Below are 144,179 nucleotides of genomic sequence, written 5' to 3'. Positions count from 1 at the left end.
GAGTCATAAACCAGTGTTTTCTTTTGAAAGGGATTTCCATAGGTCATTGGACTAACCCTCCACTTGAAGCAAGACTATCTTAGATGAGACTGCTCAAAACCTTGTCCAGTCATGCTCTGAATATCTCCAGGAATGGAGATTTCACATTCTCTTTGGCTAGCTTGGTCCAGAGTTTTACTATCCCCATGAGAACATGTTTTCTTCCTATTATCCAAAGGAAATATTTCTTGCTGCAACCATGTGTCCCTGTCCTCCTGTTCTATCCCTGTGCACTTCGAGAAGAGTAAGAGCAGAGTTCAAAAGAGACAAATCTGATAGACCACTTTGAAATAAAGATTATTTCTGATAAAATGCCTAGATAGGTAAATGATAGTAGGCATTTTGAGGGCCAAGAGATAAAAATTTCCCTTAATGGTCAGGAAAACAGAGATAATGTCAATTCTGAGCTGGGCCAGTAAAAAGATTCATGGTTCTAAGTCCACTAGGCATTTCTAGCCTTCATTCTGTTCTGGCATTAAAAATAACCACTGTCATAAAACTGCACTCTTTTTCTCTGAGGTGCAAGAAGCTGAGTTTTATTGTAGTCAAGGCCTGCACAGAATTCCCTTTCTGCCAAACCACGGTCATCTGAGAGAAATTGCTGAGACTAAATAGACCAGATGATAGATTGATTTCAGAGCAAGAAAGACAGACTAATTCAGCCAGCCTCTGGCAATGGGACTAAAATCCAGTTCTGTGAAAGCAGGTGGTGAAGAATCTTTCTGAGTGGATGTGAATGTACTTCTCTCAAGGTGGATGCATGTAGGAGAAGAGTGAGGTTAAGGTAAAAATTCAGTTTCTGTTTTTTCTCTTTGGGATGCCAGCAAATGAGGATGATTAGATAGAAGTCTTCCTTAGGTCATATCTCTCCTGGGTGCTGCTCTGTTTACCACCATAGATTGGAACCAAGGACATATCTTCAATATTTCACAGCATTTCATAGAATCACAGAATCCATCAGGTTTGGAAAGGGGCTCCAAAATCATGAAGTCCAACCTTGGACCAATCACCATCTTCTCAACTAGACTTGACACTAAATGCCACATCCAAGTAATTTCTTGAACACTTCCAGGGATGGTGACTCCACCACCTCTTTGGGCAGTCCATTCCAGTGTCTAACAGCCCTTTCCATGAAGAAATTCTTCCTGACGTCCAACCTGCCTCTCCCCTGGCACCAGTTGAGGCCACATCCTCTTGTCCTGTCCCTGGTTGCCTGGAGAACAGGCTGATCCCCAGCCAGCTACAGCCACCTTTCAGGCTGTTGTAGAGAGGAAAAGGTCACCCCTGGACACTCCAGGCTGAACACCCACAGCTCCCTGAGCTGCTCTTTGTTTGACTTACCTTCTAGACCCTTCACCACAACACCCACACACGTGTGATCCTCAGTTTATCTTAGTGCTTGGGAAGAAGATGTCAAGAAATGCCAGCAATGCCTTCAGACTCAGGTGTTTTGTACTCTCCCACCCTTTCAGTAGGATTGAGTCGGATTGCCCCATCAGTGCCAGCCATGAAACCTGACACAGAGGCCCCTGCAGAGCAAGAGAGGTGCTCGAGGTCCTGGGAGCAGAAACAGAGCCTGCAGGAAACCTGGCAGAAGGTTTGGGTAGGGAACCTTGCACATGCTGTGTCATTGCTAGTGTCAGTGGGAACAAGACTGATCAGTGTGGCCTTGGTTGTGATCAGACACACTAGCACAAATCTGGTGGAACTGTAAGAAGAGAAAAATCCATTCCCTAGAGGCATCCAAATATTTGGTGTCATATTAGGATTCATAGCTGTAATTACCAGGAACAAAGCCCACAGGTGGCTAAACATAACTATGGTCTCTTTCATGGGGACTTCATATGTCCCACTGTTATCCATAGCTGTGGGAAGAAAACAGGCTGCACTATAGGATCATAGATAGCTCTAGGTTTCTGTCCTGACTTCTGGCTTCCATCAGAGGATGAGCATTTCCATAGCATGTATTGAAAGACATCCAATAACCTCCGGCTTCTGTAGTCCCATGATGAGTTCTTTGAAGTGATTTGGCTATTATAAATCATCTTGAAAGAAATTCTGTCCATCAGTGCTTGAAAAGAATTTAAGGCTTAAAACTGGCTGAGCTGTGAAGTTACTCTTATAAAGGCCATTGCAAAAGAAATTGTGTCCTTGAAGACTGAAGAATCCTACGAGCATTCTACTGACAATAGAAATGTAGCAGAAGAAAATAGGGAAAACCCCACTTTTATGTAAATCTCTAAGAACAGAGATTCCCATAACTCTCCATATATTAGACAGCAACAGGCATACTCTGCTTTATGTACTCCCAAACAGATCATGAGAGGTAGGTATTGAGCCAGCTTTTTGGATAGTGTGAGAACAACAGAAAAATAACCTATGATTAGTAATTGCTACTGAAGGCACATATATCTCACAATAGGAATATAGCTCTGGTTTATCTCTTACAAATGGAGTTGCCTAAAACAATGCTGGAAATACCTTTCTTCTGAGATATTTTTCTCTGTGGAAATTGTCAGTGAATAGGCTAGTTGCCTCCAAAATTATTCCTGGTTAAAATTATTTGAATTAATTATAAAACCTTTGCTGGCAGGATCGATTCTTGTAGCCAGATTCAGCTTCTGGACAGAACTGGGAGAACCCTCCTCATCCAGTGCATAACTGTGTGTGCAAGACCCCAGGGGTTGTTACTCTTTTTTCTAGTGACCAAAACCACCTGAATTTTAAGAAGGAGTAAAGAAGGCCAGCCTTTGAGCACTGGCCACCTGCTAGATGGCAGAAACATCCTTGACAGACTGGCACTCAAAGTTTTGCTTGTCCTGAAGGCTTGTCTCTCCAAGACAAGGTGAGCCTTTTACAGCAGCCATTTGATCAGCTGTCACTGCTGACTAGGCAGAGCTCCATATAAGAGATAACAAGTGCTCAGTATTCACCAGACATCATCAGTAGCACAGCTTGAGAAATGACAGGCTTTACATAGTATATGAACTTGCAAAAATTACGTGTCCATTTTAAATCCTGTTGAAAAAATTAGCATTTGTGTTGACTGGATATTTTTCAAGAAGAAACTGTGACGGTCCTGTGACCAAGCACCCGGTAAAACATTTCATAAAATCTTGTGCATTTCTGGCTCTGTGCCCATAAAGGAAGAAGAAACAAAACAGTCATAGCAGAATTATAGAATTTATAGATGTACTGATTTTGTATGAAGGGTTGCTATATTAAATACACAGAATTTGAGCAATCTGGTGTAGTGCGTGGCATCCCTGCCCATGGCAGGGGGTGTTGGAACTAGATGAGATCTTTAAGAACCATTCCAACCCAAAGCATTCTAGGATTCTGTGATTTCAAAAAATCAGCCTTGGGAGAAAAGAAGTAATACTACATCCATAAATTGATATATAAATGTCATGGCTTAAGTAGAGAATCATATAATCAATACAGAATGACCTGAGGCATAACAGATATGCCTCACAAATGTCAACTCTCACAAAAACCCTGTGATATAGAGAAAAACACCCTCATCTCCCTCTTATGGGGGCACAATTGAAATTTCCAGAGTCAGAGGCCAGGAATCACTTTCCTGATCATCAGATCTTTGATCACCATGTGACCAATGAAGAGAGAGGCAGCTCCAAGATAGGAGTTGGTCTTTAACTGAAAGAGGCTTTCAGTGATGATGCTTTTTATTGAGGCAACACATTTAGGTTCTTAATTACACCTTGTAAGTCTCAACCTGAAAAGCTTTTCAAAGTGATAGGAGCATGGTGCTCTTACCAACAGGAAAACGCAGTTTTTCCAATCTCTAATAGCAATTTTTTTTTTATTTCCACAAAAAACAGATTTCTTCAGTTTCTCCTTTTTTTTTTCATAACCCTGTTCCTTATCACAGAACAATTCAGGCTGGACAGGACAAGGAAAAGTGATGTTTCTCAAAGGCTTCTCCTTGCATGCCTCTTTGAAAAAGAATCCTATGACAGTGAAAAGTCTTACCTCAGTGTCCCTTTAGATGCAGTATGACCCACTCAGTAGTGCAAATACTCAGCAAAGGGCCAAGGAATTGCCTTGGAACAATTTAGTTCCCTATCTTCTTCTATTAGGTGTAATTGTAGTCGAATACAGAATAAGGAGCCTCAAGTTTTGCTCAAACCACATTCGGAGCATAGGTTTTAAACCTAACAAAAAAACAAACAAGCAAACAAAAAAAGAAAGACAGAAGGAGCATTAAAGTTAACTTGCAGCACAAAAGAGCCTTCCCAGAATTTTCAATAAAACACAAAATGCCTTAGTTGTAGGGATGCTTACAAAGCAAGGAGTGCAACAAGAAGGTAAAACAGAATTGGAGCTACCTTATTCTCTTCAATAATGAACTGTCTCAGTCTGGGCATAAAATTCCCTGCACTGCTCTGTCCCTCCTTTTACAAAACCCAGCTTTGACATAGTTTGCATGAGAGTGGTTTATTTCACTTTTTATTCCTAGTTTTTTAAACACATTTTACCTACAAAGTACCAAGGAGTCTGCATTAGAAAGTGAAGCTCCCAGAAGACAAGGAGATCACAGAGCAATACCTCCACAAATACATCTAATTCCTGTAAAAGGCATGGGATTTGATATGTTTTGTGGGTTAAGAAACAAACAAACATTCATAATCTGTGGAAATCATCCTGCTTTCTAAAGGCTTTATCCAAAATTCACAGGCATCAATGAAGTCCCTTCACCAGAGTAGTCCAACTTGGAAATCAAGACTTTTATTATTCCTAAAATAATAGGAATCATTTGAAATAACTAAAATGAGTAATCTAAAATTATTATGAATAATTTGGAAATCATTAGAAAAATCAGGCATAATATAAATGTACCAATTACTATATTTTCTTAGGAATAATATAATTATTCCTAATACACTAGATCTCCTAAATCCTATTTTAGATAGATAGATCTCTAAATAAAAGGTGTCTAGAATCATTAATTAAAGCCAAATGTAACCAGCTGTAAACCTATTTAAATCCTTCCCAGCCTTAGGAATTCTTCCTCAATGGTGCAAATTATGGCCTGTTCTGGGCATTTTTGTGGTTCACCAACTCATTTCATTTAGGCAATTCAACAGCCATCAAAAGCAGCAACGTCTGAATGAAGCACATAATCCTCAAGTGAAAAGCAACACATGCCATTTTCAACCTCCTTAGCCATCTGGTCTCTCATCACCAGATTATTTTTAATATTCACAGACCACAGTCATAAAAACTGCTCGGGGAGTAGAGCAAAAGATAATTAATTATCGTGACCTGAACTACTTTTTTTTCTACATGGAGGACACTGATTGTTTAATTAACATTTTGCTTGATTGTTCTGAAAGGCTGGAGGGATTATTATCTGGACTTAATTACCAGCATTTCACAAAGCATTACATGCTCCAATCAGAAATGTTTACAAATTGATGAACTTTGTCTGGTGTAAAAGTTTGTCACTCCTAATTAGCTGTCCCCTGAAAAAGAACGCCAAAACAAAGCTTAGGCTGGTAATGACACAGTAGGTACTCGCAAGGATCAACATAATTGCCTCTCTAAAGCTGGAAGGATGGAGCAGTGTGCCATTTTCTGCTCCTCTGCATCCAGCACGTGCAGGGAGATGCTCCATCAGATGTCCAGTGGGGAGCAAAGCGTGATCACATGCCCAGGTGTGTGTGTGTGTGTGCAGAGCACGTGTGCTGCACAACATCAGCTCTGCACCACAAACATCACAGGCTGCAGAAACCACAGGCCATGGTGCACTCTGTTCCAGAGATCCCTGGGGAAAAAGCCCAAGGCTGGACCTGAGCCAGAAGGGATTGCCATGCAGGAAGCAGGGTCACAGTGAGGGCAAGGGAAGGAAGAGGAGGATGCAGTAGCTCAGGGAAAAGCCATGGCATGGAGGCTGCAGAGGCCTTTCCTAAGTACCTCTGGTGCCCTAATGGCCATGTTGAACTCAACCAAGGTCTCATCCAGAGTGCCTGAGCTGGTTCCAGCACAGGGCCTGTGCACTGTGCTCATCCCCCTTTGCCAGAGTTCCCCAGAGCTACAAAGCAGAAGGCAGCAGCTCTACTCACAGCAAGCCCTGTGAATCCAGGGGGAGTTTCCTTCTGCTCCAGACTCCTCTGTCTCCTGGAGGGCTCCAGTTTCTCATTCAGATCTTTCCCTTGTCCTTGTCCTCCTGGGGAGGTGAACTGCCCCTTGCAGAGGGTGCATGCTGCACGGATGGCAGTCTCCATCCTTGGAGCCCTCACTGAGTCCTCGCTGGATGGGTACAGGGCACAGCTGGCACAGCTCTGTGGGGCTCTCAGAAGGGTCACAGCTGTGTGATCTTCAGAGAGCAGAGGGGACAAGCCCCAGCAGCCAGTGGCAGCCAAGATCAGAGAAGGCACCCAGCCCATGGGATGTGCTCCAGCAGCCTGTGCTGAGCTGCTTGGAAGGTGAATGGGTTCAGATCATCATGGGGAGCGTGGCTACCACGGACACATGGACCTCCCAGCCAAGAGCAGACTGCCCGCATGTTTGCATCCAAGTAAGATTCAAGGAATCTGGTGACAAAGTCTGTACATTGGAGCTGACTGTCCCTGACAGCCATCACATCCACATCACGGGTCCCTGATGTTGCCACTGCTCCTCTCCTGTGCTCCCGGGGCTCAGCAGCTCCTCGCTCCCAGCAGACACTCACTGCACACAGCCCCTGCCCAGGCTCTGCCACTCCTCAGGCTCTGCCTTGCTCTCCAGAGAGGGATGGGGAGAAGGCTGTCATCACTGGTCTCTTTCACAATACTGGTAATTTTGGGTAGAGAGGAGCCTGCAGGAGGCAAATCTCAAGTCAGATGGGTTTCTTAATGAACTCTTCTGTGGCTTTAGTAAGGCACTTCTGGGAAGAACTGATTAGACATAGTAACTCAATTTCAAATACTAAGATTAGACAGTGATCTAAAGATAGCTATAGTTACATGGCTCTGTGGCATATCAAAGTTAAGTAAGGCAGAAAGGATATTTTTGTTTAAAATCAATATTATGACAAAGAGGTTAACCATAAAGAGACTGACAAAAAACTGTACAGTCCCAGGATGCAGCAAAGGGGTTGGTAATCTGATTCCCTTCAGGGAGAAGGGAACAAAGTGATTAAATGATCTTTGAAAATATTAAGATCTATGGTCTGACTTCCTAGAATAATGTGATTAATACATTTTCCTATTTATTATGGATATCCTCTTTGCCTCCCCCTCCCCTCCAAAAAAAATCCAGATATTCGATTATTTAAAGCTGAAGCATATAGAAAGAAATTTAAGAGAGTACACCTAAGGGGGAGAAGGAAGGAAGGAAGGAAGGAAGGAAGGAAGGAAGGAAGGAAGGAAGGAAGGAAGGAAGGAAGGAAGGAAGGAAGGAAGGAAGGAAGGAAGGAAGGAAGGAAGGAAGGAAGGAAGGAAGGAAGGAAGGAAGGAAGGAAGGAAGGAAGGAAGGAAGGAAAAGAAAGAAAGAAAGAAAGAAAGAAAGAAAGAAAGAAAGAAAGAAAGAAAGAAAGAAAGAAAGAAAGAAAGAAAGAAAGAAAGAAAGAAAGAAAGAAAGAAAGAAAGAAAGAAAGAAAGAAAGAAAGAAAGAAAGAAAGAAAGAAAGAAAGAAAGAAAGATTCGTGAATTGCAGCACTGCTGAAAGCAGCCACTTTAGCTTTCCTCCAACACTGCTGAATATTCTTCCCATTGCTTTCTGCTGCCAGACAAAATCTCCTCTCTTGCACCAGTGGGAGGGGAATGGCAGCAGTTGGCTGCTTATCCTAAAGCAAGCAAGACAAGAAGCAAGATTGCAAGACCAAACAGAAGCAAAAGTATATGTACCTGAAATGCCAATAAAATAATATTTACATGAGTGCATGCATGCAAGTGTGTGTGTGCTTGGGGACAGATGCAGGTGTTTAAGCAGCAAATGCTTGGACACCTGTACACAAACAGCCAATCAATATTGGATACAAAGTTCTCATGCCATAGGGTGCTACACTGTTCTATATTTGGTCTAGTTATGTGATGCCCATAAATCTCATGATTTTCCTTACCACACTTTAGGAAATACAGCTTCCTCCAAAATGAGATTTCTGGCTTTGTGAACGCTATCTCTGGCAGTATGACTAATGGTTTTATTAGCACAAATAAGCCAGTTTTTTTTTTATTGTACTCTGATCAATATGTGGTCATCTGTGTTTGCAGCCTTCTGGCTTGGTTTCATCTTGTATTTGTTCACTCTAGTGGAAGGAATATATATTCATACATGCATATAATCCCTTCTTCACTATGGGTTTTTGATACCTATTTACAGCAATGCTAAGGGTAGTCATCAAGCTTATTTAGAGTAATTCAATCGTTTTCAGACTACAATACCTCTGACAGTCTGCGTTACTGCAAACCCTTCTGTTGTCTTTTGCTAGGGGGTGTTTTTGAGTGTTGTGTTTGGGGGGTTTTTTTGGTTGGTTGGGTTTTTGGTTTTTGGGGGAGTTTTGATTTTTTGGGTTTTTTTTTGTTTATTAGTTGGTTGGTTATGTTGTCGGTTTTCAATTTTTTGGTTGGCTGATTGTTTTTCTGGTTTGTTTGCGTTTGGTTTGTGGGGGGTTTTTTTGTTATATTTTGGGGTTTTATTGTTTGCTTGTTTGGGGTTTTGGGGGAAAGGGTGGGTTGTTGTGCTTTTGGGTTTTTTTGTGGAAAATTTGTACAGCTTAACGAGAACAAACCCTTCCAGAGTGCTTGTGTTCCAGTGAGAAAGGAGTGACTGTTGACAGGCAGCTGAACGATTGCTGTGCCCTGAGCACCTCAGTGGGTGCATGGCAACCACCTCTGTGCACGCTCATACCCATGCAAGGAGGATGCTGTGTTTTCCAAGGGCTGCACAGGCACAAACACCCTGGCAGAGCATTGCTGCGGGGGGCCTGACACGCTGCAAGCCTCCCTTGTGCCTCCCTTGCCACGAGATTCAGCTCAAATAGCACAAACTGTGGGAGGCAGCTTGCCCCAGTTCTCACAAGGACACGGGGGAACCTGTGCTGTACAGACACGGAGCTTCTTGGTTGTGCTGTCAGCACACAGCCAGATTTCAGGAGATATCATTAGTGGATAGCTTTGATTGTAAACATGCTGATTTAGGTTTAGGTCAGATATTCATGGCAGGAAACAGGAGTGCTTTAAATAAAAAGGAGAGTGTCTACTGGGGAGACTGCAGTAGGCTACCTAAATCAGATTCAAATTACACAGGGAGGCTCGTTTAACTGAGTGAAACTGAGCTGTAAAGCCAAAGCTGGGCTGTGATTCACAGTTCTTTTATAAAAAAAAAAAAAAAAAAAAAAAAACAACCCAACTAAACCTTTTTGTTTGATATTTCAGATTTCTTTTCTTCTTATTTGTTTCTTCCATCTTCCTATTTTCTCCTTCCTTTGCACCATTTTCCCCACATTTTCTCTCCTGACAGGAGAAGTGCTGTGCCAATTATCTAATAAAAATCTGGCAGAAAGTCAATCACACTCAATATATGACGTTTAGAAAAAAAAATCTGAATTATGATTGAAAACTCAGGAATCTGGTTATCCCAAACTCAGGAATCTGGTTATCCCAATAGCAATAAAATAGCAGACTTGCTTTGTTAACACTCTCGTTTTCAGGAGGGAGTGGGAAAGGACGTGAGGGTGATCTGGGTAACTGCAATTATCCAAATATATTTATAAAAGACAGATCTTTTTTTTCCCCACCACCCACCTGTAAGACAGCATCTTGAGCTCAGCTCGTCAGTACCCACAGAGTCACTGCTGACAGTGCAGATTACACCTGTGGAGCCCAGAACTGTTTTAAAGAATTCTGCTCAAAGAACTAAAATCACTGATGTAGCTCACTAGTAGGTGCCTGGCATACACTGGTGAGTAGGAGACAACCCAGTGTTTCCAGGTAGCTTCTGTGCCACGATGGGCACCAGGGGGAAGGTGGGGCTTGTTCCAGAAAACAGTGCACACTCAGGTGTTCCATCACAAATTGGTATTTGTACTCGCAGAATACTTCAAGTGCAAACGCAGCTGAAACAGACCCAAAGGATGTGTTCAAGTGGTGCAATTACCGGCTATCACAGCTTCCTGGTGCTAAATATGTCTTCTGTCCCCACCCAGCCCTGGGTGAACCTGAGTGCAGGGCTTCCCCAAAAGGATCCTGTTTGGATTCCAATGAGGAATGTGTGAACCCTCCTCCCCTCCTCTGAAACACTTACCCCACTACACCTGGCAAAACATGGCAAAACATGGCAAAACATGGAAGAAGAAGGCAGTTTTGCAGTACATGTGGTGCTCGTGGATGCTGATGGTTCACCCAGTGCAGTGGAGGGGCTCCCCCCTTTGCTTATGGCACAGCTCTAGCACTGAGACTGACAGAAACTTCTCTGCAAAGTGTAGAGCTGTTAAGAAACTGTCAGAAAAAGACAGCTCAGTGACCACATTTTTCAATCTTAACTTGCAAGTGAAAAGAAACATTAATTGACTGTTTATGTCATCTCCTCCCACAGCTGACTGATGCAGAATACAGCTTAAGGTGGCATTAAAATATAAGGTGGGTGTTATAATTTGCTTGAAGTACTTTGGCAGTTTTTAGGTTTTGTTCCAGAAATTATCTAAAGATTGCCATCCTATCAATGTCCTTGTAAGTCACCTACATCCTCTGCCATTCAGAATGGGAGCGTGCAGCCCCATGATTTACAAGCATTTCCAGCAATGACAATTCCTAGCACATGATGTTCGTTGTTTTGCATTAAAAGCATACCAGAGGTGTGTAAGTATCAGGCTGGTACTCTGCGAACCTCAGAGCCAAGTTCTGCCTCAGGCTCACCAATGCTTTCCACCCCCACCCCACTCTCCTCTCTGTGGGAGTTGTGCATAAGCAGTGATGCTCTGCATCACTGGTGCCCTCCACACCTCTCTGGAAGTAGATTTCCCAACTCCCATTTAAAAACACAGAAATTTGCTTGATATTCCTTGAACACTCACATTTCAGGCTTCTTGGCTTAACCTGGTTAGTAGGAACACTGTATCTCACTGCTTTTTTTGCCCAGCACTGATGGGTACTTTGCAGCCTCAAAAGAGCTCTTCAAAAGCCCAGGGATGACCCTGCCTCTCCTGCAGCACTCAGATGTTCCAGCTGAGTGCCCCAAAGCTGCCCATGCCACGGTGAGTGAGGAAGGTACAAAAGAGCAGCTTGCAGCAAACCAAATGCAAGAGTGATCTTTTCCTGCCCATGAATCACCAGTCCTGCCAGTGCTCGCACAAAGGAAACAGCTGCAGCCACAAATCAGGCAACTTAATAGGTCATTGCGCTCTCCAAGTATTTCCCTTGGAGCTTTTCTCTAAAGAATACAGAAAAAATGTCAGATCACATTCTCTTCATTAAGGAGCAAGTGGGTAAATCTGCCAAAACATGCCATCCACTCCCTGGTCAGTGAGGTGTGACATCCTGATCCTGTTAACACCACTTACAGTAATATCACCATCAAAACTGTTCAGGTTTGTGAACTGGCTGGTTTTTACAGGCAGACAGCAAGAAATGGGGAGGTTGCAAAAATCCCACTTTATGCAAGCTTAGAAACTATTAGATCTAATTATCTCAGTGGCAACAGATATACCACAGTGCACCCAGAATGAGGGGGAGTGTTTTCACCTGGGGTGGCCCAGGGCACCACTGACTGGTGGTGCTGTGCCAGCTAAGCTGGCACTGATGGGCTGCATCTATTGTACCTACCCTGAAGCTGTGTAAAATTTACTTTTGGCTCCCTGCTAGGCTGCCTTTCACCATTTCACTGCTGGGCTGGGAGCCATATTGGCTTTGACAGCTCCCTGGCAAGCAAGCTGCAGGACTGTGGTCTGTCTTCAAGCAATTCCCACTCCAGGAAATGTCACACTGTCTCCTTGTTTAATAGGATCATAGAATGTTTTGGGTTGAAAGGGGCTTTAAAGGTCATCTACTTCCAACTCCCCCTGCCATGGGCCAGGATACCTTCCATTAGATCAGGTGGCTCCAAGCCCCATCCAGCCTGGCCTTGAATACTCCACAGCTTCTCTGGGAAACCTGCTCCAGTGCCTCACCATCCTCATGGTGAAGAATTTATTCCTTATATCTAATCCAAATCAAAATTCCCCGTTGTTCCATCCCTATGTGCTCTTGTAAAGTCCCTTTCTAGCTTTAATGTAAGCCCCCTGTTTGGTACTAGAAGGTGCTGTAAGGTCTCCCTGGAGCCTTCTCTTGCCCTCTCAGCCTGTCTTCACAGCTCCAGCCCTCTCATCATCCTCATGGACTCCTCTGGACTTTCTCCAGCAGCTCATATCCTTCTTGTGCTGGGGCCCCCAGAGTAGTACACAACACTCCATGTGAGATTTCATGAGAATGGAGCAGAGGGGCAGAACCACCTTCCATGTCCAGCTGGTCACTCTGCTTTTGATGCAGCCCAGGACACATCTGTCTCTCTGGGTTGCCCATGCACATCACTGGCTCCTGTTGAGCTTCCTGTCCACTGCCTTGGGTTACAATACAGGATGTGACCAAAAGTATGTATTCTATCACCATCTGTTGAAAACATGTGGGGCAGTGCTCTTTGTCTTTTCCACAACCCATCCTTCCTCCAGGAAGATATCTTCTGTTAATGGGCCATTGAGTCCCACTGCATGACTGATAAAATTACATCATCCCATTGGGAGATGCTCCAGCCAGGGGGAGGAGCCAGGCATTTCCTACCTAAATCAAATCTGAGACTTGGAACACCAAGGCAGCCTTCTTTCCACTGGATTCCAGAGGAAAAACTGGACATTTCCACATCATCACTGGACCTTCAGAGGAAAACTGCACCCTTCTAGAGGATCACTGCTTCAGCTGAACCACATCTGTCACTCCAGGAGGACTGCAGCCACCATTTAATGGGACTGCTACCAACTCCTTGACCAACAGGTCAGGTTGTATTCTGACTCTGTCAGTGTGTTGGGTTTGTTCTCTGTAATACTCTATTTCTATTTTATTTTTTCCTAGTAAAGAATTATTATTCCTATTCCCATATCTTTGGCTGAGAGCCCCTTAATTTCAAGATTATAATGATGTGGAGGGAGGGGGTTTACATTTTCCATTTCAAGAAAGACTCCTGTCTTTCTTAGCAGACATCTGTCTTTCTAACCAAGACATCCATCCAGACCCCCAAGTCATTTTCCCCAGAGCTGATCTTAATCCATTCTCTACCCAGACTGTACTTGTGCTTGGGACTTCCCCAGCCCAGGTGCAGAACCTATTACTTGGTCTTGTTGGATATTATGAGGTTTGTTTTGCACAGGCCCAGCTCTCAAGGCTGTCAAGGTCTCTCTCTATGCCATCTCTTCCCTTCAGCAAGTAGACTGCACCCCACAGCTCAGTGTCATCTGCTAACTTGCTGAAGATGCCCACAAACTCACTGTCCCTGATGCTGACAAAGATGTTGAACAGTGAGGAGCATTACTCATCACCATGCTCCTCTGAAATCCCCCTTCTTCTGCAGCCCCTGGGGGATCAGGCCAACCAGGGACTGAAGAGTGAAACAGGAATTTCCACCCCTCTTCACACACACTCTCCTCTGCCTCTTTGTGCCCCTCCTACTCCCATTTGTGCTCAGGACCCCACAGGGCAGAGGAGCTCTTTCCTCCACTGAGCAAGGAGCAGTTTTGGAGCACTAAGCAGAGTAGGGCCAGACTTTGGTCCAAGAAAAAGTGTGTTCAGCTGCCATAGTAAAAGTATAAAAGAAGAAAACATCAATATGTAAGTGAAATTCAAGCTCATAATTTCTAAGAGATTCTTCCCAAGAAAAGCTAAATCCACTACGTGTCAGGAGGTGCTTTTTAAATACAAGTCTCAAATGTCCTTTTATTGAAACCTTTAAGTTGCAAAGGACATCTCCACAGCATGCAGTGCAGTTTCGTACCCATTATGGTCCAGCACAATGCTGAATATTTGAGGGCACGTAAAGTTATTGTAAAGTGGCTTTTATATGTCATTATGCCTGTCTTTCTGGAAGTATCTCTTCATCATGAAAATATTCCCTGTGCCATTTATATTATAGCCTGGAGACAGGTCAGTTTTATGCTTTATATTCTCCTCCTGAGCTGTACTTTTTAAACCAGCAGTTATAGCAGAGATAGAAAGAAAGCCAGACTTTTTATACACAGAATACACAGTAATAATGAAACTGCTTACCTAGACAGATAGAAGTTGCCACAATGACACTTACAAATGGTCAGCTGAATTTAGTTCCTTGTCATTAATAGCAGTCTATGCTGGATGGATTAAGAAAAAGGCATAAAAATCCTGAGAAGTTCCAATAGGTTTTCCTCCCATCTATTTACTGAAAGATCCCACTGCGGTTTTGGTTGTTTTTTTGGTTTTTTTTGTGTTCAAAATGATTTCAGCAAGCAAACAGTAACATAAAAAACAACAACAAAAAAAAAAGCACAAAAATCCCATTATTTTGCATGACATCTTCGTAGCACACAGCCCAGCCATATGGGATCCACAGAAGAAAGAAATGCTCTTTTCAGAGGACACCTACATATTATCTGAGGTGCTGTGGTGCTTTTCTGGTGATGGTTACTTCTGCGCTGTGTGTGAGGATAGTTCCAAAAAATCCAGAGAACCAAGATGTGAGAACAGTTGAAGAAGATGTGAGCAGTTGGTATTACCATTACTGACAAACCACTGGGATTCAGCAGTCCTGGTTTGGATGCTTAATGTCTGGGTTTGGCCAGCTGAGCCATTCTGGTGAGGTAAAAGCTGTGTGCAGTTTTGTCTCATGTGCTAGCATGGATTTGAGAAAGAAAAAAGTCTGGGGTCCTTTTATTACAGCTGAGCAAACCCATACACAGGGAAGGGAGAAAGCAGAATAGAAACCTGTGTCTTCCAGCTCAGCACCCAAAAATCAGGAATCACCTCTCTTTTCCCTCTTTCCCTATTCACTATGTAGAATTAAAACCCAAGGTATTTTAGAAAGTAGCAGGCCAGATCTTTTTGGAAGCCTCTCCTGCCTGAGCATCCAAGCATGTTTCTGTTCCCTTCACATGGAGATAGAAATATCCCTGCTGAGAAAGGAAAATGAAACAACTAATTAACGGGTGATTGTCTCCTGTTCCCGTGATTTTCATAAATCCACGTGAACACAGATGCAGGTGTTACCTGGGCACTGGTGCCCCAATCAAAGTTCAGGGAAGGATGAAGAGGAGGGAAGAAAGGGCAGGGAAGGGAGCTGATACCTGTTGCTGTCCCTGCCAGTGACTTGGCAGCTGCTTGAGGATGAAACCCAAGTTCCCATTTAGTCTCATTTCATCTTTGATAATTGCTGACTCTCTTTCAAATAAATATTCCCCCTTTGGGTTTACAAAGCCAAAAAATGTGTGTTTCACAAAAATCACAGGACATAATGGTTTCCTAGAATATTTTTTTACCTGTCTCTAATCTCCAGTGGGGTTCTGCTCACGAGGTTTCCACAGCCAGCGCAGCTGCTGGCAGAGATGGGCCATGTGCTGTATTAAAGCTCAGAGCACCTTCGCTGCCCCCCAACACAGCCTTCACTCTGAATTTCAAAGAGCAATCTACATTAATCAAAGTTATCCCTCCACTTTTGCAGCGCCAGCTGCCTGAAATGTGCAATTCCCACAGGGAGACTAAGGCAAAATCTTGCTGAAACAGTAAGGTGCTCACCTTACATTGATCCAGTCCAACAGCGAGCTGATTCTCTGCTAAGTCTGGCAACCATCACAATCCAGCATTCACCTTATGAATCACTTCTCACCACAGTGAAGAGGAAAACACAACCTCCTAATTGCTGCTTGATATACCATGCAGATTTCCATTTACCCAAGATTTATTTTAAAATCTTCTACAACTACCTAAAAAAAATTTCAATTTGGTTACATTCAATGTCAACAAATTAAATTTCCAATATTTCCAAATAACAATTTTCTATCTGATTTCACTTTTCCTCACATTATATAATTAGATTAGCTAATGGGAATTGTCATAACACTGCAGCTTTTACAGAGATGTCTGAGCAGAGGTCTCAAAGAAGAGGTACAACTTGGAGAGGGGGTTATATCAGGGAAAAGCTCACCCTATAGCACTGTATGTGGATTAAGGTACTTTGAGTTTAAAATAACGTCTTCAGCACAGAAACCTAGGTGGCTGGCAAAAGCAACTCCACTTCTAAGTAACTTTAAGAGAGGTAAAAAAGTGGAAGAGAAATACGTATTTTTCCATATGAAAACTGCTTTCTTTGTTGGCAGGCGTGTGACAATGAACAGGGAGAGCAGAGTGCTGGATGAATGCAGCCAATGCCTGTAAGCCAGAGTTGCTTGGGTAATAGCTATCCAGCTGGTGAAGAAATGAGAAACATCAGTCTAAGGTGCCTTAACTGCATTTTAAACTAGAAATATACCTGTAGACCCTCAGGTGCACTTAAAGGAGAAGAGCTTGTAATTTTGCACACTTGGTTGTTATGCTGTAGGGTAGCAGACATTTCTCTGTACAGCTTGGCCTGGGGACAGCCAATGTCCCTTTGAAAGCTTTGAAGTTTGGGGTAGGTTCTCCATGAAATGATATCAACCAAAAGAGTGTTAAAAGCAGTCTAAGGAGAGAGGAGGATGACATGGTGATATCAACTGAATGCTTGGAGTAAGAGAAAGAAACATGCTTAAGAAAATTTAAATATGGCAGCACATAGTCTCAGCCCATTTCCTTGACAGGCTGAACCTCTTTTTTGTTGTAGGTGATTTTCAGGAGAGTTGGGCTTGTTGTTTTTTTTAAAGAAGATGGTAAATCAGACCTGATATATGAAAGGAAAAATTATTTCTTCCCACTTAAATGGAGCTCATTATTAATACCCAGGTCTGACTCACGGACCAGGAATATATTTTAATTCTCTCAGGCTATTGTGCCAGTCACGATGAGCACTGAAGCACAGACACTGACGTGTGCTGAGCTGCAGTGGGCCTGGGTACCACCGTCACTTTGCCTCTGCAGAAATGTAAAATGCACTGCTGGCTAAGACAGATAAGGCAGCCAATTTGAGATGTGGTTTTAAGCAGCTCCAAATGCATTTCATCTTTTAAAGGCAAATTTAAGATTAAGGCCCTGGTGTAGCAACACAAAACTTCACGTCAAAAGTCAATAATTTTTTGATTGCTGATTTGAAACAAATGACTGCTGAAGCAAACAAATGATGTCAAAGTTTAAATGTTTCAAATGTGAATGCATTAAAAGCCAGTCAACATTTCTGATTGATCTGAATATTTAACTTTAACTCTTCCTCCTTAGAAAAAGCTGACCATAACAAAATGTGTTTGAACCTCTGAACTATTAATATTCGATTGATAAAATTTATTTCCTGGTTTAGGGGACTTAATTAGAATCCACTTCCAAGGCTTATAATGCAACTGAACAAGGACTGGAGCAATTGTTTAAAAATATAAATCTTTGCCATGACTGATGGAGCAGGATTTGGAAAAAGGTGTGTGGAAAGACAGTATTTTCAGCTCACTTCAATGAGGGTGATAGCTGAACCAGAGTAATCATGAGAAACATGGCAGGGTGAATTAATGGGTACAGTCGAGAAAATCATCCCTGGCAGAACAGTCTGCATCATAAATGCAAAATAACATCAAATTGCAATCCTTTTCTTCCATGTAAAAGAAAGTGAAACAAGAACAGAGCCTAAAAAGATGGTTTTCAAAGGAAAAGAAGCTTGAAAATGGGACAAAATTCTTTACTGTGAGAGAGGTGAGGCACTGCAACAGGTTGCCCAGAGAAGCTGTGGAAGCCCCATTCCTGTCAGTGTTCAAGGCCAGGTTGGCTGGGGCTCTGAGCAACCTGCCTATGGCAGTGGGGTTGGAACTGGGTGATTTTTAAGGTCCCTTCCAACCCAAACCATTCTATGAAAACAAAACATAAGAATTTGTGGAAAAACTAGTAAGAAAGATCTATTAAAGAGATTGTCACCTATTTAGCACACAGTCGGCTAAACCCTCATTCTTAATAGATACAAACATATTTATTTGACAAAGAGCATTTCACACTCTTGTACCTCTGGGAGAGGCTGCCAATTTGCAGCTTACTGGGGAAGTTGTTGTGAGAAGGCTGTTATAGCTGTGCTCAGTGTTAGTCACCATCAACTCTATCTGCAAGGGCACCTCATGGCTCTCCTGCTGCCATCAATTCTGCTTCTTCAAAGGTGGAATGACTCCAGACACATTTCCATAGAACTTAGACACCTTGAGACTTACGCTTGCAGAAAGAAAGAAAGAAAGAAAGAAAGAAAGAAAGAAAGAAAGAAAGAAAGAAAGAAAGAAAGAAAGAAAGAAAGAAAGAAAGAAAGAAAGAAAGAGAGAAAGAGAGAAAGAGAGAAAGAGAGAAAGAAAGAAAGAAAGAAAGAAAGAAAGAAAGAAAGAGAGAGAGAGAGAAAGAAAGAAAGAAAGAAAGAAAGAAAGAAAGAAAGAAAGAAAGAAAGAAAGAAAGAAAGAAAGAAAGAAAGAAAGAAAGAAAGAAAGAAAGAAAGAAAGAAAGAAAGAAAGAAAGAAAGAAAGAAAGAAAGAAAGAAAGAAAGAAAGAAAGAAAGAAAAGAAAAGAGAGAAAGAAAGAAAGAAAAGAGAGAAAAGAGAGAAAAGTCTGAAATCTTCTGAGCTGAGTGTTCATTACAGGCAGGTGGGAGCTGCTTGTAGCTAAATATAGCTTGGAAGGTCTCTGGGTCTGGCAAAGACTGGGTCATTAGAGAAAAGCAATTAACTAAGATAAGGGAGATCTTAGCAAACACACATATTAACTGGAAACAAGATAATGTTGCACTACTTGTTTTATAGCACGTTCTTAATTGCTGTAATCCAAGAGTCTACAAGGGCAAGGCTGCAGGTGCAGTAGGACCACTATAACTTACTAATCATTTTATTTATGAGTCCGAGTTTCCTCCCACTTTCTCTCTTTGCACGTGGATGGAATATCTCTGTAGTCTAGATTTTTTTGTTTTATTATGGTCTTACAGACTGGAGCACAATGAGCCCCATATCTGGAGTCTCCAGGTGCTGCTGTAATACAGACAAATAAATGACTGTTAACAATACAGCCAGATAAATAAAATACACTGACCTGATATGAATTACTGCATTAGTTAGGCAATTTCCACTCAGTAGCACTTTCTTACTCAGGGTGCCAACCCACCAAAACAAAGCAAGAGTATTTTTTTTTTCATTACTGTATGTTATATTACGTTTAGTTTGCATTTAGTTTTCTACCTTCACTGAAATCCATCTGGAAATTTTTGTTTTCTTTACTGAACTCAGTGCTTGTCACACCTAGCATACTATGTTCAATTCCAGTCCCTGCTGTACAAGAAAAGATGGGGACAGGCTGGAGAGGTCCAGAGAAGGGCCACAAAGATGATCAAAGGACTGGCCAGCCTGACATGGGAGGAAAGGCTGAGACAAAAGGGTTGGTTCACCCTTGAGAAAAGGCAGCTTTGGAGGACCCCATCACCGTGCTCCAGCATTTAAAGTGTGGCCACCAAGAAGAGGGAGACTCCCTTTTTACAAGCAGTCACAAGAAAGAGACGAGATATAATGAGGACAAGTTACTCTTGGGGAGGTTCTCATTGAACACAAGAGGAGAAATTTTCACAATAACAATCAGCCACTCATTTTTTACAAGGAAAAGAATCTCCACAGGGAAGTGGAGGATTCCCTAAAGCTGGACATTTATGAAATTCAGCTGGACAGGCTGCTGGACCACCTTGTCTATACCATGCTTTTGCCAAGAAAGGTTTGAACAGGTGATCCTTGAAGTTCCTTTCCAGCTGGTACTCTATGATTTTGTGATTGATTCTGCTGATTTTTTTTTTTTAATGTTTGTTGGCTTTCAGTGGCTAATGGTGATCAGGTGATAACACAAGGGTGGCAGTGGGAAAAAAGGTCCAGTATTGTATTTACACAGGCATCTCTGAAGGTCATGTGGCCAGGCAAGACATGTAATAACCCATGGGAAACACAGAGCAATGGTCAGTTCAGCTTGAAAATACCCCTCCCACATATGCCAAGTGCTCCTGGGCACCTCACCCTAAGCACCTGGCACCTAGAATTTATTTGCCAGCTACCAGGTAAATCCCACCTCACCCCAACACAGTGCCATGTTTGGGCAGCACTGCTCACACTGGAGTACTATGATGGAGGGTCTTCTGGCACAGAGAATTTCAGGGCTGAAAGCACTGCAGTGGGCTTGGTTTGTAGAGATGGAGAGAGAAGTAGATAGAGAGAATTTCCTGTCCTGGAAGAGAAAATAGGTGGGATCATCTAGATCTCCTCTGATTAAATCAAAGTTGGGCATAACTGTGATGTATTTCACAGAAATTGCCAAAGGTAAAGGTGGATAGTCTTTTACATGTTTGACACCTATTTAAGGACATTTCTCATTATTTCAAACCCACAATAAATAAAGGAGAAAATATTATTACCTACTTTCATGCTTATTAATCCTTGTTTTTCCTGGCACTTCCTCAGATTCTAACATAAATTTTAGCCTTTGTTTTAGAAACAAAGCTCTGTTTTTCATGGTTAGAGAGAAAAAGATGAAAAACTTAACCCTGAAGTCAAAATGCAGAAGATACACCAAAGAAAACTGGTATTTATCTTCATTTCACAGCTCATCTTTTAGGTCTATCTTCTGATTTGGAGAACTGATACAATATTTTCAGTGTCCTGGCCTGTCAAGAGTGGTATATGAAGTACACAAGGAAGCTAAGAACTAAGCCCGCTGGAATTCTACGGCAATGTTGTGTCTGCCCTAGAGAACAGAGGAAGATTTTAGAAAGAAAATAGTATCACAAAGTGGATAAATAAATATTGTGTGAGTGCTTTGCCTTGCTTCTGTCGTTGAGAGCTCTTGAGGTAATAGCTTTTCTATACAGATGAGTGTTCTCAAAGTTCAGGAAAAATCAGGTAATTGAGTGGAACAAATCAGCACAAGGGTTTAGCATGCGCTAATTCTTTAACTCTCTTTTTCTCCCCTAAGGTACACTTGTATGATAGTACAAGCAACATAAGATTAGTTTATCATTTTTATCATCACTGATACTGGAATTTACATGGTCATTAGTGTACATGTACAGAGATACTAAAAATTAGCAGGAATTAAAGATATTGTGTATAATTTACCTCAATAACTTTCAATTTTCATTTTAATAATTACTCAAGGCAGAATATTCTGTGTAATCTGCTGCAGCAGGCCCTGGCCTGAGATTGAAGAACACCTGCTCACTCCAGCAGCAGGTGGCCATCCTGAGGTCCCTCTGAACATTATTGCCTGAGTGGCAATGGTTATATCCTGTGTCATGAGACACGTTGAAAAGGTGTAACCAAAGTATGTATTCTGTGACCATCTCCATGTTAGAACAGGTGGGGCAGTGTTCTTTATCTCTTCCATGACTCATCCCTGATAACTCCCTCTGAGGGTTATCTGCACTCATGGGCCATCAAGTCTCACTGCATGACTGATAGAGTTACATCGTCCCATTGTGAGATGCCCCCGCCCAAGGGGAGGAACCAAGCACTCCCGGATATAATCTGTGGCTTGGAACACCACAGGAACACTACTACTGGATTCCCAGAGGATAAGAGCTCGATATCCACCACTGGACTTCCAGAGAAAGATCAGATCTTTCTACAGGATCGCTGCTTTGACAAAACCACATCCATCACTCCAGTGGGACTGTAGCCACCATTTAATCAAACTGTTCCATCACAGGCTGTCAGGTCACATTCTGACTCTGTCAGTTTAGGTCAGTGTTTTTGTACTATTGCCTTTATCTTAATTTTCCTATAAATTTATAGTTCTGACTTTGAATTTCCAACTGGTTTGTTTTCAAACTAGTACACCCCAGGGGCCCCAATAATTTTTGTGACTGTAGATTGCTCTTAATTGTCACAATTCCACATGCAGCACTATAGAACCATCATCAAGTCTGTAAGTTAAAGTGTTGATGCTGAAAGCTAAGTTTGCCAGTTCCAGTGACACCCCAGTGTTTTATGGAAAGGAAAACTATGTAGTGCTTTGCTGAAGACAGTGTGACCACAAAAGCTGGCCAGTCGTGGTGAGCTGGTAACACTTAGCAAACACATTTATAGAAACCTGGAACTCAGTTGCACTGATGCATCCCTCCTGGGGGCAACAGCCATGTGGAAGCATTTGAAAAGTGGGAAGGACATCTAAATAGATTAAACCTTCATGCTGATTCTTTTCCAGTTTGGAACTTCTTTATGTGCTTTATTATGCATTGTTTAGTCAAGTGTCTAAAGAAAAGAAATGGTGTATCAGGAAGCAGAGACCAGCATTTGTGTAGTGCACAGTCTGGGTCCTGGCCAGGATGCACACCTGTGAACCAGAACCACTTAAGAACAAGTGGAAGGTGCTGCCATTCTTATACTACTTTGAGTAAAAACTTCAAGTGTGTGTAAGACCCCCATTACACTAGTGAGTAAACTTATAAAATCCAAAAATAAGAAAATGTAAACCTGGAGATAGCTCACCTTGTCCCTGTTCTGTGGCTCTCCTTATGGTACAAACAGAAACTCCAAATAATAAATTAATAACTCCAAATGAGAGAGACTTGGAGGGCAAGTAGCCCAAGGGTTGGGATTTATCACTCTGGTCCTTTACAAGGCCTTAGGCAATATTAGATGTCTCCTTTCTGGCACAAATTGCAGTCTTGTCTTGGTTTATGAATTACTTTAGATGTTATTTTTCTGCTATTTTGCATATTGCCAAAACAAAGATGTTACATCTGTTTCATTTAAAATTACTAGTTCAGGCTTACAGCCAAGCATCAAACCAGTTTCGAGGAGTTAGCAGAATTAAGCAGTGACTTATTCTTTTGCATTTCACAAATGCCATTAATTTTATTACATTTGCTAATGTAAGCACTAAATAAGTTTTTAGGATGGCCATTCTGAAAAATTGCCTCTCAGAACACTGTTTTCCTAAGTTATGCAGTCTGTGATAAATTATTTTAAACAGTTTTGAGCTGAGTCTGAGGCCACAATAAAAAATGTCTTTATCTCTGCACAGTAATTACTGTAGTAACTGTGACACCATTGTTGTCCACATTACTTCACACTACAGGGAAGTTATAATTCAGTTTTAATAGTTTAAAACAATGCTTTGTTATACCAATGACATTGTTGTTTGTTTTCATTTAGTATGTTACATTTTGGAATGCACAAATAATTTATTTAAATAAAGGTGTATACAAATATGATGAAGGAGAGAAACTCTACAGAATTTGGTACAATGGCTGCATGCACTGGGGATGATGCTGTGATTTGCTTCAGAGGTGTGGAGTATGAACTGAAAACTAGGAAAAGTTTCGAAGGTCTGCTGAAAATCCCATCACCACATCGAAGGGTCTTCAAACCTGCAACACATATTATGAATAAAAAAAACACATTAAACATATATTAAAGCCCCCTCTGAAAAAATTCAATGTTAAAACTGCCTAAAACATTCATTAATAGCAGCGATGAGAAATATATATGCATATTTGCAGTTGAAGATTTTATATGCAACTCCAAAAAAACCAGATGCATTATGAATTGCCAAAAATCTGTACTTTGGTACAGAACTTGCCTATGTCCTGCTACCCTGGTGCTACGTTTTACATGGTTGAGACTAGCTACAAAGCTGCCTTACACCATTAAATAACACTTAGTGAAATTAAGCTAGGAAACTATGCTATGCTGAAGTACAAATTTCTTAAAGATATATTTTCCACTCTAACTCAGGAGTAAACAACTTTCAAAGAGAACTCAGTGAACCAAACAAAATCACACCATGCTGTAAGCACCTTTAAACAAAACCCAAGTTCAAAGCCACCATCCTAAAATATTACTGTGGTATTCCACTGCTCAATATTAAGTGTTTGAAATGTATTGAAAGGGTTGCTGAAGGCAGGATTTTATCCAGAGATCCTCTGCTTGAAAACAGATGTTTTGTCTACACAGAGGAAAGGTAACAAGTAGGAGAACATGGAAAAAGACCAGGAGAAATGCATTTGCCATAATTTTTCCCATCTACAAGTAGCACATCAAGTCTTGATTAAATATCTAATCTGCTTCCACAGTCACTGGAGAGACATGGACACCTTAGAGGGCAACTGAGACCCTATCCATTTTAGGAAGGAAAGTTCATTCTGGAATTACTCATCCCTCTGATTGACTGCAGAAACAACCTAGACAAGCACTTCACACTAGATATCTCATTTTTAAAGAGGCAGCATCAGGAGATATACATCCCATTACTGAGTATTAAACATTTTCTCATCAGTCCACAAGACCAACAACATCAGAAACATGCCATATCACACATTTCTGTCATAAGAACTTACTTGTACTCAGGTCAAGGCACCACTTTTTTAAATCCTTAACTTCCTATTTTGTAATCAGTTTCTAAAAGAATCTCTCTACAATTTCTTCATATGTTCAGACATACACCCAGACTACAACATCCTTTGGGGTGTATTTTAGTCAGCAAAAGTGAAATGTCAAACCAGGCCTGTCAAGCTGAATACAATTAAGTTATTTATCATTATCTCAGTGTTTAGTTACAAAGTTCAGTTCCCGAGAACTCATGAGGTATTTCTCTGATTCACTGAGTGCAAATTACACCTGCTCCGTAACTCGCTTTTTGTGTAACTATTTCTAAAACATTTCTTTATTTTAAAGTCAGAATAATAGCAGCCAGCCTTTCATTCATTCATTCAGCCTGGCTTCCCCCAGGAGGAAGGCTTGGGCAGCTGTGCTGTGTGTCCAGCTGCCCAACCCTGTGTGCCTCTCCTCAGCTTTCACACCCTTTGGACAATTTCAACCAAGTCAAGGAGAGGTACACGGATTTTAGAGACATTTAGCTCCCAATGTGCCACGAAACACAGGACTAGATAGAAATAAAATTTAATTGTGTCCTCACATGGAGGAAAAAGTTGGAGTGGGCTTCAGAATCCATACAAAGTTTTATCCTAGAAAACATATCCATAGGAAACTAGGCATCATTGGTCCCAGTACTCCCATAACTGTCAGCCATGAGTGAAAAATACCATACTCAGTTTAAAGTGCTGTTACAGGGGGTATGAAATAAAAATCTGCTTCTCATCAATTCTTGATCTTAACTGCAGACTAGCTGGTTATTTTGCTCATGAATTTTTGCTCCCTGGTGTGTTATAAATAGCATTATTGAAACAATAATAATAATCATAAAGTTTTGTGATGAAGGGGTGAAAATTACAGAGAGTATTAGACTATTAGGGAGATATATTAGAGAGTATAAGTACTAACTACCCTGTGTGTTGCCTCAAATTCAAGACAGTGGAAATTTCTCATTATATGAAGGCTCTCCCTTGTCATTACCAAACACAAAATAGTCTAATACATTTCACTGCACTCCATGCAGTTTTCCAGATAAGAATCTGCAGAGAAAATTGCATCCCCACAGCTGTGGTTAGTCATCAAACCATCAGACAATGCTCCCCCTGAGTGCAGAACTGCAGATCTCATGGGCAACTTCTCTGGATTGCAGTAGGAATTTTGGGTCACCTTTCAGTGTCACGATCATGCCCTAAACTCAATGCTATGGGCTATTGTGTTTAAGTACTCAGCTCGTCCAGTTGAGCCTTTGCAGGGCACTTGCTCGTGGACTCCTGAGAAGACAACTGCATAAAATATTTATTCCTGCAGTAGAAGTATTGTCAGCAAACTTCAGATAATCAGTAAAGGCTTAAACTGAGCTAATTCATGCTGGATTGTGATAAAACCAGTATTTTCCTTTATGAGCCAAAACTCCCCCTGCATCCTACCTTTCCAACATACTTAATTTTCAGCTGTGTAAATTGCAGTCACTACTACAGTATCTTACATTATGGCTAGAGTATCATTACCTAACTAGATAAATACATTATGTACATTTGAAACTCCAGTGTTGTTTGAAACACCACCGTTACTTTAGCCAATTTCAAATGGAAACATAAAGGCCTTTTTTCTCTTTGTAAAATAACAGATACAAAACCAATGTGAAATACTGTATTTTAAAGACAGTCACGGCTGTGCATTTGTGTATGAGTTAGTGTAGGTGCACATTTACCACTTATACATCTCTAGAGGAAAGATTTAAATTTGTATGAGCAGCAAATGAACAGCAATATGCCATCTTTAGAGCTCTAATATGTAGGGAATCATGATCAGACATCAGCATACAATTCCATGTAAAAGTGCCCAGAATGGGGCAAGTGTTGTCAGAGTGCTTCCCTTCCTCTGAATACAAGTGGCATATACAATACCAAAGGTATGGCCTGCTCCCAGAACCAGGAAATGAAGAGTTTGGATTATATCATACCTGGTAAGGCACTTCTTGCATTCATAGATGGTGCTATCCCTTAAAAAAAAAGGAATTAAAGATTTTTGCTTTAAGGACATGATTAACCAGCTGCCGGTGGCATGTTTTGTCCCTACAAAACATATTTATTGATAACAAATGAGACTTAAATTCAAATGAGCTCTTCATACATACCTGGATCTAGGAATGTTTTCTGTGCTTTCCCTCAACAAGAGGTCTGAGATCAGTGTATCTGGGCTTGATCTCTTTCCATATCTGAGGGAAAAATTTTAAAAGTTATATTTCTGCATATGTCACTTTTTACAAACGAGGACTGCGCACAGAACCATTAGCGATTTTTTTTCAGAAAAGAAAAAATTGAGCAGACATAAATACCACTTTCCAGCAAGAATTTTAATTTGGCTTAGCCACATGAGCAAATGTTAATTCTTATTTCTGTATCTTTCTACATTTTTCCATAATTATTTTACATTATAATATTGAGAAACTGAATGTTTCTCAGTTTGATGGCTGTTCCTGGATATTCTAGGACCTTGCACCTTACCAATGAGAGCATGGAGGAAGAGGGAAGAAGCTGTGCATGATGTGACTTCCAAGCATGTCATTCTTGCCTGCAAACCCACCTCCATCATCCCATAAACTTTCTCACTGGTTTAGATTATACTTACCCTTCATCAGAAATGTTGAAAGATTTTTTTAAGATAGCCAGTACATTTGGGGCTGCCCAATACATAGCACATTAATTTGCAAGCACTGAGCTATCCCAAGGTCATCATCTTGAACTATGTGGCTGTGGGAATGAAAACTTGCTCTTTCAGAACTCTTCTTCAACTCCAGGATCAGGGGCTACCTTTGTCCTATATTCATGCAGCAGCTGGCTTTCTATTTGCCTTTTTGATTTTTAATCCTGGATTACTGTACATTACTCAACAGTTAAAAGTACTGCAATTTCCATTACTTGGGAAGGAATTCGATCTCTTTTCCTGGGAAAACAGAAGCAGCAATGAGCAGCCTGCTTGACAGGCATTTCATCACTACAAGGATTCATTAGCCTAAGAGTGATAACTATGAGCAAACGCTCCCTTGGTTGGAAAGAATTAAGATCACAGTTTAACTTGTGTATGCAATTGCATTTTGAATCACAAAGTACATTAGAAGCTTTTGTGATTGTTGCTTGAGTGAAATTCTGATTTCAGAAAAATCAAAGGTGTAGTTAAGGACTTACATTTTATCCATTACTATCATGATGTTTCTCTAGTGACTCAAGTCATTCCAGTGGTTTAGATTAGCAAAAAAAAAACCCCAAAACTTCCCAAACTACATTTAAAAAACTAGCAGTTTTAACTGTCGATTGTGTAATTTCCTTAAAAGTGTATCTCACTTTTCAATCCTTTTCTTCAATACAATTTTCTTGTATTTTTACATTGCTTTAATCATTTTAGTGCATCACCTGTGCTCCAGAAAGACAAAGCATCAGTTTCAGAAAGCTAAATTTCTTAATCTGAGCTGGCTGAAAACAGGTATTTGAAAAGAACCATCCAGACACAGTAAAATGCTATTACAGTAGTGCAATCAGGCATGGTGCTGAATCAAATACCTTGCACTCCATCACCACAAAGAGCTTTATTTCTTTCTAGTTCCCGGCTCCAATTAATATGGATGTGACCTGGACTTCAACTGAGGAGAAAGCTAATTTTCTGTTATGTTAAAGAAAATGATTTGATTAATCAAAACTTGCTCTAGCACCTCACACTTGGACAAAACTCCCACTAATCTCTCAGGAAGTTTTGCTTGAATAAGAAGTAGTTAGCAACCATCCAGAGTGCAGAGATTCACTCAAATAGTAAGGACCACTGTGTTGGGGAGATATATTTTATATGGGTTCCTTCAGCATTTTGGATGGACCCACTATGTCCTCACATAGCAAAGCTACACACAAAGTGTTCACTGGGCTGCCCAAAGAAAATCCATTCTTCCTTTGTCAGTCTCCTGTCTCTCCTGTCATTTTGCCCCTGGGAAACATGCATGCTACTGACTTACTAAATAGGAGTCACAGACAGAGTCAATCTCTTTTTCCTGATGCAAGTGCCTTGAGAAGTCTTTGCTCCAGCTGCTTTGTGCTTTGCTCCTTGCTCTGAGATACACATTTATCAAAAATCACGGCTGCTTTAAAAGACATAGAAATACCATGATTCCAAGCCAGGTGAAAACAACTGGTCAGTTTTTATACTCCATTTGGGTATAAGTGGACTACTATCAAGGCCTGCTTTGGGGCATGCTGATAAGCCTCAGCTCCAGCTGAAGTCAAAGAGATTTAAGGAGTAAACATTCTGATTCTGAATAAGGACCCAATGTGTCAGGCTCAGCAAAATCTCCAAGCTTTCTATGGAAACTTGGGTGTAAGGACTCAAATCCCATTGGTGTCCAAAGCTGGCAACACCTGCTGAGTCGTCTCAGAAGCATCTCTGGGTCCGATTCAGAAAATTGTCAAGAAACCAAAGCAAAGGGACATCTGCTCCCTTGCCCATTAAAGGGTGTTGACATGAATCAGGAGCAGCAGCACTGCCCAAGTCATACACACTTTAATATACTCTCTGCCCTGCCTACGGTTCAAGCCATTTCCAGCAGGAATGGCCTGGCTGCTTTGCTACAGCACAGAACAGCCACAGATTCACAGAGAAGCTGCAAGTGACAAGGAAAGAAGATAATTTGTTAGCAAGGGGGAGCACAGGTAGCAGCAAGTAGCAGCAGGAGGAGGAGGAGTGATTCAAGTAAAGATGGACTCTGAAAAAAGCCTCCTGAACAGAGTGGTAGAGAGGCATGAGGCAAAGACCACAGGACAGTTCAGGAAATGAAGGTGGAACTAATCTAAAGACACACAGACATCTGTAGAGCAGGAGTCTGCATCTGTGCTGGGCTCTCTTTTAGGCTTTAAAGAGCTGGCACCTAAGGAGCAAGGAATCTCATCAGAAACAAGAAGCCTGAAACAGGTCTCGTGACCTGCTGGCAGCCCTGAGGTTACTTCAGGTAACCTCGAAGGGACACCAAAGCTGACAGGCACTGGTGTCTAAAACTGAGATGGACCTGAAGATGAATTTCAAAGGAGAGAGGGAGCAGTCAGCCAGATGGACAAGAAGAGATGCATCTAAATACAAGAAGAGAAAGGTGGTCTGGAAGGAAGAAGCTCATTGAGCTCAGGTGAAGACCCTGGGGGTCACAGTAGCTCAGAGGGGAATGGCACTCAAATGCTTGAGTCAGGCCAGAAGCAGAAGGCAGAAAGAGCAGCCAGGAGGTGGGGGTGGTATTCATAATCACAAAAACATCAAACAAGAGAGGGCAGATGAACCTGAAGAAAAAAAAATCCATCTCCTCCTTTGCCAACATGTTCTTACTGCTTCACCTCACCAGCTACAGGCACCAGGTCGGGTGAGATGCTGGGCACAGCTTGCTCACCCACCACAGATGGAGCTGAGTGAGCCCCTGGACCTCATCTTCCCCCTGCCACAGGGCTCCCAAGCAGTACTATGCAAAAAAAAGAGATAAAAAATTTGTAAGAAGAGAGAAAACTTTGAGCACATCTGCTGAAACAGACCAATCATCCTTAGATCGGTCCAAAATGCTTCAAAAGTTATTTAATCATTTTGCAAGTGACGCAGTCACTTGCAAAGTGATTGCCAAAACAGGAGCTCAGTTAAGCTTTCCAAATGGAAGTGGCAATTGCTTTATTTCTGGACTGTTAATTCACCACAGTGGAAAAACAGCACATTTTTTTTTTGTTTTTTAGTTAACCTGTGCAGTCAACTTTTAAATGTGTATCACAAAGTTATCATTGTAGTGCTTTTTTTCTGCCAACTTTCCTGTACTTCCAGGTCAACTCTCCTCTTTTAAATACAAGAGTGAGTAGCAAATACGAGGAAAATCTAAAGAACAAAATTCAAATTTTATCCATCAGAAATAATAATCATTTTAGTTCATTTCAGACCCCAAATCCATACAAAAGAATGAAACTGGTTTCCGTCTCTGAGTTCTGTATTTACAACTCATAAAATCGGGATAAAAGCTACACAGTCAATATTAAAGCAAGCACACAGGGCACACACCAGAAGTGGAGGCTAAACAGAGAAAGGGAGGATTGTTTGGGATTTTTTTTTTGTTTTTAAATATGACCTGGCTTTGGACAGGAGCCACCTTTGAAATGGGAAATTAAAGAAAGAAAAGAATGGATGAGACACCAGCCTGGAGAGCCTACTGCATGCAAGGCAAAATGGCAGCCAAGGCAGAATTTGAGGACTGGATTATTTTAGCAGTAATCCTATTGTAAGACAAGAGGTTATTTGACTGTCACACAGAAGCATGTGAAGCAGTTGTGAATATTTCTTTAAAACTTCAGAACTGAAAAACTGTATTTCTATCAGCCCCTTCGTCCATCTTATGCTCCTAAGGCAGTGGCAGACAATGTCAGGGGGTTGCTGGGAAAGCTCTCAGTTGCACGATAGCCACTCTTCTAATTTAATTCTTCAGACTTCTAGAGGGACAAATGAAAGCCAAATTTTAGACCTCTAGTCTGGTCTTGATATTAAACAAATAGATAAATATGTCAAAGCTCTTCTGGGTCACGCACTGTCGTGCGATCTCAGGGCAAACATCTATCAATCACACAGCCTAACTGGACAGACGATTTTTTATCAAAGAAGATAATTTTTTTATAATAACTTGCCTTTTTTTTTTTCAGACTGAGCCTTTACCCGTACTTTAAGAAGCACGGTCAACCCAGAAAGCCCAGTTTAGAGCGAGGCAGGCTTGGGTTCACACCTTTCCCTCTTTCAGATTGGGCTTGACTTCTCAATTTTGAGAGAGGGTTCTGTTAGAACAAGTGGGATTTTTGGCACTCTCAGGTCACGAAGTAGCCTACAAACCACAAAGCATCTGGACTACTACATCTCCACAATGGGCACTTTTTCTCACCAAAATCTTCACTGGACTCAGTGACAGCAACAGAAGTGGGAAACTGCTCCTAGTGCCCTGTCTAGCTCTCTCCATCTCCCAGGTTAGTTATCTTTCCCTTTTGGGGGTCCTCCCTGTGCCCTGTTCATGCTCCTGCCTGTCTGTGCCAGCGCTGGAAGAGGCGGAGAGAGCAGAGCATTGACACCCCTGCCCCTTCTGCCAATTTGCGCGGTGGAAATCCAGCTCCGGACCCGTCAGCAACTCAGGGTTTAACGGGCATCGCTCTCTAAAAGGAATCTGCACCACGTCTTTCTCCGTGTCCTTGGGGAAAGCGTGAAGGGGCACCCCCACCTTCCTCCCCGAGCCTCGCCAAGGGAAAGCCCATCCCGGGGAGCGGGAAGGGAGATGTGCGCCGTCCCGCTCAGCCTACCTCTGCCTGGTGATGAGGTTGATGTAGTGCCTCAGCGCCGAGTAGTATCTGGCCATGTCCTCTGCGGGGGCGTCCTCGCCGGGGCTGTCCGGTTTGGAGGGGTACGCCTCTGCCAGCGTCCCCAGGCAGACCAGCAGCGACAGGGCGAAAGTCAGCACCGACACCCACAGCCTCACGGTGCCCTGCATCTGCACGGCGGGGCGGGATGGACGAGACCGGCCGTCAGCACCTGCCCCGACGGCGGGAGCAGCGCGGCCGCCCCAGCGCAGCCCCGACCTGCCCGGACAGCCCCGCGTCCCCATCCCTGTCCCCATCCCTGTCCCCATCCCCATCCCTAGCCCGCTCCCGGCCCGCCCGTCGCGGCACTCACGGCGGTAGCAGCGGAGCGGCTCTGGGCTCGGCGAGGCGCGTCTGCCCGAGCGTCGGGGCTCCAAGTGCGGGGCTCCGTGCTCGCCGGGGTGCTTTAAGGCTTCCCCGGCAGGCAGGAGGGGCCTCGGGCGATCACGCCTCGCCGGTTGCGGTCCCCCCCGCCCCGCTCCGCCTGCCCCTGTCCCTGCCCCGGGAGGGGCACGGCGGCCGCGGCCGGGCGGGGCCGGGCGGCACCGAGGGGGCGGGCGCTGCCGAGCCCCGCCGAGCCCCGCACCGCCCCCGCTGCCCCGGGAACACCACCCGCGGGCTGCCCCCGGGATGCGCCCCCGGGATGTGCGTCCTTCCCCGAGTGTCCCGGACCGGGCTGTGGAGCCGCCGTGCTGCCCACGGCCCGAGGTCCCCGGGGAAAGGGAGCTCTGGGGAAAGAGCTGGCCCCGCACCTGCGGCACTGGAGGGGCCCGGAGCTTGAGCTCTGGAGCAGTGTGCTGCCGGACATGAAGCCAAGAAAGCAGGACGATTTGGGACAACCAAAGTACCAAATCGGTGTCACAGGCTCAGACATCACACCCAGTAAATGGGTAAATTAGGGACTCATCGAATGGTTTGTGTTGGAAGAGACCTTAAAGACCAGATAGCTCCAAACCCTCGGGCTGTGGACAGCGACACCTTCCACCAAATCAAATTGTTCACAGACCAATCCAATGTGGTTTTGAGCACTTCCAAGGTATCCACAACAATTCTTGCGGCTTAACTTCCTAGGGGTTGGCAGCAGAGCTGCAAATCCACCTCCCTCCACACCTACTCTGCCCTCCTGTTCTGGGGAATACCGATTCAGCCAATGTGTCAGAGTTACATGTCTCCTGAAACTTGTCCACATGTGAGTCGGTGGGGAGAGATGGGCACCCTGACAATGATCTGAGCCCTCATACAAAAGAGGTCTGAGATAAGCAGGGAGGGGATCTGGCAACACACCCTTCTCCACTGATAACAGGAACAGCTTGGGTGACTGGGCTAGGCTAGACACCTGAGTACCAGAGTGCCTGAAGTCGGGTAAGATGAATCCACTTCAAACAAAGCTTCAGAATTTGTCAAAGCATTTGGTAGACTTGGAAAGTATCCTTACATATTAGTAAAATAAGGTTAATTCTTTAGAAACAGATAATTTGATTAGTTTCTTGATGACAATGACAAATTTCAGTTGGAATGACAAATCATGACTCTCATATCTTACTTTTATTTTAATTTGAATGCAAAATAGCAAACACCCAAGTAAGAACATTTCATATACTGACAAAAAGCTTCAGGACGTATTCTAAGATTATAACATTTACATGCTATAGCTAATTATATATAGTTAATTTCTGTAGTTATTGTCATATGCAGTTATAGGTTTAATAATAATCCGGCAGATTCCGAAAAATGATATTCAGTTTGCAAAAACAAAGCTAGGAATTGTTTTGATCACTCCAGAAACAGAATCTCAACATTATCTAAGAAAAAAAAAAAAAACGAACTAGCAAATAAATGGCTCTTGTGCTGTGCAGCTAAGCTCATGAGACTATGTCCGTTTCAATGCATGAAAGTAAAGAAAATTCCAGAAAGCTTAATGTCAAGAGGTATTTTGAAATCTTCATGACTCCAGAGTGCACTGACCACAGATCTAACAGCAAGACTACAGGCTGCCTTACATCACACACTGAGTAAAGAATTTTAATGTACGTGAATAGTCTTCCATGCCACAGCCAGCAGCTCTAGCTCCTAATTTCTGCAGATCTGTGCGCAGGGTAACATCAGATCTTACACAGTGGCCTCTGTCCTCCCCCCAGCACACTCCTGCACATTCCTGTTCACGTTGTCCTTACGTCAGCTGAACAGATGCAGCTGATGTGACAGCCAGATGCCTGTGACACTGCAAATGCTCTGAAGAGCAGCTGTGCTCTGGCTCCATCACTTTTCCTTTGCTATGCTGAATCCAATAAGATGCCTAAACCAAAGCTTGTATTTTATCAGCTTTTATGGGGTATGGGGGACAAGTGATGACAGCACTGGAGACTGAAGCATCCGGGAAAGTGTGCCACAATCATAGCTCACACCGGCTTCTGTATGATCCTGGAACAACCATCTCCCACCAGTTCACAGAACTGGAGGTGACTCTGACTATTAAATTCTTTCACCACTTATAGCCGAGGTTGCTTCTCTCCCTCTAGCACCACTCTTTCTACACTATCAGTCTTCAAGGCAGTCCAAAGAGCCAACCGACTTAGCAGCAGAGCAAGATAAACATGAAGTCTGGTGTCTACACACTTCCTTGGGCTGTAAGGAAGCAATGGCTTTCCCCCATCACCACATTCCTTGGTATGTGTGTCTGTATTCCCTGGTGCAGCATTATGTCATGCTGCCACGTCTTGGCACAGACCAACCCCCAGGCAGTTGGCTGTTGACATCTCCAGAAATCCTGGACAAATCCCTTCTCTTTTCCTAGTGATGAGGTACAAGGAGTAAGCTTCTCCCTCACATGAAATGATTAAGGAATCACACTTGCTAAGTCCTACAAATTTCTGGGTCTGGAGCAGCAGCTACCTACAAAAAACAAGGTGCAGGCCACACTAACAGTCAGTTTGCTTCACAGCATGAGTGAGGAAAGTTCTCTAATGCAAGAGAAGGAGTCAGTTTTGCTTCCCATGCAAGACAGCAGCTCCAGCAACTGCAGGCTGCTTGGCAGGATCTGGGGATACATTTTCTTCCTGTGGAGAACTGTGACCCCATCAACTCATGTGTTGTGTTTTCCCTTTGGATGAAGTAGCACCTCCCAGCTCATGCTGAATTCGAATCCTGAGTGGCCTAAAGGTTTATGAGATGTTAATTTTTACCTGTCTCACTGCACCTCCAGGAGAACACTTCTTTCCATACAGTTTCAGCATTTAATATGGGAAGTCCAAAACACTGAACCCACAATTTTGAATACCCTGCTTCCCACAGTGCCTATTTCTGTGACAGTATTGAGACACTGGTCGGCTCCAGATATATGCCTGTGCCCCATTTCATCATTTAGGAGAAGCACACACCTTAGATCTTTCTTGAATTTGGAAACTCTTATGTTTGGAGCCATCCTGCAACATCCTGTACCAAAAAAATTTCCTCTCTTCTGTTTTGAAATACTGCAAATCCATACAGGGTCATCCAGTTTCTACCCTAGTACATATATTAACCTTAAATAATTGATAAAATGTCCTTTGGATAACATAATCATAAGTATAATTTCAATGCAAAAACACTGGCATTTTTATATTTATGAAATAAACCTTATACCTAATGTAACAGACATATATAGGTTCTGTTTTACCAGGGGGACCAAGTCTCTGGGTCTCAATCATCTTAATGGGTGTTTTACAACTGGTTTCCCAATTCAAGGTCTTCTGCACCTTGAATTTCACCTGTTGATGATTCCTCTACCTGGATACTTGCCCAGTGTTGCTTTCCTTGCACAAAGAGCAGGCATTTGTGTTCTGGCAAGTGTCAGAGCTGCACTTTCCACAAACAGCTTTAAGATGGGCCATAAAGGGGAACAAGCAGGTGGCAAGGGTACTTGGAAAGAAATGAGTAAGACTCAGAAAAGCTGGTGGAGGAAGACAGCAAGAACCAAATGGAATTAAAGGATGTAGCTTGGGAGAGACAGTAGAAAGACTCGGGCATAGCTCAGCTCTAGCAGCACTTAGATGTCCACCTTTTCTCTTTGCCAGATTATTATGGGCTTGCAGCTCTTAGTTAACACCTTAGCTAATGAATCAAGAGCTATTTAGCTACATACAGAGGGAAATGGGTGCTTCAAAGCTCTGAGCAGGTATCAATGCCAGGTATCAATGCCAGGAAAAAAAAGTGAAAAGGAACATGACAGTTTAATTTTGCCTACATTTTAATGTCATGACGCTTAAAGATTCAATAGACAGCAATTTATTGTACGAATTTCAGACTATACTAAGAATGGAAAGACTTCCAAGATAGCAACATATTAAAAGATAATATTGTACTGCAAGCAGCATAAATGTCAAAGGAAATTCAAGTCATTTATTAATGGTAATATGTTCAATTGCACTAAACAGGAGCATGATATTTGCCTCAATTAAAACAAAATTTAGTATGCTTAACTTTGGACAGAGCCTTATTTATAACATGCATACTGTAGCAGGTATGGAACTAAAGCTGTTCTTCATTATTACAAATATGCATAATGTCATTTTCTCACTGTAATGAAGTAAGGCCGTGTGCATCAGTGATCCTAAAAAAACATTCCATAATATCTCATTGATAGTCCCTGTTTCATATGTGGGAACAAGATCAATCTCCTAGTAGGGAGAAAGTGTCAAAAACTGGAGCCTCAGGAAGAAAATATTTATGTGGTACTAGAGACATGGTAATGTCAGATTTTATCAGCTGATGTTGCCTGTGCTCTTGCAGTTAAAATGTCTCTCTAAAGGTTTCCATAGCTGAGCAGACCTTCCAGAAATGCTGAATCTTTAGGACTGGAAGTTCAGTCAGATAAGCAGTGCATAATTATTCAATAGTCACATTAATTTATCTGAACCTATTTGGACAGGAAATGGGGCTGTTAATCTCACAAAATTAGGCTCTCAAAATCCTTACAGTATTGCTGATTTCAATCGTCTTAACAATACTTTCAGAAAAGCTTTTCATTGTGCTTTTTGTACATCACACCAGTAACCACATTTTTAAATTCTATGTGCCCCTTTCAGGAGTTTTATTCACCTCTGTCTGTACCTACCAGTCAGAGTTGAACAGAACACCCTCTAATACTAAAGCAAACCCCCTTTCCTGTCTGCTCAGCAGTAGTACCTCTTTCAAGGCATCCTTGCAAGTCCAGCATGCATTAAGCTGATTTGTAATAGTCCACCAAAAAGTAGGGCCTGTCTAAATAAAACAACATGAAAATATAAGAGAAATGGAGAAGTTATTGGATCAAAACAACGGTGCATCTATCCTTCCCTCAATGAAATATAAAAGCAAATTTCTAGAACTATCAGAACAAGGAAAAGCATTTCATATTATTTCCCCAGTAAACTTTTCCAACTTCTATAAAACTAGTTTAGGAACATCCTAACCAGCAGCTGAGGTTCTGTATCTTAGAGCAAACTATGAGGATCAGCAGTGTCCTGCAGCAGTCCCACAGCAGGAATGCTGTGGATTACAGGTCAGGAATGAAACCATCAACTGGCACCATCTACCACTCTGGGATGACTACCTGTGTTCCTCTGTCACCTTTACTGCAGCACCAGGAGAGCCCAGCACTGATCCCAGGGAGATGGGTGACAAGACAAGGACTTAATGGTTTTAAAGTGCAAGAGGGTAGGTTTGTATTAGATATTGTGAAGAAATTCTTCACTCTGAGGTTGTGAGGCACTGGCATAGATTATCCAGAGAAATTGCAGATTCCCCCATCCCTGGAAGTGTTCAAGGCCCACTTGGATTGAGCCCTGAGCAACCTGGACTGGTGCAAGGTCCCCCTGCCCATGGCAGAAGGGTGGAGCTGTCTCTAACATCTTTAAAGCTCCTTCCAACACAAACCACTCTGTGCCTGTTATTCACACCCTGAGGCAGGGAGAGCCTTCACTTGCCATGGTGATGTGACACCACAGGCACCAAGCCACCACACTGAGCCACTGACCCGTGTGCATGACACCTCCTGCCCCAGGAAGGAAGGCAAGGGAAGGGAAAAGCAGCTCTCCTTGGCTTGAACTTCTCCTGGTGATGCACAAGTGGCTCCCGTACAACTACCTGACTGTGAGCTGCAGACCCAAGACGTAAAACAAATCAATTCTTTGCTATTTAAAGCAATGTTTTTCATAGCTACACAGCAAAAGCCCTGCAAGCTTTTGACTCACAATCATAGCCACATATGACTGGAAATCAGAAAAATAAAGCCTGGTGGAATCTCATAATGAAAGTTGTTGTTTTTCTCTTCCAGAAAACACAGCCAAGGAGACTTATGAAATGCTACAACAGGGTCAGAGGGGCATGAGCAATTGTCCTGAGGACGTATGGTACAGGGCACAGTTTTGACAGTAACACAATGATACTCAAATAAGCAACAAAACCAAACCAAACCCAATATTTGCAACTGCAATGACATTTGTTTTCCTATACCTTCTTTCCTTTTCCATTCCCTCAGGACTACAAACAAACCCTGACAGATTAGTGGGATGGAGATCTGAATGCTACCTCTGGCAACACATCTACTGCTGAGACCAAAGTCAGCATGGAACAGCTTACAAGAAGGTAGTCATTTAAAGCAAATGAATTAAGCATCTAAAGTGAAATAAACAAATTCTCCACGGTGAAAGAAAGTGATTTTTCATGTGCACAAGATGAGGAACTTGGCAAAGTTGTCATGACTTAAAGACAGACAGAATTACTAGAATTAATCATTCTCTGTTTCAATATATGCCTTGACTTCAATCCTATTAAAGATGGAAATAGGAGGAAAAGTGAGAGAAATCCAGACAGGCTGTACTGTGAGATTGTGCTGAGTGACTCTGCCTGAAACTGAAGCAACAAAGACTTGCCTGAAACATAAGAGATATCAGAGGTTGATGAGATTGTGCCAAGGACTGAAGAATCCAATCACACACACACAGAGAACTGTCACACTTCTTACCTGCAGGGAGTAAATCAGAGAGGCAGATATAAGAAAGACATCTTTCAGAAGCAAAGGCTTCTGAAAAAGCCTTCTATGTGTGTTCATTTGCAGAATATTACCACATACTGATATGTGTACAGAAGTGAATTCATCTACATCCAAGGCACTGGAGCTGAAAAACATCCATCTGCTTAAAATGTGGATATTATACTTAAAACCCCCCATCTTCTCTCCTAGCAAATTCACAGTCCATGCACAGTCAGAATTAGTTTTGCTTCCTGTCCTGCAGCATTGACACAGCTGAGAGTTAACTTTCTCCTGTATGGTCTCATGATTTTGTGTGTGTTGTGTGTGACAAGCTTTATTGCTTGTCAGGGTGTGCAGCACAGGAAACCCTAAGTGCCAAAGTTTCAGCATTTTTTTGAAAGCAGACCTGAGGTCGCCCTGGAGAAGGGGTGATAGATTGCTTAATACAGGATGGGATTTGCCTCTGCTAGCTTTGGTTATCCAGAGGAAAAGTAGACTGTTGGTTTAAGGACTGGTTCAGACACTCCTTCTCATCAAATCAAAAAGATAGGAGGCTGCAGAGAAATTCACCTAAGATAAAGGTCCATTATAACTGGGAATTCTCCAGGAGATCCTAATCTCTCAATGTCACCTTTAAAAAACTATAGATCATACATTATTTTATTAAAATTAGCGGTGATATTATTTATGCAAATAGAAGACATTGAGGTGTGATATGGTGCTGCTGGGCTATCTGTGGTCTCACCTGTTAATTGTTGCCTGCTGAGAGATTGTGTAAGAAAATATGGAGCAACCCACTCTGCAATCATCATGATTATATTTGAGTTTAAGATCTTGTGGAAATGTCTTTCTCTCTACATTCTCCCATGAGAGAAGGAACAGACTGAAATACTTTTGGCTCCCTTTAAGCAATATGCTAACCTCCATCTAAAGCAGGAAAAGACAAAGGAGAGCTGTAATGCTCGAATGAAAACCAAATTTTGGGAAGCATCAGAGTGGGTGGGATGAAGGGACCATGTGTAGGCTGGAAGCCCAAGGTGGCACGATGCAGCCCTGCTACACCACAGCACCAGGGCTCTGCAGACAGCTGGGGGGATGGTCTAAGGAAAAGAGATTCACCCTGCTCAGGTTTTCCAAAGTTCCAAGCAAAGCTTAATGGGAGAATATATGGGTACAGCTTTTAGCTTAGATTCTGCAAAATGCATCTGGCAAAACACAGATTTGCTATGCAGGGTGCCCATCCTTTGAATCCTGGAAGGTTTGGATGTGAGATGGCACTGTTGTTGTTTATACAGGTTTGATCCTTTCCTTCCCATTTGTTGCCCATGTATGTTTGCAGCAGTTGATGTGATTAAGCTGTCATCTGCTAGCTCTCTACACAAGCCTCCCCAGCAATTTTGTGGCCTCCTGGTAACAGAAGATTGTCATCTCAGTGCTAAAGAGTCAGCAATCATTCACCACCAACATATTGGCACAAAACTCATCAATTGTACTCACAGATCAAAGTATCAAATAGATATAATCAGAAATCAGTGCAGCAAAAATGTACTTCATTGAGGAGGGGGAAAGACATCCACTATACCCACAAATCTGATTTTCCTAAGGTATCCATACCTATAGTATTTTTCTACAAACATATATTTTTTAATCAGTTGTATATCTTCTTTCTGGGTGTATAAGAACTCATTGTGTTCAAATGGAACCAACAAAGCATTTTTCTCAAGAAACAAAATCTCAGCTGCATAATCCAATTAATTTATTTATTTCATAGAAGACTTGATGGAGTTCTGTAGTCAGCTGAAATGCCTCCAGTTATATTTGTGACATTATCACAAAATTCATTGCAAAGATTTTCTGGCATTTTATTGGATACCTGTTCAGTATTTTCTTATGGTCTTAATTGTTCAGAGAAGTTCCACATTTTTCAGAAGTTTCCAGACAATTATTTTCCAAATTGAGCAGAAGAAAAATCACATTTAAAAATGATCCAATTTTAAAGGTCAAACCAATGATCAAACCAGTCCCTATTGTAGCTTTTTTACACTCAGTGCTGCTGTTCAGCTATAGTAGCTTCACCATTGTAATGAAATGACATATTTGTTTTTGATGTAATGACTTGGCAGTGCAAAATTAATATGACATTTGCATTGCCATGATGATATTATCGTTGAGCTTATATTCCCAGGTTTTAGATTATTTTTTTAAGTAAACATAGCAGCCACATGTGGGTGAAAGTGAAACAAAGTCTCCCAGAGAGTTGGTAGCACACAGGAAATCTGCATTTGCAACTACAATGATCCAGGGCAGTTCTCTGGTCATGAAGGCAAGGTACCAGCACAGCTTTTGTCAACGCAGCTAAATTGTTTTCTCATCCCTAAGACAGAGTGCTCTTGTCTGAATAGTCACTGATAAACAGCCTCTCACAGGTGACACCTCTTGGAAGCTTGTACTCTTTACAGAACTCTTGTTTTTATTTCACTTTCTTCGCTTTTATTTCATTTTATTTCACTTATTTCATTTCTTCATAGGGATTATTTTAAAGGATGTTGCCAGCCCTCACAAGCCCAAATGACTGGGGATAAAAGTGTGAATGGTGACTGACCACTGACATTCGAGACCACACCAGCTATAAAACAATCCTTGCTTGTTATAAAAAGTAAAGATCACATTTGGAAAAAAAAATCCAAAAGAAAAAAAGTTGCTGATTATGTAGACTTGAATAGAGATTACAAGCTAGGACTTTGAAAACAAGAAAGCTGGTAAGTGAAGTAAAGAATGCAAATCTGTGGTAAATAGGGTTAACAATAGTCAGAAAGACATTTTGAACATAAAGGGAGCAAAAGGAATACTAACAGTGAGACTGGAAATTATAAAATTGCCAAGAATAATCCAGAAAAGGCAGAAACATTCAATAAATAACTGGTGCATCTTTGGCCAGGGATCAGATGATGTGATCATTTCATAAGAAAATCATGAAGCAATTTTCACTCCAACAGTGCATCAGAAGACGTCAAATAAGAGCTACTGGTTTTAGACATATTTATAGCACTAAGTCTCAAAATGAATATATGAAAGTCTTAAATGACAGTGTAAGCCTCTCCAGACCATTCGTTTTGATCTTTTCCATAAATCTTGTAATACCAGGAAAATTCAAGAAGATGAGAAAAAGTAAGGTAACGTCAGTATTAAAAACAAAAATTAAGAGAGAATAAATGATACATCTCAGGTAATTCCAGATTTCCAGACTGACTACCATCAATCCCAGGCAAAATGAAGGAATGGCTGATGCAGGAACCAATTAGTAAGGCATAAGAGGGAGGCAGTATAATTATTGCCACTCAGTGGGGTTTTCTGGAAAATAGATCCATCAAACTAACCTGATATCTTTCTCTGATGAGATTACAAGTTGCCTGTTAGAGCTAATGGTGTCACTGTATTTGGGCTTCTACAAGACATCTTTCATAGTCAGTACCATATATTGCAAAAAAAGTTGATTAAGGATGCTCTTAATCAACACCACACATGTTAAAGGGATTAAAGCTGGCAAGCGCTCACATTCCAGAATGTCACCGCAGGGATGTGTACTTTCAGCAAAGTTCAGTGGCAATCCAGTCCTACACCAGTTAATTTTTTTGCTTGGGACATGGAAGGAAGCATAAAGCTGTCATTGGTGAGAACTGTAGATAATACAAAGACTGGGTGAGGAATATATAATTAAGATGATGGATGGCTGATGCAGAGGGATTTAGAGCACTTTATGATGCGTCAGAAGTGATGTATGATATTATTGAACATCAAAAAATTGCCCACTTTCTCCCACATATACATAGGCCAACAGAATGATACATAAAAGGGAAAATATAAAAGCAAACATCGAATGCTTAGCCAAATTTTACCACCTGGCAAGGTGGACATAAATAAAAACCACTTTACTCAGACCAGCTGGTGGTCATATGTCTTTGGAACAAAGGAAGTAAGGCATCTCTGGAGATTCAATTTAGAGAAACAATGTTCTTTACGAATATGAGATCTCATCTAAGCAGGAACATAACTCCTAGGAAAGAACATGTGTTCTCAGTTCAGTTCTGTGGCCAAAAAAGGAGCCCCAGATCTCTTAAAAAGATGTGGAGCTGGTCCTGGTTTTGCACTGAACATTGATGTAATCACAACTGGAATATTGTGCTCTGGAAAGGACCTTGGTAAATGAGAGGGAGCAAGGCAGCACAGAGAAAGATTAAAGAGAAAGCAACTTTTAGTAACACTGCAGGAACTTAATCTATTTAGTTAATGAAAGAAAAGGTTAAAAAGAAATTTGAAGAGTTTGTAAGTACTTACAAGGGAATACAACTTTGTTAATGGGTTATTCAATTCAGCAGAAAAAGTAAAGCAAGTAAATGAAAGTTAAGGCTAGAGTACAATGGAAATAAGATGCAAAAACTGGTTGTGGTGAAAACACATCTTATGACAAGATCAGTTTTTAAACAAACACTGAAATAATTCAAAAGCCAGTACTTTACACAAAACACAAATCAGCTCAGGAGAGTCCTACAGCCTGCAGTATACAACAGGTCAGACTGGAGGAACTACTGCCCTTACTACATATTTATGGGGCAAAACTGAATATAACTGGAAGGGCAAATACTACTAAGTTTGTGACAATAACATGCAGCAGATAAAATAAGGAAAAAAATGCACTGAAAAGTATAAAATGATGTTTGTAAAAAGGGTATGAGCACAGAAATCATGTGAAGGTATTGAAAAAAAAGCAGTAAGAGGAATTCCTCGCAGAAGCAGTTTGTAAAGAAAGGAGAAGCCATATCTAAGACAGTGTTGCATGGTATATAATTCAAGATTTAATCTGAATGTACCAATTTCCATCACAAAACAATAGGTGGTATTCTAAACTGTCAAATTAAACGGAGGAAAAATACTATCTGCCACCCACTGCTTCCTGCATTTTGATAGTTAAAAACCTTCACTTTACTTGCAGAGTGCTTTAATTTGAGCCTTATGTTTTCAATTTCTCTCAGATCAAGCTCCTCATCTCCCCAAATTCTCCATAGATTTGAGACTGGCGTGTGAATAACAGAGGCACTCACTCGCTGTTAACAATGGCAAGTACAAAATAAGCAGGAAAGAGATATATGCCTTGCCAGGCCTTGTAGTTACAAATTTGGCTTGGTTCATGCAAGTTCAACTCAATCCAGATTCTTCTGTAAATGTTGAGCATTCAAACCCAACAGAGAAGTGTTGCTGGAATTGCACAAAGGATGAATTTAACTCAGACAGCTTAATGCCTGTGTGTTTCTCATGTGCATGTCTCTGTTTGGTTTCATCATGCAGGAAGCAAATGCACAGATTGTAAACCATTGACAAAAGCATTTTATTAGGAGCAGCTGAAATGTTTGCCAGTTCCAAATACATTGGAGGTATGGGTTTTTTCAGTCAACTCACAGATCTTTTTTTTAATTCCTTTTTTTTTGTGCTAAATGATTCCGTGCCTGGGAGCAATCCAGTTATAGATTTTACTTCTTTCCCTTGGTTGTCCTTGGTGGGTTATTTTTTTGCAGCCCCACCAGAGTGAAAGTCTCCCTTACCTTTGCCCCAGCAATACTCAGTGGAGCAGCTGATGTGGGAAAATAGATCCCTGAACTGGTGTTCAGGGGGAAAAATTTGATTCAAAAGCACATGGTAGATACCCCTCAAAAAGGACATTTCCAGAGCAGCACAAGACTCCAGAAACATAAAGGATGAGGTGAGCCAGAGGTGTCCTCCACCCCAGAAGTGTATGTCACCCAGGCACATGACATTTTTCAGCTGCAACCCAGGATGTCTGGTGCTGCAAATGAAGGGTGCAAGCAGAAGTACAACCAAGACACAAATAGACAAAGTGCATAAGGGTAAAATCAATGAGACTTTATCTATCATACAAAGGCAAAGCCTGCTTCTGTCACATTATACACGCCTGCACCTTTCCTAGAGTTGCACATTGCATGAGTGTGGGCTTATGCATGCACTTTTTAGCACAATCAGTGCAAAATTTCTGCTGGATGCATTAAAATACCCTGATTCCTTCCTGTGCACAAGCAGTTTCTCTGAAAGTTTTCAGCTCCTTTTTGACATCTTCACTCTTTTTCTTTGACCAAGAAAAAACAACCTTTCCCCTTTTCTTTGTAGTACCTAATGCATTTATTAGAAAGAAACTGGGTTTTTTCCCCCTAGCCCAATCCAGCATATAAATTACTCACTGGATGAACATTTTACAAAATCAATTAACAATTTTTTTTTTCACTAACAGTAGTGTTTATTCGTCTTTTCTTTTCAGCATACAAATCTCTATATTCTAGCTCAGTGTGAGTTGGTTAGGCTGTCTCTCAGAATTTTTAGGACAAGACTAATTTTGAGTGAATCACAGTCTTCTGGTGTCTTGCTAAACTTAAGGCTGGGGAGCTGCAGATCTCCCTATAGAGCTATAGGAGAAGTATCCCTGCTTCTCTAGGAGCTCTACAGAGCTTCCCTGTAGTGGAGCCACCTTGGGACCCCATTATCCACCTTTGGCTCAAAGTGGCCCTACACAGAGGCAGATGATAAGTTAACATTGCAGATTTCAGAGGCCACAGTCTCAAAAAACAGGGTAGTGAGTGCATGGACAGCTCCATCAATAGTCATTACAAAGAGGGTACCTAACTGATTCCAGGAAATCATATTCAAATATTTAAACCAGACTCTTAACATCCATAATGATCATAAAAACCCCTACAATGAAGCACTACCCACTTGTAATTGCTGATTATATGCTGGGGTTTTCAACTGAGGCTTTTTCCTTATTTTCCTTATTTGCCTTATTTGCCTTATTATCACAAAATTGGGCAGAGATAGTTAATATAATGCACACAAAAAAATTAGACCTTGCACAGAGCAATCCGTACTTTCATTCCTCATTTTCAGTTTTATTAGAGGCAACACTAAGCAATTTTATGTTAAGGCAGAGTGAGGCAAAATTGAATACATTTTTTTTCTCATTGTTTTGTATAGCAAAAATACAAAGAACATGTTTTCCTTGAACAAAAACAACGATCAGTTCATTAACATCTTAAAGCTATTACCAAGAACAGAGGCAGATATGAACCTGCCCAGATTCTCTCTTTGTTTTGTTGTTGGTTGGTTTTTTGTTGTTTTTTTGTTTGTTTGTTTGGTTTGGTTTTGGATTGTTGCGGGCGGTTTTGTAATTATTTTGTGCATTTTTCTTTTCTCCTCATAGCTTGTACATCCACTTAAGAAAAAGCTTGAAAACCAGCTATGCTTGCAAAACATCTCTTCCAGGACAGAGAGTTGTTTACATTGTGGCTATGTTTACCCAAGCAAAGTACTGTGACACTTCCTTATGGCACACAGCAGGAGCAGTGGTCTGCTGGCATCTACCTGCAAGGTGCATCAAGACCAGGCTATGGTCCTGGTGCTGCAAGAACCCCCTTTCACCCTTACCTTTACATTTGGGTGTTCCCCTCATCAAATCTTCAGTGGCTGAGCTTCAAAGGAAGCCTGCAAGAACAGGGCAGAGACAGGTTTAAATTTGTTATAGGTTTAAATTTGTTATAGCTGCTTGCTCCCAGTCCTGGCCTGAAGGGTCTCCATGCTCTTTCTGAGAGACCTCTAAAGTGGGAGACCATGGTAGAAACCACAGGCTCCCCCTGTGCTTTCATTCCTGTGCTGAATGCTACTCTTTTAATCAACTTCTCAGTGACAACTCTTGGGTTCCAGGGCTGCAACTGGCAGCCTGCTAACTCTGTTGTGCAACAATATCTGCTGGACAGATGTGTTTGGATATAATAGTACCAGAATATATTTTTAGTGAGTGTTCATGAGTTGTTTTCTGGATGGTAGCCCAGCATGCCTTCAGGTTCAGCTCAAATAAAAAAGAGAAATTGAGTGCTTTAGCAATGTCAACAGAAACATCCATGAATGGCCAAATCCCCAGCATGAGAAAAGAGAAAAAAACACAGGCATTTGGTTTTAATCAGCATGTTTCCATTGGGAGCTCTCTGCAGCATTGTCTGCTGTCCCCTGTCTCCTCTGACCTTCAAACAAGTGGTTGGAGAGGAAAAAGCTCCAACAAAGTCACTGTGAAGCCTGGTCCAAGCCTGACAGCAACAGAGCCTCTGATCTCTGGGTGGCCCTTTCTGAGAGCCAGTGAGGAGGTGCAGGCAGAAAACAGGGAAGTGCAGGTGCACTCCAGTCACTAGTCATGGACTCATGACTAGAAGAGGGAAGTTAAGTTCACTCTCTCAAGGGCTGCAGTAACTCGTTTTCCTTCCTGCCAACTGGAGAAGGGAAGACCTATGCCTGAGAGGAAAAGCTCAGACACAATGGGCAGTGTTTGTATGTGGTTGAATGGCAGATAGACACCTTCCCTCTTTAGGATGGACAGTTGTTTTGCTGGCTTGTGCTGAGTGTCTTCACTGAAGAAAAATACTATTTAAAAGGGACCCTCAAATGCCATAACCTGATGTGCACTATGTTCATCTTCCCGAACTATCTTAGCTGGTTTTCAACCTCTCTTCTACCCATTCTGTTTGATCTCTCTCCCCTTTAGCTGCATAAACGAACATATTTGCCAAACACTGAATGTGATTTCCTATCAGAGAAATATTTCTCCTTTGCTTCCTATTGATTCTGTGGAGGGAAAGAAGGGACTCTATTATTAAGTATCCACTGAAAGAACACCTGAATTCTTTTTGCAAGTATAATTTTTGTCGAACAAGTCACCTGAAGGCTGGGTAAACCTCTGTTGTTTAAATATTTAAGGACTAGTGCATTACCATACTAGTATGTCTGCCTTAAAGACATACAGGAGGAAAAATGGCACATTTGGCAGTAAAATGTTCTGGTAAGCTGCTAATAAAAAATAAATTAGCATGATGTAGCAATTGTAATTTAATAATCCTCAGCCTGCTATGATATGCAGCAGAGTAAGCAAGCCCCATTTGTTTCTTACACATAAACATTTTAAATGTATAAATATATTTGACATCAGCTTATATGCACAGCTATGTTCTTTTCTAAGGATTCATATATCAAATGATATTCAAATTATATCTGGCTCCAAAAAAGCCCTGCTGGGATATCCAGCAACTAAATGAGTTCATTCAGAAGTATTAGTGATCATTTTCAAACAGGAGTTACAGAAATAAGGGACTACACATAATTTGTGTGATTAACCAGGGCTTTTTATCTGCCAGTACTTCTTAGAATAGCAAATTGGTTTTCCAGTATCTGTGCATGGTAGTTCTTGGTTAGCTGTGCATTAACAGAGGCCAAGTCACTGGCCCTGCACTGTCAGACATCATTATTTTCAATCAGACTAGTCAGTTTCTAGGGTAAATTACAAATCCATTGAATATTTGTTTGTTGTGCCAGACATGGAGCTCATACATTTGACCCAAATGGAACCTTCCTTGCTTTTTGGCATAAAGAGATAAAACCTGAATTGAATTTCTTGCTTGCTTGATGGTGTCTTTTTAAAAAAATTGCAACCTGCCTTGTTGTTTGCAAAAACTATATTTTTTCCTTTTTTTCTTTTATTTTTCCTTTTTTTTCATCTTAAAGTGAGAAGAAGATACACATCTGATAAAAAGAGTGACTATCTCCCTACCTTTTAAAAATATGCCACTAGAAAGGGCAAACAGCCTTGACTAGTTGACATATTTGAAATAAAGTATTTCTGTAATTATCTGTTTAAAACTTTGTATTGAGTGAAGTAGGTCAGGAACAGATTCTGGCTTGGAGGAGGCATGTGGCACCACCAGAAGTCACCACTTCTGCCATCAGGTACAATTCTCCTGGTATTTTGGCTCAAGTGAAAAAAAGTAAGTGGATTGCTTTGCTTATGTCTGATCTCTTCCTGGGGGAAAATAAGCAGAGGAAATGAAAACATCCTTTAAAAGTGTTCAAGTCATAGAATCATAAAATGGTCTGGGTTGGAAGGGACCTTCAAAGGCCATCTTATCCAACCTGCCTTGCAATAGGCAGGGTCATCTTCAACTAGATCAGGTTGCTCAGAGCCCCATCCAACCTGGCCTTGAGTGTTTCCAGAGATGGGGCATTTATCATTTCTCTGAGCAGTCTCTGAGCAGTGTTTTTACCCTCATTGTAAAAAATTTCTTCCTTGTATTTCATCTAAATCAACCCTCCTTCAGCTTAAAACCATTACTCCTTGTCCTATTGCAACAGACTGATAAAATGTTTGTCAAGTCAACTGCAAACCACTCTTTCCCTCCCACTTCTCACTTTTCCTTCATTCTTATTTCAAAGAATAACCAGAAAGAAATGGTGATGAAAGCAGCTATTTTTCAGGCAAGAAATGACAAAAAATTCTGTTTATATTGCTAATCTTGAAATAAAAATAATGGCAATCATGTGTTAAGAGTCAGCTATTTTTCCTCAAGCTTTCCTGGTATGATTTTTTTCACTACTTGTTTTCAAGTATTGACAGCTTTTCCTTAAGCATATTAAGTAACCCTTGGAAATAAAATTTGTGGCTGTGGTATGTGGAAAATCATATTGTTTGGCAATCAGAAGCCTGAGAACACCTGAGTGAAGGTTTTGCTCTCTCAGCTCAGGTACACACAGGTGCTTTCACCTTCTCCCATGTCACTATCAGCATAGTGCAGGCATTTATGGTCCAGGAGTCAGGACACCAACACACTCACTATTTATGGACCCTTGGGGGACAGGAGAATCAGAAACACGAATTTTGAATTCTCAGTCAAAATGAGACACCGAAGTACTCTGGCTGTGGATGCATCAGCCATGAAGTTCCAGCATAGGCTGCTGTCATCTCTCCTGTTTGCATCCCAGAGCTACATTACACACCAGGGAAAGACCTAACACCAACACTGTAACTTATGGAGAAAGGAACCTAACTCAGCCACCAAGATGTCTGTGCTTCAGGAGCCTTGTGTCAGCCACGCAGTGATCAAGAAAGGCCTCACAGAAAAAAGCAGACACACCTCTGCAGGGCTGTCCAAGTTAGAGGTTCATCTCTCTCTCTGACTTTATAGAGAAGCTAGACTTGAGGTTGCCATCTTCCAGCTTCAGGCAGAACTTAAGGAAGCTGGAGCACTCGGTTTATTGTTCTAATAAACCAATACTTCTCCCTCCTCCACCCTCTTCGCTGAGTTACAGGAGGGTTAGCTGCCTAGGAGCTGACACAAGCCTTCATCTGCCAGGGCAGCCTCTTCCAGGGCTTTTAAAATGGTTCAGTTTCTTCAGAGCCTGTCTTCTCAGTGTACCTCAGGACAAGCTGCTGTGTTAGAGATGGATATTACTGGCTGCAATATGAATGAATTAGAGCTAAAGACCAGATCCAGCAGTTTCCCAGGGAGACAACATGGCCCTGCTACCTGGCCATGAGCTTAGGGATTAAAACAGCCTGCCTTCCCCTCCATTTCACCACAAATCTCCTCTGTGACCATAAACAATCTGCATGATCCAAATCAAAGGAGTTCAGCTTCCCTGTTTTCAAATTCCCATCATTAAAATTAGAGTCATGACTCTTCTTCACTTCAGAAGGATGTTGCAAGGATATTACACTAAAAATTATGAAGCACTACAAACATGAGTATTTAGGAGAACATCAGAAGGTATCATTCCCTCCGTGCTTCCCGACTAGCCTGCTCCTTCATCTTTTCATTGCTGATGAGCTGAAGTAGAAACTGTAGCTGACAGATATATTTCCCTTAACAAGGTGTTAAGCCATTTCTTTCAGGATGATGATTCCTTCACAAAACCCATTTCCAGGCTCTCAGCTTAAGATCCATGAAAGTCCTATTTTTGTGATCCAATTTCTTTTGGGCTTACAACATTCAAAGGGCCACAGCTTTATAAAACCTTTTACTGGAAAGATTTCCTTTTCCTACCAGGAAAGGAAGGCTTGTTTCAACGGAAACATTAATTTCCAGTAGTACCAGCAGTTGAAATATTGTGATATTAACACAATACCACAAAGATACTAACACAATACCACAAAACTTACAATGCGACATTGTTTTTCAAGCAAAAAGTTAGACTGATTTGACTTTTAAAATTAATTGAATCAGAACCTAAGCTACAGTTAATAAAACATTAATCCATTTCATAAATATAGAATTTTAAAGTTTTTCCTTCCATTTTATCAATATTTAAATTTAGTTTTACAGCTCAATCAATTTTTTTTTTTTAGTCTAAACATGTTCCCCCCCAAACAACTGTAGGGTCTTACTAATCATTGCTAGCACTGTGCTTCCCTCCAGTGATGGAGAACATGGCCCACTCTTTCCTACTGTTGTAGATATGCATTAAGTGAAATTATACTGCTTTTATGACTTATTTTTAAAACGTTCAAAATTATTTACTGTTGTGTTTATAAAATTGTGAGTAACAGGGCACATATTTCGAAAGGAGATGAAGAGTAAACAGGCTTGTTAGTGTATAATTATTGTACATGAGTTTCTGGTTAGTTTTTTCAATTTCACAAGCAAATAGGATGCACTTGAAAGCTTCAGCATCTATTCATCTCCAATACTGGCACAGCAGATGAATACCTTCAAGGAGGGGCAGAAATGTCAAGTCCAGTAATGAATTTACACTACAATATGGTGAAAGAGGAAAACAGTGTTTATAGATTGTTTTCTCCAACATGGTACTGTTTATCCTGCAGAATAACACTTTAAAAGCAGATTGACAAAATGTTTCTCTTCTCACTGAAGAGCCTGTATTTTTATATTGGATGCTTATTATATTTGTGTATTTAGGTTGATTTTGCAAAACTGCACAGCAAATTACAGTGAGAAAGGGGCGGAAGTGAGGGCATACTTCAGAAAACAGGGTCTCATCCTCTAAAAATGGTTTGTCCAAGCCAAGGTTACCACCTTGAGCCTTCTCTTAACTGTCTGGTGACTCAGCTCTGTGCAGTTTTCCACACTGGCTGCCACCCTCTGGAGCAGGGGCTGTTGTCTCTGACCTGGCAGGACATGAAACAGATGCAGACCAAGACGGGGTAGCTGCTGTGCCATGATGCTGCACACTACTTGGGCACAGTGCTGCACCCACAGACTTCGGCTCCTGCAGCCCCCAGCCCAGGTGGAGCACAGGCAATGAATGCTCAAAGAGCCCAGAGCCTGAGCCCAGGGATGTGCCCTGCCATCCTCTGGCTGTAGGAATCCTGCTCTTGATCCATGTTCCTACACAAATGATAAATTACTGAAACAGCAGCAGGTACAAAAACCAGCGGGTGGATGTCCTTAGAAAAGTCAGCCCCTTGTCAGGAATGACAGAAAGCATCGGACAGGTGCCTCCATGCTCTACAAGGTGAAACTCCTGCATCAACCAGCTCAGCAAATGAGCCATCATCTCTGAGGGCCCCAGCAGAGACATGAGATTAAGCCCCATAGAGACACTGAATCCAGAGTCCTTGTAGGGAGCAAAAACTCATTGCTTTTGCAATGCACACTATGTTATCTTGCCTAAATTTGAGATTTGGATAAACATTTGGCAAACCAGCCATCTAGGTTTTGATCATGAAAGTGTGCTGAAGAAACAGAGAAAAGAAATTTAATCTTTTGAAGTCCTCATCACATTGGATTAATTTAGCAGGCCATGCTTCAGTTCTGTTTGCATTATCACAAAGTGTTTGATTGACTTTGACATTAGAGTGAAATAGATGGATATTAATGAAAGGATACAGATAAGGAGCTAGAGAGAAAGATGCTGGGATCAGATTGTTAATGCTTTTACACTCACATTTGTCTATATATAAAAAATTGCTTTTGCAAACATCAGAATGTTCATTACACTATTCAGAAAGAGAGTTTTACTGTGACAATCTGCTGAAAACTGCCTCTGTGATGATAGCAGGAAATCAGTCACTTATTTTGCTGGATTGTTCATAAAACTGACAGGCAGGCTCTGACTGAATCCGAGAAGCCTGCACCTGGTCAGAAGACTGTGAGATCTGACAACAGTCTCTCTGTTGCTAATAATTATGCACCAGTTTAATCACCAACCTCATGCTTAGCAAATTGAAAGCATACAACTGAGTGAATGATGAAGCTATAGGTATTTAAATCATACAGCAGTTTTTGTTCCATTGGCATGGTGATGAGTTGCTCTTTTTTTCTAAATTCTAGATGATGCTGACAGTGTTTAAAACTGAGGTTAGAAATTACAGCAGAAGAATCTGACTTGTGACACATCTTGTAAAATATGCCATTGTGCCCTGAACCAAATATAGATTGTTGATCACTTAAATTCATTGCAGCTCAAAACACCTGCAATGCACATAAAATTAAATCTCTCTTTATTCTTTCCTATGCACAATGGTCACTACTTTGATTCCTATTTTGCATGCAAATTAGTTCAGCTGAGAAACACAGAGTACAGATGCAAGTTTAATTAAATCATTAGTAAGTTTTCCCGGATCAATTTTAATCTATTACTCTTCAGAAAGAATTAAGAGAGATCTCAGTGGGAGGATAAAAGGTATTTTCAGGCACAAATCTCATCTATTGTCAGATGTGTGTGTGTGTTCTTGTTTGGTTTTATTTTTGCTTTCACTTACAGGGGCAACGCACTATTACTTCTTTTAAAACTTTATGTTCTTTTAACCATGTTACTCGATCACAGCAAACTGTCTTCACTATTGCCATGTCTTTCATTTGACTGGCCTTTGGTACTGGAAAATTGTCACAGGGAAAACTTAGATAAGCACACTGCAAGTTTAAGGGTCCAAGCACCACTTCCCAGTGGCTTACAGAGATACCAGAGTGCTCTAGTATTGCATAATGCACTGGGAATTCTGGTGCAATTCCATTCTTATAAAACGCTGCTAAGAGAGGCTGCCCTGCACTTGAACTGCCCCCTTCCTTTGAACGTCATCCACCTGGTACTTCCTGAATTCTGTTGGCTTAAGGGGAATTTAGCAGCTTCCAGGAAGGAAGGGGAGACATGAGACCTCCAGTGGTATTCACTGCTCCTGGAAATAATGGGGGGATAGCTGAGCCAGGCACTTCCTGCACCAGACAAGGGAGAAACAAGGAATATCATGCAATATCTGCTGTCAGAACAGGCTAAATCCAGTCATAGTCTCAACTCTCCCACCCCACCAAACACATACAACTTCAAACAGCAGCAGCAAGACAGGCTCTGCTCCAGGCTGTGACAAGCTGGACAACGTCTTCAGCTGTCCTAGCAGCTTTTTAAAATAATCTATCCAGTTGCTTAGTTTTACTGCCTCTAAGACAGTCACATGTACAGAACTGGGGCTGTTTGACTCTTTACAAATAGTTTGAAATTTAGATAAGCTAAAATATGCATGCCGGATGAGACTTGCTTTATTCATCTTAGGTCTTCACAACACACAAAAGAAAAACTTAAAATAAATGAAATTAAAATACAGATGTATCATGTGATAGATGTCTAAGATTGCCTGAAGGAATCCTACTGAATTGCCTTCCAGCTGACTCCCAACTCTGAAGAGCTACTAAGCACAGAGAGCAGCAGAAATCCATTACTTGCATAAAATTATTCTCATTCTTCTGGAGTAATGTGTTTCCCTGGGAAAAGGAGGTAGAAAATGGCTGGAGATTTCCAGAGCATCATGTCAGAGAGCCAGAGACCTGTAAGAGTACAAGTAAGAGCCCAAACAGCTAGAAGGACACACCAGTGCCACATGTCAGAAAGACACAGGGGTGCAATGCTGCCCAGGAACTCAGGAAATGAGGAATAACATTAGAATGCCTCCATCTCTCAGTATTTTCAAAGATGTTTAATTATCAATACTTTAAGCATTATGCCTTCATGGCACAGAGATACATTTAATTGCATCCTTTCTGTTCTTTTATTTCTTCACCAGCCAGCTTAAACCACCAGCATAGAGACTCCCCAGCCTGGAAGATTCCCCAGGTATGTGCCTGGAGTGATGGCTGTGAACACTGTAGGATTCTGGGGCAGGATGCACTGAGAAATCTCTTCTGAAGAGCAAGTCAGTGGTGGGTGATTCTCTCCTGGTCTTAGGGTGCCTGATAAATAGAGGTTGAGAGCAAATCTTGCCATTTTAGTGCTAGAAATAGAAGTTAGAGGAAGTAGGCTTCTCTGCCTTGGAAACATATGAAACCTAGAAACCAGTCACAGCAAGAGATGACTATTCAGAAGGGCAGTGGACAATTTTCACCCCACATCTGCAATGAAGAGAAAGGTTATGATGTTGCACTAAACTGCTAATGGCTGTTTTCTGTCTGTTTCATCCTTGTTAACCACATCATCTGCCACAATGCTAGATATAACAGAACTGAAGAGGATTAAGAGATGTTTAACCCCATTTTGGTAAATTCACCTTTTTAGAACATGGATAAGACCCAGTGGATTTTTCAGTATTCACTATATTTCATGTTATTAAAATCTTCATTGTTTAGGGGAAAATCCCTGAAGGTTTGGGAAAATCCAAAGAGCTCACACAGTACATTCTCTTAAAAAACTTCACAGCTTGGTCAGCATGAGGCTTTTATAGATGTACAATGTTAATTATTGTTATCGATAATTATAACTATTATGGGTAAGTTTATTTAAAGGCATGCTTTTGTTTTAAAACAAGGCTGCTTTCAACTCTCTGCACTTCTATTTGAAAGTTACTATAAAATGGCCAAATCAAGTAGAGCAGTAAGTTTTAAAGGCTTGCTGTTCTATTAATTATATTGCAGTATGTAACATTTCTGCACAGGGACCTTCTTCTAATATCTCCTAACCTACTACCTCATGAATTTTAATTATGTGTGGCAAAGAAAAGTCCACATCATTAAGACCATAAAAGATGTATTGTATTAGCCCCTCCTTGCAATTGCCACCATGAAACAGGACCTTGGAAAAGCAACCATTTCCCCTCTCCCTCCAATTAATTAAACTATCAGTATCTCCAGAATTATTCTGTTATCATCTGGTGACAGACGATAGCAAGAAAAGACAATAGAACAGCTGGGTGTGTATGTGAGAGGTGTCACAGGCAACCCTGCCCTTCATTATGTTGTTTTCAAATTATTTATGGACATTTCCTTTGACAAAAAGAGAAATGAGAAGAGATTTACTGAAAACTTTAATGAGAGAAAATCTGGGATATACATAAAAGCAGGTTAACAACAAATTGAAAATATTTTTTCAGTTTTGCAAAACCCTTTCAAAAAGGCTGTACTAGCACCACAATAATGCATTTTTTTCCTGTAGGGCATCTACAGAGACTACAGCATATGACAAAAAAACTTAGCAAGAAAGAAGAGTCCTTTCACTTTTCATCTGCAGCAGTATTTCTTTGTGAATTTTATGTAAATTATTTTATAATTTTAGTAACCTTGCCCTCTTATACATTCATGTATAAGTGTATTATATATATACGTCTAATAATTTCTGTGAATGAACCAAGAACAGACAAACGGCCAAGGAAATCATGTGGAGTTATTTTAAAACAACACTATCTCCTACAAGCTCTGTCCCGCCTCTTCTAATGGTTATCTTATAAATAACTATATTTTTACATATTTTAACTATATTTTTACATATTGCCCGTATGCCCCTCCTGAGGATACTGCAGAGCTTTATGACTAGCTTTGTGAGCTAGCCAAGATGAATCCTTACTTCTAGGTTCTGTTTTCCCCACTTTTAGTCAGTCATATTAAGGAAAGCTCTGTGTCCAACACCAAAAGGATAAGAGCTTAAGCACGACCAACATTATCATGTGAAACTGCAGCATGCTGTAGCATCAGCATCTCATAGATTGAAAACTAAACTGGACTTCTCAAATTAGCCCAGAGTTATTTATTTAAATACACTTTCAGTTGTTTGCTGGTTTTTTTCCTCGTATACCTGCTGCCAGATGTACCAGCACAGCACTGACATGTCTTTTGAACTCTTACCCCTGGCTTGTGCTTATGGAAGAAACGCCTGCAGAAATGGCAACCAACAGAGAGTTCAGTTCTGCCTTCCAGCCTTCACTCATCCGCCAGTTTAGTCGTACATTGCTTTATATGATGCTAATCACACTTCTGCCTCTAGTACTGGGAAAGGAAGCAGAGTGTATGAAGAGCCTGAGAAGAACAGACTAGCTCATATGTAGATATCCAGAGAGAGAGAGGCCACCCAGCAGGTGTAAATCACTGCTATCAGAGCAGCTGAGGCGAGTTTGTCTTTACAAGCCAAACCTTTCACAGAAGGTGCTGCATAGGCAAGCTACATCTGAGATTACTAAAAGGGTTTTAGACCTTAAAATCTGTTGCAGTTCTGCTCATAATGGAAGTATAATGTTTTCAACTAATAGTTCCATTTTGCAGTTCACATAAATTAAGTGTATTCAAGTTCCAGATAATTAATTGTATGGCGTATTATAACCTCTTCAAAAGAGGTAGGTAGTAGATTTACAGCCTGGGTGTTTAATGGATTAATGCTTAATGACACATTACTAACCTTGGCTTGCTTAAAGTTCATTGATTTAGTGTTTAATGAAACAAATGAGAAAAGGGCAACATGGAGCTCACATGGGTAGGTTTATAGAGAGATAATATACAAAATTGCAAAGAAAAAGAAATTATACCCTACAATTATGACAATTGCTAAAAAATGTAGAGAGAAAGTGAGTTATACTTGCAGCGAAACAAACGCTGGAAACTGGCAATTTGAAGTGTAGACATAATGAATGTTCATTATATGAATCTATCTTTTAAAAGGTCTAAAGCATTGCCATTTTGAAAATGAAAATGTGTAAAGACAATCCCTACTTATACATATCTGGAAGTACAGGGCTTTGAATAAAATCTGATCTGAAGCATCAAAAGTGTTTGCAGTGCAATTACACAGTGCTGCACAGAGCTGGTGAGCAGAAGCTCAGCCAAGACGTTTTTACACCAAAGCTGGGTGATAGGACTCCTAATCAAAGTCAGCCCAGGGGTTAAATATCTGCCCATAAGTGATGGCTGTTCTTTACAGCATGTCATACCTCTGAAAGTAAGGTCTTAATGTCTTATACAGTTAAGAAATAAATGCCATCCCAAGAGTTCAGAACCAAAAAGACAAAATATTTATTATCACCATTTTTTAAGTAAAGCCATGATTAAATGAGGCTGTAGCATATCAAACTGGACTTTGAATCTCCCCAGCTCAAGCTCAATGTTAGCAGTACACCCATCTTTTCACAGGAAGGAAAAAGGTGCCCAGCTGGAGAAATACAGAGGATGTGCAGATATTTAGCTCCAATCTGGCAGCTTTTTTCCGAGCATGATTAACATTAAGAGGTTTGCTTGATGGGGAATACAGTGCTCAGCACTTTGTAAGTTCCAGTATGTAACTACTACTTTGAAAAAACAAAAAATAAGGACCTAAAAAGATCAACAGGTTGTAGGACTTAGCCATTTGCAAGGTGAGTTAATGGATGAAACTTCCCATTAGAAGATTTAAGTGTGTTTGAAGGAAAATTTTGATAATGTCCTGAGAAAATCATCTTGTCTTAGTGAAGGGCTAAAGCACTCCTGTTTGAACAGCTCCATGAAACTTTGAATAAAACACAATAGAATATTTGGAGATAATATTTTATATTTATATTTATTTTTATTTATATTCACAGAATCAATTAGGTTGGACAAGACCTCTGAGGTCATCGAGTTCAGCCTATGACCAAACACCACCGTGCCAACCAGACCATGGCACTGAGTGCCACATCCAGTCTTTCCTTAAACACCTCTGGAGATGGTGACTCCATCATTATCCTGGGCAGTCCATTCCAATGCCCAATCAGTCTTTCAGTGAAGAAATTCTTCCTGATGTCCAACCTGAACCTCCCCTGGTGCAGTTTAAGGTTGTGTCCTCTCCTCCATCAGTGGCTGCCTGGGAGAAGAGACTGACCTCACCTGGCTCCAGCCTCCTTTTAGGGAGCTGTAGAGAGTGACAAGGTTCCCCTTGAGCCTCTTTTTCTCCAGGCTAAACATCCCCAGTTCCCTCAGCTGTTCCTCACAGGGTTTGTGTTCCAGAACATTCACCAGCCTCGTTGCCCTTCTCTGGGCGCATTCCAGCAGCTCAACATCCTTCCTAAACTGAGGGGTCCAGAACTGGACACAGCACTCAAGATGTGGCCTGCCCAGTGCCCAGTACAGGGGAAGAACGACCTCCCTGCTCCTGCTGGCCACACCATTCCTGATACTGGCCAGGGGCCATTGGCCAAGGCTTTATATTCACAGCTTCTCTCTTTAAATGCAAAATCATATGTGAGAATGGTGCTTACTGTCAGCACAGAAGGAGCCAGTAGTTCTTAGATCAAACATTCCGATTGAGTATTTTCTTTGGCATACATGAATTTTCCAGTACTTTACAAACCCAGTAAAGTACGTCTGGAGCCACAGGATCAGAACATCAGCGTGATTAATTTTGCAGTGTACGTATCTTGCAGGCAGAACCATGCCAGGTGATAAATAGGAAATGTTTTACATATTTCCCTACCTACTGACTATGCCTCAGGTCTAGTCTGTCAGTCCTTTCTCATGACAAATTCCCTAAGAATTCAACAATTTACCTGCAGAGTGCACAACTGAAGTTACTAACAGCATCAGTAAAAATAAGAATTATATAAACCTCACGATTTTCATTTTAAATTGTCTTCCAAATACCAATTAATATCCACCAAAAAAAATGTGCTTCCTCCCCATTGTTAGGCTCCAGAAAGACTCATCCTGGCAAAACTAATCCTAGGCAGGGCAATGCTGTCTCCCTTACAGACTTCTGTCATGATCAGTCGAAAAACTTGCAAGATTTGTAACAGTGGCCCAGAAAGAATTGCTTCTCATGTGTCCCTTAGTGGGAAACTTCCATATGATCATAGCCCAAAATAGCAGCACAGGATCATGGAGCACATTTTGCCCCATGTACAAAACACTAAATATGCAAGTAGGTATTGTTAGGCATAATGCTGGCTTCAGTAGACAGGATTGCAAAAAACAAATATTCCTAAATATGAGGTAAATTGGGTTGCCAAGCAATTATTGCTTAATGTTCATACTGCCACTAAATCTATCAGTGAAACAAGAAGAGACTTGCATTTTTTAAAAACATACATGCCAACGAAAACAGAAAACTAATTTTGAGATATTTTCCAGACTCTGTAAGTCTTTTTTTTTTTTTCTTTCAGTGGAATAATCTGGCGTATTTGACTGTTTGAGTGTTAAATTTGATCAATTAAAGTCTCACCAGACATAAACAAAAAAACCCTATAAACTGTGCTACTGTTTTATTTTGTTATGTTGCTGTGTTCTGATGTAACTACAAACCATTTTCTTTTTATATTTATTTTGTAAAAATGTGTTGTATTTCCAGATGCAAGCAAAGAGGTGGCTATGGTTGTTTAAAATAATTAAAATTTGAATGAATTTTCAAATTTATTGGGTAAGAAGGGCTGGACATATACACAAGGAATGACAACTGATTTTGAAGTGAAGTGTAATTTTTTTGGAAGTGCTTCACTTAACAGATAAAGGACTCTGAACCTGTCTGGAAATATGATCGTATTTGGATAGAATAGAATCATCTTATTAGAATGTAGTTAGGATACTTTCTTATTTTAGTAGTATTTGCAACTCTCTAGATAAATTCTCTCCTGTGTTACATGGAGGAAACAAATCTCTGTCACTGCACTGGTGACATTGGCTCACATGAGCAGCCCCAGCTGCTGCAAAGGCAACATCTGATTTTTCCCAGAAAACACTCAATCCTGCCTTGACATGAAAAAACATGTCTGAAGGTGAAGAAGTAACCTGCAAGTTCTCCCTGGGGCAAAATAAGGTGGAGTATTTCATCTCTGCCAGACTGCAGCAGTGATTCCTACTACACATACAGATCTCACTTAAGGTTTATGAAGCAGGAACAGGATGTCAGGAGGGACAGAAACCTCCCAGTACACAATCATTCACTTCCACATGAACTGTTAATGAATCACAGAATCACAGAACTGCTTGGGTTGGAAGGCACCTTTGAAGAACATTTATTCCAACCCTGAAGGAAGGGTCATTCAAAGCAAGTATCTGTAGAAATGAGACAGCACAGAAATTCTTTCCAAATCTCCATTACCAACTCAATAGTACTTTCAACTTAATTTCTCATCAAAGTAATCTGAATAGAGAAAATTGGTCACACTCCCTGCCTTGAGATCTTTAGTATCATGTTGACCATTTATGTGTCAGAGGCTTCAAAAACCAAGATCCTGTGCTGTTCTCCTAGTGTTCTTCAGGTTAAATTCAAAATTATGAAGTTTTATTAAAATACCAGGACTATTGTTGCAGCCTGTAGAAGTTGAGCAAAAGCAAACTATTATCACTTGTATCAGCATGCAGAGACCCTGCCCCTCAACAGAACCCAAAGATGGGTGCATCCCATCTTTGCATGCACAGCCTGAGCCATGCACTACAAAACAATTTCTGAAGGAACCTGCCAGCAGTGCCAGAGGGATTTTGAAGCCCGGGGAGGAGCAGTGCCCTCAATTCCACATTTTAGTGAAAACCCCTTTCTACAAAGCGTCAAAAGAGTGTGAGAAAGAAACACCTTTTCACATCTGTCTTCACCTGCAGAACAGTTTGAGTGAAGAGCAAATCAGCACCATCTTCCAGGGGGTATTTGAGCCCACCACCACCACCAATGATAACAGCACTTGCAGCACCTCAGCTGAGCAGTGCCCAATAAAGGCAGAGACAACACTTCACCCAGGTCTTCCCAGTACCTGGCTAGAAAACTGGAATCATGGCAGCAGAGAACAATAGCTCAGCTGAGCTGCTTCTTGCTCTCTTGATAGCAGAGGCCACAATGGTCCCAAGGCTCAATGTCACTTGCAAGGAGTACATCCTTAATTGACTTCAGGAAATTCAGAGGATTCCTGTGACATTCAATACAGCCTTCAGGAATTCAGTACAGGAATTCAGTACAGCCTTCAGCCCAGCAAGCAGATGAGGCTTGAGTTGTTAAATAGGACTGCCAGTAATGCTCATTTTTAAGGGACAAATTTTCATTGTTTAGATCTTTATTTATCACTTTATTTATCACTGTAGTTCCTAAGAAACTTAAAAACCTTTTTTTCCCAGCCAATTTCTTATTCAGATTAAAGGTTGGCTGTTATATCATGACTGTTGTTTCTTTTGACTTGCTGTCCACAGTTTCATGTTTTGGTTTTATTCTTGCATGTTTATCATTTAGATCCTATCATTCACGTGAGCAATTCAGATCATAGATCTGTCCTGTCTTTATCTAAAATTAATCTTCATCTACCATAAACTTTAAATGTCACTGTGAGGCCCAAATCACTCAGTCCTGGTTAAGTCTCTAGGATTTCTCATATCCTTCTGTAAATTCTACCGAAATAACATTATACCCTCCTCAGAATAATGATTAATGATCATTTATGCTCTCTTGAATTACAGGAATTCAATGCATCAGCTTTAGTACAGGCTGTTGAAGCTTTGCTCATTCTCACTTGTTGGAAAGCTGAACTGATTCTGTATTTAGTCCAGTTCTTTTACTTTTGCTGAGGGTCTCCAGTTGAGATCCAATGACCACCCCAGCATGGCCTTGTCAGGTGACAGCAGAGCCTGGACAGGGCAGGACTCACTGGAGCTCTGCAGAGAGCCTCCTGCATGCTGTAAATCCCTGTCATTTGGGATAGATGTTAAACAAGCAGAGCAGCCCAGCCCTGGTCATCTGGCTGTGAGGAGCAGCACTGAATTACATGAAAAATCCAGATGTGCTACTTGGTCCAAAGAAAACCAACCTTTCCTTTCATGGTCAGCTCAGAAGTAAACTTGGACTAGTCTCCTCCATCTCATGTTCTGCAAATCTTTGGCTTCACTCACAGGAAGCATTGGGATTTATCCTGGTGCTAGGAACAAAATCATAGGTGTTTTTTCCCTGATTTTACATTCATTACTACTCATATACCATCAGATTCCTCTCAGAACTGGTCTACAAGGTACTCTAGACTCTCATTTTATTGTAGACCTGCTTTCATTTCAAGAGAGAACTCTACCAATTTACAGAGTTATCTGTAAATTATCAACCTGTACCCCAAAAAGCTGCCTTTGAAAACCCCTGGCATTGTCCAGCTCTTTGGAGTAACTTTTGTCCTCTCTGTTTGAAACAGTATTACTTCCTGTAGAAGCAGAGGGGAAATGGACGCTGATAAAGAGCTAAGGTGAAGAGTGCTTCATAGAACAGTGTTTTAATGTTGAAAATAATTCACAGTAAGTTGTATAGACTCAAGCATGCTGTCAGGTGTGAGCCCAAAGACAACAGCTTTCCTTCTCTAGCTAACAGTAACAAAGCTCTTGATGGTCCTCATCCCATGAAACGGTTTTTGTTTCTTTTGGGTTTGATTATCCTTGTACAAAGAGAAAAATTTCTTCTTTCTTTTGCCCCATCTTTTTCACTGGAAGCTGAATTTAAAAGAAAGCTAACTGTATGTTTCTGAGAGCATGTTGTTTTGAATGTTGGACGTTGCTTTGTTTTTAGCATCAATAAAGATCAGCCACTCCATTCCGTCATTGACAGGCTCTAGTTCCATTTGTCTGCATCACATACAACAATCAGACATATTCTTAATACTAGGAAGTTGCAGAAGAACAAAAGGTATGTGTGTGCTATCCAAGATTTCCTTGGAATGAATTACACTGGATGAATTATTCGGAATTATTCAGGAAAAGAAATTGTTTACTATTCTATCATAACAGATGCTCCAGACAAAGAAAAGAGGAAGCTGTTGCAGCCTCTGACTGAACCATAGCTTTTCACAGCTGAACATGGTTGTGCAAATTAGCTGGTAAAGTTTATGGAAGAACCCAGAAAGAAGCAATTAGAATTACAGTGCTGGTTTGAGAATATGTAGTTTGTAATCAACCAAAATTGTGCAGTTTTCCATATTCTTTGCTGATAATGCAAATGTAACCTTTGAAGGAAACTGCTCTGTAGCACATCCTGAAAGCAAGAAAAAACACTTGAGTCCAAGCAAATACCTTTGAGGACAGTAGGTTTTATAGGTCTTACTTAAGTAATTTATGGCCATTGCACAGATTATGAACAGAATCTACAAAATGTGTGTTTTGTTCATTGGCACAAGTTATAGGGCAGAACAAGATCCTGAGAGCGAAACAAGAGCTGTGAGAGAGCCTGGAATGGTTTTGGACAGGGGACTAAAGAACCCTAGAAAAAGACTACAGTCTGCAGTGCTGAGTTTGGAGAAGACTTAAGGGAGATGTGACAACAGCTTTCAGAAATGTTAAATAATGCTGTGAAAGAGGAATACTACAAAGACCTCAGAACTGTTTAGATGAGACAGAGCAATGAACGTGAAATGCAAGCAGAGGCAGTATGCTCCTGTTGGGAAAAACCTTCTAATAAGAAGAATGGATAAGTGTCAGAAGAGATTGTCTAGGAAGACTGTAAAATTTAAGGCAGTGTGGCCATACAGTAGATCACATTTTCCAGCTCATAGTTATGTAGAGGACATCCTCTCTGCCACCAAAGTAAGGGAATGTGTGAATACCTTACAGATCTCTAGCAGATTGCCCTGTTCTGTCTTATTGTGTTGCACCAGATAAGGGGAAGAGAAATCCTTACTGAGCTTGTCTGATTTCAGCCCTACTGAAAAACTGAAATTTTGTCTGAATTTTGGCTTTTCGCAACACTTTTGTTCAAATGCAAGATGGAAAGTATTGACATCTTCCTAGGCTGTGTCTTGGAAGACAAAGATGATATTTAAGGATAATTTTCAGTATTTTCTAATAATTAGACTGTACTTCTTTTTACATGTGCTGAAGATTCAGTTCTTGATTGGATGTTACACTGACACAAAGCAAGCAAGAGCATTCTCAGAGGAAGCATTCCCATTCTTCAACCTCTTATCCTTGGCCACATTCTTCTGGCACATTTCTTGTGCAAAATCAGCTGATTACAAGGTCCAGTCCAAGGCAAAAAGAGTGGATGGATGGATGGATGGATGGATGGATGGATGGATGGATGGATGGATGGTGGTGACATGGTTAGTGGAACCAGTCCTCTGGTGTTGTCTCAGGATGACATATATCAGGACCCACACCATGAGACTGCATCTCAATATCAGCTGGTACTACTGCAGTGTTTCTCATTTGAAAAGCTGTCCAGGACTAATGAAGTTCACAACCTGCCCATGAAAATATGCTGCAAAATTTGGAGACTGGACGTTTCTACAAGCACAATGTAAGTTGTGCAGCAAACTGGCTAGGGTTTCCAAGTAACTCCAACGGGAAAAAAACATATGGACATCTTGAACTGAGTCAGAGCAATCCACTGTATTGCTTTAGACACATTTGACCTCTGCCACCTGCAGGGCTTATTCTGAAATAGCCAACATTTCACTGTTAAGTTAAGTCACAGGGATGAGGCCAGGTTGAAATAGTGTTATCACCTGCTTTGAAACCAGCACAATCCATTAGTAATCATTATACAAAAGTATTTTGCTTTTCCACACTAAATAGCTTTCCAGGTCGTCAAATTAATCAGAGTTTTTCAAGATTCCGCCTTACAGCATGCAGGGGTTCCTTTTTCTTAATCATAAATTAGTATAATTCAAATTCCTGTCCTACTTATAGCAGGGACAGATCATACCATAATACTAATCTGTCCTCACAAGATTTATGGATTTTTTTTTTTTTTTAATATGACTCTTCTAAACTCCTTTGTCTGGGTTTGGTTTAGGTCCTATTTATTAATTTTTAGAAGGTTTTCTCAGTTGCCCAGAATACCCGCTGGAAACTTTAAAAAGGGATGTGAACATTCAGCTACATTATATGGCACTGAGATACAAGGTCCCTGAAGAAAATTAGATACAAATTATCACTGTCCTTTTTATAGTCACTATTGCAAGCTTCTTTTCCTCTCTGTCTTGATACATGGTATTGGATGCAACAGAGTTTCTTTGGATGAAGAAGGATAAATGTCAAACATGTAATAATGAAAATAGCTTAAGATGTTGAACACTATTAGTATGTATCATTGCTTTGGCAAAAAAAGAGTATTTGCTATTGAAGTATATTGCCAGTGCTCTGAAAAACTGGCTGGTCAGTAAAACTTTTTCGTATTTTTGAGATACCGTCACTAAAAGTTATAAAGACAAGTTGCAATAGGCAGCATATAACCACAGCTGTATGACCTGGATCTGAGAAATATCCATAAATTAAATTTTTCTGTAGTCTAGGACTCCAAAGTTTAGAAACACATGAACATAAACAGCAAAGATTAAGCTGGTAAATGGCAAGCCCTTGGTATTCATATCTAATTTTGCTTACGATACCCTACAGTAAAGACAATCCCTGATAAACCCAGGTATTGCATTTATTGGGAAAGAATTAAGACAGTTCCTGGGATATTCGCTCTCATTCTTGCACTGGCTACAAAAGAAAGTGAAAATTATAGAATATGTCCAACAATTAATATACTTCAGTAGTTCAACCACTTTCAGAAGCAGGCTGCTACTGCATGCTACACCTTAGTCCGGGACAGGTGTGCTCTCTGGAGAAGTCTTTTGGGAACATCTCTCTTCTACTTTCAATTAAAGCAGGAACCTCCAATTAAACCTGCCTGCAGTGTGCTAGAGGAAGGTAATAATGTTGAGTACCTCTGCTGCAAATCTCTCCCATTTCCCTGTTCACCCACATTTTAGACAAGCCTGCTCCTGTTTATGGTGACTGGACATTAAGGTATCAAATGCCAGTAAGGGGAACAATCATGTCCTTCCCCACGATCCTTAAACTCTCTTAATTAACATGCCTATTGAGCTCATTCTACACATCTCTTATTCTGTGCTTGCCTTCTTCCATTACGCCTTTTAGAAAACAGCATTAAAAATGTCATAAATCATGAATCTTGGGGAACAATAATTTTGTAATCACCTTACTGCTTTTTTAACATTAATTTTCCTAAGAGTTTAATTTAAAAGCTAAACATGACACAACAGATGACAAAATTGGATTTAGATGCTTAAATTGAATAGACACAACCTAATGCCCTCACCATATTTTGTTCATATACACTAGTTGGTTTAAAGTGCCCCATCACACTGACAACACAGAGAGATTTGTTTGAACTCTCTTCTATGTCACTTGATTCTCGGCATGAAGGAATAGAAATGGAAATTAAAATTTTAGATACTTTAAAGCTGAATTAAGGAAACTAGCACTGTTGCATAAATATTTACTTATTAATAAATCTTGTAAAAAAATATTTAAAAGTCAATTTTTTCTTAGAATTCTTGGGCCACAATGTTCATTATATGGTTATCTCCAGGTTGGAGAGTGGAAAACTTTAAAAACATGCAATTTAACAATACAAGCAGACCTTTGAGCTCAATTCCAAAATATCCAAAGGAAATATCCTAAGGAGTCTGAGGAAGGAGTGAATGAAGGTAAACTGGGATACAGGAAACTTGGACACAAGTTTTGACCAGAATCAAGGTTTAACTTTGTCCTCTTTTGTTTGAGACCTGCAGTTGCCAAGCAAGGAGGTGAATCCACATCATGGGAGGTACACAAGGAGGAATTAGTGGTGCCAGTGGCTCGGGAGGAAGGCAGGCTCAAGGGATGGATTGTGTCACACAGCTTCTCCAATTGCATCCTCCCTCTGCTGGGGCAGGACTGGCACTGCCATGGCAAGCACACAGCATTCCAGCAGCTCCTTAGGATTAGCATTCCTGAATGCTGTAACTGGTGTTAACACCAGGAACGTGCTGGAGTACTCGGTGACTGCAGGGAAATTGCTGGCTAGGATTAGGATTTTTCCTTTAAATTCCATGCATAACACCACAAGGGAAGTTCATTATGAAACATGGCTGGGGACATGGTGACCTGTGAGGCAAAACTCTGCATTGGCATAACTTCCCAGTGGTGCCTATGTGCATTCTCCTCTTGACAAACTTTCTTTTGGTCTCACGTAGCCCCCAGTGAATAAAGGAATAGGAAAAGAGAGCCTTTCTCTGCCCTGTAAGGCAGATTCTCTGCTCATATCAATTGTCCTCATGTCATGACAAGAGGAGCAACCACCTCCTCCTGCACTCCACAGCTCGTCACTGATGGCGTCCCAAGTCCAGACAGATGAGCAGTGGGCAGGAAACCTAAGAATTAAAAAAGGAGTGCTGATTGCCAGGTAGTCAGATTATCAGCATCAAGCACTCATGGTCCAGGTATTGCACTCATTACAGCATTCAGAAACTTTTTGCACTGGTTCCTTATTCTCACATTCAGGAAAGAAGAGCAGCAATGGGCATGCTAACAAAAAAAAATCTGAGGATATGGGTAACATGACATTATGTCTTCCCATCATATAACCACAGCCTCACTGAGAAATGGGCACTGAATAGGCAGAGTACATGCAATTCGACCCTGTAATTGTACACGGCTATTTCCACAAGAGGTGCCAGCTCACACTGAGCTTGAGCAAATTCATTAGCAAAGCAACGGGAAGTTACTTCTTCTTAAGGAAACCTTCACTTTGGAAGTGAGCAGAGAAAGCAGGAAGGACCAGGCCTTCAACACCTGAAACTGTTCCGCTGAGACAGAAACTGTGACATAAACTAAAAGCTATTTTATAATATAGGATCCACAAAAAAATATATGCACTTCAGAATCTGTTGGTCTGAGCATGAGGTTTTTACCTGTGGCTTTCTCTATGCCTCCCTTTCCCCACCTTCTCTGCTGTAGATCGTGTGCAAATTGCTGTGACCTGTGAAACAGATTCATGAAGAGGAAATTTAGGAGCCAGCATAAAGGATAAAATAGGACACAAAATTATGATGATGTCCTACTAAACCATCCAGAGAGGTCAAAGTGAGAAGAACAACTTAATCCTTTGAGCCTGCTTGTAACCACAGGAAGCTCCATTAACTCCTGATAGTTCCTCATAAAACATTAGCTCCTGCACTGTGGGATGGATGCAGAGCTGGCTCCTGCCAGGAGAGACAAGAACCACTCTGTGACAACAACAACCACTGTGCAACAACCACAGCACAGCCCCTGGGTCACAAAGATGCTCAAATTTATCAGCAGAATTTACAGTCACCTGGGAGTGAGTGCACCAGTTGCAGAGTCTGCCACAAAAGCCAGAGTTAATATAAAAGATCTGTCACGAGCCACAAAACACGCTGTCCCTTGCAAGCATTAATCTCAGATTATTCACACATGCTGGATATGGCATCATTACTTATCCTGGGTTTGGAGCTCAGAACTGCTGGGACTGGTTGCTAAGGTCTCCATAGCTAACTCACCAGAGCCCCTCATTACAAACCCTTTGGTTTAAATCTAAGGGATAAAAAGAGCTATAACAGCAGCTTTTAGGAAAGGGATCACACAAGCTTCAGCCTGCAGCTGGGACAGTTCACAACATATGAATAAATAAATTCTAATTCTGGGACAACTAACTGTCACAAACTAAACTGTGACCAAAAATTCACTGGAAAAATCACATTCTCAGGTCCCCCTAGGTTTCCATAAAACTTCTTCAGGGATTTTTTTGGACCTAAGGTGTTCCAATATTTCTGTTTAAAAACCGAGAACCTAAAAATATTTCAGAACAAACTGCACAAACAGGATACATCTAAATTATATCAATTTGTTATGATGTTGAGTAACAACAATTTCAGAGAAATCTGTATTACTGAATGTTTGTCATGCTCTGTAGGAGATGCAGGTACACTCAGATAATATTTTTTGCAGCAAGCTCCTTCAAACACATGATCTGCTGCATCCAGGAGAACACTGGGCAGCTCTGGCAAATAAAAACCCCTTAAGTACACTATATCACAAATGCCTGAACATTGTTATCATGATCACATTTTAATCACCCCTCTGGTATTTTTCCCTCATAACGATGCTCTAAAATCATGCAAACTGTCTTGTTAGTAGGCCACAAAAGCAAGACAAAATGCTTTTTTATTGGTGAAGTTTAATTGCAAATCCCATGTAGACCAGCCCTTTCTGTCTTCACAGCGGGTTATTCGTCATGTGTCCCCTTTCAAACATTTCTTATTGAAAATGTTTTTTCCCATATACGGGCACAAGAACTGAAACAGCACTTCAGAAATTAAGTTTATTTTAGACCCAAAAATCTGACTGTGTATGAAAAAGAAAAGAGCAAAGGAAGACTTCTCTATCACTAAAGGCTGCTTCAAACATGAAAAGTGTTTGGAGCTGCTTTTCTGGGTTGTTTTCACATTGCTTACGTCTCTTCATATTTCTCAGGATGACGACAGTCCCTTTTAGAGATACAATTTGTCTCTCATTGACTGCTGGGGCTGGCTGCTAAGGTCTGCATAACTAACTCCTGAAACCTCTCATTACAAAACCTTTGGTTTAAATCTAAGACATCAAAGGAAATTAGTGAGGCAGATGCAAGATAGATGTTAGCTGTAGCTTATGAGAAAAAAAATATTTAATGGTCTTAATAGGAATAAAGTTCATTATCTTCTAACCCACACATGGCTTTGGCACAGAGCATGAGGGGCTGTAACAGGGTTATAACAGGCTTAGTTCCATGTTTTTAACTGGATTCAGTAAAGAGAGGGGGGTAGAGAAAAATTCAAGGTAGTTTTAACTTATATATTTATACTGCCTATATGTTCCCATTATGATAATAAGCAAAATGGATTAGTTGGGCTATAGAGGTTGTTTAAATTACTTTTTTTCAATACAGCATTAATGAAAAATACACATCAGAAATGGGTCAGGTTTGGTTTAGAATTCAAACAACATTAGTAGCAGAGTTTAATTAGATATTTATCTTTTCTTTTCATTTTAAAGGAAGCTGGGAGTGATCAATTAATCAGGGGTTGTGGTTATTAACCCCTCTGGCTTTACACAGGAATCCCCAGACCCCAGCTCTGTGTGAGTCCCCACCCTCCTGCAGTGAGAACTCCCCACATAGTGAGGTTCCATGCAACCAAGGCTTCCATGCTCCCAGTGCTTCCACATTCCACATGCTTCCATGTTCTAAATGACAGTCTTATGTGTCTGGATCAAAATATGGCATTACTTTTGAGTCCTCTGCCTTCTCTCCACTTCCCAAGTCCTATCCCCTTGCTTCTCAGGTTTTTACAAAACCTGGTGATTTTAGGTGTTTGGGCAGTCACTGGGCAGGAACCAGCCTTGGCAGGGAGCACTGCTCCTAGGTGCTCCCTGCTGCCTTATCTCAGGGGGAGCACTGAGATGGAAACACACAGGCATTGCTTCCCAACAGTAGTTACAGAGCTGTCTCCCCCTTGCAAAGCCTCACCTTCTTGTGCAACAAATCTTTACTCACAAATACTAATTTCCTCTAATGGTTTATTCCAAGTTTCCTATTACTTTACCTTAGAACATTTGTTTTCCTTTTCTTTCTGGAGAACAAGCCTTAGGAGTTATGTCTGTTGAGGATTTATGGGTTATATATGCTCTGGCCTATGACACTGGGACATTTTTAGCTTACAGGCATTTCTTGGAAGGTACCTCTCTCCTGAGGATTATATGAGATTTTGTTAAAACAAGGAAGATGCCCTAATGACAAAGGCCATCAATATTACTTCGTTATGAGATTAAGGGCACCTTTCTTGCTTTTCACTGAGCCTCTTTCAAGTCCTATTGTTCAAAAAAGCCTGCAAGAAATTCATATATCTCTCCCACGAGAATTAGTCAACAATTATTCTGCTTCCAAGAGAAACTTATTTTGAGTCAATGTTTTTTAAGTCTATCTATTCATCAGGCTTACTCATGCATTAAGGAGGACTTTCAGTGTTCAATAGCAACTCCTGAAACAAGGAGCAATTAGAAACATCTGATTTCATGATGCATATTCCCTCCAGCAAACTGAGCCACTGTTTCCACAAGGAAAATGCAAAGGCTCTCAGTTTTCCGTGCAGTTATTAAGAGTACAGCAAAAACAGCTAAATTGCAAAAGCTGAAATACAACAATAGCTTGGCTCATGATGAAAGTTTTCAAATGAGTGAATTTGGTTGTACGACAGTAGAATAAACATAAACATTAACTCAGCCCAACCCAATCAGGGAAAAAATGCCCTACAATACAAGCCAGAGCACCCAGCCAAGAGCACAGGTCAGAACGTCCTCACTTTGCCCTGGGCTTCTTGCCTAAATCCAGACAAGCTCTGCTCTTACTTTGCTCCTGTCCTGCAAAGCCACGGGAGTGTCCATGCCACAGACACAGCTCACAAATTCACCAGATAACTCCTGGCTGATGTGAAATGATGTGAACAGCTGCTGAGTGTTATTTAAGAGTGAACATTAAGAAGTTAATGGCACCTTTTAGAGGCACTAAAAATTAAGTGTTTAGTATTAAAATAGTGAAGTGTTGCACTGCTGTGTGAGCATATCTTCTGCTTCTGACCCCCTCCAACAACCTCTGGTCTGAGCACAGCAGAAAAGGCAGAAACATCCAGGCACGTGGGAGTCCACACTGCACCCTCTGACATGGATCTAAATGTAGGAAATGCCCCGTCTTAATGATTGAAAATCAATTTGTTTGGCCTTTTTCATTTGCAGACAGCAATGGGCTCTCCAGGTTGCCTTAGTTTAACAAAGATCAGAGATTAAAGGTAATTTATAAGCTGCTATTTCTAGCAAGAAAATAAGTGTTAAATAGCACTTTCACCAGTGTTCTAGATGGAACTAGTTAAAAAATAAGCAAAACAGGTCTCAGAAATATCCATTCTTTATTGGCTAATGGGTTCTGGTACTATAATTTCTTAGACATGGTCTGTAAAGAATAGTTATAAAAACACAGCTTTCCTCAGTCAAATTACACAGCACAGATGAAACAGAACTGATCCACAAGGCCACAGGCATATTACATTGCATTTTGCATTGAAACCATGAAAAGTGGCCTGACCAGGAAAAGTGAAACATTAAACAGCATGGCTTGCTGATCCATTTTTTTCTACTTGCCACAACCAGGAAAAAGATGGGGCAAAGGAAGCAATCTCTAGCAGGGATCTTGGAAAAGTATTTCTTAGAACTTCAACTTTTGGGTTCTGCCACAAAAAGAGACGCAGAAATGTTATGACACAAAATACATCTACTTCTCCTCCTATTTTCTCCTCCTGGCTTTCTTTTGTGATTTCATTTAATTTCATTTCTGTCTTCTCCAGATGCAGAGAATTGGCCCCGTGGACACACCAAGGCAGGTAATGCTCATAAGTGAACAATCTGTCTTGCAGTAGCATGGACAAGTTTTCTCGAGGGGGAAATGTCAGCATAATTCATCAGCAAGTAAATAAATAGGACTAATGGGCAAGGCCTAAACACAATATGTGCTTTATTCTCATCATCAGTAAGAAAAGGAGCCAAAGCAAAGTGAAATGAAAGCAGGCAGCAGCCTAGAGTGCTAAAATAAATATAATACTTCAAAATAGAGAGAGAAAGACATGAAAAAAGGTAAAGAGAAAATTACTTCAAAAGCTAATTTGGAAAGAGTATTATTTTTACAGTGTCCTGAACTGAGATGTGCTCCATCTGAACACAAGAGTGGAGTATTAAGCTTCCTAAATTTGGTGTCTATAAGCTAAACAGCTCCATCAAGAGGGTGTAATTCTGCAGTAGTCTCTGCAGGGGAAGTCACAGGTGCAAACATCCTCACTGGCTGCAAAATGAGACTTCTCAAAGCCTCCTGTGATATGGCTACTGAGAGCATTCATGGACTGCATCCAAGAATCCCAGAAAGCTTTTCCATCCCTGCATCCTGGGAGAGTCCAGTGCTCGACTGATCTGCACATGTAGTACCACAGTTATGCATGTTTAATGTAACAGCATCCAAAATGAGCCAAGGCTTTCCTTACAGGACAATGAGGAAGAGAGAGCTCTCCTGGCGAGTTCACAACCGCAACATGTCAGCAGTGCTGTGACTTCCCAACATGAGCAGGGGGAGAGTCATCCAAAACATCCAGCACTCCTCAGTGAGCACCATCTGCCTTTTCCCCTGGGATTTGCTGCCTTGTCACCATATTCTTCATGTGTTTTGCCCCTTGCTTATTGAAAGAGGCACAGGGGCTGGTTTGCCATACAAATGAAATCTCATGTTCTACTACTAAAACACATTAACATCACCCAGAATTATTCCCTCTTGCTTCTACTGCTCCATGCTCCCCATATCATTTATTACCTGAGCATCTCACAACAGTTTAGCAAATTCACCACAGAGTTAGGGAACCAGAAACATCACCAGATGGCTGGGACAGAAGTATTAAATGACTGGTTTAAAGATGCATGGTAGTATGAAGCAGAAGCCCAAGTTTAACAGCCTTGTGAAGTCACAGCACTGCCATCATGTGACAGTAACTGAATAATGACATCAGCAAAGGAATCAGGATTCCTACTGATTTTTTCTATCCCCTGTACATGAAGGCTGCCCTTTCCTTCTACTATTCAGCCATTGTGCATATGCCCAACAACTCACTTTTCTGAGAAGTCTGACAGAAAGGGAGTAAACAGCATTGTTAATCACTGAAAACAATAAATATAAACAATATTTTTTCTCACAGTATCCTTCTGCTGTTGTCTCACTTAGACTTGCAGACACTTCAGAGCTGAAACAGACAACATTTTCTATCTTATTCAGCATGCTGTGGGCACCAGTAAGGATGTTTAAAGACTGTTGCAGTGTTCAACCAGATAGCAGCCAGAGAAATTAAAGGGACTTCTGCAGCTGAATCCTTTAGTCATTCATTTATGCTTCCCCTTCCTCATAAATCAGAGGACAGGAAAGCAATTTAATCAGAAATAAACATAGAATTAGCAGTACAATTCAGCGCCTTGTGCTCTTTTCTCATTGCTCTTGATAAATAGAATCAGCAAACAACCATACAGAAAAAGAAAAAATTAAATGAAAAATTAAAACCCCAGTAGTATCACCATGTTGCAGATTTAGTGGAAGCCTGTTCTAATCTTAAACCTAATTTCCTTCAGTCTCCTCTTCCTTTAGTCCAGCACAATCTGGTTAAGTAACTGAATTTTCAACTTCTCATTAAGGATCTGACACCAGTTGTATTATTGCAAAGCTCAGAAACTGCAGAGTGTACTTAAATATATTTTTAATACACATATGGAGTCCAGTCACAGTGATGTGCTGGATCTCCTTTACCCAGAATTCTGTTCTGATGTGATCTGTAGATACACTTGCTAAAGGACATGGACAGGACGCCACTGAAAAAGCTTGGTAAAAATGTAATAGAAATGGACAACTATTAAGAATACAGCAATTAACACATAAAACCTTGTTGAAGACTCTGTTGCCTTAGAAAACTGTGTTTATGTCCCTCTTATCTCACAAAAAAAATGCTGCCAGAAGAGAATCCATCCTATAAGTACAAGTAAACATTTTGGAGCACAGAAAGCCTATAACACAGAGGTTTAGACATTAAAAACATTAAATAATAATTAATGAGAGGATAGAAAAGAGATGTATGAGAACAGCAAATGCCATGAAATTAGCCCTTTACCTTCACTGAAAACATAAACATCAGGATAGAGAAATAATATCCTGAATGAAAAGAAATGTATTCTAAGTAAGTAACAAAATGTTTTCCATGGGATTATCTTGGGAAACAAGATAAAAGATACCCAAGCTGCCCAAAGATACCATAAAGGCTCAGTATCCCTAAAGGATTCGCCAAAGACACCATTTTCACAGAAAAACAGAAGCCACTAACTAATATATGGCAAAATATAGATGAGAGATTGAAAAAAAAAATTAAGTATTTTAGTGACTATGCCAAAGAGTAATTGCACTGAAATAGAATCTAGGAAGATTATTCCACAGCATCTATCAGTGGGACAAACTTTCCCCTTCAGCATCTGCCAGAAGTCTCAGCCAAAGAAAGAGCTGGTCTGAACCCCCTTGTTTTACAGCAAGTCTTACTAACTGCCTCTGGCAACTGCACTCCTGGGAATGAGAAAATGCTGTACCTGCACCAAGGTTTATGCCAAGGGGCTGTAAACAGCAGGCAAAGCAACACACACCCTTTGCAAGAAGGCTTGAGAGGAAGAGCACGTGTGCTGTGCTTTCAGCTGCCAGCCCCAGCCTGCCCGGGTACGAGGGTTGGCTCCAGGGCATGTGATGTCTCCAGCAAAAATCACTAAGAGCACTGATCACTCCTAAAAAAAAAAAAATGCAGCTTTTTGTGGTCTCCTCATTCCCAAATGCTGCTCCACGCTCCCTGACAGTGCATATCCATCACGCCCGACCCTGCAGAGCCCTCTCCTGCAATTATCCTATTACACCTAACAGACTTAAAATTTAATTAATGCTCCCCTGCACTAAGAGGCCATAATTAAACTCTTTCTCTTTTCATTTAAGACTGAATTTAAATGAGGGTTCATTGGCACTGCAGTACAGTAACTCTCACGAAGACAACACTGACCCAAGACCTTTGCAGTGGGTTTTGGCCAAATAATTGCCAAGGGCTCCCTAGAATATCAAGATTTTGACCTTCAGCAATTTACATTTATAATCACCCCAGCTTTCAGCAATATTGGCTGAAACATAAGCATGGGTGATGATAGGGATCTCCTCGAAGAAAAAAGCAAAGTCTTCAGGATTTTTTCCTCCAAAACGAGCCTCTCTATCTTTCTCTCACACACGCAGAGCAGTGACCCAGGCTTTGTGATTGACAATGGAGAAGAATAAGATGACATTTCCTGACCTTTAAGAAGCATTTGCTGATCAGTACTAACTGCACCATTTCACTCATCTTGTTACTTAGTAGTTTTGCTATGAAGTATAAAAAAAGAAAGCTGTATTTTGCTCTTTATAGAATATCTCAAACACTGTCCTGTTCTCAGTGCCACCACCACATGTCTTGAAAAGAAGGGGAAGCCCTGGTTTGTTGTTTGCATTCAGCTCCTACTGAAGACAGGAGGGCTGGAAATACCTGACATCAGATTAATGTACATATATAAGAGAAGTAGATTTGTTAAGCTCTGCTTAAAGAAAAAAGATACAGTTTTTGATCAAAATGGACAGCATATATTTTTCTTTCCTTTTTATTTTTTTTTTTTATTTTTAACTAAAGCCTGAATGAAACAGTGTTTAAAAACAGATAGTCCAAATCCAAAAACGGTTTTGTCTGACTCCATGTAAACAGTCTAAATTTATCCATAGTCAGCTACACTAAGAAAGTACATCTTCAGTGCAGTCAGAACACGGGACTGCTGTTTACCTACAGGCATAAAGACAGCTCTGAACCACCTAGAGTAGGTCCTGATCACACTGTGGTCAGAGCAAGGTGGATATCAGTACTGACTGGCTCTCCAGGTGTTCAGCCAGGACCCTACTTAAGCTTTGCAACTTGCATAATCACAGCTGATGGTCTCTGTGCCCAAACCCACAGCTCTGGGCCACTTGGTGGATGCACTGATCCACCTGGACACAAATATCTTTCGGCATGCAAGAGGGCACTAACACACTGGAGGCACTGCTCTGCCCTCAACTTACTGCAAGAGAGATTTTTGGAAGCTAAAGCAAAGCCTCGGGGAATGTAAATGACTCATTTCTTTCTCAGAAAGGCTAACTTCATCTGGAGATGATGCTGACTGGAGATAGCTCCCAGTTGCTCCCAGGGAATGTCTGTTCTCACCACACTGCCCATGGGCAAACAAAGCCTTGTGAAAAGCCTTTTAATGTCCCTGTGGCACTCCCCTTGCTCTAGACATCTCTCAGAACTTCTTGATGTAAACAAAGAAGAGAGAGTTTGAACAAAGCACTGAGCTTTACCCCAAAATCTCTCTGCACCACAGCTGCCTGCCAGTGCTATATGGGAATACAGAGCCCTGGAAATGGACTCACCCCAAAGAGAGCAATGCTTTCAGCCTAAAGGCCTGAGGACAAATTAGGGAGGAGAAGAAGTACAGCTGGGCAGGATGGAGGAGTGTGACCTCATTTTTTGATGGGAGAGTCTCAGGAGTGGGAAAAGGAAGCAGTCTCCTTGTCTGGACAGCCATGAGATTAGTGCATAAGGGAATGCATTTTGTTTTCCGTTCCCAAGTCTTGTCTCTCACACGTACATCTGGATTCTAAATAGAATAATTAGGAATTTGTAGGAGTTTGCTTTGACTAGAATATTCAGCTTCTTTCCCTCTCTGGTGACCACTACCACCAGTAATTTTTAAGGGTACACAAGCAAGATAACTCTATTACTAGTTATGATATCAAGACCATTAATTTCCATATTTTCACACTTTGATTACACTCCACAGCTCCTTCAGTGCAGACAAACTTCTACCTATGTCATAAATTTTACATATAGGTACACCCACCCACACCCCCCTTTTTTTTTTACATATGCCACACATTGATATCTTTTACATGTCTACTGTTGCATTTTAATCAAACAGCATACTAGCAAAACAAACTTTGCAGGAAGTTTAAAAGTATGTTGTAGAAAGTTGAGAAATAAGATTCAACCCCCCAGCAGTGGGTTGGACTACTTGGGAGTGGCATTTACAAATACAAGATTTGGAACAAGAAACCCAAACCAAGAACAAAATCTGGAAATTTAAAGTACTTCTCAGTAGTTCTGTTCTCTTTTAAGTTATTTGCAGTTCATTCTTTTAGGTCTCTATTGCAGTTTCCTAAGAACACACCCTGTATTCACACTTTTAATGAAAACAATTTGTTATGGGTTTTATTGAGCAAGGGTGAAAAGTCACATTGTCCTCGAGGAGCTAAAACCTGCTCTGGCTGCATCCCTGCCAGAACAGGCTCGTCTGCTCTGACTGCTTTGCTTTGCAGACACCCAGAGGAGAAGTGTTTGGGACTATGCCAGGCTGCAAAACCCCTTGGCCTCCGTCCTGAAGCTATCAACTCCATGCCATCATTTGGGAAGGCCATTGCAGTGACTATTCACTGGTTCATTAGCTAAGAGGCTAATCCAGTGAGGATTACTCTCCTGCATCCATAAGAAAATCAGATCCATGGATTCATCCTCTTGTCTCAGTATATTTCCTTCCTGTTTTCCTCCTTCCTCTAAAAATATATTATATATTTTTCTCCATCTTCACCCCTTCATCCCTTTAAATTCAGGTCATCAGAGATTATTCCTGCACTTCCCAGATGCACCTAACAATTCTGCATTCACAATATTTTCGTTTGCTTGTCTCTTAACAAAATGGTTCACATAGTCAACATAGGTATATTATCTAATGAACAAAGAAAGAAATCAAGTCTTTCCATTACCTGTTCAGTGGATGATTACTTGCATTTATGGTTTAATATTTATGTTCACCTATGCTGTGCAGGTTTGTTGCCTCTCATGTATACTATTATTGATGAATTAGATGTGCAAGATTTTGCTACCTTTTACTCAAATCAGTAGAAACTTGGAGCCTAAATCAATATGGATCTAAAAAAGTAATTAAATTGCTGTTTCATGGTCACATGGACTGGAAGGTAAACAAAAAATGGGATCAACAGATTTAAAAACAAGAAGCTGGAAGCACAGTCAATAGTACAGGTCCATCACCTCTGACTTGTGACACTTCTTACAGTGATGGGAGGGAATCAGAAGAATGATCTTGAAATATAATGAGGTAAAATTATCAGAGAAGGCAGGAATTAATACAGATAAATACTTATGGAAATGAAGGGAAAGGAAGATAAATCAAAAGTTCATTTCCACCCCTGTGACTGTTACAAACCATGACCAGGGAACAAACCAAGACAACACATCTTTGTAGCATCAATAGGCTGCAGTGAAGGCTCAGAGCACATCTCACGTCGGTGAGTAGCCACCACTCCTTGGCCAGCTGCCATGGCCCACCAGGCACCACAGCAAGCTGCAGTGGAGGTTCTGAGTAGTTACTGAATTTCAACGAAATTAGAGTTCACTGAACAGAGAATTAAAGCTCCTATTTCTCCATTCCTTGACTTCTCATGAAGACAAAGCGTTCCAGTTTCATGCCACATTTATTTCCACCCTGTTTGGGGGATTGGTTTGTATTTAAAGAGCAATAAAGTAATTGTAACCAGCAATCCTAGGATGAAACTCTTGCATCACACTTCTCTCCTTGATCTTCTGGCTTAGCTCAGCCTTATGGCTTTTCTCCAGCATTAACTTTTTTTTCTCCCTCATTTTTTCTCATTTCCTTCATGTTCTCTGTGCACAAAACTATAAATTATTGTTTAGAAATAGACTTTTTCAATACAGATTCATCCCATAACTGCCCTAAAAGTCACAAGGAACTCATTAAACAATGCACCTCTCACCCAGAGCAAGAATACCATATTCTCTCTCATTTGATAAGTCTAATTAAAGTTTTCAAAGTGGGATATGCAAGATTATCTGCTCTACAGGGTTTCAGGAGCAGAATGTGTTTAAATCTCCTAATTTTGGATTTATTTTATTAAATTCCCTAATTGTGCTTCAAGTATTTTTAATTTGTTTTCTTTAAAAAACAAAACATATATGTTGGGGAGTGTAGGTGTTTGGGTTTTTTTTACAAGGTAGCTATATTATTTGTAACTATCTGTTTTATATAAATATTTTTATAGAGATACTCTTTTTCTTCCCCTCAAAAAAAAAAAAAAAAAAAGAAAGACCCCATGTACCAAGTCAATTCTTACTTTAACCGTCAAGGGAACTTGCCTTGTCATACTATTTTTCAGTATATCTCTTTTGTTCCAAATTTTCAAGACCTGAATAAAAATGAGATGCTATTATGCAGCACAGAATAAAAAGAGATTGCTCTGTAAATTTTCTTAGAAATTTCGATGTTTTATGCAAATCAGCACATTTCAGCCAACAGACTTGTTCTTCAGCTTCAGCGTATATAATTTGATTCCACACCAGCTTGTAGGCATATTCAGATTAATCTCCCCTGATCTTTTGGCCACATCATTTTAGCATACAATAAAAATCACAGTAAAGCTTCAGAGGGGTCTAAGCAGTCCCAAGAGGTCACAGTTCTCCTTGAAGACTGTAGTCCGGATCTAATTTCAGAAGAAACCAGGTAGGATTTGCATTTCTGAATGTACATATGAGAGATCTGTGTCCATTTAAGTAAAATCCCACAGCTTCTTCCAGCAGTATTTTCTCCCAGTTGTGCTAAAGCATCCTTATCACCAAGATACATATGCAATGAAAAGAAAAGTTTAGGGTTTGGGAACTTTATTTGTTTATTTTTTAAACACCTATTATGTATTCAACCCATTGCACAGTTCTAGTGCTTAGAGTGAAATGAAGTTTTCTCTATTCTTTTTGTCTTCTGCACCTTTTTTCCTGAAACTTCTCGAGGAGAAACACTCCTCTGCTGGATTAAGGACAGATGCAGTTACTGTCCCAAGAGTGCTCCCTGTTTGCATGCATTCCTGTAAGAAAGAACATCCCTTAAGAGGGATTGGGCTTGAGGCTAGGAATCTGATTCTCTTTAACAAGAGGGTATCACGCCTCTGAAACACAGCTTGATTTCAGCTACTTTTCCAAAGAGCACAGATTAAAGGAAAAACACAGCAAAGAACAAACACCTCAGTGCCCATGATACACTTACCTATCACTGCCTTTCTCAACTGTTACATTTCATGGCATTCATACCATCCTTATCCTTCTCCCCCAGGCTCAGAAATATCCCCCACTACTTCCAGCTCCACATCACAGCAATTGTTGTTTCAGAAGAAAGTGCTGGGTGAGGCAGTCACACTTTTTGTCTTTGTTTGATTGTAAAGGTCTGAAACCTTTGAGTTTTCCATTCCTTAAAAGTACACTGATTAAATATTTTGACAAGGCCAAATTGAACTTTGGCTCATAGAGTATAGTGAATTTGATCTTCATTCCATCACTGAACTCTCAAAAATTAATTTTCTTATCTCTAAACCACAGAAATATAAATTAGAAAATTGTGGAGCATTTATCTTATGTCAAGATAAACTAGCAGCCTGAGCAACACTCTTTTTTCTTTTGCTACTAGCACCCACAAAGAAATCTGCTGACTTGGTGTCAGAGCGTTCTTCCTTTTCTACCCACGAGCTGAAGCATTCCCTGGGGCCTCTATTTGTCATTATCACTGAAAATTGATTTGCAAAATCTCTGGACAAAAAGCCTGTGCAAAATCCACATTGATGTATTGATTCAATAAACAGAAATTTATCGAACAAAAGCTAAAATTTTACTTCTCTGTCATTAGCCAGTTTTAATCAAGACCTTTTCAGGAGCCTGAATGGAGCCATTTTCAGTAAAGCTGCTTTAACACCTTCTCTGTAACAAAGGTTTTACATCACAATACACCAGAATACAGATGGAAATGCTGTATTTTACTAGGACTAGAAGTTCAAAGTCATGATTAGGCACAGGCTTCCAGGGAATAGTAGGAGCAGGGTGTCCAGCACCTTCATTAACACGTTCCAGTACAACACACAAAGACATCAGAAAGTGGATGACAGCACAGCTGTGCAGGCACATCACTATTGCATAGAGAAATTACTGTAGGTAAAGATACAGAACTCCAGGAACTTTGACAAATTATACATGAGATATCCATCCACTATATTTTTGCATGTATGGACACATCTGCATAGTGCCCTTTGAAAAAAATTTTTCCCCAAAGCATTAGATTTGTTGCCAGAGAGCTGCAACATGAGTGCATTGCAGCCAGCTGCTCTCACAGGTGCAGTTGCTTCAACACTGATGTTTTAACCAACATCTAAGGCAGAAAGGGTTGATCATCTAAACCATTCTCCTTCTCAAAGCATCATCAGCTCCAGCAGGATACACAGAACTGTGGGTCAGATTTTGAATCTCTCTGACAATCTCATCAGCCTCTCTGGGAGACTTGTTCCAGCATTGACCACATTTACATTAAAAAAAGGTTTTCTTATATTTAGGTGGCAGCTCAGTGGATTTCCTGTATTTCAAATTGTGCCCATTATTTTTGTGTTGTCACAAAATAAGAATGAGAAGAACTTGGCTTCATCTTTTTGCACCCTCCCTTTAGGTATTTATACACATTGATGAGATTCCCCTGCTCTGAGTCCTCTGTTCTTCAGGCTAAACAGTCCCAGCCCTCTCAGTCTCTTCTCATGTCAAATGTCAAATGTTCCAATCCCTTTGCAGGACCCCCAATGTCTTTTCTGCAAGCTGCTTGTTCACTTGTGCAGATCTCCTACCACCTTTCCTTTATTTCCTACATGTCAGGATGGACCACTCTTAAACTTGGAGGTGATCCTTGAAAAATCAACCAGCTTTCCTGGACTTAATCACAGGGGCTCTTAGTGCCAGTGTTACTGCAGATACACCTACTCCCCTGACCAAATCACCCAACACACCAGCAGCAAAGCCTGGCCTGCTCTAAGTGATGTCTTGGGAAGAAGAATCAAACTCAAAGTCCAGCCCTGTGGGGTCATCAGCACACTGCTAAAACAAAGTCCTTAACCCTTAGGTGTGCCCAGCTATCCTGAGAAAATTGGCTGTAAAGTTTTTGCAACACTTAACCCACAGAAAAAGCTGATGTGAAATTTATTTCATGGCTATAATTCACACTACAGGGTATATTTGAAGCCCAAATAACCTCAACTGAATCATGCATGATATGAGGCTATCCATTTTGCCACAGGAACCAGAATTGCTGAATTGTTTGACATGTCCCTGTGTCTGAACTGTTCACATTAAACACAGCACTAGTTGGATTCATGGCTAGGTTTGGTATAAAGACAGCTACACCATGTCAGACAAGAAGTCTGTTTATCCTTGTATCTTCTCTTTGGCAGTCAACAGACACCATAAGAACGTGAGAATATTCTGTATGTGTCCTGGTTCTTCCTGAATGTGTGTTCCCCACTTTCAGCACTCAGTACCACAAGACTTTCCTACAAGGTTCCATGCTCTTTGAGAAGCAACAAGCAATCACTTGCCTCTCCATCCCTTTGTTATTCCATAGATTTTTCTCATTTCTGCCTTAGTCTCTTTGCAAACTGAAGTCCTAATCCAGTTAGTTTCTCCCAAGAAGAAGCAATTCTGTGTGCTAGGTCATTCCTGTTTCCTTTTTTGGTGCAGACCCCTAGCTCAGCTAACTCTCTTTTTAGATAAGGCAATGTTCAAGATATGAGCGCAGCATGTGCTTATACAAGTGGCAAAAAGATGTTTCCTCTTCAGTTCTCACCTTCCTTCTTAATTTCTAACAACTTATTTTAGAAACAGCTTTTTAGAAAGCTCTGGGAATGAAAGTTCAGCTTTGTCACAGGCAGACATTTCAAAGCCAGAGATACCTGCACCCTCACACATTTACACGCACATGCACGTAACTACAGTGCTGTATATACATAATCACATAGCAAGTCCTAAAAACCTCGGTATTTAAAAATACACTCTTCCCTAAAGTTTTTTGAGGGTGCTTTATGGGATGTAATTCTAAGAGATCTGAACATGAAGGAAATATCGCCAAGATTTCTTTCATTTTCTCCTTCTCTTCTCCATTTCTCCAAGGTATTTTTCTTCAGCCAAACAGGATTGCATGGACTGCTATTTATTTGAGAATCCAGAAAGAAAAGGCCAACAAGAAATTTCCCTCTAGAGCTATCACCAAAAAATTATCTCCATACAGGGAGTTTCATGTTTTTGTGAGCTCATAAAAACATGCAATATTTACTCTTGTACTCCATAACATTTACTCTTGCTTTAATTTTTTGCCTAAGCTTAAAATACTGGTTTTGACATTTTTCCTCAAGAATGTGTTGCTTAGTCTGCCAAAAGGGAACTAGCACGAGCTCAGGCTTTATTGAGTAGGTGAAATTTTATTGTGCTTCTCCCACCGTTAAAAATTCTGCACTGTAAAATTTGGCATTATTGTATATTCCAAATTCCATGTGTAGCAAACAAGCTAATTTAGGACAATGCAGACCAGATAGACACTTAAGCAGAAACTATTCCTGGAACAAAATCTGACAGGTCTGCACAGCTGGAATAGGTTTAAAATATTTTGGAGAGGTTTTCTCTCACCATATGGACTTTAAGAACAAAAATTCTCTGGAGCTGATGTAAACTTCCAAGACCAGATCCCTGAAATTTCAGCAAAGAGGCTGAAAGCTAATAGCAAAAGTTGACATCCACAGTGAAAGGAGTCCTGTGGGACTCCTTTGGGATACATAAATATATATATATCTCTCCTCATATCATGAGTACGTGGAAGGTACATTCAGAATGGAATTTGTGGTCGTTGCTTGTGGTTTGCATCATTGAATCGGTTGTCTGCAGCCAGAGCCCTAAAATCTACACCCTAAATGCTTTCTTCCTACAGACGCCTCTCATCATTTACTCTATACCCCTGAGAATTCTACACCACTTACTGTCTCTCATAATGTATTTGTTTACTGTTCAGTAAACCTCTTACCCTGCTTTGCTGTAAGAGCAGCTAGAGCCCTCCTGGTTGTTTTGTGGCTCTTGCAGTACAAACAGCTCTATGGGAGCGTAGGAGATTTCACAATGTGTCCACGTAACCTGTATTAACGTGGCTGGGAGGCTCTTGTTTTTGTCCAAGGTAAAAACCCATCCCTTCAATAATGTACATCATGTTGTCTCTGAACACATCCCACTATAAAATACAAAGATGTGATAATCTGGAACCTGTAAACTTGCAGACCCCTATTGCTCTCTCCTTTTGCACATATTCACGGGTCATTCCCAGTATGCCATCTTCTGTGCTAACCCTCTGAGCCACCAAGGACAAAACATAGGGTGGGATGCCTTTTGTATTTCACTGTCTCCCCAGACAACACATCACTCATGCTTAGAAAAGCAACACCTTTAAGGAATATGTTTCTCCAAAGACCCTTGCAAAAATAATCAGTAGCATTGGGGTTTATCTGTGTAATCATTCTGTAATGTGGGTCAAAACCAGCAATCTAGATGGTAGACTCCTTTTCTCCTGTGAAAAATGTTCACCTTCCAATCTAGAGTTAGAACACTTCAGATCTAAAGGATCTGTCTCACAGTTCTATACACACTTCTCAAGACCCTGAGTTTGGATGCCCAGTGCTCCTACTTCTCCATCAGCATCCTCTTGTCAAATTATCACTCCAGACACTCATGAGACCCCCATGGCCAATGTACCCCATGGGAAATAAAGTACTGTTGGTTACTGCCCCTCCAGAGGAGACAGCAGAGTGGCATAGCCACCAGGAAACACCACAGCTTTCAGCCAGAGCTGGTTCTGACTGAGCATTTTTAACCCATCCTGAGTCCTGCTGCCTCACTGAGGCCAGCAACTTTGTTGACCCCCCCACGCAGCAAATATTTGAGGAAAACCTTCTTAAGTGGTAAGTCTACAACTGGGCAGAGACAATATGGGAGATCTGGAAGAGCTGTTCCAAGGAGAACACTGGGAACATTAAACATCCAAGCCAGCTTCCAGCACAAGGGCACTCACAGAGCCAGCCCTCCAACAGTACTGAGTTAATGGGAAGCTGTTACATGCTGCCTCTGTCTCTTTCTTGGCAGTCCCTTGACTTCATAATTAAGAATGATGCAAGTGTGATTAGAATATTCAGCAAAATCTGAATAGTTTATCGTTTCTACTAAATTATTTCCCATGAATCCGAATAGCTCATAAGATCATTCTGAATAATATAAGTTATTCTTATAGGGAAAAGGTATCATTATCTAATATTCATCATGACAGAATATAGTCATCTCACAATTTATGCTGCAGTATCCAAGATATTATCTAACATCCATTATCAGCTATGTCTTGAATTGCCTATATTACATTTATTTAAAGAAATTCAGACAGGTGAGATGTTCTGCAAAGTAGCCATTTTCAAACAAGCAAATGGGGGCAAAGGCACTGACTGCTATAAATGTAATAAACTCGTTACAGTTCACTAAAAAGTATAAAGGCTGATTAGAGGATAAAATAAATAGAGAGAAATAGCTTCCTTTCCTCTGTAGGAAAGGAAGTGCAACAGCTACTCCTCATCTGCCCGACATGTTTCCCATCCTTTCTGTTAATGCTGCATTCATAAAATAACCAGTTTTTTCCCCTCAATTTTGTAAAGCTAGGCTTTGAACACAATCTAGGATATAGGGAATGCAATTTGAGAGCTATATTTACTGTTCCTAGGGAAGTAATTTAACTGAACTTGATTTCTTTTTCAAGCCCAAAAAATTAAAGAAATCTTGCAGTACTGTTGATATGCCAGTTCCTCCCTCTGTCTTAGTGATAATCAGATGCTAATGAGATGAAATTTAGCATCATGCAACTAGGCAACTAGGGTACCAAACAGGTTTTAAAAGATTTAATCCTGTCAAAAACCTCACAGATATATAAAGCCCACCAGGTATGTAATCAGTGGTAGAAGAGTTAGATCATTCTAATTAATCATCTTCTCAACACAAACCAGCACACTCAAATCCTCACAATTTGATAACCCTGGGGAAAAAAAGCTATTTTGGAATAATAATGGTTAATATCATTTCAGGTAAAACAGACAGGATCCTGATGTCAAAATATATATTTGTAAAATACTTTTTTGTGGTATTTGCTCATGTTTTTTCCCTTGCACATCAAGAGGATTTAATCTTGCCTGAAATATTCATCTCCACTTTCTTATTGATGATGTTAAAAAGACAAAGTCAGCCTTGGTAGGGTGCTAGAGAAGACAAGGTTTCCCTGGAGCCTGGGAGGGACTGAGCCAATTCCTCTCAGCCCATGGATGAGCCTCAGTACCTGTGCAGGGGCAGGCAAAGCAGGCAGTGAGGCTGAGCCCTTCCTCCCTTCTCTCCTTCAAAATCCTGCTACTGGCACTACAAAACTCAGTTTGCTAGTGATGCCAAGATGCCTGAGGAGCAAACAGGGCAGATTTACCATGCTGAGTGCATTTATTCAAAGTCTTTCTGGTTTTGTCTTTTGAATTATTGAACAGCAGAGTGAAGTAAATGAAAAAGGGACATCAAAACACAGCTGCAGTCAGACATTATTTAATGTTTGTTTTCCTCAAGGCCAGATATGTATCTCAATGTTACATAATGCTGCTATAAATTGATTAATAATTTGATAAAATCAATGATTTTTTTGCTCATTTGAAGATTGCTTTTCCTTACATCAATCCCATTTGGATGATGAGACAAGTCCTTCTTAATTTCAAGCCACAGCCATACTAGGATTTTTCTAAACCAGAGCATAGGGAATCAAGGATGCAATACCTGGGTGACAGCTCAGCTCAGAGCAGTCTCATCTGAAACATTATCCCTTTAGCTTTCTCTGCTGAGAAGGAAATGGAGCTGAATAATTTTTAAAATAATAATAAATAAATAAATAAATAAATAAATAAAAAACCCACAAAAACAGTATTGGGGTAATTTGAAGTACTTCATCCCCTTCTTGAAGTGTTCAAGAAATAACTGTGTTTGGCACTTCATGCCATGGTCCAATGGACAAGGTGGTGATCAGTCAAAGATTGGATGTGATTATCTTCAGAGGTCTTTTCCAGCCTAAATGATCCTGTGATTTTGTGAAAAGGCTTTTGGCAGCGCCCCAAAACCAGCACCTGGCCTAATGCCCTAGAAAGGCCAAGGGAGTGCTGGCCTGCCAGCATCACCAATAGCCCAGGCACTTTGGAGCAGGGATATTCCATCACTGCTTCCAACAGCCACTGCCAGGGGCAGGAACCACGGAAATGCTGGATCTGTTTGGCCATAGGATTGGGTTTTGCATATCTTATAGAACTAAAGAGAAAAAATGCTGCAGGGGGTGTAAAAGGCAGCCCCCAGCCCTGCAAAGCTTTGCACAGTGAAGGGGCCTTGTGCCCACAGTGCAACTTAAAAGTCTGTGGTCAAAAGACATTTAAAGAATCCTTTTCCCCACTAATTCAAGCCTTTTCCATGCTGTTTGCAATTAAGGGATAATGCATTTAATTACAAATTGCACCAATCAGTCTTGACTTCCAAAAAGGTCAAGGGAAAGTTGCTTTCCCTTACTTCCACTCATGTAATTGGCAAGCACAAGCCAGTGTGCAGGCTGAAACAGTAAGAGCAGTGGGTTTATCTATTGGAGTCTATAGTGTTCTTCACTTCCAGGCTGGACTTCTGGTCCCTTGCTGCACAATAGTTCTAAACTGGAAAAAAAAAATACAATCACAAACCTTGCAGAGCAAGCATGTCTTTTATGTAAACATCATCTTATCTTTAAAAAGTAAAACATAAAGAGAAAAGCAAGTATGCAAAAGAAAAGGTAAAAATGTTCAATCTCTTAAATACAGGAATAAACACCCAAGTCTGTCTGTGAATTGTTTTGGAAATATGTGCTGTGGTTCAAGCTTGGCTGTAGCACAGGAGGCTAGTCACTCTTGAGGAGAGATGCCAACAATTTTGCAGTGAGCAATGTCATTCAAATCTTCTATGTGAGCTGCAAGCCTAACAAAGAAGCTTTGCAGTGTTTCTGAGCTGGTGGTATTATTAGGCAGCAGCATATGTAAGCATCCTTGACACATACAGCTTGTCAACACATTTCAATCTCAGGAGGAATCTAAATAAAATCTTTGCCTACTATGTTCAATACTGATCTCAAGAGGCATGAAGGAAAGGGGAGGGCAAGATTAACACATATAAACTGTGGAGATTTTGGATTTTGAATCATCCAAAGCAATGAGAATCAGCAGTGGCTTACTTAATCTTTTATTTCCTTTCCATAATGAGCCTTCCTCTGAATGCAGTTCTCTTGCCTCTCAGCTGTTTTCTGCCACTTTATGAAGCAAACACAGCTTCAAATTTGACAGTTTTGTTGTTAGTCTGTTCTGGAACAAACTCTCCTGTTGATTTAAAAAGCCAGCAACTCTCAGTCCCATCCTACCCTCATTACAGTCTTGTCTCTTCAGTGCAAAAACTTCTTCAACTTCTTGTTTTTTCAATGCTTTATCTCCCACCTACTTCCACATTTGCATTTCATCCTTAACCTTAAAAAGGGAAACCAAAACTAGCAATGCTGCAGGGCAGTAACACCACATCCTATAAACTGTCTGGTCCTCAGCTGATAGATATTTTTCCCACAAAACTTCAACTGCAAAAAATTGTGCAGGACAAGGACAGCCAGTAACAAATTCTACCAGTGACAGCAGCATTACAAACACCCATAGAAAAATTGCTTGCTTCTTCCATCACACAGCTTCTGAGGGAGGACACATTTCGGGAGTTGTCGCTTCTTAAAGCCTGCAGCGTATGAGCAACCTTAGCTAGGTTTGTAACCTCTGGCTGGAAATAATATTTAATAATATTTAATTAGAACAGTCCCTCTGAATGTGACAGAGGAGCTGTCTACTTCACATCCAGACTCCCACAGCAACGAGCAGCAGATGCCTCTGATACAGAACAAGTACTGGGCAAGCATGTCAGGATACCCCCCCAGTGCAATTTTCCTGCTTCAAGCAGCCTGAAGTTTGGGCACATCCTCAAACAAAAATATGATCTACTGCTTAGCAGGCAAAGGAGTTTTCATCTTTTACTTTTTCTATGTTTTGGCATAGATAAGCCTTTGCAAATAAAGCCTTCTTTAACAGTGATTTTCATTGTTGGCCAGATGCTGTGTGAGGAAGGACCCCTTTTGGTTCATTTGCAGTCTTCACAGCCTTCACAGACTGCTCGTATAAAAAGTTATAATGACAAGCATTACCACTGCATTGTTCAAATCATGGCATACACGGCATTTCAAACCTGAGCATTTTTCTTTTACTCTTCAAATTCAAAATACTAAATTCCATTGAAGGATCCTAAATACTTACACAAACAGCAAACTAAGATGTGCAGTTTCCAACTTCTTCAAATTCATGAATTGTTTAATCTTAAATAAATCTTCATTTCATTTTCTTTTTGTCTTCTTTTTTTTTTTAGTAGATAGGAGAGATGAAGATATTTTTAACCCTTACTGGGAGGGAAATCTTTTTACTGAAAGAAACTTCTGGATTTATGCCTGAAAGTCAGGCATTCAAGAGTGATCTAAATGTAAGTATTTTAGCCCTGGTGACTGGCCACCTAGTTTCATGTAGATGTGCTTGGGTGTATGCACTCTCACACAAAAGCCTTCTGGCCATCCTCTGTTAAACAAGGCAGACACTGATGTGGCCCACCAGCCCTTCCACACACCATCTCCTCTGAAAACCTCAAACTGCAGTCTTGGGCCTGCTCCAGACACAGCCATGTGTTGAAATGAAGGGAACACAAGAACATATGGGAAAATCAAATTTAAATGGGTAAAGTCCCAGCAAAGGCAGAGTCACAGTTACTTTTCCCTTACCCATTTCCCAGGATGTTTAACATAACTCAGTACACTGGAGTCAAACATCCCTGCTCCCTAACACACTCATGGCTGCTTCTTGCTCTAAGCAACAGTCACTAAAGCAAGGTTAATAATGCATGCAGCCCATTTGTGAGTATACACTTTGCAAAATGCTTCAAATCCATCATCACTTGTTTTTAGTGAAGAATGCACAGCCATGCAAGATACCCCATTTGGCCATGTGCACACACACACACACAGACAGGAAAAAGATGTTAAGAAAATGCTTCTATTTCAAAGGCCTGATGATGAGATGTTTTCTAACAAATAGCATTTGGACTTCAAGACAGAGAAGCAAAAAAAAAGCCCCATCTTCAACAGCATCTGCTTCAGTGAGCTTTGGTAGAGAAGCATGGCAAACACCAGTGAAGACATTCCAATGCTTACAGATGTAACATTTTCCCTTTAAGTCAACAAGTTAAGAAGAAAGCTAAAATATCAAGTACAAGAGCTTATTGAAGATATCACACAAGGAGACTAATCAAAGCTCAATCATGACTTGCTTAAATAATAATAATTATAACTAAAACTTGTTATTTGAGTGGCTCAAGTCTTGGATGTCCCCCCTGACAACAGCTAAAACAGTTAAACAGCACTACATAGCAAAGATCATTGAGAGAAAAAAAGCTTTCCAGCAGTATAGGAGGAGCGTTCAGAGGGGTGTAAATACTGCTTATAATAGGCTTAATATGTCCGGGCTATTTTGAGTGGTACTATCTGTTCCCTCTCTTTCTCCAACACAATGCAAGAGTTCTCACTATGGGCAGGGCTGCCAAAGTTAACAAAACAGATCCAAACAAACACATCCATTACCTATCAGGCTCCTCAGTCCAGCACATCTGCCTATCCACTCCTGGTGCACTTTCACAGCTGGATTAAGATGATCTAAACCCACGTTCTCATCAGAAGCAGTAGAGCTGTTCCCAGGCACTTCTTCATACCCTGCGCCAGAGGCTGGGCTCACACAAACATCTGGCTGCCCAAACTCACAAGCTGATGCACAATTGAAAATTAATCCTGAAAAGTAAAGTTGCTGACTGAAAACAGATTCAGGTCACTGCACAGCTGCCTGTAAGTCAGTGCTGGTAGAGGGAAAGGAGCACACGAACCTGAGCAGACAAGGGGCAGCAGTGGCTGGTTCAGATACAGCACTGGCTTAGATGAAGCTGACCTGTCAGCAAGCTGCACCCTGAAATCAATCCCTACATTGCTCATGGGACCCCATCTCCCAGGGACATCAGTTTGTTACATCTTTTGCTTCATAACATGTGTTTCTGGAACAGCCAGCACCCCCTACTCAGGGAAAGAGTTCCATCTTCCATCTGCCTATCTCCTCAAGCATTCCTACTCAGTCTCCACTGCTCTATGTCCATGGTGATGGTAATCAATATTACCTAGATCCCTATAGATCAGTATTTGAAATAAATCTCTTCTGTGAAACTTCTCAGACTGCACCAAAGCACAAATTCTCCTTTCCTTTTGGTACAGCTTCTCTTGAGGGCATTCCTCTTAGAACCACATTCAACATAATGTATAAATTTTTATTACACTTTCACAGTCTACCTTCTCTGATATACCTGGTTTGATATAAATGGGACATTCAGCACAAGTTACCAAATACAAGTATGTGAGATTAACATCAGGAGACAAAAAATTCTTATCTGAGTTGCATTTATCATTATAAGACTATCAGTTGGTCATCAGCTCATTAACTAAAGATTGCTGTCTTCCAACCTGTGATGTCCTGAGATTCTGTCTGAATACCAGGGGTCCCTCCTGGTTAGCAGACAATTTTTAAAAAAATCTTCATGCACAGACAGAAGACGAATAGCAGAATTTGGAAGAAAACTGTAGTTTGAATCATAGATACTTAAGCCATCTGTCTCTGTGCAGGTTGACCATGTCACAACAGAGATTCAATTAAAACAAATACAAAATGAGGGGCACTCAGGGTGGGACATTTAAACCACAGATTATCCACAAAACTGTTTCCCTCAAAGGTCTTTCTCAGTGCTCAGGAAACAACTCTGGAGGTGTGTTAAATGGGAAGAAGTTCACTCCAAGGAAAAAAAGGCCTGTTTCTTAGACCCTGTAGGAATATAGGTAAGTAGGTCCCATGTAATTATAATTTTAGAGGCCTGGCAGGAATAAGTAATGTTTTGATACTTATGTGAAAGCAATAGATAGAGAATATGTAAATGAAGATTAAGATTATATTTTTATCACATTTCAGGGCTTTAAGGTCTCCACATGGTGAGGTCGGCAGGGTAGCAGATAATTCAAACAAAAAGCCAGAGGAAAAAAATACACTTTCCAATCTCAGAAAATAAAATTTTAAAAAAGAGAACAATTATCAAAGGTTGAGCTATTTTTTCCATTTGAAAATAGAACAAAGCAAGAGTTGATGAGTGAATTGTAAAAATTAATGATTCAGGCTTAACATGCTTTAGAGGAGATAAACTTTAATTTAAAACAGTTTTGTAAAACAGGGCATGAAGTTGCCAGCCACCCAGTAAGGGGGGGGTTGCCTCTTACTTGATTTCTGACATGAAAGTCACTAAATCCCAACTCTACTGATGAATCACTGAGAGTGGGTTAAGATAAGCCACAACTCTATATTTTTTGTTTCTTCAAAGTTTTGTGTCACAGTCCAATAAACAAGATTTCTCTTGAGTCATCAAGCAGTCAGCTATCGGCTTTAGATTCATTCTCATTTGCTGAAGAGTATTAAGTGCCACTCTCACTTAAGCCAAGCAACTTAGCTCATTTTTGCTAAAGTAGACAAGAAATATAACTTGTTTTAACAATAGAAGAGGGCAATATTTTTAAAGCAAGCATATAGCATACTTGTGATAAAAAATCAAGAAACCTTGATCCTTTTTGAACAGCTCATTCTCCCAGAGCCTGGGAAAGCAGTAAATCACAAACACATCTGGATATCAGAGTCTGTATCTGAAGGGATCCATTTTCTTGATGATATTATTAGTAGCCATTTATTACCACAGCTTGTAATCTACACCTGTTTGTCCACAACACTCACAGCAGTGCATAGTGGACCAAGAGCATCTATACAGATTTACCTCTACAGGGGATTTCTGATAGCTGTCAATATCTTATATGGTAATAGCATTTCCAACCAGCTAAATCCTAGACAGAAGCTGTGACTAGGCCCTTGGTGGGAGGGAGAGAAACTATTAAACATACATCAAAACAGCTGCCATGCAAACCTAAAATACAAGTAAAAAATGTACAAATAGATTTATAGAAAATGTCAAGGGGGAAAAAGAACTAAAACCAAACAAAATTCAGTGGTTTGAGGCTAATAGCAACCACAAGTTTTTCAAAGTACATTCATGCTCAATAACAAGAGCCTTCAGAGCTGACAGCATCTGCTCTCTGGCCTTTCACAGTTTAAAATGCAAGTCCTTCAGAGTGAACCAAGGCAAAGGGAACAGAAACAATTCTTAAAAAGGAGTAAAACTGTCTGTAGCTGTTAATCATTACCACACCTCAGTAGAAAAAGTGAATAGCTAGCTCTTTTGATCCTGATTTATTTTTTACTAGATTTTACCCAAATGTACAATTTGACACGAAGCATATCCAACCAATCTGGGACCTAGCTCTCAAAGGTGATGATGCAACTTTATGTTTATGCAAGTTGCATGTCAATGAGAATCAGGTGTGCCAAAAATCTTTCTGGACTGAGAGCCTTAATGCAGGCAGACAAGGAGTCCCTCTCTCACAATTTCTCCATGCATCAAATTTACCCTGTGGGTGCTTCGTCAAGTCTCAGCCTTGGCAGGAAATGCGTTTTTTCTCACAGATGAGCAGCTCTTTGCAGATATTGCCAATTTTGCTGTAGTCTACTCTACAAGGAAAGTAGTCTACTCAACTGGAAAGAAATGCTCTTTTCAGAGGAGTTGCAAGTGAGGAAGGTTGTGGCATCCTCCTTCCTGGAGATATTCAAAAGCCATCTGAACATGGTCTGGGGCAAATGCCTGCATTTGGACCTGTTTAAGTGGGACCAGGTAATCTCCAGAGGTCATCTCCCTCACAGCCTCAACCACTCAGTGATGTGCAGCCTCCTCTCAGGCACCTGCAGAGGTATCTGTAGTTCTGAATTACAATAAAAGGCTGCCAGAACAGAATTACCTTCAGAACAGCAGTCAGAGCATTTATTTGTGTATCACATCTAAGCTACACAGCAAAGAAACTCTGTCTTCAGGCCCAGTCTTTCTCATGGCTTAAATACTTGTATCAATTTGAGATTTACAGGTGTTCTAGATTACAACAGATTATTTCTAAAGCAGAGCAGGAGCCATTTCAGGCACTGCCTGCGAGCAGCAGCAGCCCCCACTCTTTGTACAGTAATATCTCTGCCTGAGCATCTGCAGGCAGGACTTCTGCACACCTGGCATCAGAGAGGATTGAATCCCACACACCTATGCTCCTAAGGCTACTGGAGTTTTGCAGATGTTTAGGAGGAGAAAGATTTTTAGCCACATTTTTGTCAGAAGCCACATTGTTGGACCTGTAATTGTTCTCTTGAGTGAAAGAAACCAGCAGTGTTTTTGCAGAGATGGGAAGAGCCATTCCCACTGCAGCAGCATTAGAGCAAGATGCTGAGAAGGAAATGGCTGGCTGGCTCTCATTCCCCATACATGAATTTCATAACCAATGACCAACTCCACATACATGAGGAAAGGATGCCACTGACCCTCTTTTACCCAATTGTTTGGGCAAGAGTGTCAATGATCACTATTTCCAGAAGAAATTTTAGGTAGCAGCTGCTGTGCTGCAGACAGAGAGACTGACAGATACGATGGGAATTCTATGGCCTGCAAACACACTCATCATTTGGGTCCCAAAGGAAGCTGGGAAATATCTGAAAATTACCCTTTAGGACTAAGGCACCTAAACCCTAAATGACTAAACCCTTTCGTGGTTCTCTGAGGTATGACTGCAGGTAGGGACACATGAATTAGAAACGACAAGAATGAGAACAGATTAATATTAAACAAGCAATATAATATAGAAGAATATGAATTATGCAATACCTGATATTTATTAACTCGCTTTATTTGGCACTCCACAGTGATAAATCCTGAGGAGAAATTGTTAGTGCCATTTAGGGGACAAAAGTCTGAACAATTCAATAAGATTGGTTGTGCCTTTGGAGAAAAATATTTCTGCCTGTCACTGTTCAAATTTGGCAACTGAAGCAGGTGAAGCCACCAAAAAAGAGATAACTAGAATAATGGATGTTAAATAATAGCATAACTCTACAATTTATAAAGTCTAGATTTAAAATACACCTAATGGCAAGCAGAATACAATCTCCTCAATGTATCAAATCTTATATTTTTCACTAATAATTAGCAGCCTAAATTTAATCTTGACTCCATAAAATGAAGCAATGGCCATAAAGAAACATTGTGCTACTAAAGCTATCCAGATTAATTTGTGAGGATGGCAATACAAAGATACTGCTCTAGAAGCAACTTTAACATTTACCAAAGTCACTCATGGATTTTTATATCCAGTCAGGAAGATTATGACTATGTGGTCTGGGCTGCTATGAAGCACCAGTGACAGACAAACAATTTCTTCTTCAAAGACCATAAATTCCTGTTAAGACGCCTTCTCACTTTCCAAGGGCTGTGTAGATTTACAGGTTTTATGTTATATTGTGTGACACAGTGGCTGTTAGCCCTTTCTATTAAATATGTACCCCGTGTGCATAAATAGAGTGTCTGTCTACACACGTACATGGGTTTTAAAATGGGCTATAAATTAAAAAATTTTACATCTTTCAGAAGAATCAATTGGATGTACACTGGAAGTCTACTTGAAGAGTCCTCCTCTTCCCTTGACCCACCCCCAAACTGCACCAATCAAACATTGCAACCATCTCATCACTTGGGGCAACACTGTGACTTCATCTTCCTTGTAAAACCTGGACCACAAGGGCAGGACAGAGGCCCAGTCCACATCTTCATACATACATCTCCACACTGTATCACCTGAATCAGCATTTAAGGGTTCTGTGGATCCTAATACCTCAAAAGACACCAAAAAACCTTTTTCCTGGAAATACAACTTCAAAATCAGGCTTTGCATCACTGTGGCAGGGACTTACACTGAAAACAGCTGTAGTATTGTCACAGAGTAGAGTAGGGGTAAGCTTATGGGTTTCCCTAGGTAATATCCTTTGGACCATGAGCTGCACTGAAACTCCAGGCTTTCCAGAACTGGAGAGGAGATCATTCATGAACAGTGTGGTGGGCCAACTTTGACAATCAGCCAAACTCCCACCCAGCTGCTCATTCTCCCCTGAGATGTTCACACCTCCCAGCTTGTTCCTGTCCACACAACTCAACTGGTTTAACAGGGGACTAAACAGCAAGAACAGAAATAAAAAGCTTGTGGGGTGAGCTAAAAACAGGGAGATTTCTTCCCATTAAAAACGCAGCTTGGTGAAAATTAACTTAATTTGTTGCCTACTGATTAGAGTGGCAGGAAACAAAAAGACAAATACTGAAACAATACCTTTCCTACCCCTGCCTTTCCCACAACCAACCTTCTTCCTTCTCTCCTGCCTCCTCTACCAGCACCAGGAGGTTTAGGTGTAGATGAGGATGGACGATTATGATCATACACAGCAGTTCCTATCTGCTACCCCCTCCTCCTGACATCTTCCCTATGCTGTGACGTGGTTTTACAGTCCTTGTCAAGGATATCTGCTCTGGGATGGTCTCTCCCTGGGCTGTGGTATCCGTTCTGGCACTTGGAGCACCTTCTCCTCCAGCCTTGTTTTTGAACCCAGTTGTTTCTCACCTTCTTTTCCCCATTCCTGTCCAGTATTTTCTGCCCTTTCTTGAGCACAGAGGCACCACCAGTTTGGCTGATGGGCTCAGCTGTGTCCTGCAGTGGGTCCCCTGCAGGCAGTCATGTCGTGCATGGGCAGACCTTGGTCTATCCTCACATTCCCACCCTGCCCACCCAGAGCAACAGGAGGCAGAAGGAGGCAGCACCACATTTCCAGTTTCTGCACCAGCTAACTGCCAACACCCGCTTTGGGCATTTTGGTAAATACCAAACTGAGCACTCATTTCTGAAATCTGCCACCTGTGAGGAGCTGGAAACTCTGGCAAAGAATGAGGTTTTACTATATAAAGCATTCTAAGAAAAAAATTAGTTATAATGAAGAATGGTGTTATTTGGAAAGAATGTCCTTGATGGTTTCAAAAACCTGCTGTGTAACTGGGAGAAATCCAGACTTGCAGACAGCAGAAACAGAGAACAAGCTGGTGAATCTGCAGTGTCAGAAAGGAGAGGAAATATCTTTTCAAAACAATGCAAATGTATTGGTACTTCAGTAAAGAACACACAAAGATTTAATTTTCATATCTTTAAATGGTCCTGAAGTGTACAAGGTGGAGACACCACAAATATGTATTCCCACACTAAAAACAGATGCCTTATTCTGCAAATTACGTTTATCATCCATACCTGGAATAAATCCCCTTGTTCCTGTCACAAGGAACACTGAGCTCCAGTGAGTCTTTTAAAGGCATCAGTGCTTCCTTAGGTGAAACTTGGCAAATACTACTGCTATATATAGCATCTACTAGATAGGAAACCTCCTCATCTTGATGTGATCATATATTCTACACCATAGCAAAGAAAAATCTCTAAATCTGAAGAGCAAGATTGAGATGGAAGAGACTGTTGCAAGCACTGCTCTGTATCTTAGAGAATTAGACATGTTTATGACAGAATTTTCTTAGTAATATAAAAATACCACATAGGGAGCTTAATTTCACTCTGCTTTTCAGTATTAGGCAACATTTGGAGGCATTTCAGGTAGCATTGTGAAATGAAATAAAAAGAAATAATTATTGGTCTGTGAAATAAAATAAAAAGAAACAATTATTGGTCTGTGATTAAAACATTAAATTGTTGCAGCTAGAAATCAATTATCATTCTGATCACTTTGAGCCCCTTTGTAGGACTGGAGCTAAAATCTGACCACAAAATTCTGCATTTTTGAAGACTGGTCATTTCTCAGAAGTATGAAAATGCTCAGGGAAAAATAACCTGTTTGGGTCTCCACAGGCAAACTAGAGTTTAGATTTGGTAATATTCAAACAGACAAACAAAAAAGGCTCTCTCTATTTTCTAGCTGTAGACAATTTCTCTCAAGAAAATCCAAATGAAGTATGACTGCACAAGTTTCCCAAAGGCTCTACTCTTTGCTCTGCCCTAATTTTTATTTCTTCCACTTTAGTAACCTCCCCAGGTTTTTCTGCTTTATTCTCAGCGTGATTTTGTGTAGCAGTGGTCTTCCTACAGCAAATTCAAATAGTACTGCTGTTTCTCATTTGAAATTGAGAAGGTCTCTAACTACTTTAAGATCAAGGAAAACTGGATGATCAGTACTCGTAATGCTCTGGAGAGCACCCATGTGGCAGATCATCTAAATAGAAGTATACAGAATGAAATCTTTCCAGTCCTGTCCAGAGCAACCCTATATTGATCAGTGTTCCCAGAAACACTGAAAACATCATTTTCGAATGTCATACAACCTGATGGGAACCAAAGATTCACAATGCTTGATCACTGACTTGTACAAGCACTGAATCCAGAGACATGATTTCAAGAATAGTAGCACAGAAATGTAACATTTGCTTCTAAATATTTTTCCTTCACTACCTGGCTAGAAGTTATAGAAATGGTTTTCATTTGATCCTCAATATGTAGGTTTTGGCATCCAAAGTCAAACAACATTTCTGAGATTAGTCATTGGAGAGAAGGAGATGAAGAGCAAGATAAAAACAAGCTAAAAGTTTCATCAACACAAAGCCAGAGGTGGGTGAAGGTGGGGTTTTGAGATGTTTTCTTCTAAACATCTGCTAAGGCTGAGGTTCTGATTGAGAACAACGGTGTTTGAGAGGCTGCTCTGACTGTAGTAATTAGTCCTGCAATCACTGCATGCAGGTGTTTAATTACCAAGGTCCCGTTAGCAACATGGTTTTATTGGATTGGTGTCTTCCTTTTGTGGCCTTCGCTGACGTGTGTCCGGACTTGCTGGGATGGTGTCCTTGGCAGAGCACATCTTTGACCTTCAGGGTTCATTTCAGCTGTCTGAAAACAGGCGGCCCCTGGGAGTGCATGAGCCCAGGGCTGAGCATCACGGTGGGAGCAAACAGGCTGTGCAAACTAAGGGTATCCACTAAGGCACACCCTGGGGCTAGCAGGGAGTCACTCTAATTCCTGGCTTCCAGGACACACATCACCTTTAACCACTCTGAGATCAGGATTAAAATCTTCCCTCATTCACAGCAGCACCAAAAGCCATTTAAAAAGTTTGGTTGCTATCTCACATTAGATCAAAACCTCCAGGACAAACTACACTAAAAAGTTCTTTGCTAGTTCCATTAAACAAGAATAAAAATCTGCTTCACTGCTTTAAACCATCACTTAAGTGTCTAAAAAAAGGAACTCTTTTTAAACAACCATCTGTAGTCACCTTCACATTTCTTTCCCAGAAGCACAAAATTCCTATTCCAATGTTATGAACATAACAATCTTCACACTGACACTGACAAAGAAATTCTTAAAGAGTGGTACAACCACCTTCATTTTCACAGCAAAAATAACCAATTGTTTATGAGGTTTGTTATTCTCTCCTCAGGAAGGCAGGTGATTTGAAAGGAACAGTGTAGAGTTGGCCCAGCGGAGGAAGCAATATTCTTAAAAATTTCTGCAAATTAAATCCAATGTTCACTGGCATTTGTGATCAGTCTTTGTGTATTCATCTCTCTTTCCTTTCTAGATATGCTGCCAGTGACCACAGCCGAACTTCTGAGACCCTTCCTCAGGGATTTATTCCCAAGAACAGAAGTACACTTCTCTGAAGATGTTCACACCACAAGTTCCAGCACTAATCACTTCTGTCAGAAGTACAATGCACAATTTATAAAGACATTTAACCCTGCATTGAACAGTGGTAGATCCATGACGTCCAACAGTAAGTTGTCTCCTTAATCACTTTCACTTTCAATCTTGTGCAACACACACTCCCAAAAATGTATTGTGATGGTTATCCCCTGAACCTACTGTGATGGTTATCCCCCTATCACTAATACAAGCTAACTGCTAATTTTCAGACCCAGTGCCCTCTTCCTTACCCACAGATTTGGCAAGGCTGAGCACCAGCTGACACTCAGCTTTCTCACCTTTTAAAGCATTTACAGCAAATTTATTATCCTCTCTCACCATATGCACAAGAACATTGGAAGCATTTTTATGAGGAAAGCTGTCAATCCAGATGAGCTCTTTATTTAAAGGATGTGATTTAATCAAATGGGAATTAATCCACAGAGCCTTACAAACCAAGCTATGAAAGATGCCAAATACAACACTTTGGTGCCTCTGTCGTTGGTGTCAAGTTGCAGGCAGAGCTCTGAGCATGTGAAGCCTATGATGAATGGACGCCTGACCTACACCCCATCCCCATGCTGACAGCTTCAGGGTGCCCTCAGATGCCAGAGACAGAAAGCTCTTCTCCTGGCTGTCATTTTTTGGCCCTCAATAACCTCAAAAGGTTACTGAAAGCTGGAGTGGTCTCCTCCTGACAGCCATGACATTATTTTCTAAGAGATGTTCACTCAAAACCTGCTGCCAGAACTACCCTGACTCTAAAATAAACAAAACCCACAATTGTGTGTAGAGTGTTTGCTTTACAAATCTGCAACAGAAACACTGAAGTCCTCCACTCTTGTTTTACTCCTAACAAAAGACAAACATCACCTGGTGCTGGAAAGGACAGTGACTACTACCAGAAAACCGAAGTGCATGCTGCTAGAAGTTTACTCCATCCTCACCAGTAAAATTTCTGGAGATACACAGGATGCACACAAAATGTGTTTGTAGAAACATCAGGATTAATTCTGCAGAGCACACAAGAGCAGTGCAGTGTTTATACCCCAGACTACCTCAGAAGATGCTCTGTGTCTCCTCTTGTACCAGCACCTTCATCCTTGTAGGGATGTTCAGGCACAGGCTGTGATGAGGAGAGCTGTGCTTGCAGAGCATCCCTTACACCACCCCTGTACCCACAGGGCATGTGCTCTGTGGACAGGACTGAAAAGAACAGTGCTGGACACAATTTGCCTGGAAATTGCTTTCTGCTGCAATAAGCTGCACCACACAAAGAGGTTTGACGATGGAGCACAGTGGGAAATCTGAGCTGTCAAAGGGCTGAGCAAGGCTCACCCAGACAACCTCCTACCCACAGATGTGGTCACTTCCTAAACACAAGAATTTTACGTGACCTCTGTCTCTCCCAATAAAAGCAACACCTCAGTTCACAAAGCAGGACCTTTGTTTTTATTCATCAAGATTTCAGAAACAAAAATACGGGTCTGAGCAATTATCCCTGGAGAAAAAGCAAAAGCAAAACTGGAATGCATTAGCCATAAATGAGGCAATTAAGTCTAACCTTTGCTAACCTGGCAGGCCAATAGTATAAACAGTATGCCAGAAGTTATTTGGGTCCTATAGATGCCCTTTAAAAAGCCAATTATCTGGAAATGAGTGACTCTGTCAGATGATAATATAGCAATCCTTCAGAAAGTGCTGGGAGAGGAGTGTAAGGGGTTGTCTCTCTGCCTGGGCCCACATGCAGCTTTCCAGTATAATTGAACAGCTCTCCTTGCTCAGAGGAAGGCAAAGGATTATTTCAGTGGAAGGCCTTTGAAATTAATTACACTGCTTCTTACTGGGGAACAGTAGGGCACACTTGCTTGGATGCTATGTCAACATGTGAGTAGGTTACTAAGGTGGAAAAAAAAGGCGCAAATGCAAAGCAAAAAAAGACAGGAGACACAGCAAGAGGTATGAGAGTGCCAAGTCTCAAAAATGCCAGAATGAGATGAAACACAACTAACTCAGCTTGTGTTACTAAAAAAAGAAAGAAGAAAGCACTAAAATGGCTGTCAGGGCATATATACAAACAATGGTTATGAAGCAGATAGGACAGATATGCCCACCCAAGGACAGGGACAGAAGGGGAAAGAAAGCCTTGATTTCAGTTTGGCTTTATAAACAAAAATGCACATCTATGGATGCTATTTCAGAAAGAGCAGCACATCAGTTATGGGACTTCTCCAGCTGACACAGCTGACCTCACAACAGGCATCTCTGTCAAGTGATGGGGAGGGATTCCAGGTCCAAAAACAGATTTGGGCCCAATTATTTTCCCTCGTCCCTTTTTTTTTTTTCCTAAGTTCATGAAACAAACTAAAATTACACTGCCTTTCTAAGACTCAGAAGAGGAGAATCAGGAAAACCTGAAAGGAAGACAATTAATAATATTTAGCTGCCATCTTTCTTCCTATCTACATGCCTCTCCTCTCTCTGCTGTCTCACTCCCATCTCACCCCATCCTCTCTTGCCCCATTGCTCTGAGCATCCATCCCATCTGTCCTGCACTCTCTCTGTCCAGCATCCACAAGCAGCAGAGGCAGTAAAGGGCATCAGAGCCCACATTCATGAGCTAGCACTGGGAGGCAAGCCAGCATGTGCCATGTGGGAACACATCCAAAGGATGTTGCTGCTGCTTGTCTGAGATGGGCCTGGATTGTCTGCATGATGGTCAGGGGACTCGTGATGCTCTTGGGGACTCATCTTGTCCAGACCACTTCTTTCTGCCTGTGCTGTCTGGGATGATGAAATTATGTACAAAAGCACTGTTGCTGGTGTAGGCTCCTGTCTTTGCACATACTTGTCTTCTCAGGCCAACAAGAGACAATATGAAAATCCATCAAGCAGCAGCAGAGAGCAAACAGAAAAACATGAGACTGTAAAACAGTGAAGTACTGCATTATAATTATATGCTCAATTTTGGCAGGCAGACTACAGCTACAGCTTTGGAAAACAAAACATGATTACCACAACATCCAAAGAAAGTGAAACAAACAGCAAAACTAACCACATCCATCAGCTCTGCAACTATCCCATACAGCCCTGCCCCCAAAAACTTTAGTTTCCCACTCCAAATTGAGATTTCAACAGTAGACTGTTTTCTCCCAGGAGGCTGTAAAGGACACAATTCCCTCACAACCCAGCAGCTGCTGCTCTGTAACAGCAGTTTCTCTGTGTGCCACAGGTGACCTGGACAAAAAGCATCTCCTGGGGTATTGCACATTTAATGAGCTGGGGACTCTTATCAAAAACAGATTTGCAAATTTTATATTTAATAGAGCTTTCAGTATAAGTAACTAAAATGCACAGACCATTAATTAAGCTGCTTGTTTTGGCTGATTGTATTAGCAGAACTCTGTGGTGATGTGACTACACTTTTACTTAATGGCAGCAACTGTTGGTGTACCTGATCTGACGTTCATAGAGCTTTATAGTTCCTTTTCTAAGAAAAAAATATCTCCAGAGAAAGAAATCCTGTGGTCCTTCCAATGAATTGTAAGACAAAGAGCACACTAAGCTCTTCTCAGCAATGCCAGTCTCCTCTGTTATTAGCTTCCCACTCAGTCTACTTAATGCACACCCCACTGACACTGGACCCAGCAGCTTGTTTCTCAGAGGTGTTTCAACAAAGTCTTACCAATTCATCTCTGTTCCCATTGCTACTTTTTTCCCATTTCATTAACTGCTTAGGTCTGAGTTTTCCCCTCATTTATGTTATCATGGCAGCAGTTCCCGTATGTCTCAAGCCACCTTATACTCAATAATCACCAAAGTCTCGAAGTTCTCTCAGCTCTGTGTTGACTCAGTCCTGCTGAGACAGCCCAAGATTAGGTCTGCTCACACTGCAGCATGGACACGTGCTTCCATTGACTCACAATGGGAAAAGCATTAGTACAGAGGGTAAAAAAATCTTACATTCTCTACTTAGCACTTTTGAAATCAATAAGAGGTCTTGCTCAGATCTGACCTTCAATCAAGTACACAGGACAATCACAAAAAACCTCCAAAGACTGAAGGTTACTAATGAACACTGCAAGTAAATCTCAAACACCTAAGAGACATCCTTTGGAAAACAGCAGAAAATGTGTAGGGCCGACCTAACCTAGGTGTTTGGCATTACTTGTGCTACAAGTTCAGCAGAGCAGGCTTTCAAATTTATGGATGATGTGTGAATCAGCTCCTTCTGCCATATAAGATTTATCCACTTCAAGAAACTGGCAAAAACATGAAAGATAGAAGGATCTTGGAAAAATGTTTTGTTGGGGTTTTTTTCTTGGAAAATAAAAATTATATTTGATTATATGCCAAAGTAGTTGCTTCTTCCACACCTGGGAACAAATTCCGTGACCTAGAGTCATGGCAAGGCTTTTACTGACAAGCACCATAAAGATAGTGTTCACAGGTCTTTCTTCACACAGATGCCTTATAGTCTGAGATTTCTCTTCTTCCCTATATTCTGCATTCAGTTCGGCTTCTTTTCACACGAAAAAAGTGACCACAACAGTTTAGACCTCTCAGTCTTGTGCTTGCACATGTAGTGTTCAGACACGGTTCTCATTAGATATCGTACAGAAATAAGCTTGATATTCTAAAGATTACCTTGGACCACTTTGTACCACTTCTCCCTTTGCCCACGGCACATTTCCACTTCTATTTTTATGGTGATGTTCAGGACCTGCAGGTCTTCAGCATCCTCTCTCTGCTGATTCTATCCATGCATGACCAGTGCCTTCTGCCCCCCCTTGCAGAACCTGGAGAAGTCATCCTGCTCAGAGAGGTTTCTTCAGCAGTCCATCCAAACCTACCATCTCATGTTTGACCATCTGAATTCCTTCAAAACAGCCTCTATACAGTTTTTTCTTGCAGTCTACCATAAATGCTCTTCTCTCATTTAACTCAGTTCCTTAGATACTGACTACATGGGAATCCAAACAAATCTACACTGAACATCCATTTCTTACTAATCTAACTCATTCTCACTCTTGTTCTTTCACAACTCACTTATCCCATTTCTCTAGTTTTAATCTCTCTTTCCAGCCACTATTAATCCAAATTTTTTTTTCCTCATCCTTTCAAAGATTTTAAATATTCTTTGCTGATCAGTTACATGTTTCTTGGTTTTGGCCAAAGACCCCAATCAGATTCAGCACACTGTAACATCATAGCCTATCCCTCTGTCCTTGTTTGTTAACAGGACTTCTCACCAGCACTGTTTCAGGCTACCAACTGCATTCCCCATGGTAATTAATGCCCATTTGTGAAGTCCCTCTGCTACTTAAACTCCAAGAGTACCGTGTGTGAAGTCAATGCATATGAGTTCTTCACCCCAGCTGCACACAGCAGCCAGAAAATGGATGGACAGTGCCATTAAATGCTCTCATAAGTGAACAGTTTTGACCTCTCCCTGGAAATCTCCCAGCTTCAGAAGAGATATCAAGCAGTCCTGGCACTTGGAAGAGTTAAACACATCCTGGCAATGAGTAGCAGAAGGTACCTCAAGTACCAGGAGGGAGAACACTGGCAAAGAACCAAAAATGAAAACCACTTTACCTGAAAGATTCTTAATCAAAAGCAAACCTTAATAGCAATGCCCAGAAATCACAATGTTCCCTCAGTATAATGTCCATGGTGGCAATTAAACTGAAGGGAAAAACATGATACAACATTTAAGTTTGGAATTGTAACAAACCTTTGCCTTTAGGTCTATACTAAACCCAGTTTGCCTGCATTCATACAGGAAAAGTAATCAAGGATTGGAATTACCTCTATTCATCTGTTTGGGTTATTCTTGCCTCACGGTGCTGCAAAGACACAGAACTCCCTGTTCATTTTTTCCCCAACAAAACCAAATGATTGCCAGTTTGTTTCCACACTCAAACCTTGAAATAAAAACAAGGATCCCACACACTCCTCCTTCAGCCTCTACAAAGGGACTTTCTTGGAACAAATTACAGTAATATGGGTCTTCTAAGGCAGGGACTCAGCAAACAAAAAAAGCAAGGGTTATGATCTCCTTTTCTTTCTCTTTTATGTACTGAAAAGGCAGAATAAATGGGTTTTTTTGCTTAAGTCTTCTTTTTGTTTAGCACTTATGTTTAAAAAATTAGGAATGTCAAAAATGTTGCATCTTTACTCCAAAACAACCTAGAAATAACAAGTAGGAAATAAGGTTCTGCAAGTTTAGCATTGACAGCTTTTCTTACATTTGCCAGGATTTTAAGATAAACCTATTTTATAGACAACCTACAAAAGAAGACTAGGACTCTAGGACTGCAAACAGTCCTAGAACAAAGCATCTCCCTGCCTCAGTTAATCAAATTCGTTTGTTTATAATGTATGAACCTACTAGTACTCCAGTCTTTCATAAAAAATGGGGTAGGCAAGATAACCTCACACTATGAAAAGAAACAAAAGCAAAAATTCTATATGTCATTTTAGCACATCTTAGAAGAGCAACAAGAATCCTACTTTTTCCATTTTGTAAATAATTACATCAGTAATTTAGGAGCTGCACCATGATTTCCAAATGCGTTATCTGCAACAGGAAGTCTCAATTAAATTAGTTATTAAACCTAATTAATTAAAGTTGCATGATTTCTACACAGGTGCACTTGTTTTTGTTCAAGGGAGTCTTAGTTGCACTTGGTCCTTTTTCTAATCAGCCTAAACAAAATCGATATATGAGAGTTGATACCGCCTGTTGGTAGTTGAAGGATGAATTACAAGTCATTTAGCTACAATTAATTTGGAAATACATTCTCTACTACAGAAAGCCTACTGAAATTGACTTTTTCTCTTATCTGAGAATCAATCATTTCACTTGAAGATGAGGAGAGGTGGGTGGATGCATCCCTTCACCCTGCAGTATTGAATGACTAATTAATATTTTCCAGGTAACGTTTTAAGAGGAAAAGGAGAACTTAGACTATAGCAGCTTGTCAGAGCTTGAGGAAAAGCTCCTGTCACACAAATGGCCATGGCTGTTTAGCCAACACCAAGAACTCCCAGGAGCTGCTCCACGCAAGGCGAAACACAAAAAGGTTTGCCGTAGTTTTGACTCATGTTCCCACTCTTCCCACTCACATCCCACTTGCTTTTTAAAGTATTTTTCATGTGGCTCTTCCATTCAACAGCTCCTTCAGGTTTTTCTCATGTCTCCTACATAATTCCTTATCTCTTTTATATCCTCTCTTGTCCTTCTCTCCCTTTGTCCCCTGCCTTCTCCCACTTTTTCTTCTCCAAGACCGTTCCTAGGTATTGTAAATGTGACTGCTCAGCACTCAAGCTGAAAGGGAAAACCCAGGCACCAAGGGAACCTTATTGCCTAGGTCTACCTTGAAATAGACTGACACGGGAGCAATTAGAATGTAATTTTATGTAATAAGATGATTTATTCATTAGTACAAGGCAGGGATAAAAGCTCACAGCTGATGAGAGAAGCAGGTTTGTTACAGCTGTCAGTTCCACCAGCAAAATGTATTAGTCATTTAATTTCCTTTTTTTTTAAAACGCCAAAAGCATCCTATAATTACATGTATGTTCCCTTCCTTATAGCAGGAGATTTTGCACAGAGTTCTTTATTTTCATAATGAAAGGAGAACAATTAAAGTGTCATGAGATGATTGGTCTGTCAGTGAGTTTGATTGACCATGTACGACCAAAAAAAAAATTAAATAAATAATAAGGTATTGGAATCAAAATACCTATACTTTTTCATAGAAAGAAGGTTAAAAAGCATCAGGTACCTCAAGCATACTCTTAGCCAAGAGACCTACACGAGGATTCAGATGGTTTCTTTTCAAGGACAGCTGCTTTAACAGGAGTCAGCTCTTATTTCTTTCCTGCTTTCAAAGCAATTTCAGCCTAGAAGTCTGATTACCAACATCCAAAGCACTTCTGAAGTTGGCCTTCCAACCTATAATGATTAATCCCAGTAAAAGATTGCCATGGAAATCATCTGCATCATTGATGACACGTGGAGGAGAATGAGAACATCAAGGCTTTGGTTCATTATCTCACACACCAGCCACAAGGCCTGAGACTGCAGAAAGTTAAGAGCACTCTTCTTTACCTATCAGTGGTCACAACTGGAGAACACACTTCCCACTCTGCAGAACACACTTCCCACTCTGCAGTACCTCCTAGGTTGAATTTATGGCTGACTGGAGTACTCAAAGGTTATCCCTTTCCTGTCTGCTGGAGAACAGGAATGCACAGTCCTCAGAGAGACCATAGCTGAACAATGGTTCAGCTTAGTGAGACTTAGCTGACAGAAAAACATCCCAGAAAGGACCCTTGCCAAGTACCAAATTTCCCAGGTCTCAGGTTGTTCCACCCTCCCTCTACTTCCCATCTGCCCTCCAAGGTCGTGGTGTTCTTCAGAACACGAAATTACAAACTAGACACCAAAGAAAGGTGCTTATCACAGAAACACTGGTGATGCTTCACTTTAGGCAAGACTCTCAATCTGCATCAACCAGACCCTGTTTCTGCTGTTCACCACCCAGCAGTGGAGAGCAGAAGCACCACCCCTGCACTGTCATGGGGGAATTGGGTTGCTCTTATGTGTCGGAGCACAGTAATTATATTAGCATGTATAGCCCTGTTAACATTTCAGACACCAAGATGAAAGCACTAAGACCCAGCTTATGATACAGAGGGAGGGTACTGGTGCCCTGGTCCTCCCCAGGGCTGTCCTTTCTGGAGTGGAGTGGCCATCCTTACTCCTGTTCACCTCTATGACTTGCCAGCACAAGCTGCCAGCTCCTGGTGGGACCCTGAGCTTGCCTGGGGTTTCCCAGTTCAGGAAACTGCCCTCCAATCATCACGATCCCCTAATTAGCTGCTGAATGTGCCTGCAAGAGAGCTGATCACCCCTCAGCAATCCTTTGGCATTCAAGTGACAAAGTGAAAGGTTTTCCTTCCAGTGATGGTATACCAAGCATTTTCAGATTCAAACTTTCACCCATCAGTGACCAAGATCACAAACACATTCAAAGGACTTACACATCTGCTCAGCTCTGCAGGTGTACAGCAATCCATTCAAACACCTCCTCCAAGGAATCTCAGGAGGGATCTTCCCTTTACTGGAGCAGAGGGGAAGCACCTGCCTGTGCCAGTCACCAGCAGCTCGAGAGAGGTGATCCTTCCCTTTTACTCAGCACTGGTGAGTCCTCTGCACCACGAGCTCCAGTTCTGGGCTCACAGCTGCAAAAGGCACATGGACATACTGGAGAAAGTGGAACAAAGATTCATGAAGATGCCACATGGATGGAGGATTTGCCACACCCAGAGAGGTGGAGAGCTCACAGCCTGAAAACTGGAAGGTTCAGGGGTGATCTTATCAAAGCGTATAAATATCAGACAGAAGAGTGTAAGACAAAATGAACCAAACTGAAAGGACACAAAGGGCACAAACTGAAATATAAGAAATTCCTTTTAAACATAAGAAAAAGTGGGGTTTTTTTATTGTCAAGCTTATCAAATAATGGAATAAACTGCATGGAGACATTTGAAGTCTGTATCTTTGGAGACATTTACCACCCAACTGATCATGGACAGGGCATAGGACTAAACAATCTCCTGCTGCCCCTTCCAACCTTGCAAAGAGTGAGGTTCCTTCTCCTGGTTCAGGATTCCCCCTCAGCCTCTGTTCTTCATTTTTTCTGAGAGGGAGAAAATAACAAATAATAACAAAAATACAGTATGAGCTAATGGCCGGGAACACTTTGCTCCCTTTAAAAAACAAGTCTGCTTGCATCATACTTGTGTACTATTATTAATAATACTCCTACTAGGAACAGCTGAACAAAAGCAGGAGGTGTATTTCTCAGAAGTTCCCCTCCTTCTGCTGCTTATTTCTCTGTCTGAAGGCAGCTGTGACTGGAACAACGTAAGTACCTCTGCAGCAAACAAACACAGTAAAGGGAAATCAACAGCAAATTATGAACTGTGTAGAAAGATACACTATTTTTGTAGTCAGGTACTGTTTGTAAAAAAAGAACAGGCATAAAAATAGCCTATAAGATTCTGGTAAACCCTCTCAAGGGACAAAGTCAGTCCCATTTGCAGCAGTTATTTGGGAGGCAGTTGGGTCCCATACAAATACTGATGTAAATGCAGTTTCCTGCCCAGCCCGATGATAGGGCAGTGTGTTTTCTGGCAAGTGAAAGACATATAGGCAACATATCCTAAATACAATGTTGTCCAACGGGATGAGGCACTTGTAGGTACTCTCAGCATCCAAACAAAGCTCAATATCCTGCTAATCATCTACCCTGCAACACTCTGGCCACAAAGAGAGTTGCTGCTTGCAACAATGGATTTGACAACCGGCTAAGGACAACAGGCCTTTGCATAAAATAGAACTTTTAAAACTGATTTAGAGATGTACTGAACAAGATTTTATAATGGAGAAAGCCTTTGTTGAAGTCATCCTTGCAAGTAGAACCTATTAATTTGAGTGCTGTAGGTCTCTGCAAATGTCAGGTTGCCTTTGGTACAAAGCAACTTGTGTGCAGCTTCCAATAAAGGAAAAATGTCAGCCACTTTTTAAGCTTCCTTGGGCTGACACATCTCAATTGCACACAGTTAACCCAGGTCTCTGTTCCCTACCATCTGCAACAGAGAGTTTATGACACAGGTTTCCTCTTTTTAATTTACCTACTTCAAGGTACTTCAAGTTCACACATTTTTTTCTTGCTGAAACCAACCTACCTAATAGTGATGGCTTGAGGCAAAGTGATACATTAAAAATTTTCAAAAGACAGAGCCAAGTAGAACAGAAAAATAGTTATCCAGCCCAGCCTCCACTCAGTAGTAACTATACATACCTATGTCACTCTGCCAGACAGACACCTTTTCTCACTACGAAGCCATACATTCCAGAGTTTAATTTTGCTGAATTAGAACTGGGTTTTTCCTGCTAATATCATAGAGTCAGAGTGATTTGGGTTGGAAAGGACCTTAAAGATCATCTAGTTCCAACCCTGCCAGCTTCCACTAGACCAGGTTGCTCAGAGCCCCATCCAACCTGACTTTGAAGACTTCCAGGGATGGGCCAACCACAGTTTATCTGGGCAACCTCTTCCACCCTCAGAGTAAAGAATTTCTTCCTACAATCTGACCTAAGCCTACTCTCTTTCATTTTGAAGCTGTATCTAACTTTAACTTCCTTTGCTGTAAAATTGAATCCATGTATCCCCAAAGGAAAGACATAAGAATCACAATTCGATTTTGTTCAGCTCTAAGTTTCTGCTTCTTTGAAGAATTAAACCTTCTCTTTACCCAAATCTTTTTTCTAGCCCATAGATCCAAGTTTGTAGACATTTGACTTTCTTGTACTCTTCTCTAAACTATCTCTGGTGAGTTTTTATTCTTCCCTGATGACAGATTTCCTGATGAAATCTGGAAAAGGCACCTTGGCCAAAAAGACTTTCTCTCTTATTTTACTGAAACGAGAGATCACAGCATTGAGGCCACTGGACTGGTTTTAAGTCATAAAAAATTCTGTCTTCTCCAGCTGTTTATGCTGATGTTGTTTGGCATTTACTTTGATAAAGCTAATTTGACCTGATTTTTAGGCTAATAACATGACCAGTGCATAGTGATTTTGCATATTCTTTCGAAGTGACATAATCTTGCACAGCAACTTATGCAAATAGAAGTGAGTTATCACTAAGATTCGTAAAAACAATGAAAAAATTTGGAGTTATTATACAGTGTCTATACTTCATGGAGCATTCCAGAATTAACATCTCTTTTCCAATGGCACAACTGAACCACTTTTCAGAGAGCCCCACAGAGCAGAGATGTATGTGAATTAAAAGAAAAACAGAAAGGAGCAGTCACAGAGGAATCTAAATACAAATACCAAAGTGTGTATATATGCCTGTGCAGGATAGTTTCAGCTGTCCTTAACATGGACAGACACGGCAGAGAGGGACCCTGGCAAGCATCTTTAATACCCAGGCTTTGGGCCAGTGAAAAGTGCTGCCTCTTTGTGTCACACTGTGATTTTATCATTAATTGGCCAAGACAGTGCCATGAGGCAATGCCCCAGCACTTTCAGCTTGTATGGCATTTACCTTATCATAAGCTTATTTATTTATCAATTTCTATCAGTATCTGAAAGGAGCATGGCAAAAGGATAGAGCCAGGCTCTTCTCAGTGATGCTGAAAAATAGGACAAGAGGCAATGGGAAGAAACTAATGCACAGGAAGTTACACCTGAATATGAAGAACTTGTTTACTGTGCAGGTGACTGAGCACTGGAACAGGTTGCCCAGAGAGTATCCCTCACTGGAGATATTCAAGAACCATGTGGACACAATCCTGTGCCCTGTGTTCTAGGAAGGCCCTGCTTGAGCAGGGAGGTTGGACCAGATGATTCACTGTGGTCTCTTCCAAACTCATTCATTCTGTGATTCTATGAACTGAGGATACTGATTTTATAGTGAATGACCATGGGTTCAAAGATGCTGGTCATTTATTTATATGTCCATAACTTGTTTCTTACCACTTCCTGAAAAAGCAACATTACAAGAGCAAATTCATTCTCATGAATTAAGGCAAATTCTGATTTAATAATGTATCTGTACCTACCTATCTATCTAAAGATTGATCCTTTCTGTAGGGCTTTTCAAGCTTCAGGTTTAGTAAGTGGCAGGTACTGTGGCTGGCATGGCATCTAGAAGGAGGGGACATTCCAAAACAAATCACACACTTGAAGATTTTAAAATTTAAGTAAATCCACAGTGTAATGGAAAAAGCATATTTTCTGGAATTAAATTAGAGCCATCAACTATTTGAGAGCCTACAGTACTTCTGTAGTAGTAGCACTGATTTAACATTAAGCAAATGCTGATGGCTTCCTGCTTAAGTCAGGCCAGGACCACTCTGCAAGTGTCTGTGCACTGATCCATAGTGGAAGGTCACCTTCAGCAAACCAGCAAATGCATTTCTAAACAATTTGAACAAACTACAGATTTGAGGTTGAGGTAGTGGTCATTTGATAATCTGAATGCCTTAATGAGCAAGTGCTACACTGAAGCACAGGAAGCTGTTTTGCAGATTCAAGAGGTCAGCAGGACAGATTTACTATATATGCATAGGAACAATCAGACCTGCCTTCTCTCCTACAATTGGGGTGAGACACGACAATTCTGCCACCTTACTGTTGAGCTGTTTATCTGGTGACACACTAAAAAAAGAAATGAATAGATTTGTGAATCATAAAATTATACTAACTGCAGCAGATGATGAAATTCATGACTCAGGCTACTAAGATTACCATGTTCCAAATTATACTACTTGCATTTCTTTTATTTATTGCTTTGCAGCTAGCATAATTTGTAGTTATCATCAATTAAATGACAGTCATAAACTGAACTTTTAAAAGAGAAAAAAATTGATCATGATGGTGAGCCAAAAAAGCAAATAAAAGTGTCAAAAGATTAACTTTATAAATGCCCTGAGGTATTAAGATATTAACACAATTTTTGCCAGCCTGTCAGCACGCTCTGACTAGGAAGTTTTCAATACACAGAGCATTCAATAAACCAGATTCAGCATTTTGGTCCACCTAACAGCACTAACAGGTTGTTTCCTGACACTGTGTCCTTGCAAAGGACTAAAACTGTAACTTCTGGTAGAGTTAGGAGCAGCAGGAGCTAATATTAGTGTATGGGTGGATATATAGGAACTATCAAGTACACCTCAGCTGAACTACTTAGAGCAAGTTGCAGTGCATATTCATTAAGCTTCCTATCAAAACCTGTCTTTTTTAAGATACACTTTCACTGAAACAAAAATACCCAGGAGGGAAAAAGAGGCATTCAAAAACCAAGTCATTGGTATTCAGTATCTCCCTGAGCTCCCCACACCATTTCTGTCTGCAGCAGTAGGAACAGAAGACTATAAATAAGAGTCAGATTTTTGATCCTATCTTTAAAGAATAGCTCTTCGCTAGTAAAACAGTGGGAAAATCTGCAGCATACATGCCGACATGGCTGGAAGGCTATTATTAAGTTGTAGGGGAAAAGGCAAATCACTACAAAATACCCAAATGTTCAGCCTCACAGTTTATGCACATTAGCAGTCCTGTTATTTGCAAATGGTACCATGAAATAAATAACAGTGTCTCCAGGAAACTCAAGCACTAAACCATTCTCGCTATCTACAATAGCAACATTTGTAGGCAATGTAAGGAATTAATACTAAAATACAAAGTCTGTCGAGTCACAGTGACTGAACTATAAAGCCCCAAGAGCAAAAGATGTCTCAAGAATGTAGCAGCTTTGAAGATATGTTGCTGTAATACAATCAAGTCAGGCTCTGGTTGACACAATATTTCAAAAAAGTATTAGGAAAAAGGCATTAGTGTAAACATACTGTTGTCCAACCAGAACAACTTTGAAATATTTCTTTCTTTTATGTGATGCGTTGGAAACTGTGACCTTAATTGTGCCTGCCAGTCACAAGCAGCCTTCAAGGAGATCTTGGCTTTGCTTTTGTGGAATCACCATTTTGACAATCACTAAATTAAATTAGAATGAAGAAAAGTTGCTGTGGAACAGAACTACATTTCCCATCAGCAGATTTCAACTTTAAACAAAGTTCTATGAGGAAAAGAAATGTTTTTTTGAAATAACACCACTTCTACTCCCATCAGCCTTTACCTGCATCTCCTGATCTAGAGGTGAGTAGGCTTTTCCTTTGAACTCAGCTTTCATCACAGTACTTGGACCAAACCATCTAAACTGTCTTCAATCTATTTGCTCCAAAATAATTCTCCCAGTTTCTCTCCTGAGGGAGGTTAAATCAATCCTGGAAACTGAAACCCTTGTACACAAAGAAATCCTCCAAGTTGTGTTGGCTATACACGTTCACACTGCATGTGACTTTTGTGCTGCACAAGGCTTCTTGTGTGTTTATTCAGTGTTTCAGCTGGTAGGACTTGCACAGCCTGCAATTTACCACAGTTCATGCAAACACAGCATAAAAATTTGAAGTGTGTTAATTACTACTAAACAATCCTTCTACAGAGCTTCAAGACACTGGAGATACTGTCTACTGGATACATAATTCTTATTCTCCTTCAAGAATTGTCCTGGTATCTACTCTACTGCTGCCTTGGCAGGGCAATAACTTAATCCACTCCAGGGTACATCAGGCAACACTATTAAGAATTTGCATTTCACAGTTCTTCAGGTTCCAGTAACACCACAAGGGACTGAGAGCAACAGAAAACTTTATTGCCAGAGTAGGGAGAGAGAATGGAAGGAAAGTTCTCAAGAATTTGGTTAGAAAGAAAACCTGCAGCACTGCATGGATGCTCGGTAAGTGATGGAGAGGAGGATGTGTCTGTTCCCTCAGCCCCTGCAGCTAACTGCATGCATCCAAGCTGTAACATTCACTCTTACAGTGCAAGCATTGTAGGGCACATCTGGGAGAAAACCCAAGACACACCTGATAAGGGCAAAACCCGCTGTTGAGGCATCCAAAGGAGTATCATCTTGTATCTCAAAGCCCCAAGGCTCACATTCACCACCTTCTTTGACTTCAAACAAAGTCTCTTTCTCCAGAGCTGTCACGTCTGTCAGTATCCAGCATAACAATACCAGGCAGTACAGCTCTTGGCTTTGCTGAAACACCAACCCATAGAGCTGGAAAAGGAGATCAGAAAGAAGCCAGAGGGCTGCCAAGATGACAGATGAAACGTGCAATACCACATCCAGAATACCAGAAACTTCTGGTCCACACTGGGACTGCCAAGATGAGACAGAACAGATCCAGTCTGCTTGATTATGCTACCAATTGTTAAGGTTGCAGGAAAGTTGAGCAGCAGAAAGTTCACAAGAGAAGAAAGCCCTATGAGGAACAACTGGGAGAGCTGGGGTTGTTCAGCCTGGAGAAAAGGAGACTCAGAGGTGACCTTATCATTCTCTACAACTTCCTAAAAGATAGTTGTAGTCAGGTGGGGGTTGGTCTCTTTCTCCAGGCAGCACCCAACAGAACCAGAGGACAAAATCTTAAGCTATACCAAGGGATATATAGGTTGGATAGTAGGAAGAAGTTTTTCACTGAAAGAGTAATAAAGTATTGGAATGCTTTGCCTGGGGAGGTGGTGGAGTCACCATCCCTGGATGTGTTTAAAAAAGGATTGGATATGGCACCCAGTGCTATGGTCTAGTTGAAGTGTTAGGGAATGGGTTGAACTTGATGATCTTGGAGGTCTCTTCCAACCTAGTGATTCTGTGTTTCTGTGAAAGGCACGTCAGCATTTTAACTCAACCTTCAATATGGTGTGGTCTTGATGTATTGCAGTCCCTGAACTTGAAGCTGCCAAAACCTGACTCCAACACTTGATCCCATGTGCCATCACCATGTGTGGTAACAGCAGATTTAGGACAATTTGAAAGTTGTTTATCTAGCCATGGTGTGTCTGCTGTGAAAAACACATGGTCCAAAACAACTGCTGCAGGAGCTGTGGCATGGTGCATTATCTTAGTGCCTGTCAGCACATACCCAGAAATCTGAGGAAAGTTCTCACCAGGGTTATAAATCATGGGAATGAAGATCAGGCTCTCAAACATTCATCACAGTCTAGAAAGTCATCAACTTGCAAGCTATCAGACTCCTGATTTGAAAACAGGATAAATTCATGCCAGTTTCCTTGCAAATTGGGGAATTAAGTGACTGCAGATGAAATTAATCTTTGCCCATTTAGGGGAAGTTTTGGAGGCAGCTACCTATGAGGAAATATAATTTAACTTGCAGGCTATACATACTTGCAGGAAAAAAACTGTTAAAATATCAGTGAGTGTTAGTTAGAAGCACTAGCAGAAATCTATTTTGAAGCACAAAAGACCCACACCAACTCTTCTCAGAACGACATAGGCACAAATATTAAATACTGATTAAGTGAGCAGCAAGCTACCTGGAGAGATGTAGTAATGTTATTATGGATGTTAAGGTAAGAACTACGAATAAGAGGTATTGAACAGAAGAGCAGGAGTCTCCAGAGCTGAGCAGAAATAATTCCTCCTTGCTCTACCCAAACCATGGGGATAAGAAATGCTGATATTCTCCCAATGTGCTGAAAGAACTCCTCTTCCCAAAGAAAGAGGTGCAGCTGAAAGAGATGTCTCAGACCACACAGCAGGCAGTCCATTACCATGGATAAGTATTCAGCTTTGGCAGGAACACAACCCTGGACCAACTATTTTCTTAAGGCCTCTGACAAATAAGAACAAAAAAGAAAGCTGAAGCTACAGAATTACCCTAGAAAATGTCAACATGGAAACAAACAGAACTGGTGACACTAAAACTTTAATCAACATTTAATGCAAATAGAAAAGGCCCATACATAACAAAAGGTTTCATAATACTTACAGCTGATAAAGAAAGTTTAAATAATCTGCAATTTATTTTTCTTTACTCAAGCATACACGAAGACTTCTGACTTCAGAAAACCAAGAAGGTTAACAATTTGGGGATTTAAGTATACTTTAGTTTGCATGGACTCCAGAACAGGAAAACCAAGTAAATATTTATTCTAACATTTGTTACACAGCATGATACAAACAATCAGGTTAGTCTAACCTCTCTTCAGTGTTTAACGTTCATTTAAATTAGAGTCAGAATTTTAATAATGAAATTATTAAATGTTAGTTAATAGCAAAAGAGTTCAATCAGTATTTGGAAAGTATTTCACAAAACTTCTAAAATGTTTATATTCATTGACAAGGTATAATTCTTCTGTGATTTCTGTAATGAAAATATTTATCACCACACCAAAAATTCCACATAAAAATACTTTTTATGTCATAAAAATACCTTTTTTTATTTACTGTCTTTGGTTATATATATTTTACAGAAATCAAAAAATCAGCATCATATAAGGAAACAAGGAGAGCATCTTACACACTATTCCATATTAAAAAAAACCCAACTAATTTTGGTTTAAGGATAGAAAACCAAGAATAATATCAAACATGAGCCTGCCAAGGGTATCTTCTATCCAGTGTGGACCATATTATTGTACCTGAGAGCTCCTCAGTTCCACTAGTGCTGCTGCTTGCTGCGTACTGCATTTTGACATCCTTCATCCAACAAGCAGCTTCAGTAACTCCTCTGCAGAATAGCAGCGCTGTCCAAGAGCAACACCCAGAGGCTGCAGCAGCACTGCACACTCTGACCTGCTCTTTCTGAGAAGAAAGGAAACCCTCATAAAAATAAACAACAATTTCCTGTGAAGATAAAGAGCTGACAAAACTTTTTCAACAGAAATATCGGCAGCCAAGCGTTGCAGGCAAACAAACCCATTCATGAAAATCACACTCTCATAGCTACTGCATAAAAACATTTAATACCAGGTGATACATGCACACAGAGCAAGTAAACAGTAGGTTTTGCAAAGGTGTGTGTAGAATATTTTGTTTGACAGCAGCACAGCAAAGGAGCAGTTAGAAGAATGACTGCTCTCTAGAAAGCCAATTTCATTTTTCAAAGGCAAAAAGACAGAAAAGAGGAAAGGTGCTCACCATGTCGTTTACTAGTTTTCAAAGCAGTATATTGGGGTGTTTACTTAAATCCTGAGGGCAGTTACCACAAGAACAACTGGTCTTTTCAACAAAAACAAATCTTCAGCAAAAAAATAACGCCCTAGAACATCTTTAAGAGGAATATGTTATCTGGATTTCGGGCATGAAGAGGGATAGAAAACTCAATAAAAAATCAACTCACTAAAGCTTCATCTTAAAGATCTCTGGCATCTAACAAGACTGGTCTCTGTAAATTTAAAACCTACATATGAATAAAAGAAAAAGGCTGACAAACCAAGAATACAGTCAGTAAAATCAAATTTATAATCCCAAATACTTAATTAGAATAAAACATACTGAAAAGAAAACACAGTGAAGACTGTATAATCTCAAAAAATGAATGCACCTATGAAACCTTTTATGCTTTGATATTTCAGATCAGGTCAATTATATCAAAACAAAAGTCTCAAACACCTGATGGAAAAGTTTTCATTGAGTAGGGTTTGCTCCATTTTCCTCAGTTAATCACTTTTTTCACTCTGTTGTCTCGGAATTTTGTTTTTTATGTGGCTCATACTCTTTACCTGTTTGCAGTGAAACTGGAATCACATCAACTACGAGGAAGCAATCATTCCTCAGCACCTGCTCAGGCATCAGTCTGTTACAGCAGAACAAATTCAGGAGAAGAGGTTTAACTTTATCATCCTACAAACAGAGGGAGAAGGATTTCATCAGTAAGCAAAACAAACTCGATTACAAAAAACAACTAAGGATTTGATGAATATATCTTGTAAGTTCTTAGGGCCTAAAGCCTTCAAAAGATGTAGTACCATAGCATTCCCAATGGACAGCAACACTTAACATCATAGTGCTCATTAACAACAAAATTTAAGCAAATGTTCAGCACCAGGTCTGTCAACCCAGTGCCAGCCAGAAGAACGTGAGGGTTTGAAATTTTGAAATATGAATTCACTGAACTACTATAAATTACAGAAATACTCAAGTTGGTCTTCCTACTGAGAATGAACAAAACAGGTGCCGTTCACATTCTATAGCTTGATCTTTTTTGTCGTATTGTTTTATCTCACTACAGGAGCAAAGGGGGAGAAAAACACAAAGTAATGGACTCTAAATCACCAGCAGCTATTTTGCCATTAAACCATCACTTACACTTAGGCTCTTTGGATGTGTTAGAAGGGATTACATGCCTAAATACTTTGCACATTAACAGCACTAAACTCCATACATGAAACATAAATCCACAGCTCTACACATATGCATAACCATCAGCTGTTGAGAAGGAGGAACACACACTGCAGACTATAAGAAAGACAATCTCAAATGCTGATCTTGAAATCTAGATTACCAAAACTCAACAGGAACAGAATTTTTACACAGGAAGGCCTTACTCCAGAGAGAAGGATATGGGATATAAGGGATTGTACACAAGCAGTCAAAAACTTGAAGACAGAAACAAGCCATTTCCAATTCTTCACTAATTATCAGAGTGATTCCAGAGAATTAGTCACTTCCCAAGTAACCTGAAATCTGGGTTAAAAGATGAGATCTGAAAACTGTGGATCTTGCAGGCATAAAGGATTGTTCAGTATTTATGAAACATTTTAAATACTCGAAGGAAAATCTCTAGCTAAGAGGATCCAGAGGTATGCAAAGAAATACAGGAGTGAACCATGGCTACACACTTAAAGTGAAGAAAATCTGAGCATTTGAGGAGCTTGAAAAGCTTTGTACTTGCATATTTGCATTTCAAGATACTGTCAATTGTCTGTCAACAAATATCCCCTTCTCACACGAGGGAAATTGAAAATTGATTCTACGAGGAATGCGGCTGTAGGACAACATTCCATCGTTTTTACTCCATTTCAATGTGTTTGCTCTTACTTGCCTTTTTTTTTTTAAATACACAAAACTGGATGTTGAAACAGACTGAACATTGAATCTTGGTGTGGCTAAATGAATGGCTGCAAAATCTTACTGCTAAACGTTGCTCTTGCTAGACAGTTACCTAAAATTAATATCCCTGTTTTAAAGCCTTACATTATTTTCCTGTGGCAATTTTACATTTGCTGAAAACAACAAAAATTTTACTAGTTACAAGTGTGCAATTCCTCTGGGCATGAGATTGAGATGGAAGGGAAATTACCAGTCTGTCAGGAGCCTGCAGATGGGCATGGAGATTAATTCCGAATAAGCCGATTATAGATAAAGCACTTTGAAGCAAAATAGATTTTCCCCAAGAACTGGGACAAGGATTAACAGCCAGAGGTCTAAAAGACTCCTCAGGAAACAGCTGAAAGATATTTATTAGTATTACAATTCTTAGTAAAACTCTCATCTGTATTTCTGTGCTCTGCAGGCAGCACAGATTGCTTTCTGGTGAACTTTAGTGGTTGGGGCACCTGCGTGTACACAGAATGAATCCTTAAAAACTGCCAGCAGTGCTATGTTGATTAGGATTGTATCACCTTACAAAGTCAAAATCAGATGCTTCTTTTCATCAGGTAAAAAAAAGAAACAAAGAAATTTGCTCTTATTAATAGCTGTAAAACTTATTAATCCCTGCTAAAAACAATACCAGCTAAATTCATTAATGATGATAATTAAGAGATAAGAGCAGCTCTTTGCACTTCAGAGGGTACCTGTGACAGAAGAATGCAGAAGTATAATACCGTGAAACTGGCCATTAAAATTTTGATTTGAGTACTTCAGACCTTATTATAGATCATTATCACAGCAGAAATTTTATGGAAAGCAGAAGTGAAGAAACTAGTTTTAATGTCCCAAGTAATCAATACATTAAGCTCCTAATGAACACAACACTTGTAATTTAGCTCCAGGCTTAAACAGACATCTCTGTAAAGCTGGAAAATCATTAATACATAAGTATAACTAAGAAAGAGGGATTTATTATTTGGTCTTAACTCCTGGCCAGAAGACTGAAAGATTATAGAAAATAGTTATACAAGAAAACAAACCCGAGGAAAGACAGGCACTCAGGTAAAGAATGCACAGATATGAGGCTATAAAATTATGTGCTAATGATTAGCATCCAAGAGAAAGATAATTAGTGAAGATTGACTTCAAAATTGGAGAGCCAAATTGTGAAGCATGAAGGTGCACAGATCTACTTCTTATTATCAAAGAATCACTGAGACCCTGGGCAAGGAGAAGCTTCAAAAAAGGGCCTGCAAATAGAGTTCAAGGAGTCATCAGCTGCTGACATAAGGCAGGCAGAGAATAACAGTTGAAAGTAGAAAGAATGAAAACATCAACAACAATTTGTATCATACAGGGCTCACTTATATCTGTAGGTTTGTTTCAGAGGCATAGGAAAACTTGCTGCATGAAAAAGAAACCCAAAACAAAGAATAAAGGGCACGGTACGCTTTTTTCAACTGCATTTACATGATTAAAATTTAATTTGACTGGTTTAATAATGTTCAAAGAATGTGCAGTCATTGTGTAGTAAAACAGATTTAAAAAGTCAACTTCCTGACTTCAGAAAAAAATAGATTTCTAATACAAATACCTCCTTTGAGGCTGAATCCCCATCACTTATTCTCCAAGTCTATAACGCAGTATCATTCAATTATTAGCTGCTCCTTCTGAGATCTGAGTTAAATATTAAGAAAACTCTGGGGCTTTCTACCTTCTCAGTTGTTATTTGTGCAGGCTATCCAGAATTATGCAAATAGTCAATTAAGAACATTTTTTCAGCCCAGCACTTCAAATAAAACATTTTACTTTAAAATCCAACCGACCACCTCTATACAAGAAGAGCCTTCTCTTCCTCATATGACAATTGACATTCCATGACATCTATCTCATGTGTTCCATCTTCTTTTATGCCAAGTTCCTGGGTTTGAATGCAAAGCTGTAAATGAAAATATGTATGATACATAACACTGGTGGGTTTTCCCCTTTAGTTTAACAAAAGCAAACATCAGTCACAGAGATTCACCAGGTTCCAAATGAAAATGAATTGATGTTGAAAAACTGGCAAGGAAAGATTTATTTCCAATTCTACAGGTAAAACAGGCAAGGGGCTCAAATTTCCCTTACACAGAGGGATAAATAATGCCAGAAGAAACTCTAAGAGGTCAAAAGAAATAGACTTTTAAAAATATTACTGAAAAGTCCCCACCCAAATTGTATGTTAAAGAAACACTGAGGGGTAAGCGCACTCCAACAAATGTCGTCTTTGTCAATATTTTGCTGCACCCCAAATATTCTCTTCAAGAAGAATCAGACATTTGTAAAACTGTCTTTGTTCCTTTTGGTTTTGATGGGTTTTTTTTCTTTTTTGATGTTTGTTTTTGCTTTTTGGGGGGCTTTGTTTGTTTTGTTTTTTGTTTTGTTTTGCTGGGTTTTTTACATTTTCTTTGGTCCTCGCTTCTCTGTGAAAAACCCTCTAGAATAGAGCAAGATCTGAATAATGGTAGAAAAAGTGCTCTGACTAAACCCTACCCTGTTAATAATTTATAAACATCTATGATATCAAGCTACACTTTAGTTAATCTGTTTCATCACTCATTCATCCAAATAGAAAAATTACTTAATTTTAAGCAACTTCTCTCTAAATGGGGAATAAAATACAATGAAGAGTGACTTTTATATGAATCAGCTTCATCTTCTCAGCACAGGTGACTGATGGTGGTTACCCATCAACTTGCAGTTCACATCTGGGCCAGGAATTATTCTTAAAATGCAGCAGCACAGGGGGGTTTACTGGAGCCATCACTGTAGAGATGGTGGAACTGCCAGTATTTCCCATGAGGACCTGCCCATATACCTGGAGCTCCAGCTAGCACTCAGCAAAACAGTTCAAATATATTAATTGCTCATGCAAAACCACTCCATGGGAACATGAGCACATCCTTAGCAGCTTGTGGCTTTTCAAATTTGGGAGCTTTACCAAGTGGAGGAGGCAGCAATACAGTGCCAGAAGACAACCAGGAGGTGGAGGAGATGCTGTCCAACACATCACCTAATGCAGGAAAGTAGGCTGCTTTCTCCTTCCTGGCATACCATGCACTAAAACTATTAAAGCTCATAAGGGGGCAAAGAATACAAACTGCAAAATTTCTCAAATTAAAAAAAAAAAATTATAAATACAAAAGGACATTCAGCATTATTTTGAATAATTTAGTTCTGCCAGGTTGCCTATTTTTACTTCTCTGCCTTCCTGCTTTTTACCTATTACTAGTTGCTTCCCCCCTCCTGGTTTAGAACATATTTTGGGACCATCTACTCTCAAAATAAAAGCCAGACCCTGAGTTTGTACCCCCTTGCGTGATGGCAGCCAGCACCAGCTGTGGCCAGACTGGAGGAGACAAGTTTGCAGATTGGCAGGAGCCCTTGGTAGCACATCAGCTGGCAGCTCCATCCCTCTGTGACCCCGCAGGAAGTCGAGCACTGAGCAGCACTGACACCCTTGCAGAGAAGGCACAAACCTGGTCCAGGCTGTGGACCACGGGTGAAACTCTCCTGCTCTGTCACATGAGCTGCTCATTTCAGCACAGCCCATACCTGTAAGTCTTCCTCAGCTCTTAAGCTTTTCACAATTACTCCATCTGTACCTTGAATGACCTCTCTGAAAACTCCGTTGTCAACAAGCAGTACAATTCCCTGACTATGACAGTCGGGATTGATCTTTATGTTAAGTAAAAGAGAATTTTTTTATGTCATTTCAAAATCCCTGTAATCATCAGACTGCATTAGGAATAGCAAAGTCTATGTACAATTCTCATTCTGCTATTATACCGAGCAAAAGTAATCTACTACATTAGGATTTATAAACAGCTTCCATATAACAGTTCTGGAGTTCAATGTATTCTCAAATGCATACTTTACTCAGTCTCCTTCCTGGAAACTCTGGAGAATCTCTGAAAACCTAATCACTGAGAAAGGTGTTCTCTTTATTTATGTGACAAGCCAAATGTTCTAGCCTTTTGCCTACTTGCTTCCTAAGACAGAATTTTTTTAAGAATTTATTTTAATTAGTCGGTCACATATAAAAGTAATAGCAATGTCACTAATCTACCAGCAACACCAGGTTCCATAATTCATTCACTTTTTTCTCCCATAAGGCATTTTCTTCATGTCATTTCATTACTCAAGAATCCTTTTCCCAATAGGTTTCCTTAGTGCATCTCATTTTAAATCCCTCTTGGGAGCTTCCTGCCCCTTTACAATGCTCAGAGGCAAACATGCAGGTTCTTTTTTTTCCTTAAGCATCATCATTAGAATAATTAATGTACAATCAAACCAACAGCAGTGAAGATGAAGTATATTTACCTTTTTTAAAGCTCTCTGAGGAATAGTGGGGAACCCTGAAAACTGGAACAGACTTTGACTTCTGTCACCAAGGAGAAGATGCACATGTTATCAACAAAGTTAAAAGTAACCAGGACAGGAGAAAGAGTTGGACAAAACTGCTCCTGCTGTGAACAGCACCTGTCACCAGAGGGAATTGGTTAAAAGCACAGTGTCAAGGCTGGAGACTGAAACAAAAAAGTCTATGTATTTTTTTTCCTTGATGGTCGGTTAGTGGAGTTTTTTTGGTTTTTAAACCATTCAAGCTTGGTCTCAGGGGCCTGCAAAACTTTCACACTTAAAAATAAAATTTAATTGAGAAAACACAAACTGTTCTACATCATTATCTCTTACTTGGAATAGACAAAATTAATGTTTCTTAACCCATCTGAACAACAGCACACAAAAACTCCAACACTATAAATTTTTTTCTTTTCAAACAACTTCCATTTTAACAGGGCTTTTAAACTTTTCAGAGTTTTCTTAATAGATAAGCAGCAAATAGCATGTCTTCTATACAGTAATTCCTCTGCCCTTTTTTTTGAACCAGGGAGAAAATAAAAAAAATTAGGAATTGTTAAATCTTTATATTTTAAAATTTTACTCAAATGCAATAAAGAAACAGCCTGGAGCTTATTTTAATTCAGCTTTTCAGGGTCCTTCCCCGTCGAAGAGGGTTTTTATTGTATTTCCTTTTAATTACATTAACAGTCTTCTGACAAACCAATATTCTACTTAAAGCTCAATCCCCTTGAGCTACATACTACTGGTTTGTTATGAATCTAGAGATTGCAGCTTTCAATGCTTTATATTTTAAGAAAGTATCTTTGTATCTAAATGCATGAAATGAAGCATTGACTAAGGCACTGGGATTCTGAGGCTTTAACCCAACCAACCTCTCATCACCAATACATTCCTAGAACTCTCTTCTAAAAAGATAAAGGGACATTTACCAAAAAGAAATTGTATCAAAAAGAGTTAGAAATAAATAAGGCATAAACTGACCTCAACACTGGCCAAGTATCTATTCTGTGTGACACTGATTATAGTTTGCTCATGGTTAACTTTTTATATAGCTTTATTGTCAGTACTCATAATTACTCCCTTCTGTGCTTCATCATGCTCCTGGACTGAGTTAGAGAGAGAGTAAAGATTGAGAGTCATTCTTCATTTATACACACCAATCTTTAAGATGTGAAACCTTGACTGAGAAATTCCATTGTCAATGAAAAAATTATTTTGTCAGATTTTTCTGTCTCTTCTTATAGAGATTCACAAAGGGAGGTTAGCAAGTCAAAGAGTTCATCCAAGACTTTCAACTGAATAAAACTGCCTGGTACTTCTGTGCTGAAGTCCAATTTCATATTCCACATAGGTTTTTTTAAGGCTAGCACAGTTAAATATATATGGAATATTAAAGCACACAAGCAGTGAGAATCACTGGTTCTATCACTAAGAGCAGTTACAAGCTAAACTCCTGGGTTTTGTTTTTTGTAGTATGATGCTACACCAAAGGACAGACGCAATAGTTACTGAAATGGCCAACACTTGTCCTAGGCAAAATGAAAGCCATAAAAAACTGTTAATCCCTTAAGTAAAAAAAAGGAAAATTTATGCATACACATGGACCCAGAGAGGCAATCCCATTATTTCAAACAGAATTTTCACCTGTATTTTCAGCACATGTGCAAAAAGTTGGTAAAGCTCAAAGAAAGCTTCTCAGCACATAGAGAAAGAAGAACCAATTTTCCCAGTATTTCTTAGTTAAGCCAACTCAAGAATTTCACCCCACTGCGAACCACTTCCTCTGAATCTGAAGATGTTTGTGGCATCAGGTTACAACACTTCAAAGAGCAGAAAGGAAAAAAAACTCCAAGCAATCAACCTTGCAATTGAAAATAAGAAGTTAGCAATCAGACAGCAAAAACAAGCAAGAAATGCAGAGTTAGACCTACTGGAAATAAAATCAGCATTCGTGTCAGATCTCACCTCACGCTTGAGTAATAGAACAATTTATAGAACTAACAGCTTTGAGATTCACCAGGCAAAAATAAAGTTAATTATTCCCTTGATTGGGTTTTATTCTCCTAATCTCATTTGGCTTTTTATCAAAATATGAAACAGTAGAAGAATCAAAATCCCTCTCCTATTAAGTTTCACGTCAAAAATCAACATATGCTGCCCAAACAGCGGTACATAAGATTTCCATTCCTATGTGGTACTGCCTGAGATGAAGACACATCCTGGGATCTATTTCACAGTTTATCAAGTGTGGCATAAGGTTGAAGATTTCACCACGAAACCATAAGTACTTTCATAAAAGTCAGAAATAACTTCAAGATATAAAGTGCAGAAAGGGGCAGAGAAAAATCAGTAAGATCAGCTTATAATTACACTGAGTATTGTTTTTAGTAAAGTTTTGTTTCTCATATCTGCAGAAGAAGAGATATTACCCTGGCAACCAGAACTAAAATAGAAATATGGTGATGTATTTAACAGGCTAGATACACAGTCATAACAGAAACCTGCAAACCCCACCTTGTTCATTTTCATTTACCTATCAAACTTGTGCATTCCACTAAATATTTTGAAAATGTTTTATTGTCTTTAGCTTAAAGGAACTAAAAAAAAAAAAATTGAAAAAAATTAAAAAAAGAAAACTTGAACAGTGAGTTCAAACAGTGTTGTTCCCAAAAGTCTGGAGATGTGTACTGAAAAGGAGTCATACAGGCTCTGAAATTTTCCTTGTCTGTCACTAACCCAAATCTATGCATTTCCTGTTGCATGGATTCTCATAGATGCTACAATAAATGAATTTGGATACAGACAAAGAGGGAGAGGAGTATGTATTTAAAATAAAGAGAAGGGAAACACTTCAAAGAAGCATTTCCTCTACACAATTGCTCACCCTTTTTTAAAGGAGGTAGAAGCTAAATTGCAACAGTAAAATTGCACAGCAAAAGTTGAAGTGACAAAGAAGGACAAATGAAAATTTCTTCCTTGATCTAACAGCTAGTGCTCTACCAATCCATACCAAATTTCTGTACATTTCCTGTACCTATGAAGCTTTTGCAGAAAAGTGCAGATTTAAAATAGGTAAACCAAAGTTGTTACTATACTAACAAACTTCAGCCATGCTTCTACATGCAGCATACCACTTTGAATTGCAATCACAGAAATCCACCTGCATGTTTGTTTGCCTAGTCTAATAACCAACATGATTATAAACAGCTGTAAGTAATTATATTCATTACCATTATCCTCTACATGACATGCACCAGGTCTAAACTGCTGCATCTGGCTACAGTAAATGCTCTGGGTACAATGAAATGCAAGAGCAGAAAACTTATTCCCTGTGAGAGGGCACAACTCTTGTGATTATGTACAACTCACAGGGGCAGGGAGGTTGTGCTGGCACAAACAGAATATTTATGTGCAATAGTGACAAAAAGGAGAGTGAGGAAGCTGGGCCTACAGGAATGGAGAAGGAGGAGCTGGCTGTCTTTCCAGGAAGATTGAGTCCTAAACTGACAAAAAACATAGATATTAAGCACAGAGGTAGGAAAGTCTCAAAGTTACCTCCCTACTTCATGCTTTCTTTACAAGCAGAACTCAGTGAATGGTAATTCACTTGCACCATCCATCTCCTTTTAAGACAAATAACCTGCAGCCAATTTCATTGCTCCAAACCTCCTACAACTCAGACTGAGACAGAGCATCAGAATGTGACTGCAGGATGATGTGCACTTTATTTGTATAAATTCTTCACGCTCAGTATTTCAATGAGAAAGAAAATCTATTATATACTTGCCTGCAGCCTGTACCTACATCACATCCAGTCAGATTGGCTGCTCTTTACATAATCCTTCATCACCACCTTCAGAAACATTTTTCAACTAGAACCTTTTAAAATCTGAACTCTTTCTATCCAAAGGCCACTTGAAAGAATTAATTAAGGCATTTCAGTCACACAACCAAGGTGGAAGAGCACACCCAAAATTATATTTGTATAAAAGCACTGAAATTTATGTTTTCTTTTGAGAGGACATCTTTTGTATAAACTCCAGCTCTGCACCAAGAGTAAAGGAAAATTAACACCCTGTTCCTCAATGCATTACCTTAGGCTGTGTATTGAGACACTGAGATTTAGAGCCATTGTTCACATGCACAATCTCCCTGCCACAAACACTTGTCCCTACTAATGCCTATGCCTCACAAGCTTGTGTAGAAAGTGTCACATTTCATCATTTTCACCTAGAGGAGAGATTGATTGTTCGTCATACCTTCTAGATATCACTGAACCAGTCAGCAAGAATTTACGGAGTTGTGTCCATATTATTTGTGACACACATTAATTTCTTTATTTTAACAGTCTTCCACTCAAAGAACTGTTGAAATACCTCCTGAGTCATCTGCTTCAGAATCTTGACCATACTTCATCTCCAGATAAGCTGTCACCTCCTGTGTGTCAAGTGAATCAAACAAAAACAGGTTTGCATAGCTGATGAATTCAGTGACCTTATATGACCTACTAAAATCAAGATTCATTCAACACAGCAAAAGTTAGCAGTTCTGCTGGTGTAAAATTACTTTTACTACAAAAGTTTCTATGTCCAGTGAAGTATATTTTACTTTATTTTATATTCCACTTTCCTATGAGATCAAGTGCCAGTATGTCTACTAGAAAATGCAATGCAGAAAAGAATCTCACACAGAGATCATTGACTCTAATTTTTAAGCTGAAAACACAGAAGAAAAATACACCACAAAAAGCTTAACAGCTCATAAGAAGTTGTTTGTATTCTTGTTACTTCTCCCCAATGGATTTGGTCATGCCCATCAGGATAAAGAGCTAAATGGGATTCAATTTATAATGCACCTCAGAGAACTGCTCAAACTCAGAAAAAAAGTTCGGAAAACAAGTTCACACAACAAAGTGAATTTGTACTAAGAAACAAGGTGAGAAGCCGAGCTTCTGAATGTAAAGCCTTTTGACCCTTGAAATGCAGAGGTGAGAGCCACCAAGTGGAACACCAAGTAAAATGACTGACAGCAGCACCAGAGGCTGGAACAGCAGTGGCCTCCCCTTTCTGAGGGCTGCAGGCACAGTGGAGGTGAGGAAGTGAGTTTAACCAGTTTGTAGAACTATGCATGATGATGCCACAACACTGAACTGGCACTACAGACAGCACAGCAAAAGTTCAGATTGGGGCCAAAAAATAAGGATTTCCTCACATTATAATTACTGAATACAGTGGCAAAAAATATCCAGAACAAACAGTATTTTGTAAAAATTATAAACCTACTTCCATAACAAGAGCTGCTACAATGAGCAGCACTCATTCCATGCAATCAGCTGTTTAAACAGCAATTTCCAGCTGAGCCAAGTGGCATGAGCTTTGTACAAATATAGTTCCCTGTAAGTAACTACCAGGAAGAGGTTTGTGCTATATGTATAGAAACTATTTAAATCATTCCAGTTCACAACAGAATTTCCTTGCATTTTTTTAATAGCTGGGATTCAATACACCAGGATACACATGGGTAGAAAATGGTAGGGCAAGGTAATAGCCAGGTTCAAATGGAACACTCTGAAGGAGAGAGAAAAAAAAAATCAGGCCTCTTAACAGCAGCCTAAAGTGGGTAATAGAGCAGAGAAAAGTGATCAGTAACAGTTTCATATCCAATATCACACTCTGTTTACAAAATAATAGCACTAGTCACACCAGAAGAGTATCTGCATGTATTCCACCAGGCTGTCCTCGAGGAAAGAATCCTGTAAGTTACGTCCTATTTCTTCCCATTAATTTTTCATACCAGAAACACAGTTTTCTAAAACACTAGCAATTTCACCAGCATGTGCATGCAAAAGCAGGTTCCAGCTCCTAACACAACAGAGGACCATCAAACCCTGTTAAGCAAAAGCTCAAAAATAAATCAACACACTTATCAGCAGTATTTCGGTACCCCTTCAAATATTTGCAAAGCACTGTTAAAATTTCTCTCCTGTACAAATAGCTACAAGATGCTTAATGCCTACCACCTAGTGGATTTGCACAGCATAACCTTTGAGCGTGCACACAGAGAAAAATACCCAAACCAACTCTGAAACAGAGAAAAACTATTAACAACACACCACAACTTTTCTCCCTCTGAAGGAGCAGGATGCTCACAGAGCCTCCAGCAATAAAAAGCCACAGAGTGCTACCTATCCAGTATCATTTCCAATTAGATACCAATCCGTATATCAGACCATTAAAAAAAATAAGTGTATCAAAGATGTTTTAAATGCCATTGAAAAATGAATCCATTGGAAACTGAGTAATTCCATGAAAATTTGAATGCTTCAATTCATTACTGCTGCTCCAACCTTACACAAATTTATATGCAGACTGTAACTTTGGTGATTATTCATAAGAATGCAATCTCCTATATGCGTGGATGAATAAATCTCTGGAATTTATACAGACAAGCTGCCCAACTACTGACAGAGTTTTCCCTCTCCACACACGCTTGCACAGTCAAAATTAAGGAAAGTAATATTTCTGAGGTAAAAAATAAGAAAATATATTATTTTTACTAGTAAAGGCCAGTTAAATTTTTATTGACAAAGTCCTCTGCAAAAGCTCTTACTGCCACTATGGAGCCCATTTCCCCTTCTCTATCCATACTTTTCTGGTTTTGGGCTGGCTGGGAGGAAAAGAGACTCTTGGTAGGGAAGCATATAATCTAACCAACCAACACTCTACCACAATTTTCAGGGTAACTGCATTGACTTTTTAGTTGTAGGTTTTCTCATTAGCACTCAACTTCTAAATATTCTGTGCTTTGTGAAATCTTGTCAGTCACCAAACACAGTTCCATAAAAGAAAAGCTGAGGCTCAAATCCAGGATCTAAATAATAATTCCCCTCTGGAAACAAAACATCTGGGAGAGTAAGATCAATAGTTATGTTAAGAACTACAGGTGTCAGCTGTACAGCTTCACTTGGGACTATAACCTAAAGCTCCATCCGCTGCTGCCAGGTCTCCAAAGATAAAATGTTTCACACTGAACAAACATCCTCAACAGGTTCTCAGTGTTTCAAAATCAATACTGACCAGAGCAACTTCCTCACCTGTAATGCTCTTGAGTGCTCAGAGAGGGGTGGTTGATCCACTTCCAAATTTAATTCTGTTGCTCCTGAATACAAACTCTGCTGCACCTCATCTCTCTTGATAACCAATTCATCTGTTTTTTCCTGTGCAGAAGGAAAAGCAAATCAGAAACTCTCGCCCAAAGAACCTAGGAACTGAAACTAAAAAAAGCATTAATCCTTGTGAAGTACACGTAACACAATACATACCTGACGAGAAATGAGTGAAAAAGCAAAATTTTTTAACCTCTGCTCCTATGACATGACTGCCTTGCTTCACAGAGAAAGAACATGACTACATGATCAAACAACTAAAGGAAGAGTTTCTGCATGACTGCTGGTAACAGTGTGACTCTTAACTGCCACTGAAAACTTAAAATGTCCTAGCTGTCCTCCAGGTTTTTATTATATTACAGAATTTAGATTATCCACATGTCTATACATTCAAAATAACATCCACAAAGTCAGACTACGGAAGCTTTCTTGCTGGAAAAGCATTCTCTAGAATAAAAATAAATCCTTGGCTTCTAGCAGGAAAAGCAGGTGACCTGTGAACTCCCTACTGATTATCAGCAGAAAGGTCATTAAACTAAAAATAATTTTCTGGAAACAAAAACCAAAAAAGCTTCCTTGAATGACTGGTAGGATTAGTTAGAGGTACCCATCAGACTCAGCAAAAACGAAAATTTTTAAATGGATGAAGGAAGTTAAAAATCCATACTCACAAGCAGGCTTGCAATGTTCTTTTCACTGTGACTTAACCCAACAAGCCCACAGAAATATGAAAATATATGTGAACCTGGAAGATCAAGCTACATCTTTACAGACTTGCTGTAAAAATTTGCTATTTCCTTCTACATTCATCCCCAAAAATAAAAAGGTAAGTAAAATTATTGAAGTTCCTCTAACACACTGTCCTGGCATGTGTTCTCTTCCCTACCACACACACACATATTCACCTCAAAATCCTGGAAAGTCTGGCGTGGAGGGCAATTAGTGAGGAAACAGGACACAACAGGAGAGTTAACTTGGCACTAATCTCAGTTTCACATGGAGCTGATGAGCAATCAAATTAACATCTCCTACTAACAAGCCATAGAATATAAGTGTATCTGCAGATACATTTAAAATAAGTATGTAGAAACACAGGTTCGGAAGTGTTTCTAAATTTTATAGTATATCTAGTGAAATCTTAGAAATGGACTTCATCAGGAATTTTTAAGTATCCACAAAAGATTGACTAGAAACCTTTGAGAGGAATGTTGAATTTGTCTTTACAAATGAGCTGTGGATCTGCTTGTAGATAAGGCTAGCACTGAGAGATAAAAGAAACAATGGGATGGATTCCACTGATTGATGAATGGAAAAAGATATTTGCCTTTACAAACAAACTGTAAGGCTGCTGATAAATGAAATTGGATATCGAAAGATGAAAGAAGCAATGGGAGGAAAACTATGAATTCTATAAGAATTAAAAATTAAAAGGGAAGGTTATAGATTAGAGGGGAATTTCAGGTATCAGGCGTTCCGGGAAGTCTGTGCCTCTCAAGTACCTCACCCAATGGGGAAAAAGAGGGAAATGCGGCCGGGAAAATAGAATAAAAAGGAGGCTGCGTCCTCCAAAAATTTGAGAGATCCCAGGGGAATGTCCCATGGCCTCTCCCTTCATTCGAATAAAGCAAAAAGGACTCCTCTGTCTCCTTTTTGGGCATAAACCTCTGGTGTTTGTGGATTAATTTTCCTGACACCTTTAACCTGTAACAAATAAGGGCAGAATGAGATCCAGTGGTTGGAAATTGCAAGATGGACAAACTCCAACTAAAAATAAATCCCCAAGTTGTAGCACACATTGCTTTAAAAGCTTTGATTATCAACTGAACAGTTGCTGTAATTCAGCCAGACGTTAATGGGCTGAATAACAAAAGCCAGTGGATTAAGTTCTACTATAGAAGGGGAACAGAGTTTATTCCTTCAACACATAAAAATATGAAACAACAACAGACAATATTTAATAGGCACTCCTGCACTGTTGGACATCTCTGGTGACCAAAAGCACAAGCTTTGTTACAGACTTCCTTCTGTTTTTCCTGCATAAGGCAAGAGTTCATTTTTTAAAAAATACTGTAGCACAACACATGAAAATAATAAGGACCCCATCTCATGAAGAACACTTTCTAACTATCCACTTTCCAAGACAAGATTTCTGCAGGATAATACTTCAAAAACTAGAGCAACAGAAACCTAATGTAGCAGAAGATTTACCCAGGCAACCAAACTCTAGTTAATACCAGTTCAAGCACTAGAGAAAATTTAACAGTCTACACATGACTAAATGAAAATCCAGGAGCTCAACAGATGGCTCGGGAGCCACAGGAACAAATCCCCTTCCAACCTGTGTGCATAAGACAGCTCATGGCTCAGATGATGGCCATTAGATAACTTCACAGAGCATTAAGTACACAGGCAGCATTTTTATAGTCTGCTTTATGTAGATGCAAGCTCTTCACACTAGCAAGCCATAAAATTAAATTCCTTTAAAACAGGCTAAAGGCTTTTCAAGCTACAAAATTGACTTTATTTAAAAAAAAACCCACAACAACAACAACCACAAAAACCACCATGCAAACAACTGCACAAACCACCCTACACAATCAAGCACCAGACTCAGTGATAACACCTTCCAAGCCAGCTTCATTAACTACAGCAATGCTTATGAAAGTCCACAAGAGCAGGTTTTGGGTCCCTTTAATGCAAGTTACTACTTTGAGTTATATGGAATAACTAAAGCTAGCTCTGATATCACCTTGCATCCTTAAATGGTTCAAATTATCCCACCCTCCCACACTTTTTTATTTTAATGAGCAACTGAATAGTTACCTTTTTTAAACATGAGCATGAATATTTTTTTCTTCTTCCCACCAAAAAAAAAACTGAATATGTACGCTGCAATCTCCAATACATTTCAAAATTAAAATCACAAATTAGCAGACACCTCCACATAAAACAAGCTACAGTGTCTGAAAAGTCAGTATGTATATTACACCCTATTACTGTGAGTACCTACTTGAACTGCAATCAAGGGAACTTCTAATTACCTCTGTTATTTTATCTGTAAAGCTGCCATCCTCTCACCAACGTTTCATAGCAGAGCTGGTGAAGTGGTCAGCACCACTACGTTCCTCTTTGAACACAGGATTTACATCAAGTTCTATTAGTTTTGAAATTATTTTTAAGCCTTTCTACTCCAGAAGAACTATCTTTGTAATTTTCATAAACATCATGTCCCAGTGATATCCCAGTTCACTGATTATCTCCTTATGTTTCCAAGACATACGTTATATAAATACTTTTTAAAGAACAAATGTTCCAGTCAATCATCTTTAGTTTTGGGACAGTATCCAGGAGAGACACAATTAAACCAGCATAAACTAACTAAGAAAGCACAGGCAATGACAACTGAAATAATGCCATTTACTCTGCACTCAAACTTTATTTGGTTTACTCACACCTGTGATAGTCGTTTGACATGCACCAGGTTTCCACAAGGCAAGACAAGATGCTCAGTTCCAAGAGCCTCAAAACAAGTGAGGCTTGTGACAGTGAGAGAGGGCACCAGCACTTCAGAGATCTTGAAGGAAGAGCACATTGCTTAGGCAGCTGAACAGCAAAATTTAACTCAGTAAAGCCAATTTTGACAGTTAGGTTGACAGATTAAGCAGAACTAAACAGTCTGCTTCAGTTTAATAGCCAGCTATCTCATCCATCTGTTTGGGTTCACTGGGCTTCCTGTACAATGAATTTGCATGAATTTCATTTTAACTGAGCTGGAAACAAAATCAGGGACGTCATGACACCTGATTGCACTATCCAAAATATTTGCTCACCTACCTACAGTCAATATAATTGAAGTGGGTACGACAGGCAGAATACTAAACACACCTTTTAACTGTGTGTATCTTGGACATTTCTTCTGCCTGAAAATACTGCAGCCAAGATTCTGTGGAATGGTATAACACAGAAAATAGATGCTTAAAAATTACTCTCAGCAAAATAAAAGGTTAAGTGACTATACTCTGCATTAAAACAGGACAACTTTTGTGGCTCCACAACTCGAGCATGATGCCAGCAAAACTCGTGTTCTGCATCCTTCACCTACCAAAGATTTCAAAATACTTAGGACAAATTCCACAAGAGTCTGAAGATGGCCTGCTTCCAGCTGCTACTTAGTCATCTTGAAAACTGCATTAATTCTGCAGGGAGTTCTACATTTCCACACTCATTACCACTTGCATACCCTTTGCAGCACTCACACACTCTGGGGGATACCTGACATTCAGCAGAGCTCCTCTCTTCTTCATTGTTCCCCATTTAGAATATTTGTGAGACTGCTATGATAACTTCCCCACCTCAGATAGCAGAATTTTTTTTTTATTTTATAATAGCACGTTCTTGAAAAGTCAGAAGATTTCATGTCATCATTCATTTGCACCTCAGCTTAGGCAACCAGGAATAATGTTAGAAAGGGTGAGGAGATGGGGTGGGGGCTGAGGTGTTCCTGAATAAAAATAGTTTTCAAGCCACACATGAGGCCACACATTGTCAACACAAAACAAGAGGGGTACACAAATACATGTGGAGCTACCAGAAGCATAAAAGTGCTGTAAGCTCATTTCAGCAGCATTTCAAGTATTTTGGCAGTGTAAGACACAATGCATATCATGCAGACATGAATTCACTGTTAGCTATTCACAATTGAAACAGGTGCCAATGTCCTGTCTAATATTTCAACAGTTTAGTACATCACTCAAGTAGTCTTCAAGAACAAAGCCCTTTTCATTATGTTTATCATGGAAGAATGCTATTTGTTGGGGTTGGGAACACAGAAAAAGAAAAACAAAAGCAAAACCCCAAAGCACCTCACACACACTGTCATCAGAACGGCACCAAAGAAACTCTCTCCTCTGCCAGATGGGTGCCTGTGAGACTCCCCAGTCACACCACTGCCTCTGCTCCAGCTCTGGTGCACATTAACAGTTTTCTTCCCCTTTATCTCCAAGCCAACTGAATCAAAACCAAACTGGACAATGGGATGAAAACAAGTTCCAAGACAGCTTTGCATTGCTTGTGAACCTTTGACACGGCTTATGGACCCCACCGAGCTCAGTCACCCCTGTGATCTCCAGGAACCTGCAACTGCTACTGTGGGATCAGTAAAGTCTGTGAAAGTCAATCCCTAAACAGCCCCGTCTCACAACCCAGCTATTCTTCTACACACATCTCCCCCATACAGGATGCAACACTAAAAATGCACGTTAACACTTACCTTAATGTTACCAAGTTTAAACACTGAAATTGGGATTTAGCAAACAAAGTAAATTCTTATCCCCAACAGCAATCAAATGTATGCCATGTTCTAGATGTTTCCCCTTCACAAGCAACAAAAATAAAATTTACTTGGGTTCTCCTTGTAGCTCATCATTTTCTAGTCCACTTCACGAGCTGTTTCGGTAAATTCGGTAATTTCAGTAAATTAGCTAAATTCGATATAAAACAGTCAAGCTTCTTAAGCAAACACATTTAAAGTGAGTGGTTTAGGTTATACTTGAAAATAGCCACAGCATATTTGCTGTCACTGTCCCAGATGCACAGGAACCATCCATCCCTTCCCTGCCTTTCCAGGGCACCTGCCACAGACCAGGGAACTCCCAAAAAAGCAGCGCAGCCCCGTCCTTATCACCCAGCTTTATGCCGGCACACGCAGGCGTGTTTCTCGGCACTGTGGCTCTGAGAAGTTGCACTAGATGGCAGCTTCCCCCTGTCCTAATCCATCTTCCCACAGCATTCCCGGGCGGCTCCCCAAGGAAAGGGAGCACACGCTGAGTGGGGACATTCTGCTTTTGAAGACAGGCACTGAATCCGCGCAGCTTCAGCACGGTTTTTAACTACTGCAGAACAGAAACCCTTTCGTTACCACGTTCTGATTTCCTTACGTTTCTTTACAAAACAAGGCTGTCAAAAAGTCTGGGTTTAGCGCACACAAAAGGTAAAACTCCACAAATAAATCAGTTGTGGCAAAGGAGGCAAAGCCTTTCATGCTATCTAGTGAAGGACAGAGGTTTTCGTGCTGTGCTGATGTTGTCCAGCTACATGTATGAAACTAAAATGGTAATAAAATAAAATATATGTCTATAACTGTTAAACTCTGGTTTCTAAGAAAAATAATTGCAACACACTGCATTTCTGCATAATTGAATCCTTTTTTGCATTGAGTCATTCTCCATCCAAGTCTTCTGTAATTTTTCCAAGAGACACATAACAGTGAGACAAACTTCTGTAACCACTTTTATGGCTTGTGAGAACTGCTCTCCAAAACGACTGTTCTTACTTGTGGTGCCTAAGTTGTAAGGAGGAAACAACATTTTACCGGGATTTTTTTTTCCCACAATTCAAGCGGTTTAAAAATTAACTTTATTCAGGCCTCTTGAACATACAGATTTTCGGATAACACCTGCCATGTTAATAATTTAGTTCCTTTCAAAAGGTTGCAGCAGCAATTTGTCTCATTCAGCTGTTAAATAATTTCTTTTTCTTTTTTTTTTTCCTTTTTTTTTTGAAGGAATGTGGAAGGACCAAAAATACATTCATTATACCTCAGTATTGACCAGGCTGCACTGACAATTTGTTCCTGCTCCTAATTTCCCTTTCATCCTATTTCATCTCTTGGTAGTTTTTTAACTCATGTTTCACGCACACATATATACCAATATGCACTTTCCTTCTTAAAGAAGCTGATGGTCACTTCTGTTTCAAGCCTCTTCCCTTTTGTCTCTCCACTTTTGCCTCTTCCTTTAAAACTGGAAAAGTAATTTGGGCAACTCAAGGAGATACCTCTCTCACAGCAATACAAACACCAAGGAACTCTGATTACCCAGTTATTTCTAGCAACTAGATGCATTGACTAATGAGCATCTTCCGTGGAGATGGAATTGAAAGCTTTCCTAGTAAAGGGGCAGAAGGGAACCAAAGTCACCTGATAAGCACTGAGAGGCAGATAAAGCAAATTGCAAAACAAGCTTCCAAAAAAAAAAATCAGGTTTCAGCCATGCTTTTGGGAAATACTCCCGTCTTCATACATGCAACACTATATTTTCCTTAGAAAATTAAGAAAGTGAAACTTCTGGGAAATAAAAAAGCAGGCATGGCTTCAAGAGATAAGCAAGGCAATGATTAATAGTCCTATTTTTTAAAAAAAACCCATACCTAGCTTTTTTTCTACACTTTCACTCTGGCAGCCAAACTTCTTGTTTTTATTTTAATTTAAGCATGTAGGGTTTGTTCAAAGCTTTCAGCAGTTTTCTTAGATGCTTCCTTCTCTATGAATTATTTATAATTTTTGGAGCAGTGTTACAACAAAGCCAGGGAAAGATACATCAAGAGCCACAGCAGCCAGACAGTGCTACTAACACACAGAGACCACAGTTTAGAGTTTTGAAAAATTGAGATAAACACACACAGAACTCTCCCTCCTCAAAACATTAACAAAATGCTAGAAAGACACATAAACCAATGAGAATAATTTTATTTTCTTTAGTAGTCATGAAAAGGTTAATTGTTAATTTCCTTCCTCTCATTCCAGTACTGGATTTCTTCAACTACTCCCCATTTGCTAGCAGGTCTCCAGAAAACATGGAATTTTTTTCTTCCCCAGCTGAAAATTCCTACCCCTTAATTCAGGGAGATCAAGCCCAGGGCCTCATTAAATTCCTCACTCCCATCATTGCTACACCTTAAGTGGTGCAGCAAAACTCTCACTCTGTGTACAGCCAGCCTGACCTTCCTACAAGGAAGAGAAAGAGAAAGTAAGGAATATTCTTGACCCAAAAAAAAGCCCAAACATCACATCAGGCTATATCCCTCAAGGGGCAACCTAAATTGCTCTCATTCCGCAGAGATGTTTTTATAATAGTCCTCTTTAGGTAGTGAAACAGTCTTTAAATGTTGTTAGCCTTTCAGACTCACTTATATGATAATAAAACAAAAAACAAAGACAAGAATGCCAGCAAAGAAACAAACTAAGCAAAAAAATAGAAGGATTTAAATAATTCTGTATTTTCAGATGTGCACCGATAGTCTCATGATGGCATTTTAAGTATCCCTCAAAGCCACCAACACCACAAATCACCATTCCCAAATAAATCATTGCCCACCTTTTAACAGTGAGCAAATACTTTCTTACTTAAGAGAACATCCACAACCTTTTCTTTCAAAGTTATTTCCTTGTATTCAACACAAAATAGTAATAAAAACTTGTAGAAAAGTGGTTTTTTAAAAAAATCAACAAACTGTATGTTAGATTTCCTTACATTCAGATATTTTTTTCTTAGCTGTGTTCTGTGGAAATTTAGTTGGCACAGAAGTGCACAAACATTGTATCTTCAGTGGATGGAGGATCCACGCAATGACAATCTGGTTTATGTAGAAACAAGATGTTCTAGGAAAAGTCAAGCAAGTAACAAAGCTGGTTATGACTAATTTTAGACTGCAAGAAAAAGAAACAGCTGTGTGTGAGTTCAGGTTTGGGGGTGTTACTGTGGAAATCCACAGTGGCAGATTTTCCTATCTGTTGTTTGTACAACATTTTTCTGAATTCATGCAAATGTAACATCTTTTCACACAATCCCTTCGTATTTCTGCTGTTTATCACACTTAAAACCATTCACAGCCTTTTAAACTGTATCAGTAAATAAGTACTGCACTTCTCAGATAATGCCAGGGAGAAATAAAAGCCTCTTTTTTATAAGGCAGCAGTTAAGGAAATTCTCTAAAATTCCACAACTGCTATCATTCTGTGATGTTTAGGAACTTTTAGCCAAACACACAGAAATCTGTTTTTCCCTTTGTGTAGGGAAAAAAAATTACAGAAAGCTCCTTGCGTTTTCCCAGCCACTAACTCAAAACTCTTTTTCATCCAAAAACCATCTTACAATATAAGACCCAGGAGAGCCAAGGTCCACTGTAGCTCAAATCTCCCATCTACTAAATAAGCCAAAGCACGTTAAGGTTGGTGTTTGAGATCTCTACCCTAAAAGTTGTTTCTGTAATAAAAAAAGGGTGATGTGCAGCAATCTATCTCTAATACTGTGACAATACGACACACAACCAAAGCTCCACTACATCCCACATCAACTCCATCCTCACCTGAATGGCTTTGGTTACATCCTAGCTCGTTTCCTTCCCAGGCATGCTACCCCAAAAATACCTGTGATGTGCAAATCATACAGAAATGAAACAGAGAATCTGCTGGCTGCTCCCTGCTCAGGCCAGTCAGGGCAGCTTTGTACATAAAAGTATCTCAACACTGTGTGCAAAAAAAAAAAGAATCAAAAAACCCTCTTCCTTTAAAAAAATCAGATTCACAACTGTAATTCAAAAAACAGGGCGGATCAGAGTATCAAAATAATTCACTATGAGGCATTTTGCTATAAATTTAGACTACTTTGAAGAGCACGTCACTTCATAATATTATTTGCTAACAGCACAGACTTGCCTAAATGATCTGATTATACCAGAATTGGATGCTGCGCTGGTATGTGGAAGGGTGTGCCCTCAGGTGATTCATTAACATGCTTCAAAAGCTCAAATTATGGAACATTAGCAAACGCTGAACAAGTTTTTTTGGGGAACATTATACTCCTTACACCATCTCAACTTTCTGAATGCCAAGTACAGTTCTTCCCACCCACAAGCGTTTTCCTCAGCAGCCAGTTGCCATGGCAATCCTAGCAGGACAAGTCTCTTTAGAAAGGTTTCTGACAACAGCTGTATCTGCCAGCTTAGCAGCACCTCTTGTCAATGTAATTACAAGTTGCAGGGAAACTGTTATCCCCTAACAGCTTGATTCAAACTGTGATAGCTGCCTTTATTTCATACAGCACACGTTGTTACATTCCCACACAGCTACATCACCATACCATGTCTGTCCTGGTAGGCAAGCGTGCTTTTGCAATCCATATTTGTGTTCAGTGAGTTTTTAAGAGAGATAAATAAAGAGGGGATAGATACAAAAAGCCTCGAGGGCAAGCCTATGGAATATGATGGTAGAACAAACATCACTGCAAAATCTGCTTAGAGGACTGAAGTCCTGCAACCTTCACTTTCAACAAAGATTTTGGTATCTTCTCCTCAACTTACAAGCTGCTATCTCTTAATTCTTTTCAAAATCTTGTGTTAAGATACATAAGAACAATCTGTCTCTGGAAATCAAAGAAGGAAGAGCAAGCTCTCCAACCAGCAACACTACTAATGAAGTTCATTAATGAACTATGACGTTTTCTATAGCTTAATGTCCTAATTCTCACCACCACAGCACACACACAAACTCACATGTATTTTCTTTCCATTAAGTACCAGTACTCCCTGCTGCTGAAAAGACAGGAATTAAAATTCATATTTTAATACTCAGTCCCATCTTCTCACATGTTCCCATCCCAGCACCTAAGCTGATCAGATCACTTATACCAAGTGTTCTATGACATTTCCAGTGTCTTACTTTGCCAAATATATGATTTCCAGTAAAATTCTGAGCTGGCAGGTACTCGGTCAGAGTGTTCACTGAAAATATCATTTAGAAATTGGGAAAGGCCACAATTGGCAGCTACCAGTTCCATCATAATTTCAAAGAAAAAAGGGTTTTGAAAGACTGGGGAATGCACTCAAGACCTTTGCAGGATGTCTGGGAGAAATTAATCTTTTATTAACAGGGCTTTCCTGTTACTGTGCTACCACTTCTGAAAATAAACTAGTTTTGCTGAAAACTAAGAGTGGAAGGTATAGGGTCTGAAAAGAGAGAAAGCAAATAAAAAGGTAGCTCAAGCAATAAAAATGATTAAAGTTTTTTTTATTGATTTTTTTTTAAATAGAAA

The 144,179-nt window shown here is 40.3% G+C and overlaps 1 protein-coding gene and 1 long non-coding RNA gene across 3 annotated transcripts; both read right to left on the bottom strand.

Annotated features, from left to right (window-relative positions):
• Positions 1 to 23,220: 23,220 nt before the first annotated feature.
• On the bottom strand, positions 23,221 to 32,362 carry NPY (neuropeptide Y). 2 transcript variants are annotated; one of them, XM_088163086.1, is made up of 5 exons: positions 32,222 to 32,362; positions 31,852 to 32,039; positions 26,652 to 26,732; positions 26,478 to 26,516; positions 23,221 to 23,511 (listed from the first exon to the last, which is right to left on the bottom strand). In XM_088163086.1, the coding sequence occupies exons 2-5, from the start codon at positions 32,037 to 32,039 to the stop codon at positions 23,487 to 23,489; spliced, it is 333 nt and encodes a 110-aa protein (XP_088019212.1). In that variant the 5' UTR covers positions 32,222 to 32,362; the 3' UTR covers positions 23,221 to 23,486. The 2 variants fall into 2 exon arrangements, with proteins under 2 accessions (XP_088019212.1, XP_014749188.1); XM_014893702.2 differs by lacking the exon at positions 26,478 to 26,516.
• Positions 32,363 to 46,385: 14,023 nt separating this feature from the next.
• On the bottom strand, positions 46,386 to 120,573 carry LOC148225137 (uncharacterized). The gene is made up of 3 exons (XR_015798952.1): positions 119,288 to 120,573; positions 68,619 to 68,686; positions 46,386 to 46,441 (listed from the first exon to the last, which is right to left on the bottom strand). It is a non-coding gene; the product is annotated as an uncharacterized LOC148225137 (long non-coding RNA).
• Positions 120,574 to 144,179: the final 23,606 nt, after the last annotated feature.

Source organism: Sturnus vulgaris, chromosome 1, assembly GCF_052056855.1.
Source record: "Sturnus vulgaris isolate bStuVul1 chromosome 1, bStuVul1.hap1, whole genome shotgun sequence".
Classification (NCBI taxonomy): domain Eukaryota; kingdom Metazoa; phylum Chordata; class Aves; order Passeriformes; family Sturnidae; genus Sturnus; species Sturnus vulgaris.
This window is presented reverse-complemented; position numbering and strand designations above follow the sequence as displayed.

Coding starts and splice junctions, on each gene's coding strand:
- NPY (XM_088163086.1), bottom strand. CDS start 32,039: ATGCAGGGCACCGTGAGGCTGTGGGTGTCGGTGCTGACTTTCGCCCTG. Junction 26,733..31,851: donor AACCTCATCACCAGGCAGAG/GTAGGCTGAGCG, acceptor TTTTTCCCTCAG/ATATGGAAAGAGATCAAGCC. Junction 23,512..26,477: donor TGCAAGAAGTGCCTTACCAG/GTATGATATAAT, acceptor TATGTGTTGCAG/GTTTGAAGACCCTTCGATGT.